General features: G+C 35.9%; 9 protein-coding genes across 20 annotated transcripts in view; 3 read left to right on the forward strand and 6 right to left on the reverse strand.

The window, feature by feature from the left end:
• LOC307173740 (uncharacterized protein C4orf54-like) overlaps positions 1–4,610 on the reverse strand; it is an 8,995-nt gene extending 4,385 nt beyond the window's left edge. The window contains exon 1 of the mRNA XM_079897107.1: positions 277–4,610. Within this exon, the coding sequence (XP_079753233.1) occupies positions 283–4,467 (4,185 nt within the window). The 5' untranslated portion in view covers positions 4,468–4,610 and the 3' untranslated portion in view covers positions 277–282. The remainder of the gene's footprint in view (positions 1–276) is intronic.
• A 3,577-nt stretch (positions 4,611–8,187) lies between these two features.
• On the reverse strand, positions 8,188–19,695 carry xpa (xeroderma pigmentosum, complementation group A). 2 transcript variants are annotated; one of them, XM_079897133.1, is made up of 7 exons: positions 19,628–19,695; positions 13,018–13,202; positions 12,786–12,896; positions 12,533–12,638; positions 12,163–12,328; positions 9,797–9,914; positions 8,188–9,545 (listed from the first exon to the last, which is right to left on the reverse strand). In XM_079897133.1, the coding sequence occupies exons 2-7, from the start codon at positions 13,193–13,195 to the stop codon at positions 9,391–9,393; spliced, it is 834 nt and encodes a 277-aa protein (XP_079753259.1). In that variant the 5' UTR covers positions 13,196–13,202; positions 19,628–19,695; the 3' UTR covers positions 8,188–9,390. The 2 variants fall into 2 exon arrangements, with proteins under 2 accessions (XP_079753259.1, XP_079753258.1); XM_079897132.1 differs by lacking the exon at positions 19,628–19,695 and adding an exon at positions 14,097–14,260.
• pla2g12a (phospholipase A2, group XIIA) lies at positions 19,678–22,355 on the forward strand (the record flags this gene model as incomplete). The annotated part of the gene is made up of 4 exons (XM_079897152.1): positions 19,678–19,900; positions 20,768–20,844; positions 20,981–21,146; positions 21,803–22,355. The coding sequence occupies 4 exons, from the start codon at positions 19,678–19,680 to the stop codon at positions 21,919–21,921; spliced, it is 585 nt and encodes a 194-aa protein (XP_079753278.1). The 3' UTR covers positions 21,922–22,355.
• Positions 22,356–23,535: 1,180 nt separating this feature from the next.
• Positions 23,536–29,609, reverse strand: saraf (store-operated calcium entry-associated regulatory factor). Its single transcript, XM_079897117.1, has 6 exons — positions 29,330–29,609; positions 26,822–27,000; positions 25,276–25,762; positions 24,741–24,909; positions 23,946–24,043; positions 23,536–23,772 (listed from the first exon to the last, which is right to left on the reverse strand). Exons 1-6 carry the CDS (start codon positions 29,400–29,402, stop codon positions 23,747–23,749), a joined length of 1,032 nt encoding a protein of 343 aa, XP_079753243.1. The 5' UTR covers positions 29,403–29,609; the 3' UTR covers positions 23,536–23,746.
• Positions 29,610–30,707: 1,098 nt separating this feature from the next.
• On the reverse strand, positions 30,708–50,956 carry LOC307173779 (solute carrier family 24 member 2). Of its 3 annotated transcripts, XM_079897168.1 has the most exons (12): positions 49,509–49,724; positions 48,819–49,052; positions 45,831–46,890; positions 42,105–42,158; positions 37,446–37,481; positions 37,219–37,327; positions 37,046–37,120; positions 36,526–36,602; positions 35,463–35,600; positions 35,077–35,166; positions 32,638–32,804; positions 30,710–32,535 (listed from the first exon to the last, which is right to left on the reverse strand). In XM_079897168.1, exons 3-12 carry the CDS (start codon positions 46,737–46,739, stop codon positions 32,286–32,288), a joined length of 1,905 nt encoding a protein of 634 aa, XP_079753294.1. In that variant the 5' UTR covers positions 46,740–46,890; positions 48,819–49,052; positions 49,509–49,724; the 3' UTR covers positions 30,710–32,285. The 3 variants fall into 3 exon arrangements, with proteins under 3 accessions (XP_079753295.1, XP_079753296.1, XP_079753294.1); XM_079897169.1 differs by lacking the exons at positions 42,105–42,158; positions 49,509–49,724 and adding an exon at positions 50,903–50,956 and having other exon boundaries at positions 30,708–32,535; XM_079897170.1 differs by lacking the exon at positions 42,105–42,158 and having other exon boundaries at positions 30,708–32,535; positions 49,509–49,660.
• Positions 50,957–52,781: 1,825 nt separating this feature from the next.
• Positions 52,782–63,952, reverse strand: tspan5b (tetraspanin 5b). The gene is made up of 9 exons (XM_079859340.1): positions 63,571–63,952; positions 62,156–62,206; positions 61,890–62,036; positions 59,907–60,077; positions 57,909–58,034; positions 57,641–57,688; positions 57,008–57,124; positions 56,175–56,236; positions 52,782–55,294 (listed from the first exon to the last, which is right to left on the reverse strand). Exons 1-9 carry the CDS (start codon positions 63,649–63,651, stop codon positions 55,282–55,284), a joined length of 816 nt encoding a protein of 271 aa, XP_079715466.1. The 5' UTR covers positions 63,652–63,952; the 3' UTR covers positions 52,782–55,281.
• A 5,870-nt stretch (positions 63,953–69,822) lies between these two features.
• On the forward strand, positions 69,823–107,880 carry grk4 (G protein-coupled receptor kinase 4). 3 transcript variants are annotated; one of them, XM_079846958.1, is made up of 16 exons: positions 69,823–70,178; positions 81,160–81,255; positions 85,088–85,200; positions 85,419–85,496; positions 85,666–85,766; positions 89,112–89,204; positions 89,544–89,607; positions 90,779–90,860; positions 96,146–96,197; positions 100,413–100,450; positions 101,881–101,970; positions 102,055–102,263; positions 104,137–104,274; positions 104,392–104,529; positions 105,215–105,395; positions 106,821–107,880. In XM_079846958.1, exons 1-15 carry the CDS (start codon positions 70,127–70,129, stop codon positions 105,392–105,394), a joined length of 1,524 nt encoding a protein of 507 aa, XP_079703084.1. In that variant the 5' UTR covers positions 69,823–70,126; the 3' UTR covers position 105,395; positions 106,821–107,880. The 3 variants fall into 3 exon arrangements, with proteins under 3 accessions (XP_079703084.1, XP_079703082.1, XP_079703083.1); XM_079846956.1 differs by having other exon boundaries at positions 69,832–70,178; positions 90,779–90,919; positions 96,007–96,197; XM_079846957.1 differs by having other exon boundaries at positions 69,832–70,178; positions 90,779–90,919; positions 96,007–96,197; positions 105,215–105,346.
• Positions 107,881–111,238: 3,358 nt separating this feature from the next.
• snx8b (sorting nexin 8b) lies at positions 111,239–120,450 on the reverse strand. Of its 2 annotated transcripts, none has more exons than XM_079846982.1 (11): positions 120,333–120,450; positions 118,189–118,337; positions 117,279–117,399; positions 117,050–117,186; positions 116,841–116,921; positions 115,775–115,935; positions 114,973–115,102; positions 114,738–114,806; positions 114,400–114,531; positions 112,252–112,401; positions 111,239–112,152 (listed from the first exon to the last, which is right to left on the reverse strand). In XM_079846982.1, exons 2-11 carry the CDS (start codon positions 118,324–118,326, stop codon positions 112,015–112,017), a joined length of 1,257 nt encoding a protein of 418 aa, XP_079703108.1. In that variant the 5' UTR covers positions 118,327–118,337; positions 120,333–120,450; the 3' UTR covers positions 111,239–112,014. The 2 variants fall into 2 exon arrangements, with proteins under 2 accessions (XP_079703108.1, XP_079703107.1); XM_079846981.1 differs by lacking the exon at positions 120,333–120,450 and adding an exon at positions 119,574–119,590.
• Positions 120,451–121,547: 1,097 nt separating this feature from the next.
• On the forward strand, positions 121,548–136,691 carry iqce (IQ motif containing E). 6 transcript variants are annotated; one of them, XR_013818787.1, is made up of 22 exons: positions 121,548–122,045; positions 122,263–122,307; positions 125,090–125,135; positions 125,293–125,445; positions 126,449–126,574; positions 126,674–126,744; positions 127,165–127,278; positions 127,934–127,984; positions 128,076–128,146; positions 128,590–128,662; positions 128,764–128,804; positions 128,911–129,080; positions 129,338–129,393; positions 130,094–130,314; positions 130,564–130,671; positions 131,370–131,463; positions 131,568–131,690; positions 131,779–131,880; positions 133,873–133,976; positions 134,739–134,820; positions 135,048–135,134; positions 135,676–136,687. XR_013818787.1 is itself a non-coding variant. In XM_079847003.1 (22 exons), exons 1-22 carry the CDS (start codon positions 121,995–121,997, stop codon positions 135,825–135,827), a joined length of 2,181 nt encoding a protein of 726 aa, XP_079703129.1. In that variant the 5' UTR covers positions 121,548–121,994; the 3' UTR covers positions 135,828–136,691. The 6 variants fall into 6 exon arrangements, 5 of the variants coding, with proteins under 5 accessions (XP_079703129.1, XP_079703131.1, XP_079703133.1 ...); XM_079847003.1 differs by having other exon boundaries at positions 134,699–134,820; positions 135,676–136,691; XM_079847005.1 differs by having other exon boundaries at positions 134,699–134,820; positions 135,679–136,564.
• Positions 136,692–139,896: the final 3,205 nt, after the last annotated feature.

The raw sequence follows: 139,896 nt of genomic DNA on the forward strand, positions 1-139,896 counted from the left end.
TTTAAGAGTGTCCAAATACTTTTTGTCAACTTTTTAACAGCAAATTAATTATTTTATCATTTAAAACTAATTTTTGTAAAAAGCTTTGCTACTCTTTGTCTTAATTTTCAACATCAAATTGATTACTTTATAATTTTAGACTTTTTGGTAAGCTTCCGAGAAGGAAGCTTATTTATTTGATATTGACATTCATACATTTTTTTTACTGTGCACACACACACACACACACACACACACACACACACACACACACACAGCCATGCAGTGGTTACTTACCTTCTGTTATCGATGCTCCACCACAAAGCTCATGGTTGTGCCGTCAAAGGAGGGAGGAGCAACAATACGGGCACCTTGCTGTGATGTAAAACTGATGACAGGTTTGGTGGTTCTGCTGGGTACTGCGGTGCCTGGGGGTACCAGATACATGCTGCCCGTCTCGACCGCATCCTCGGCCTCTGAGCAGGTGGACGAGCGGGACTGAGGGGCCGGGTGCGGGTGGGGCGGCAGCGGGGTCGAGGGGTAGACCAAGTATGTGGGGGGATAGGCTGCCGCAGGACCGAGGGCGACCGGCGAGACTGACACAGGCACTGGCGTAAGTGATAAAGGAATGTCCAAGTACTGTCCACTCTCAGGATGGTAAAACCGCTGGGCGGCTGGCTGCATGGGCACAGGCGTGTCCACTAAGTAGTACTGGCCTGTGGTGGGGTCCAGCAGCAGCTTGCGCTGGATGTGAGGAGGTGTGAGGTCTGCGGGGGGTGTGAGGCAGAGTAGCTGGGGTTGAGACGGCAGGGGCACGGCGTGGTGATAAATCATGGCCGTCGGACTTTCAGGGGACCAGGACTCCATTACAATAGGTGAGCGTTGCAGGGGCTGATGGGAAGGTTTTGGGTGAGACTGGGTGGAGCCAAACGCGTGTGAGGGTTTTGAATCTGAAGCGTGAGCTTTAACAGGGATTGTTAGGTAATTGTCAGAGTCTGGCTGCTGGTGCTCTTTCTGGTGCTTTTCCTCACTTTTTGATTTAGAAGGACAGATTTTCACAGACAAAGGTGCTTTGTGAGATTTAAATGTATAGTTTCTACTAGAAAACATTTGTTGAGCGCTATCATTCACTGTGTTTATACGGTTAGGTGCTTTGGGGTTACTGCCTAGACTAAATACGCACTTGTCACTGAAAGACTCTGTCCTTTGGGCTACTGATTTAGCCGTGTGTTCCTGACCGTGAGAACTTGTTGGCATGCATACTTTATCCTCATCAACGCAGCCTCGAGTGCTGGTGGTCAACTTTTCAGCGTGCAGCTGCGAGCTAGTGTCCGCTTTCCCAAATTCGTTCTCAAAGTCCGTTTTGGTCGTGACTCCTTGCTCCTCTCGTGTGATGAGAGACAGCACGTGGCTGTCTGTGATTGGTCGCGGCGCTTGCGTTTTGCGCTTCCATTCGTTCCTATCGAAAACATATAGTTGCTCCATAGTTTTCACAGCTGCCTTTAACTTTTCAAGCGCTATTTGATTTGAAACCTTCGACTCTGGTTTCTTCTCGCAGCTGTCTGTTGCTTTTTCTGATTTTTGTTTTGCCGCTTTAGCGTCGATTTTTAAGCTAAACTCTGGCTGTTCAGTGAGAGGCTGCTTAGCGCATGGCACTCTGGGTAATGCACTTTTAGCCGCCCACTCAGAGGAGAGATTTAGGGATAATCTTGATGTTTCAGCCACACTCTCGCCCATGTTAACAGGCTCGGAGGGTTTTGTGGCATTGTTTGTGTTCACAGACTGGCATTTTATTACCATTGGTGTAGGAAATGTTTTTTTGTCAGGTCCCCTATTAACAGGTTTGCTCTCCTCTCGTAATGCTGTGGATGCCGTCCCTGAAGAAGCGCAAGCATTTTCTATTGCTACAAACCGATATGAGCTTTTTACCAATTTGCGCACATCCCTAACCTGATGAATAGGAGTCTGGAACTTACATTTACTATCTCTAATATCCCTTACCATAAAATGCGGTACTCTGTCCGATACGGTCAACAAATGGCTTTTAGATTCGCTTGTCGCCTTTTTAGTGCTGGCATCGTGATGGATATTAGGGGTTAACAAACTGGTGATATTAAACTGATCGCTTTTGTTTTCTTTGACACTTCGAAGGTGTATTTTGATTTCGGGCACTTTTTGACACTGTGAGGTTTGGTCTGTGTCCACTGAGCAAGGGACCTGGCCAGAGCTCAGTTTTCCACACCCTCCCCCATCTGACTCTGCAAGATCTCCAGTCAGTTTCAGATTATGTAATGAAAGCCCAGCAGCTTCCTTTTCCTTAGGCATAAGCTGTGAGCTAGGGACATACAAGTGAGACATCTTAATCATCTTACTCTCGCCCTCAACACTTTCCCTGCTTTCCATCACAGGTCTAATTGAGGTGTCTAGCAGCGTCTCCTCCTCCTCCAGTGCACACTGAGATTCTCCATCTCCTTGTGCTTCCTGCTCTCCATCTTTCCAGGATTTGAAAGCACTTTTTTGGCTGGGGGTCAAAGGAGTCTTTAGTGGTTCGCTAGGGTCTAGTTTAGAGTTCATTTCTGGGTCACAGGGGGACTCAGTGATTTCAGCAGCATGGGAACTCGGGTTCTCTTGCAGCTGGTCTGTTGCATCCCCGAGTTCCTCTTGAGAGTGTCCTGATGCAGTTTCTGAAGTCTGTCTTTGTAAGCTCTTTACAGTCTCTTTACAATCTTTAGACACTGATGGCACAGGATACGTATCGCTTATTTCACCTCTTTCCATTTTACGCTCTTGCTCAAACTGCATTTTCTTGGAAATTACATTTTTCAAAATACTAGAGGCAAAGACGGCTTTCTTGTGGGCATCTTCCAAGGTTTCACCGAGTGGACTTTCTGCTTCACACTCCTCCTTGGCTTGCGTGGTGCCCGTAACATCAGCTGTGGAACGTGACATTATGGCATTCATCGCGCGTTTCGCGCGCCTCTCGCGCGCAGGTATTCCTGATCCGACGTTACAGCCGAAGTTCAAGGTTTCAGTCAGTGTGATGGTTTCACCAGGTTTGCTTCGTATCTCTATTTTATTAGACGCCTGCTGAGAGTTCAAGTTATTTTTCAGCGACACTATTTTAGTTTGAGGACTATGCGTATTGGTTTGAACCACGTCTTTTTTTGTTGTACTCTCGGCGCTTTTATTTGCCTCAAAAATAGGCGTAGAGTTCTTGTGCGCCTCACGTGTCAAATTGCCATAATTTAAGTCGACGAAAGCGGACCATTTGTTAATACTCAGTCCGTGTTCTGACATTGAGGACTCACTTGAGCTGCTCAAGTTTATGGCATCAAAGTAAGGACAAGCCAAACTCCGGAAGGAACGCGCGGTGAGATTACGCACCTCTTTATCAGCGTCATCCAGTTCGCTGACGGAACTGGACGCGCCACTGGAATATTCGTTGATGTCTTTCCCCCTCTGTTTGCTCGCGAGGTGCTGGCGACCCGGGGGCGGGATAAAGTAGCGGTCAAACAGGGTCTCGCTTTTGGAGTCAGAGCTTCTGAATGAATAATGACTCCGCTCACCTGCACGTCTGCTGTGAAAGCGGACATTCCTCTGACCCAAAACACTGGCAGGCTCGTTGATCGCGCGCGAAGACGTTTTGATTGACAGGTGAATATGTCCCGACGAATTTCCAGGCTGTCCGCCGCCGCCGCCTTCATCCGAGCTGGCACATTTATCGGACTCGCAAAGTTCACTTTCGGTGCTGACCAGAGCACCTGTGGCGGAAAGCTTCGCCGCGCGTGAAGTCGGCGCAACTTTATTGCTCTTGGACTTGCTTTGGATCCTACCGAGGGTCGTCTCGTCACTTTCAAATGATGCGTAGTCAACAAATGAATATACCAGATTATCATCCTCGAAATCCAAGCAGGATCCGCGACCAAACTCGTAATCCACATCGTGATCTAACTCCGTTAGCTGGATCTCGTGCGTCGTTATATAGTGTGCCTCTACATCTGATGCGCTCGTGCTGTCCTTTGATTCACAGCGACTGTTCAAGTACATGTCGGTGTATTGCAACTCCTCCGTTTCAAACGACGCCGATTTTGAATCTTCGGTCTTTACATCCGACCCCGAGTCCACATAATCATTTATTAGCGGAACGCGCTCTTCATAAAGTCTCTCAGAATGGCACTTTCCCTCGTGACATTCTTTCGATAAACTTTTGTCTGCATTTTCATTCTCCTCTCGCTCCCCAGGACTCTTAATCCCGGAGATGGACGCATCGCCTTTACATTTAAATATTGCCAGCTGGTTCCCTTCACCTGTGAAAGTGACTTTTACAGTCTTTGTGCTGTCTGACTTCATGTCCGGTGGATTGCCCAGGTCTACATAATTTGTTTCGCTGTGGTCGCCACTGTTGCGGTGTCCTTTCGTGTCTGCCAGCGGCTTTTTCAACGGTCCGGTGTCCTCTCTGCTCGCGACGGCCGTTTGAAGTGTCTCCATCTGCTCTTAACGGCGTCCCGCACGGAGATCAGTGGTGTTGCTTCTGACACCGGACCGTAGTAAGGTTTGTTTGTGTGTGTGTGTGCGTGTGTGTAAGTGAGTGACTGAACTGGACCTGTGCGCGAGGGGAAAGTGAGCGAGGGAGACACTGCGACGACGATAGAGGGAGGGGAGAGAGAGAGAGAGAGAGAGAGAGAGAGAGAGATGCATAGTCTCACTGCACAGGTATGATCCCCTAACCGCTAATCACGTGTCTAGTAATGATAATAATGACGTAATTCTAAACGATGACTACATAGCTGACATTAAATTGTGACAGTGTCATGTTAAGGGATAACTTGAGCTTTTTGAGGAATACGTGAGCAGTTTACGTTTTAATAAAAAATATGGGGGGGGGGGGGGGGGCTATATGAAAAAAAATATCTCATATTTGCTCACAAAAGATATATAACAACATCTATCATAAACCAGTCTTAAGAAGGATTTCGATTTTTTTTATTTGATTTAATGTAGCCTATTATTTCTATATTTGAATGATTTAATTTAATAAATCACTAATTAAAAATAATACAACAAATAATATTTGTATTATCTTTTAAATAATGATTTAATTTAATAAATTACTAATTAAAAATAATTAAATACAACAAATAATATTTTTATTTAAACAAACGAAAAAAAAAAAAGAAAAGAAAAATGTTCTTCAGTGGACTGAACAAACTATACATTATTACAATCTTCAGGACCGCAGCGAAATGTATCAAATGTTACTCCATTCGTTGGAAAAACCTTAATAATTGTCTTTGATAGGTAGGACCTTTCAAATTTTTCAAAGAAATTGTGTTCCCATGCATGTTTAATTTTAAGTTTTGTAAGATTTATATCTAAATGCAGGAACTATGAATATTAGTTCAACCACTGGCACAACTTACCCTGAAGCATCTGACACGTTCACCATTTTGGGTAAATTTTTCATGTAATAGATGAGCTAAGATAGCTAACCTTTAGCCATAGAAAAAAATACTTAGTTTGATACATTGGAAATTTACTAGCAAGTTTGAAAGAAAAAAAAAATTATATATATATATATATTCTGATAAATTTAGTTTAAAATAATTTTTGTCTAGAAAGTTTATTTTGACAGGCAAAAACAGTTGCATCAAAACAATGTTGATCAGTTTCAGATTTCATGTTCATCTCTCAATCATAGCTGTATATATGGGTCCATTCAAATGACAAAAAAATGTGGGCAGTTTCCTAGATCAAGGGGACGACACATCTTACCCTATTCTCCACTACTCTACACAGGTATTATTAGACATCATGTCATAGCCCTCAAAGCTTAGAGCAAAACACTGCTCAGAAGAGCCACAGGTCTATTGTGGGCGACCGCCTCCTAGAAGCGCATAACCGCATACATAACGCGAGTATAGAAACATTTGTTGTCAACTGAATGTTATCAATGTCCGCCTCTGGCCCACGACAGCTGCATGCCCGTATTAGAGCCAGTGCCTGCTGCCAACCGTACAGAAGGCAAGTTGGATCTGGGAAAAAGACACGAGAACCACTACCCAACAAAGAAAGAGAGAAAAGAACAACTGCAGAGGTGTGAGGGATATGACAGTCTGAAATCATGGCATCCAATAAGAAAGGAGACAATAAATCTAAGATGGTGACATCCAGTCTAATAACAGCATATTTGCATAAATCCAAATTTTAAAAATGCAACGTGAGGGGAGAATAGAGTCCGTTCAATTCTGAAACTTTGGTAACACTTTAAAATAACTTAAGAAAGACCAGGGCTAGATGTCACATGGGGAAGGTCTCAATAACTGTATGTCAGTAAATAGATAAATAAGTCCAATAATTTTGTATGATAGTTACAAAAAAAAAAAAAAAAAAAAAAAAAATTAGGATATAATTTATTTTATTTGTTCTGCATATTTATGTAGACTACTAGGTAACACTTTACAGAACGGTTTAACAATTTGTTAACATTAATGAATGTTATAAACTACAAAGAAAAAAATGCATTTTAAATGTTGAAAATGTATTAGTACTCATAGATATTAACATTCATGAAGATTAATTGTTCATATTTCATGTTAACTATTGCATTAACTAGTTCTAACATATAGAACCTTAATTTAAAGTGTTACCAACTACTCATCTGAATGCACATGAACTATTACAGATTTTACAGTGTTTATCAACTTAATGAATGCTGTTATAAAGTGTTATGGTTAAGCATTAAGTCTAACTTTTATTTCCATTAAATACCAAAGAAAATATCAACTTTCACAATAATTGTGGGTGAAAAGAGGTCACCAGCAGAACAAGGATTCTTGATTTTTTGCAAATTAAAATAATTTGTTGTAGCAGTAGTTGCCGCAGAAAAGATCTAAACATTTAATGAGTAGAGAATTCGACTTGGGGGGTGCCAGGCTGCACATACCCCTCCCCGGCCATGGTTAATCTATCCTCCAGAGCCGTGGAGAAGCTGGGTACGGGGCTATATAGGACACCTGCTAACAGTATGTAAAGTATTTGCATATGGAGTAGTTGGGGCCTGCACTCATCTCATGTATTACCATCATTAGTCCGAACGGGTAAATGATGGATCCACTATGACAGCTGCATATATAACCGACTACATGAAATGCTTCAGAGTGGTCGTTTTCACACCAGAACACAAACTGCTTACAAACTTGTCAGTGTCTGAATTTTTTAACGACCTCTACAAAGCTGTTAAATTTAGGCAGCTATTTAAAATGTGGACGCCACACATGCAAGCACTTTGAGATCAGTTACTCACAGAGGGCCATATAAAACAGCAGGTGGCAAATCATGAGTGCCATTAATCAAAGCACAGGCATTAGCGTGGTATGTCCTTCTCATTCTCACTCTGCTGTGCTTTGCTGGTCTTTCGGCCTTACTTTGACCCTAAAGGTCAGCAGGGGTTTGGGGACATCAGCAGCAGCAGCACAGAGACGCTAAGCAATCTTTACAATTTATATCTAGCAAAAGCAGCACAAAATAGATGTACCTGTAAAAGCAGTTTATTTTCTAGCTAATATTATGCTTTACAATATATATTATTATTATTATTCGCCTGTAACTACCAACAAATAGACTTTTAGACCTATTATCACAGTACTTATGTGATTGCAGGTGGACAATTTAGTAGACAGCTCATCTCATGTCCCTGTGTGCGTTAGTTGAGTCAGTGTGAATGATGATAAAAGTGTGGAGGGTTTTGAATTTCAGACATGCTATGCTGAGACTTCACAATTAGGTCACAAGAACGCACTAGGCATGAGAACAGAAATAAAAATGCCCCACTAAAAGGGCTTGAGGAATGAATTCATTACCCTTTTGTGACTTTAACACTGTCGAATAATTTTGCATCCATAGTTCACACATGAGTTTTGACATAGCCTGACAAAATGAATATGCAGGCCATTCAATCAATGGGAGGAAAACGTATGGTCTGAAGCAGTGAACATGTGCCTTATAAATTATGGTAACAGCTAGCTATGAGACAGAGCTAATGGAAAACCAACCAACAAGCTTTGCACATGCACCACCATTTAAAAGTTTGGGGTAAATTGATTAAAATTGACTGTTAAGACTTTTAAATTGTTACAAAATAAAATACATTTCAAATAAATGATGCTTTCTATTCATCAAAGAATACTGAAAAAAATCCACAAAAATATTAAGCAGCACAACTTTTTTCATTGACATCAATAATAAATGTATACATTTGTATTATATTATTAGAAGGTTATCATAAAATAAACTGGAGGTGTCCTTCGTTTGGTCATATTTTACAGTGGCCAAAATGGGATAGAGACGAAAAAGCTAACAAGATATAGGGCGGACAAAAATTATGACAGCAATGCAAGGCATGTGTAACCCTGCCTTAGTGGACATCATGACAAAAGGAACGATCACACATTCACTCTTACTCGCATACACAAGCTTTCCATGAGAAAAGTGGGCATGCGGTCGCTGGTCCGATCATATGCGTCCCTGAAGAATAATAATATGCATGTTTGTGGTCATTGAGACATCGGATAATAAAAGCTGATTATGGACAATGTAAACACAGAATGGAAAAACATTTTCTAATTTGTGAAAAATTTATTACAAACATTTCATAGACTAAATTCATTATTTATAATACAGCAAAAAAGTATCACGAAAGGTGAGGACGAAGAGTGTGTTTGTGCTCCTTGTCGGATACTTTCAATAGTCACAGAGACTGAAACACAACACCGTGAGAGAATCTCTCAGTCTGTATGGAATCATCAAAATCCCTCGCCGAACAAACAGGCAGTGGACTTTACGAGGTAGGAGACTGAGAAACGAGATCCTGTTGCAAGCTCAACTTTGGACCAGTTTGGTGTTTTTGCCTCGTCATTTATGATAATCTCACATGTGAAAGAGCAGGTTTTTGGTAGTCAAGTCATAAATATTAAATACACAATTGAAAGGGTGTAATATTTAATATATTTCCTTAGTATTTTTTTCTTCTCCATTTCACAGATATAAAACATGTTCAACAGTATACTCTTCCCTAAACGACAAAAACTACGTCATCTATCATTTTGATTGCAGTTTTCTCAAAATGGTAGCTCTACAGTGCCCTCTTGTGATCAAATCTAGTGCAGCAAACTCTAATCTAACACTACTGCTCATGCTTCTACATTCTACATAGCGCCACTATGTTGGTTAGGACAGGAGTGTTGGATAAGTTCAAGTGAAAACTCCATTCATGAAAACTGATGCGAACCTGTATTGGTACCTGGACTGTGAGCCAAAGGAATGTGTCGAGGACCAGAAACGTGATCGGGATTACTCTTCACTGACCTGCATCCGGACCCTGCTTCTTCCCTGTGCAGTGGTTTGAAGACGCATTTACATTTTCTCAAAAGTGAGTTCGTGTCCACAGGTTTGACACACTTTCCTGTAGAGATCTTCCTCTTCGTCCAGAATCTCCTCAGGGCCGTAGTCATGCTGATGGATACTGGTATCTTTCTTAAACATACTGCTCCTTACCGCCCGCCTCAGCTCTGGAAGCCAGACGAAGATTGACAGAAATGTATAATTCCACACTGTGACCAAATGTAGTCATGTGACCAAATGAAGTCTCGGTTTATTCATTCATTCATTTGAAGGTGCACAGAATGATTTTGTTTCACGAGAATTTTAAAATATAGATTATTTTTGATTACTATTCATTTCTCTAAATGTACAACCTTTTCAAGTGGAAAAAGATTCTGACCGTCCAAAAGTAATGCACTAGGATGGTCAGCTTTCATACCTTTAACCTTTTTATTAAAGCGTTTCTGCTTCTGAACCTCCCTGTTCTCCTCTCTACTCTCCTTGGCCTCCTCCAGAGCTTCCTCACTGCCCCATACCTCCAGAGAGCGGTTTTCCACCTTAACATTCAATAAATAATAAAACATGGTATACAAAAATCGACAAACCAAACAAACAAAATAATTCACAAAACAATTGCACGATATTGTAAAACTTGATTTGATGCATTAGGTATCAACACAATGAAAAATATGTTTTACAGCATTTATTATTCTGGGTTTATAGTTAATTTATAAATATAGTAATGGTAATTATTGTTATATGTTTGCACATAATGCATAAATAATAATGAATAATAATAGGAAAAAAAAGAACAAGGACACATTAAATTGATTAAAAGTGACAGCAAATACATAATTTTACAAAAGATTTCTATATCAAATAAATGCTGTCCTTTTGAACTTTCTATTCATCAAAGAGTCCAGAAAAATGTATCACGGTTTCCACAAAAATATTAAGCAGCACAACTGTTTTCATTGAAAATAATAAGAAATGTTACTAGAGCACCAAATCAGCCTATTAGAATGATTTCTGAAGGATCATGTGACACTGAAGACTGGAGTAATGTTGCTGAAAATTCAGCTTTGCCATCACAGGAATAAATTAATTTTATATATTTTATTTTTTATATATTAAAATAGAACACAGTTCATTAAAATTGTACAAATATTTCACAATACTATTATACGGAAGAGGATTAGGGCCAAGCAATAATAAAAAAATAAAACCATCTCGAGATTAAAGTCATTATAATGCGAGATTAAACTCGTTAAATTTCGAGAAAAAAAGTCAAAATAAAATCTTGAGAATAAACTCATTAAATATCGAGAATAAAGTCGTTGTGTTTCGAGAAAAAACTCGTTAAATTTCGAGAAAAAAACTCGAAATACAATCTTGAGAATAAACTCATTAAATTTCGAGAATAAAGTCGTGTTTCGAGAAAAAAAGTCGAAATGAAATGAAGAGAATAACGCATTCGATCAGTGTTCATACTGATATCAACCTCATCGAGGTTTGGTGGTTTCCCAGGATACCATAAGACGCATTATTAATCGTTGTTGGTTGTGTACAACAACAGAATGTAACGACTGTAACCATCTATACAGCCATTAATGGCATGCCGTATGGTTTTAATTTATCATAGCTGTCCGCCAGTGCATTTGGGTCAGCGCAAGTGTAGCCTATACTCTCCTTCGTCGAAATTCCACACCTTGAGGATCAACAAGTTTAATAATGTGTCTTATGGTCTCCTGGGAATCCTGGGAAACCACGAAACCTCGATGAATTTCATGTTGGACAAAAGCGAGTACATCGCGCAAATTGGACTGATTTTTTCTTCTAAAAAGATAGCCGACCTAGACCCAAGAAAGAATGTTCTATTCTTTGTTACTGAAAGAAACAAAGTGATCCAACTCTGCCATGTCCTCTATCAGTAGGCTATGCAATGAACACTGATCGAATGCGTTATTCTCTACATTTCATTTCGACTTTTTTTCTCGAAACACGACTTTATTTCTCGAAATTTAATGAGTTTATTCTCATGATTATTTCGACTTTTTTTCTCGAAATTTAACAAGTTTTTTTCTAGAAACACAACGACTTTATTCTCGAAATTTAATGAGTTTATTCTCATGATTATTTCGACTTTTTTTCTCGAAATTTAACGAGTTTTTTTCTAGAAACACAACGACTTTATTCCCGAAATTTAATGAGTTTATTCTCAATATTGTATTTCGACTTTTTTCTCGAAATTTAACGTTTTTTCTCGAAACACAACGACTTTATTCTCAATATTTAATGAGTTTATTCTCAAGATTGTATTTTGACTTTTTTTCTCGAAATTTAACGAGTTTTTTCTAGAAACACAACGACTTTATTCCCGAAATTTAATGAGTTTATTCTCAATATTGTATTTTGACTTTTTTTCTCGAAATTTAACGAGTTTTTTCTCGAAACACAACGACTTTATTCTCAATATTTAATGAGTTTATTCTCAAGATTGTATTTCGACTTTTTTTCTCGAAATTTAACGAGTTTAATCTCGCATTATAATGACTTTAATCTCGAGATGGTTTTATTTTTTTTATTATTGCCTGGCCCTAATCCTCTTCCGCACTATTCACTATATTACTATACGTTTGACCAAATAAATACGGTCTTGGCAATCATAGGAGCTTCTTTCAAAAACAAACAAAAACTAATTTCACTTATCCTTTTGGCATAGGGGAAGTGATTTGAGTTTAATAACTGGGTTGAGTGAGATCAGGTTATATTTCCAGCTCTGGCTTGAGGATGTGTTGAACCTACCTGTGTCTTTAAGTAGAGTTTCATGTCTCCCCAGTGTGGATTGTGAGGATTTTTCCTCAGGATAAATCGCAGCAGTGGCTCCCTCTTATCCAGATCACAATCCTTCAGAAGGAAAGTCTGTTTCGCTTCAGTGCGAGATATTAGCTTGTGCTTCACTTCATTGTCTCTATGCAAACATATGCAATTATAAAATGAATTGCGCATACACATTACAGTACTTGTTTTGAGCACTTGTTGAACTGCAGGTGCACAGGAAACACAATAAAGTAACGGAACTGAAATACTGAGACAAAAACAACACCAACTCTCTGTAACAAGTTTAACAGTATGTTTTAACCCACTGTGACCACGTACAGAATGGATGACATACCTGCATTTATCACACACAGACAAATCAAAACTGTTGCTGAGATAAGAGTCCATAAATGGCTTTTGACACTCCTCGCACATCAGATAATCAGGCTCCATCACTGGGGCTGAAACACACACATAAAAAAAATGTAATTTGTCACTCAGTATTATAAAGGATGTCTATTGGGCAGGTAACATGGTTATTAAGCATGCATTTTTTGTTAAAGCACTAATTAAAATAGATATTTAAAACAAATGCCATTTTTGGTCACCTGGTTGCTGGACCACTCTCTTTTCCTGCTGCTCATCCTCTGCTGTCTCCTCTTCAATAAAGAACCCTGCACCAGAGTCTATAGTTTTTGCCACTTTAGCGCAAGTAGCACCTGAGGGAAGACAGATTATTATAAACAATGGTACATGATCAAATTAGGTACACAATCTTAAATAAGTGAAATTCATGCAATTTCAAGTACTGTATGTGTTGTACAGTTTCCAAACACATGCCTTCTATAGCTGAAGACGGTCTACTGGCGAGCCTGGCTTGTCTGAGCATCAACGCCCGTTGTCTGTTCCGCTCTATTTTGGCCAACATGTGCGGCGTTAAGGACACGCTGGACTCGTGTGAAGAGTTTACAGAATCTGCTGGTGCTTCTTGAGAATGACTGGCCTCTGGTACATCCATGATCAGTCTATATACAATACCAGTTTGGAAACAAAAATTACTCATTCATTCATTTATTTCACAATATCAGAATCAGAATCAGAATGGGGGTTTATTCGCCATGAATGTTTGTACAGACAAGGAATTTACTTTGGCAGGAAGGTGCATAACTTACAACATAATAGGATACAGGATATAAGAGCACCAAAAATACACATAGAAAATACCTTTTAAGGCAATGGTACAAATATGCAAAAGTGCAAATATTGAGCTAAGAGTTTATAATTTAAAGTCAGTGCAACTATGGCAATGTTTAAGAGGTTATAGTTTATAATCAGTGTAAATATGGCATGGTTAAAAGTTTATAGTTTCAAGTTTAAGTCAGTGTCAATGAGAGCTCCAGGCCTTATTATAAAAAAAATAAAATAAAAGAATAAGTAAGCAATTAAAACATATTCATATAGAAATTACAGTTTGGAAATAAAGCAGCGACCAAGATGAAAAACCTTTCACAATAAAACACTGTAATATCAAGATTGAAATCAAGATCTTTTAAGATTTTAACACAAGCAATAAGATCAATACAAATAAATAAATAAGTACATACGTGTGTTATTAGAGAAATCACAAATCAAATTAAATATATTATAAAATTACAGTGACAATATTACTACTATATGTATAAAGCATAAACTATAGTTGAGTAGATTATCATAATTCATCAGATCAATACAAATAAATAAATGAAAAAATACATACAATATTAGAGAACTCACAAATCAAATTGAATATTTTGTAAATTTAAAGTGGTAATAATAATATATGTAAGTTATGCAACATAAACTAAAGTTGGTTACTACTATACAGAAAGCAAAGAGCTCGGAACTTTTAACGACAATTAATCTATAAAGCGACGTCTTACCGGAAACCGTTTCTGTTTTTTATAGTCTAATGAGGAATTAAATAGAATATTAAAAATGACAGTCCAGCAGCGTTTCTGTTCTGTTTACGAGCGTGCCGTCCAGTCCTTCTCTTCTTCGGATATTTTGAGCCACAAGTCCAACATCGCCATCTATCGGTCCTTTCGCAGCAGCTGAGACGAACTTCATTTGAAGCGTTTGCAGCATCCGTCGACAACTTATGTTATGTCATAGGCTACACTTTGATATGTAAAGATGTAACAACATTAATATTATTGCACGTAGCAACAAGTTAAGCCGGGGACACAGAATACGTGTTATGGTTTAATTTCGTGAAGCATTTTGACACTGATAACGATGGATCTTTAAAGGGGACATATCATGCTAAATCCACTTTTTTAGCCCTTCAATGCATTTTGTTGTATATTTGGAGTGTTTATAAGTACAGAAAAGTTGAAATTATTCTCTTCAGGTGCTTCGTTGATATCTTTATATTCTGTTTTGGCCTTATTTTTCAACCTGTTCAGATTTTTCTGTTATCTATGACGTTTTGTGAACTATTACGTCACAGTATTTGCAGCGGAACTGCCAAATAAGGACATTGACTTCCAGCCCAACACTTCGAGCAATCCGCCATTTTTATTTCTCGCTGCAATTTTGTAGTCCAAGCTAAAAGATGCAGAAGTTACGAGAGGGTAAGTTAAAATGTTCGGTTGTTGGATGTAGTAACCCACACGCTTCCTTACACCGTCTAATGTAGATGAACTGCCGCGCTTGTGACAGGGCCATAGACTGTGGCAGGGGCGGAGTGGGACCAAAAAATCTACCGGGAAATTTCGTAGACCGCCGGCCCTCGGTGGTAAAAAACAACAACAAAAAAAAAAAAAAAAAAAACACAACGTTTGCTAAAAAATATAGTGTTGAATGAGAGAATATTAAATAGATTTTTTTTGTTCCTCTATAGTTTTTTCACAACTTTCTAAAAGAGTAAAAAAATTGCGAGAGATGGATAACGGCAGTCAGAAGAACTCAGAAGAGAGAAATATGTCAATTTGTCATCACTCCCACAGACGCAGCATTAGAAACCCTCACAGCAGCATTAACTCGTTTTTTGTAATTTTATTAAATGTAATATAATATAAAATAGTGTTATAAATGTAAATACATTTTTTTTTTTTTTTTTTTGCAAATATTAAAAAACTTTCCAGGATTTATGCGGATGATGACCGTTAAAACGTGTCATCATCACCCTGTTGAAAAGGGTCCATGGCATTTTCACGGTGACACGACACCTTGCTCGTTGAACAAGCGCAACATTCAGCATTCAATCAAATATTATAAAAGATGTAGGCTATTATTAGCCTACTAATAAGGTTATTTCAACATAATATTTCGTTATTTCGACATTTATGTGCGTGCAACAAGCAAGATGTGCATTTGTAAATCCGGTAACGCGTGCATTGATTTTTAGTAATAAATTAGTGTTTTCTGACAGTGTCGGGTGTCGGCTGCAAAGATGAAGTTGACGATCGCCATATTCGTAGTGAACGCGCCTATAGAGAGAAATGCATGATTACGTTATCAGAGAGTAGCCTTTTTCTTTTCGTTTTGAATTATTTCGTTTAAATATATTTCAAGCTTTGTGTATTTGATGTGTTTCTCATGTCTGTGTGAGGCATTCACTGAGTTTCGTTAATTTAGTTCGGATGAGATGCGCTCAGTTAACGTGCAATGCAATTGACCGCGCGGGCGCCTCAATGATTAGGCTATATTGTCTGTTTGTTATATTTGCTTATTATTAAATCCAGGAAATTGGTTGATAAAAAAATGATTAAAATTAAGATACAATTTATACAAAACGAAATTCACTTTAATGAAAGGTTTTCTACAAAACAAAACTTAATGAAATGGTCAAAATCATGTCTGTCTGACCCACCCACTCCAAGTCTCTCGATATAGCGCATCATTTATTCCTACATTTTTTTTTACATCATCATATCTTACTTGTGCTGTTCACTTTTCATAAATAAACATAAATGGAAAATAAATGCCATTATAATATTTTAACAAATATGAAACCAAACGCGCTTATTTAATGGCTACAACAGTAGGCCTACAGACTCTCTATTTGTGCAAATTGCTGCACATTCATTTAATTCTGAATTTTGCACAAGTTGAAAGGCGTTTGTTCAAATCAAGTTCACGGATAATTGTGCGTGCATTTATTAATCATTATGATACTAAAATCATAAAAATGCTATGTACTAAAAATCAGATGAGCCCAGAATATGAACGCAACGTTTAATTACACGTTTCCTCCCATAGAAAACCATTAGGCCTATAAGAAAGCTTAATGTAGCTTAATGCAGATTAGAATGCCCCCTTATTATGTCGAAATAACGACTTATTATGTCGAAATAACGAGATATTATGTTGAAATAACGTCTTAATATCTCGAAATAACAAGATAAGTTTTCTTTTCTTTTTGCTTCAAAATGCGGTTCAGGGCTTCCATAGAGCCTACAGCCTGAATATAATTGCTTCCAGAAATTATTTTTGGGGGTGCTTTGGTCTTTCTTGGGGGTGCTGAAGCACCTGCTAGCCCCACCCTCCCGCCCATGCTCAGCTCCACCCTCCCGCCCATGCTCAGCTCCACCTTTCAGTTTTCTTTTTTGCCTTTCCATCATTTAACTCACTCTCACGGACGTTAGACTTCCAAGACGTGACGAGGAAAAAGAGGTGTTCGGCGGCTTTTTACATCAAAGGCCGACCCGATTTTGGGAGGGGCCGCTCACTGATCCCCCTATGTTTTTGAAAATCCTATAGACCTTATGTAGCTCCGCCCCTTTTCAGCGCTGCGCTCATTGTCTTTTGACTTCCGGTCTGTATTTTCACAGCGTTTTGCGTGTTTATTAATGAACGGCTCGTTTTAAAATCTTCCCGGTCGATTTACATTTGTTTAGTCATCTGCTTTAAACATTACAGTCCTCATGATAACTTTCGTTAACTTTACATTAAGTAAATCCACTTAAAAAGCTAATTACTCCTGGACAGAAATGCCATATAAATATACAGAGCGACCGCAAAACGGAAGTTAAAAGACAATTTTCCAAAGATGGCGGCGCCCTTGTTTCTCTGGCGCATAAGGTCTATAGACATGGTTGGACCTGCCGAACGGTTTGAGCACTTTTATATACTGTGTTGAGCAGAGAGGCTGCACAGTTTGACCAGCGAGAAGCGGCCACACATCAGGCCGCCAGACGGTGTTGCTAAAATAACTCGCAATGTATAACTATTATCAGACCGGCCCTCGCGGCCTCAAAACACTACCGGCCCACCGGGAAAAGTCCCGACTCTCCCGATTGCCACTCCGCCCCTGGACTGTGGACAGGGCGTATGTTTAACTGAAAGAAGGAGCAGAGAGAGAGACCCGGTCGCGCGCACGCACTCTCTCTCTCTCTTCGGAGCCAGGCGAAAGTGTAAACAAGACACCGTCTCCAAACTAGACGCTGTCTTGCTCTCTCTCCCTCGCACATATTAATCAAAATAAATCGACACGGTGGTAAAAGGTCGGAAGACCAAAGTTTCATGTGTAAATACAGTAACACACCATTGCGATACATCCATATGAAGATGTTGTTCTGCAGGTTCGTCGTCTTCATTTTCATCTCGCTCCGGGTCTGACTCTGGCTCGAACATGTAAGGCTGGCTGGACAAGTCTTCCGTTGTTGACATTTTTTTAATAACGAGTGAATAAAAAGTTTCAGTGCCGCTATAATCGTATCTCTGCTATCAAACTACAAAAATGGCCGAACGGGGTGGAGTTGAACCAAGTGTCACCTCTGCAAACTGGAGAGGGGGCGGGGTATGAAGTGTCTCAATTGTATTTAAAGAGACCGCAGCAAAACGAGTTGCTCTCAGACGCACATCAGAAAAGGGGTAGAAAGGGGGCCTGTGGAGCTATAATAATGAGGAATTCAGACCCAAGCATTGCAGTTCCGCTTTATATAGACTACAAATGTATGATTTATATGTTAAAAGGAACGATTTAAAAGCATGATATGTCTCCTTTAAGAAAAGATTGAAAAAAATATTTCTTTTAAAGGTTAATTGTCTAGGAACTCCTGAACAATGACATGGGCAACTAGACATTCCCTGTCGATTATTTGTGCTTGGAGCTTTTGCGTCAAATCATTACTGATAGCCTATGCCTGCGTGTTTTATTTTTCTATATCTATTTTTTCTATTCTTCCCAATATTTCTATTTTTCATTTTATTTTTTGATACAAGAGAACTGTAAGGGATAATGTATAGCGAGGCGGTTGTTATAGCGAATAACAACCCCGACAGGCTGAACGGGACCCCGACGCGAAGCGGAGCTAAGTAAAGAAAGGTATTCAAGTCTCCCTTTCCAAACTCTTCTTATTTTCAAGAACAAGGCTAGTCAGTGAGTGGGTCCATGTCCTTAAGAATATTTATTTTCCAAAAAAAAAAAAAAAAAACCCTTGAACCATGAGAAACATTAATAAAATGTGTTTATTTATTAAAAAGCATTTATGTGCCTTTTATCTGAACCTTGACTTCCCTAAATAAGGCACATATATTTTATATGTGGAGTTCCATACATTCAGAAGATATTTAAATTATTTTAGTATTTGATTTATAATTTTAAGCACTTTTTTGATGATTATTATTATATTTATTTTATTAAATAATAATAGCTTTAGATATATATATTTTTTTTTTTACAAAATCTATTTCTATTTTTTTATTTCCATTAAATATATTTAAATCTTTATTGTTTTTCTTTATTTGATTTATGAATTTAACGTTTTATTATTATATTTAGGCATATTTTATTAAATTATATCCTTTTATATATATTTAGGCCTAGTATACTAATTGCTTTAAGATAGCCTATTTACATAAAGTTGTTTTATTGTTCTTTATTTAATTTATGAATTTAAATGTTTTATTATTTTTATATTCTTTTTTATTTGAGTAAATAACAGATTGATTGATAGATAGATGGATGGGTGGATGGGTGCATGTATAGATAGATAGATAGATAGATAGATAGATAGATAGATAGATAGATAGATAGATAGATAGATAGATAGATAGATAGATAGATAGATAGATAGATAGGTGGATGTGTAGATGGATGGGTGGATGTGTAGATGGATGGGTGCATGTATAGATAGATAGATAGATAGATAGATAGATAGATAGATAGATAGATAGATAGATAGATAGATAGATAGATAGATAGATAGATAGATAGATAGATAGATGGATAGATAGATGTCCAGTAGATGGCGGAACTGCGCCAGTTAGTTTGCCAACCGCCATTCAAAGTAAAGGTAGGTAGTAGAAGAAGAAATCTGCTCATACATCAGCAGGAAGTAAATACTGTCGCCGACTCGTACTTTATTGATAACTATTTCTATTAGCAAAAACAACCTTATTATCGCAGATCTATTTAAACATTATAGTGCTCTTTTTGGAAACGTAAATAAAACAAATACTTTACAGATAGATTGTAGAGGTAACGTTAGCCTGTAAAGTGGCATTTGTTGGACTATGCCCTGTCGTGTCATCTCCTGCGTTACACTGATGCTCTCTGTTGGAGTATTGATGGATGTGGTTAAAACTGATGAATTTAGTGAAGAAATTAAACCTCCAGACTGGAGAAAGACCTTAAAATCCATCCGGCAAGGGATTCACAGCGTGGACGCATACCTTAACATGGCTTTGGACCTGATCGGAGGTTCAGACGGACGGTGTCACTTCAAGTGCAGCGACGGTTCGTTGGTCATATTTATAAGAGAGATTAGACATCAATAACTGATCTATTAAACATTAAAAACGTCATATATATATATATATATATATATATATATATATATATATATATATATATATATATATATATATGACGTTTTTAATGTTTAATATAAACATGTATATTAATGTTTGTAATATATTACAACATTAATATATGTAATATATATTTATTAAAAAGTTGTACTATATATGACGTTTTTAATATATATATATATGTGTGTGTGTGTGTGTGTGTGTGTGTGTATAATTAAATAAGTATATATAATTCAACGTTGAAGGTGTTTGACATAATAGACGTACATCGTCATTAGTTTGGTTTAATTCTTGGGTGTAACCCATTACTGTGTCACTAATTACTATAATCTAATTACTTTTCCCTTGAAATATTAAGTAAGGGAAAGTTAATTTTCTGTAATTTATTTACAGCTACTTCTGGTGTTTTGCATTAGTACTGTACAGAATATAGAAACAATTCTATATAAAACAATAGTGGATAAGATTTAACATCAAAAATTTAACATCTAATGAATATGATAAAATGTATTTTATTGTAACCTTCTCCCTTTAAATACTTTGGTCAGTTCAAGAATAATTTATGCAATTTTATATTATTTATTTAAAAGAATTAAAAGAGCAATTTCATGTCTACCCTTGTATTGTTCGACTGGGCGAGGTTGATATAGGATTTAGAAAAGTAATAAGTTATGCAATACTTTTTGGTAAGAGATGATAAGTAGTACAGTAATCTAATTACACGGTTGAAGATGAAATTAGTAGCTATTAATGAATTACTTTTTCAGAGTAACTTAAGCAACACTGTTTATAGGATACTCACCAGTTCCTCGCCCCAACTACAAATCCGCTCCACCCAATGGATGTGGCTCCCCACTGTTTGGATTTCAGGTGAGGAGGGACACATGCACTCACTTCTGTTGTTGTGTAGGAGCTAGCTATTATTGAAATTGCTGCTTTGTGGCTTTCATGAATTGTCTGAGATTTAAATGCTTACTCTTTTAATATTCTCATTGGTGGACTGCAGTTTGATGTTGGGATGCCATCTTTGACCAGATGCTGTAATGAGCATGATCAATGCTATGATACCTGCGGGAGAAAGAAACATGACTGTGACGAGCAGTTCCAGGTCTGTCTGGAGAACATCTGTAAGAATTTACAAACGACACTGGGCTTGTCCCAAAGTGTTCAAGGTAATTGACAGTCTTGCTAATATTGTGTATCGTCTTGTTTCCACCACAGAGTAAAAAAAGTATTTGCAAGTTTATATCACAATTCTGAGAAGAAAAGTCTGAGATTGTGAGATACAAACTTGCAATTATGATTTTTCTTCGCTCTGTTGCTAGTTTATCAATGCTTTTTCCAGAATTGCGAGTTTTTATCTTGCAATTCATACTTTATAACTCACAATTGTGAGTATATCTCACAATTCGGAGGAAAAAAAGCCAATTGCGGGTTATAAAACTTGTAAAAAGTCAGACTTAGAGATTTTGTTTTATTGGTTACACTTTACAGTAAGGTCTCATTTGTTGACATTAGTTAATGTATTAACTAACTAACAATGAGCAATACATTTGTTACACTATTTATTAATTGTTTTTTAATGTTAGCTAAAATTGTTCATGTTAGTTCACAAGAGCATTAACTAATGTTAACAAATACACCATTTGATTTTAATAATGTATTAGTAAATGTTGAAAAATGGAAAAGTATTGTTAATTCTTATATATCTATTATTTTACTTATTGTTTGCCATTTGCAGGATTATGTATAGCTGGCCTATTATATCCTACTGTATTTCTTGGACATTATGCTGAGGTAAAACCTTTATACCCATATGTTTTCACAGCCTGTGAGTCAGCAGTGACTGTGCTGTTTGATACTGTCATGCACTTGGGATGTAAGCCTTACCTGGACAGCCAAAGATCATCCTGTATTTGTCACTTTGAGGAGAAGGCTGATCTGTGAACACTTCATATGAGATCTGCTGATCGATTGTTATTGTCTCAGGGTGCAGCAGTAAAATATCTTATGTTGGGCTTTTTTTTAAGTATTTGTTCATTGCAATGTCGATGTCAGTTGTTTATTTTGTAATTACAAAATAAGTGAGATTTATTTAATGTGATTCTAAATATATAATATATATTTTTATATTTGTAAATGTATAAAATGTGATTCTAAACACTACAAATATAATATATAAATATAAATACAGATGTACCTTTTTTGTGTGTGTGTGTGTGTGTGTGTGTATATATATATATTCATATACATATATAGTGAATACAAATAAAGTGACATGAAAAGAAATCAATTTATGGTTATATTCTTCTGTAACCTAAAATGAGTATTTACTTAAACTAGTATGAAATGATTCAAAGGTGGGTTTTTTTTGGTAGTACCGGCGTATCATACCACCTTTGGACACCAGTGGTGAGATACAGTACGGTAAATATAAAATGTGATATTTTGATATGAGATAAAATAGTTACGATTTTAAACCTGAAAAGAATCTTTATATTACATCAAGTGAAAAACCTTGATGCGCTCATAATCTGAATCATGACTATAGCAGTAGACACATACCCCTGATTTCACAGACAAGGTTTAAGCTAGTCCCAGACTAAAATGCCTGTTTGAGCTGCTTCAACTGAAAGCAGCTTGCACTGACTTATCTTAAAATACGTCAGTGCCATTGTTTTGTATCAAGATGCACATCAGTAATGTTTTTTTTTTTTTCCTAAGGCACAGGCACATTTATCAAAGCTACTTAGATGTCCTAATTTAACTAAGGCCTAATCCTGGCTTAATCTAAGCCCTGTATGTGAAACCAGGCCATTATGTAGAGTTGTATTTAGTATGAACATGCTCATTTAATTGAGACAACCTTCAAAAGGTCTACACACCTGTTTACCTACAAACATCACCCTGACATGATTATTAAATAACTTACTAGGAATGTCACAGTACAGTCAGTCAAAGCTTTTCCAAATCAGAATTTTAATTTAAAGACAATGAGTAACAAGAGTAAGCAAATTGACATCTTTATGCCTTAACGTATCAGTTTGCATGTTTTCACGATAGCCAATGGTTTAAGCACTTTTTCACAGTAGGTCCAGTAACAGCTAATTTCACACACTCACACACACAAAAAATAATATTGAACATGATTTCGATTATATCTTTTTATGAAGATATAAAGTCAACATAAACAAAATGCCATTTTACTTTATTATTTTACCATAAAACAGAATTTTCAATGAGAATCTATCCAGGGACTTATTTAAGATAGTCAAAAGTGGGATTTCTATGCCAGAATAAATTCTGATGACATTTATTTCAAGGCATTTAATAAAAGACATGTAATAATAAAGTAAAAATTTCTTTGGAATAATATTGAATCACTGCAGAATAAGACCAAGCACTTGCATTAAGTAAATAGGGTTCATTTTGACTTTAAATATTTACAGAAATATAATTATATGGAAAATAAAGGCCTTTAAATTTTAAAACATTCAAATAACATTTTTCTTTTGAGAAAAAAAATTGCAATAAATGCTTGATATACAGTAGAATCACTTGTTTGTTTGTTTTTTATCCATAGTTAAACCCAGTATGAAAAAAGAACAGCAACAAACCAATCTAGATCAATAACGTGCTACATCTGGTCACACAACATCTGGGTTATGAATGAACAGTAGTATGAAGAAAAAGTTGTAAATATTTGTAATGTGCCTGTTGCTCATGTCCAATCTGAGAACTGAGGCTGTGAGAGTAGACGCTCATATCTCATCTATCTTCTTTTAGTTCCTCCAAAACCTGCATCAGAAAACACCATAATTATATATCACCGAAACACATTTCTAATTGATGTCTAATGGGTTACTCAATTCAATATGCAGCCTCGGGAAAATGGCTTTTATAAAACCACAAGAGCACAATTAATATCTGTAATATTAGGGTTTATAGCTTTATTATTTGCTGGAGTTTACCTGAGGCGGTTCGTGTTCCTGAGCTTGTTTTTGGTGCAGGAGAAGGAGAAGAATTGTTGGAATAAGATGGTCTAGCAAACCCCATTGGTGGCTGGCGTCTACGATCAAGATAAAAGTCCATTAGTGCAGTTAGATTTATATTTGTTGTTAGCAAATATAAATCTTACCAAAAATACAAACAAGATCCAAACTATCATGATTAACAACAACAGTTGCAAACAGTACCAATGCCATTAAATAAAAGATGAATACTGTTAAGGTGTGGTCACATTTACTATAGTTGGGAATTTTCTTGGGCGAATAGAGTGGTGCAGGGAAGACGTATTTTTGTAGGCCAAAACAAAGAAACGAGTTAGCAAAACTTCCGGTTCCATCGTCCCGAAGTCAATGTGATTTTAGTTAAAAGCCTGAAATAAGGTCTGGTGAACACAAGCTCAAGAGATTTACATGTTTTATTCTACGATATAAAATGATACTGTATATAGCCTAAGGTTATTGAATTTAGGCTTTGTGTTCATTTGTGAAAATTATCTTGATGGACAAAACATTTAAACAAACTTTTGTTAATCACAGAGCTTACATTATGTGATATATCTTATTGGGTTTTCGTCGAGGGAACCAGAGTGATGCTAACTTCCGGGTTGGCCAACAAAAATAAGAATCCATGGCATCAGGAATTTCACAATGACTTCTAATTGGTTGGCCGGCCAATTGAAAAGCTGCTCGGTTTGAAAGTGACTTCTGTGTAACTGTATAAACTGTTGCAAATTATGTGTGAAAAATTAGCTTTCTTACCTCTGATTCCCAAACAAATATCCAAGAACTCCACCTGTGCCCATTCCAGTCCAGAATCCACCTCCACCTCCACCAGGTCTGTTTCCACCAGTGAAACCGGTCCAGGAACTCTGAGGTCTGGTGTACGCATCGGAAAAGCCATACCCCGGCCTTGAGCTGGAGTGGTCTTCTAAGAGAACCCACAAAACGGAAAACTTATACACTAGCCACAAATAAATATGCATATTTGGTTATTATGCACACTAGGATATTATGGTCCCTACTCTACAGTTTCAGTTTGGAATCCTAAATATTTTAAAGTATTTGAAGTCGCTTATGCTCACCAATACTGCATTTATTGGATCAAAAAACAGTAATATTGAGAAATATTACTACAATTTTAAATAACCGTTTTCTAAAAATCAATATTTTAAAATGTAATTAGTTCCTGTGACGGTAAAGCTACATTTTCAGCATCATTACTCCAGTCTTCAGTGTCACCTGATCCTTTATTACAATTTCCCACCAAACTCTTGCTCTTTGAATACATTATTACCTGAGTAATAATCTGGTTTAAATCCAGGAGGTGGCGGTCCCATGCCATGGCTGTTATCCGAGGCCCCGCCGAATCCCCGAGTCCCATCTCCATTGTAACCTTGGTGGCCGTGAGAAGGACTGCACAGAAACATCTTGTATACAGCATATGCCACCAGCAAAAGGAAGCCTATTGCTATCAGCCCACCCACTCCATCGCCAGACGGGCTGTTCTGGGAGGAATACTGGCTGCCAGCCTGCTCATAGGGGTCTCTTCTATGCTGTTGTTTTTGATTGGAAAAGCCTTGGAAGAAGTTAGAGGCAAAGCCTGAGAAGCCAGACGAGCCATGAGTGTTCTGCTGCTTCCCTTCTGCCGTGAGCGCTAGCGTGTACTCCAGACCGCATGAGCCTCTCAGGACATAGGCATCATTAGGACTGCTATAGCCCTCACAGGAGACCTCCACACGCCCAAACCTGTACAAGTTGTCCATATCAGCCTTACATTCCCACTAGAGAGAGAGAGAGAGAGAGAGAGAGAGAGAGAGAGAAAAACATACTATGAATAGGTCCGAGACAGTTACCGACCGTACTCAGGGTTCTCAAGTCTTGGCCGTGAGACACACGTAATTCAACCAGTTCACACGCCACACCGTGTATTTCTCACGCTGAAAAGGCAATGCCAATCAAGTTGTCCTGCAAGCTTTATATATAATGTTGTATACGAGGCGCGGGCACACACAGTGAAGTTTCCTGCCGCCAGCACGTATCTCTGTCAGATTGCGTTCGTTACTAGGCAACATAGATGCGCGAACACACGGAAGTTGACGGAACATTCTCGGCCACCGTACGTTCGTTACTAGGTAACCAACAACATCGCGCGAACACTCGTGAATGATGGAGAAGGTAAGTTGGAAGAAAGCTCGTCTAACATTTTTAGGCTAGAACATTTAATATATAGCCCATCGTATACATTATTATTGATGCAGTCAAAAACTCTACATCTACTTTGCAACCAGGCCAGAAGCTTTGGCTCAGTTTGGCTAGCTTACGTTATCTGAAACTAAAGGAAATGTTAGTGGGTATGGGAAGGAATGAAGATGTATTTCTTCATTTTATTTTAAATTATATATTATACTGTATTAATAGTATTTCTAGTTACATTAAGGCTACATGTATTAAAGCAGAGCGCTCTGGGTAATATTTTATATCCTGTCAAAACATACATTAATCATTGCCATTGCATTTGTATTTTTCAAAGATATTTTATCATTCTGGGCACCAAAGGGTAAGCCCCCTAAAAAGGTTGCCAGATTATATTAATAATTTTTGTATATTTGTAATTTTGAAATATAACATTAAAGAGTATATTTTATGTGATGAATTGCTCTGTCATTTATCATTTCAATTTGTGCTGGTTAATTATGAACAATGGGTAAAATTGGGGGGCGGGGACAGGTGGGGGCGGGGCTCCATTAGGGCTCCTCCCCTAACCGCATGTGATCTCACTCCAAGCTTTTGATAAAACTTGAGAACCCTGCGTACTTAAGAGGGACATTTTTGAGCCTGACCTGTGTGTCTATGCCATCTGATCCTCTGTTGTAACACTGCACCACCTCTGGAACAAACGACCCGCAGCCAGCGGTCCCTCCAGCACACTGCAGCTGTAGGACGGGGCTGGAGCGGCGTGCAGTGGTGTAGCGTCCTCTGTAGAGCGTCAGCACCTGAACATCACGCAGTAACACCGCGTCTGTTGAAGGAACAAACACTGTATTATTACTTCTTCTTATCTGTCTGTCTGCATCTGCACCGAACTGCCCACTTAAAGATACAAAGCTAATGAAATATTACACTTGTATTTTCCTTCTGGTTTGTATTATTTTTGCATTTATATATTTATATTTTTGTTAGTGTCAAATTGATTAGGCTAATCATAATTAATTGCATCTTACATATAAGTTTTTGTTTATATATGTGCGTAAATATATTATTATACAGTATTTATGTATAAATTATATATATATATATATATATATATGTGTGTGTGTGTATGTAAATTTACATACACACACACATATATATATATATGTAAATTTACATACATATATATATATATATGTAAATTTACACACATATATATATATATATATACAGTGCTATGCATAAGTGAATACACCCATGCTAAAGTTGACTAAAAAGAGGAATAAAAAATCATATTTTGGAAATTGAACTTAATGCCTTAATTTAAAAAATTAGGAAAAATCCAACCTTTAAGGACACCAATTTTCTTTGTGAATGAATAATGTATCGTAAATAAATAAATGTTCTTCCTTAAAATACAGGGTGCATAAGTGAGTACACCCCTATGTTAAATTCCCATAGAGGCAGGCAGATTTTTATTTTTAAGTATTTTTTTTTTTATTTTTTTTAGGATACTATGCATCCTGATAAAGTTCCCTTGGCCTTTGGAATTAAAATAGCCCCACATCATCACATAGCCTTCACCATACCTAGAGATTGGCATGGTTTTATTTCAGTTAGCCTAAAAGCTAAGGCCAAGGGAACTTTATCAGGATGCATAGTATCCTAAATTTTTTTTTTTTTTTAAATACTTAAAAATAAAAATCTGCCTGCCTCTATGGGAATTTAACATAGGGGTGTACTCACTTATGCACCCTGTATTTTAAGGAAGAACATTTATTTATTTACGATACATTATTCATTCACAAAGAAAATTGGTGTCCTTAAAGGTTGGATTTTTCCTAATTTTTTTAATTAAGGCATTACGTTCAATTTCCAAAATATGATTTTTTATTCCTCTTTTTAGTCAACTTTAGCATGGGTGTATTCACTTATGCATTGCACTGTATATATGTGTGTATGTGTGTATGTAAATATATATATATATATATATATATATATATATATATATATATATATATATATATATGTGTGTGTGTGTGTGTGTGTGTGTATATGTAAATTTACACAAATTTTGTTTATTATATATATATATATATATATATATATATATATATATATATATATATATAAACAAAAATATAGTTTGACAGCACTAATAATTACATATTTATATGATTATTCTAGTCTGGCCACACCCCCCAAATTTTGTAGCACATAAAAGCACCAACTGTCCTCTTTAAGATATATTGCAAAAATGTATATATTTAATTTATATTTTCTCTTCTTATCATTGTTATTATTAAATATTAAAAAATATCACATATTTATCATATTGGCCACACCTCATCAATTTTGTGTCATATAAAAGCACCTCTTTAAGATACAGCCTATTATAAAAATGTACATATTTAATTGATGTTTTTCTTCTTACGTAATATTAATAAAATATCTTCACATATTTATATTATCATATTGGCCACACAACCAACAATTGTGTCACATAAACTGTCCTCTTTATGATATATTACAAAAATGGACATTCATTTATATTTTCCTGTTTTCTCTTCCTCTTATTATTAGTATCAAATATTAATAAAATATAATATATTTACACATGTGCCACACCCCAAAAAACATCCTCCTTATTATAAATAAATATAGTACAAAAATGCACATATTTTATTGATATTTTCCACTTTCTTCTTCTGCTTTTTCTTTATATTATAATTATTATCATTTTCGTCATTATTATGTAATACTAATAATAGGTATTAGCAAAAAAGTCCCAACTGTCCTATTTAAGATACAAATACAAAATGTCTTCCTTTTTCTTTTTGTTTTTCTTATTATGTAGTATTACTAAAATATCATCACATGAACTTAAATGATCATTTTGGACACATCCAAAAAATATTTGGTATAAAAAAAAAAGACAAAAATGTGAACTTCAGGTCGAAATGAACAAAAATAATTGTGTCTCAGCTGGGTAACGTTAAGTTAACAGCATCCACTAAAGCTGAAACTTCAATGCAAATATAAAGTAAGTCCAATACAAACTTATTTTACTCAGACTGACCATTCTATCTTCTCTGAGATCTCTGATTTGATTAGGATTGTTTATTTAACTGTATAGTGGTTCATATAAAAGAAATTACCATCATTCCAGCAGCGGATGTGAGGCACAATCAACAGCAAAAGTTGAAGTAATAAAACTCCTGAGCTCCTCATTTCTCCGGTTGAGCTGGAAAAAACACTTCTTTATCCTCGAGTAATATGGTCTGAAATGCCCCACTGTAGACAAGTACGTGTCTTTTACCAATAAGTAAAATTAAAGTCTGATGTAAACAAATGTAAGAGCTCAGTGCATCATCATTCTTATCACACTTCCGCTTCCGTGTTTCTGGTGCTAGGAGCTTCTCACTATCGCCATCCACTGAAAGATGTCTTGAATCACATGCCATTGACCGCTAATAACAAAGCGGAAAAGTTTTAGACTGACAAAATGTTTGAGGCTAAAAATGTTGGTCTCTTTTCTAATAGTAACTGTAGCATCCTCTCTAAAATTATTAATTATTTACATTAGCTATTAACTGTTTTAAATCGCGCCTGTTAGCATTTGACCCAGCTGTAGTAGTCTTACTTTATGGGTATTTTTTATTTTTTTTGTGATGAAATGACCATTAGAAATTACTATATTCAGAGGTGGACAGTAACAAAGTACATTTACTTGAGTACTGTACTTAAGTACACTTTTTGAGTAGCCTATCTGTACTTGAGTATTATTTTTCTGGAAACATTTTAATTTAACTTCACTACATTTGAAAGACAAATATTATACTTTTAACTCCAGTACAATTCTGTCAAGGTCCTTGAGTAGAAAGTAGTAATGTCAGTCAGGGGATGATTTTGGATAGAAATGAAAGTCGGGTTGACATTTTCAACCACAATACAACGTCTGTCCAGCGTTGGAGATTAATGTCAATCTGACGTTGGATTCTGACATCAATATGATTTTCATTTTCAACGTTGGGTTTGGTCTTCTAAATGCAAATTTTGGCATTGTTTTGGAGCACACTATCTTATAACAGTAAGGCTAACATATTCATACTAAAAGCCGAACAACTTTTAATAGGGCACTATTTGAGGGAACAGCCATTTGGGTGTCCGAAACCATCGTGGACGTTATTGAGTGCACTTTTCAATCTCACATTCAATCCCACTACTGGAATAAATATGATATTGATATGAGGGTAGGTAGGCAGGAATATATTCAGAGGCATAAGGTACTGTAAGTATTAACAATGCAACAATAAAACAATGCATTGACATTTACTTTTTACTTTTGATACTTAAGTACTTTTAAAAACAAGTACTTCTGTACATTTAAAAATCAGTCTTTACAACTTTTACTTGTAACGGTGTAATATTTGGCCAGTAGTATCTGTACTTTCACTCAAGTAAGGAAGTTGTGTACTTTGTCCACCTCTGACTATATTATGTAATTTTATATCATATTAAATGATCTAAAATATTCTGTGGTACTGAAGGGGGTTTGATATTTATTGTTTTATCTCACAAACAAAGCTAAACCATCAGACAATAACATCAGCCAAAATTGTAGGTAAGTGTTTCACTGTCTCTGCCGTACTGAAGTAAAATTACAATGTAATGTATGTTTTAATGGCTTTGCAATACAAGCATCATAACATTTGTAGCTAAATACATCACCATGGTACTATAAGCAGGGTTGAAGCTTCACATTGCCCTTACAAGCAAAACATGTGAGATAACATTATTTTAACAATGATTTATGGCAAGGACCATATCAACATCTCAAAAATCTGAAGCAAAAACTATGCATTACTTCCTCCAATGCACCACAAAACAGCATTTAAGCTCAAATTGAAAATCGTAAATAATTCCCAAATAAATAGAAATCCTCCAAGTAATACCGCTTACATGTAGGTTTAGAAATAATTTTATTTTGTCCACCACTCATGTAAATATACAGAAATTATGAATGGATAGATAAATTTGTATTTAACTAAGAATGGCAGTCAACTGCAAAGCTGTTGGGTGCTCCATTTCTTTAGTACTTTCACTTCCAAATTTCGTCCCATCATCCGAAATATTTTCAGACAGGAATGAGAGATACAGGCAGAGATTCTTAAAGAGTTCTGCAAAGTGCGCCGTACAGATCTACTTACATTGACACCGGCTGGCAGCTCTGATAACAGTGGATCAATAAAAGTTCATGAACCCTGCTCAATGTTCTAGACAGAGGATGATGATGAAGACTTGTAACTGTAACTGACTGTGAGAAGAAAGTGATAACTGGTTCTCCTCTACAAGCAGAGAATGTCTTGCACTATTCATCCATTCATTGGATTTCGCCAAACAAATCACCTCAAATTAAACATAAGTCCCAGAGAATAAGCATACAAAATATCGCATTTACAGGTAGCATCATTAACGTGGTTGATTATATTCAATAGTACGAGCGTTTCAAATCTGTGTCGGATACTGTTTATTTGCAGTTTTAGACTTCTGAAGACTACAAGTCTATTCAATAAATTATATGATATATTATACTCAGAATGAAAATAATCAGATAACGATCAGAAAGGACCAGCATTCGGACAAAGCAAATATAGAGCTTTGTTTCCTCCTTCTTTCTTAAGTTATTGTGCAACACAAAGCTTATATCATGAGCTTTAAAGCACAGTACCAGGATCTTGATTTATTTACGATTGCATCTTTGCACCAAAGGTCCTTTCCTGAGTCTGTAGACTGATGTCTGCCTCCCCATTGGATGTGGTGTCTCCTCGCTCTTAACGTCCAGCCTCATCCTGCGGCATATTAAAAATGGCTAAAATCTACAGTACATCAAGTCTCTATGTACTGCTTCTGAGAGTGCATGCAGAATATTGCACTACTTTCCCATAACAAACTACTGCTTGGAAAGCCCTGCTACTCAGACGTCAGTGGATATATAGATGCAGTGCCACAGCGCAGCTTCTGCGTTATAACTCGTATGCCCTGGAGTGCCTTCGGAGCAATAAAGGAGGGTCTGTTCCTGGAAAACGAACAGCGGCGGGCGTGATAAAGGAATCAGATGGAGACTGGGCAGACGATGACTTTGTCCTCCAGCATTACACTGACCACCAGAAACACAAAGTACAGCAGGAACATTAAGAAACCCAGCAGCTTGCTCATCCTCCACTTGCACACGGCGATGGAGATAATGACGAAGAGGAGCATGAGGAAGAGCAGAACGATGGCGCAGAACAGACCGTTGCTGCTCACGGCCACTGGAGCCATGTCGTTCAGGAATGCAAAGAGTAACCAAGGAAATGGCAGGCTGGGGACAGTGAACAGACACAGGGCCACGTATTAGAAGCTTGTTTTAGGTAGTCGATGCAATTCAATGAGGATTATTGAGTTGATGATGAAGATTTCTCACCCCACAGTGATGTCAAATATGTTGGAGCCGACTGAGCTGGAGACGGCCATGTCGCCGAGACCTTTCCGGGCGACAATAACACTGGTGATGAGATCGGGAATGGAGGTACCAGCCGCTAGAATAGTTAAACCCATGATCTCCTCCGTTATTCCAATAGTCTCGCCAACCTGCGGGAAAAATTTGCATTGGGTGTTTAATGTGCACAAATATTAATCACAGTTGATAACACTATGATAAAATGATGCTAACCTGATATTAGCAACAACTGTCGTCAAAGAAATTAAGACTTTGTAAGCTTTTACTACATTCCTAAATTCATTTATTATGATTTTACTCTAGTAGCACGACAGGAGAATGCGGTAATTTGGCTATTTTGGTGGGAATTATGGTTACCATGGTAAATCTCTGTAAGGGCAAATAGAGTGGTGCAGGTATGACGTCACTTTGTAGGCCAGCCGACATTTCGCATCACACTGGTTCCCTCGAGAAAACCCCAATAGGATTTCCCCAAAGGCTTTTGGATTATCGCTAAAAACAAGCTCTGTGATCAACAAAAGTTTATGATACTTGCACGTTTTGTCCATCAAGATAATTATCACAGATGAACACCACTTCTGAAGCCTAAATGCAGTCGCCAGATGTAAAAAGCTAAAGGTAGGCTATAAACAAACTACACAATGGTCCCATGAATTTAACGTCCCCATCACTAAACTTCCGAAAACTCTTTCAGTTTTTATCTAAAAACATTTTCCCAGAACGTTTGAGTTAGAATAGTTTATAAGAGCACAATTATAAGCATAATGAGGCTGTAAAAGCGGACTGAGTTTGCCTTTTCTACTTGATGACGTTTAATCTCCTCGTCAGCCTCTGTAGTCCCATTTAGCCACTTGTTAGCAACCGCCATATGTAACAGCTTCAAAAAATCTTGAGTGGGGTAATACTGATGTATTTTATGTCGTAGAATAAAACGTGACAGTGTCTTGACCTTATTTCAGCAATTTAAGCAAAATCCCATTCAAAAAACCCATTGACTTCAGGACGATGGAACCGGAAGTGCTAAAATGCTAACTCGTTTCCGCTTTTTGGACTACAAAGTGATGTCATACCTTCACCACGCTATAGAGCGCAACAGTGCCCATCCCCTTTTTCAGCGTCGCTGGTTCCGGAAATTTTTTTTTCATTCATTTTTCTCATAGGGATTTTAAAATAGTCTTCGTTAAAGAGTTATAAGCCATGAACCAAGCCAATCAGCTGCGAGGTGAATCGCAAAACTACAAACTTTGATTTGAAGTACAAAGGTTTTTAAATCAGACAAAAAGACAAAAGGTACAAGACTGTGTACTTAATGGTTTAAATGAGGGAAAGAACTACAATCCCATGAAGCATTGCAAACAGCATAATCGAATTAAAAACTTAAAAACTTTAATAAACTACTCAATTACAACTGTCGATTATGCTATATGTATTAAAAAATATACTTATATTAATTTATTGCAAAATATGCATATATATATAAACATTTCAGCCTTTTGAAAGCGTAGGGAGATCGACTCGATTACATCATTTGTAGTGCATTATGGGAGTGGGCGGAGCTAAAGAGCTACTTTGGATGCATCTCGACTCTCTGATTGGTGTAATTTTCTGTACAGCATCATGGGTGATGTAGTTTTTCCACCCAGAATTCCAGCGTTAAACACGATTTAAAAAATAAGCTGAAATAATGTGGGCTGAACAGGTTTATAAGTTATCGAGTCAAAATGCTGTCATCATTTAATCACCCTCAAGTTGTTTCAAACCTGTATGAATCTCTTTCTTCTGCTGAACACAAAAAGAAGATATTCTGAAGAATGTCGGTAACCAAACAGTTGATGGGCCCCATTGACTTCCATAGTATGGAGAAAAAAAAAATACTATTGAAATCAATGAGGCCCATCAACTGTTTGGTTACCGACATTCTTCAGAATATCTTCGTTTGTGTTCAGCAGAAGAAAGAAATGAATACAGGTTTGGAACAACTTGAGGGTGATTAAATGATGACAGAATTTTCATTTTTGGGTGAACCAATGTTATAGTTGATTCTCTGGAAATCTGTCTGAATAGGTTTAGAAGTGTTTCTACAGAGGGAGCGGATGCAGAGCTAGAGAACAGTTGCCTCTGAGGAAAATGACAAGAATAGCTAATTGGCTTTAGGATTTGGCAGGTTTCATTGTGCTGCTCTGAGTTACAGGTTTAAAACAGAGTGATAAGGATAGATCAACCTTCACCTATGACTACCTCACATTGAAGATAACGCTCCTCTTTCACTCAACAGTTCTATTCTTTTTTGGACGTACAATATCCCTACAGTGTGCCTAATTTCAGAGTATTGCTAACAGTAATTTAAATACATAGGTAAAAGAAAGGGCATTAGAACAGGTGTGTGTGAAGACATTGAGGTACCTGATGAGCCCACCACACCATCAGGTAGGAAAAAATAGCAATCCAACAAATAGATCCCAAAAATGTTAATGGGAAGAACCTCTTTGATGTCTATGGAAGAATAGAGGACAGAAGGAAAATTAAGGAAGGGGTGTCATACTATTCAAATATATATACTGTGTACATATAAATATATATATATAAACACCAAGCAATCTGTTTGTTTCACAGCCTAAAATAGCAAGTGTTAGAGAGGGAATAAGTCTTTTAGTACCACTATTTCACAGAACTTGCATGTTGCACCTTTAAATACAACGGCAGGATCTGCTTTGCTGTGTGCTGTTATAAACAGCATTACATATGTCAGTTTCTCAAATGTAAAAATAGAAAATGCTACTCGATCATACATCTCTGCGGACATCTGGCAGTGACAGCCACAATGGAAAGACGATGGGGAAGATTAAGACGTATGTTGCTCGCTTTCTCGGTGTGTCTGGCCATGCCAAGCTCAGAGGCTGGTCTTCATCTTCCTCCTCCTCCTCAGCCTTTGAGATAAGAACCACAAAAACACAGTGATGTCAGTCAGTTGCCGGTGAAATTTTAGTATAGAGGGTATGCATTGACGTCACTTTCCCGGCGGAACGCGCCCCCCTCATTGGCAAAAGAGCTGCTGCGTGACTGGATTTAATAGGGGAAACTGCGAAAACGCGAGTAAAACAAACGATTATCAGTTTAAACTAAAAGCTGGACTTTGATATAGTGTTCCTTACAACTTACCAAAGGTCCAGTGATCCATGGATATTGACATCCAGCCAGGAATCGTGTTTCCTGACATTTATATGTGCCTGATTTCGATGCCGGGGAAATACATGAAGCAAATTTACCTGTGAACGCTTTATATAAATACAATATTGGTAGGCCTAAATTTGGGCGATCACTATCAATGTTATATATATTCATATCGTCCAGCCCTAAAACTTATATAGTTTTTTGTCAGTGTTTATTTAAAAACATCCAATTATGCAGATGGTAAATATTTAATTGATGAGCTGTCAATACAATATATAACAATACAATATTTGCAAAATGATAACTGCAAATGCACGTTTTGCTGCTTGCCAGTTGTTTCTGTGAATTGCAGCAATCCATTTGCTTCTCTGTTCTGAAGTTTCAGTGCACTTTACAGGCAGTCTGTAAAAATATACCTCAGATTTCTTGTCAAATCTAGTTTTTACAGGTAATCGCAAAGCTCCCATTTTGGATGTGTTTTGTGTGTTTTTTGTGGCATTCACGCTGAAAACAAATGCTGCCGCTCAGAACTGCAGTCACTCCGGTCGACGCCGGTGACGTCACGCGCATACCCTCTATTAGGATCTTAGGAATTCAGATATATTAACAATTGAAGGGAGTATGCTGGACATGTCCGAGATGATCTGGTCGTGTTTAGATTATTGTGTATGATGACATTACCTCTGCTCCAACACTGCCATTCATGGGCGGAGTGACTTCTACCTCCACGTTACTGCTGTTGGGAAGGTTCTTATCGGCTAGAGAATAAAACAACAGGAATCTCAGTTTAGTCATTTGAAATCTTATTTTAATATTACAATATGTAATAATGTGATTTAAGCACTAACCCCAGCACTATCAGCAGATTTTAAAGATATTTACTAATCATTGTATCTGGTTGTAGGCTGTGGCAAAATAGGAAGGACATTTTTTTGAAAAAATCCAAATGTTGCTGCTGATGTTATTATGCACAATTCATTGCAAACTGCAAGTTTCCAAAGAAAAAAATGCTTGTCTTTATAGTATTCTTTTAGAAGTTCTGCATCAGAAATGACTTTTCGGCTGACGTCACCAAATCACCAATCATTGGAATGGCCACTTTTCCTTGGATAAATGGCCAACCCTGCTGTGATCATCCAGATTTTACACAAAATTGTCACAAGTGTTCCACGTTGAATTTGAACAAAACATTTAAACTCACCAACACCATTTGCCTCATCTTCTCCCTTTTTTCTTGCGATCTTGTGTAGAATTGATGCCTTCTCCTTGAACTTCCCTGAAGTTTATTATTTAATTAATAAGACTACAACTCTGCAACGTGAGTCAATATGTGTGTATATTTGTAAATTTGAAGTGTTTGTTTTAGCACATTACCGTCACTGAGAGGATCGAGTGTGTGAATCATTAGCTGGAAGATGCTGTTTCTCATGAGAGTGTTGTGGAGGGAGGCGGAGCTTCCTCCTCTCTGGAGGCGGGGTTTAGCCTATAGGGGCAAAAAAAAGAAGAAGAAATATTGTCAGATATCTAATTGTATTGTCTATCATTACCTAAATTATGCTGAAAAGCGTATGTAGATGTTGAGGACAAGTGCTGATACTTACAGAAAGTTTATTCTCTTCATCTACTGCAGTGATAACCTTGAGAGAAAAAAAGAGAGAAACAGAACTCATTGAATTCTAGAAGAGGGGGAGGTGGGGGGGGGGGGGGGTCAAATTAGTTTAGACACCTAAAATACATATTCTTAGATAACTGAACAAAAACAAAGAGAAGGGGACTTTTAAGGCCACCTTTAAAATAGATCAGATCAATCTGTCAACATGTAGGTAACCAAGAATACGATAAGCTGTTACACAGAAAAGCTAAAAACAGCTAAGACCTGCTGTAGTTCTGGTCTTCTGCTTCTACATGACCCTAAATAGCACTTCTTAAGTATTGTATAGGAAGACCTAACATAGAATTTTGACCCACCATCAAAATACCATCAATAACAGTTTCAAAGACACCACTAAAACCAAAATATAAAAATCACTCCTTACAAAATTCGGCCTCAAAATCTCATTCAGATGTAGCCTCGCGCATTACATCCTTTCAAACAAAAAAGTACTGCATTTAATACCATTTCCAATAAATATGCAGTAAGTCAACCATATAATACTACACTAAAACTTATGAGGAAAGGTGAATTTTTTTAATATTATATTATATTATATAAATGTATTTTATTAATACTTATTTATATTTATATATTTGCATTTTATTTAAGTTTTTACATAAAAATGTATATATATATATATATATATATATATATATATATATATATATATATATATACATACGTTTATTTATACGTTTTAGAGTTTTAGAGCCAAAAAAGTCAGAATGTTTTTTGTTTTTTTTGGAACTATTTCATAAGAGAGAATAAAATATTGTTAAAACATTTTAAATACATTTACACTTTACTTTCCAAAATGAGTTTCAGATGTGAAAGCTCTGCTCCTAAAGGGTTCAAATAAGCTGTATTGAAATAAGCGGTTGCCCAGTGGGGTGGCAGCACCAGCAGTGTCCTCAAGAGAAAATGAGTTGGCTCAGCAGAGACACACGAGCAGCCTTAATTAAGCCTAATCAGCCCAGTAGAACATAGAGGGTAAGCACGTTTCGCTTGTGATTAGCGGGCCCTGCCACTTGCTCTCTGTTCATGTTCCTCCCTCCCCAGCTTTGGTCTTTCTGCAGGTGGAAGATAAGCTCTGAGCGATGCCTGTGGAAATAGAGCTGAGCTCTGTGTGCCCAGTGAGCTTTAAAGCAGAGGTCAGCCAACAGGAGACCAGCTTGCTATAGCTGTCTGACATTAACGGACGTCCTGCTGCTAGGCCAACACTGAGTTAAGGCCGTTCGCACCAAGAATGAAAATTACATTAGCGTTATGTTTATTCTTTCCAATTGCCATGAACATAACTGCAGCTCAAACTTTAAAGTCAGATGGATTCTGATTGGCCTTCAATACGCTTCAGAAAAAAACGCTCTAAATGTGATTCCAACAATATAATTTCCTTGAGTCAATCATTATTGTTATAGTTGTGGTGTGGCCTTCGCTATTCTTGTATAACGTTATAGTTTTAGTTATCATTCTTGAAGTTGATATTTTACCACCTATTACACTGGCATTCTTCAGATTATTAAAATACTCTTTACACTAAGAAAAAATGTATCTTTTGAACTGTTCACTGAAAGGTTCTTTGGGGAATCCAAAATGGTTCTTCGAAAACCCTGTTTTGGAATCTTTATTTTTAAAAGTTTAGCGCAGATGCAAATGCACATTCACGTTGCAAAACTCATTACACAGCAATCATATGAACATCTTTTTTTAACATAAAATTAAGCACCAAATGGTCCAAAAAAAAAAGAGCATAACCAGACCCTCAAATCTGAACCCTGCATCAAGATCAGTTAAAATTACTGGTGTTTAAAGCAAACCATTTTAAACATGGTAAAAGAATTGAGGTAGAAAATGGTTTGAATTAGTGTATATTTTACTGCATTTCCTTTACAAAGTAGCACATTGCAGAGACTGTCCCCATTCATCACAAAGCCAGTTGCATGAATATGCGATTCAAAATCATCTTTGCCCTGACTTTTTGAGCCAATCCCCTGAATCATAAATCATTCTGAAGTTGCAGGAAAATTACAGTACTGGTGGGCTGATGGCACCACCACAACATGCACATTTTTAAGCATTTTGCTAGCGACTAGCTGAGATGTGAAAGGCAGAGGACAGGAAAAAATATAAGTCCATTTCATGTCTTTAAGAGTCATCCACAAAGGAAAAGAATCAACCTTGTTGAAGAGCTACCATATAAAACGATTTCTAGATGTTTCACCAGTCATGCACACAGTGCGCATGCAATAGCTTAAATTCTAACAGGATGACCTGTCGACATCATGTGAAAATGTTAGAAAATAAACAACTGACCTTGTGAAACCTTAAATTCTAAACTTTATGCATGACTAAAAATGGATTGTGGAGGTAAAAAAAAAACCATTTAACACATGTTATATAACTTTGTCATTGTGTTTGGCATGCCATGTACCCTTACACAAGACACAGATGCTGCTGATATTGAAGTCAATGGGATCAAGGGCAGTCTTACCAAGAGCAGCTAATGACATTTGCAGAGTAACAGTTTTAGCAATTAGTTGGACCAATTAGCAAGCTGGATCCATGCAATGCCACCATTACAGTATAATACTGCAAGCAAGCACTATATATATATATATATATATATATACATATACATATATATATATATATATATATATATATACATATATATATATATACATATATATATATATATATATACATATACATATATATATATACACATATACATATATATACATATATACATACATACATATATATATATATATATATAGAGAGAGAGAGAGAGAGAGAGAGAGAGAGAGAGAGAGAGAGAGAGAGAGAGAGAGAGAGAGAGAGAGTCACTGTGGAATTACTGTTTTTTTAAGCAATGATGCAAAAGTCAATTTTCAGCTTGTATATTCATTCTTTTCATTCACTTCATCACCCTCAATTACAGAGTTTTAAACCTTGATAAATGACGGTAAGAAATGCAAACACTTTATCTTATCACTCCCAAATTATTTTAAAAAACTAAACCAAATTCAAACTTCCCCAAACTTTAAGTAACTCCATCAGTCTGCATCAATCAGTATAACAATGGATAAATAGACTGTCCGTTACATCACAAAAGCAACTGAGCAAAGTTCCCATTAGTCTCCTGGCCTGATGCCTTTACTAATGAAGATAATTCAGCATGATGTAACGGACACTGAAGATGCTGAATCATCTTTGTTTCAAATGTATCCAGCAAAAGATCCAATTGAGCTCGATAATCTTGTGGAGTTCATTTCTGATTATTCACATGGGTCATCTGGGAACTTGAATTGCCTCTATAGTGTCTCTCAACAAGGGTCCTGTAGTTAACCAGAGAAGGCAGGTGAGCACACTAAAGAGGCTTACGGTGACAGAGGTAACCAATTTTAGAGACAGATGCATTTAAGGATTCACAAATAACCTTACACAACAAATGACACCAGGTTCTCACACTCTCTTTACTTTTCATATTAAGTTAAATATCCTTAAGCACTTAGAATTATGCTTAAATTAACATATTACATAACTAGAAAGTCAAAAGCACTACTTGTTTTTTATAAGTCAGAGGGCACTTAGAATAGTATACAGAACCACAAAATGAATTACGCAATGCAATGTTCTCTCAAGAAGTGTTTGTCTTATTTTGAACTCAGATACACAGCTGCTTTATCACCTAAAATGCATAACCATCTACTAATTATTTAAAAGGTTTCAAATTATCCATAGTGCGCAGCACGGTGTAATTATTAATAATTAAAAATTGTCTCCCAGGTAATTGTCTGTTGTAGGACAGATAGTGAAAAGGGTTGTTGTAATGTTCCCTATTCCCTCAAAAGGCGTCTTCAGAAGGCAGGTCACTTCCCTAAGCACTAAGAGTCTTTTTACTTTGGTTGGCGTCACCCCTTCTAAGCAGTTGATTTGGGATTACAAAGGATTTCAGGTAGGAGTCATAAAATTCAAACAGAGATGAAGATTTCCGCCATGTTTCAGAACTTACATTAAACGCTAACAGATACAAAGGTCTTACCGCGAAATAAATCCGATGTCGTGATTCAAAAACCTGCTGGTTTCCCTCAATACTCTATATTTGAGTCCTGTTTAAAAAAGAACAGGACACCTGTCTATACTTAGCAGTACTAAAAGGATCACGTCTTATTGGATTAACCCGAGCATCGGCTAAAGGAGCAAAGAGCACATGTCCCAACTGCCCTATACCAACCCCCTGACTATTCATTTTAATTTTAGAAGTCTTTCTAAACCAAAGCCATTTTTCATTCCAATCCAGAAGGGTGAAAATCATTTGTAAAGTGCTCTATAACACCGTCATCTTCTACTAGGCCTAACTGTCAAATCAATTCTAAATGAAAAGTGGGAAACATTTTCACAAGCTTTCTGGAATCATATTCCCAATGTACTGTGGTGACATTCCTACATTTAAGAAGCAATCTACCAGCAAAGAGCCATCTAACACTAATGAATGTGGGTTTGTATAGATAACATGCTACTAATGGTTCTTAAAAGTAATGTAAATGCCCCTGATGCATTTCTAAGAAGCCTATCAAAGCAGCGCGGTTGGCTGATTCACCTGTGTTCCATATGTGGGACAAACTGCATCTGCAAACAACAAATCCGACTCCAGCTGTTTGAACGAAACACAGCAGGTTGGACAAGATACAAACGAGAGCTTTAAACCTTAACTGACTTCATACAGGCCTAAACTATACCAATAATACATTTCACTAAACTGATATATCCAGATTCATGTTAATTTGACAATACATGGCATACAATCATATGACATCTAGTTGTGGGTTAATATACAGTGGCCACAAAACCATTTGGACACTTTTGGACATGTTTAAAAATGCTGCTGCATTAGTGAGTTCTGCAAATAAATTTTGCTTTTATAAACTGTACTTATACTGTATATGAGGCTAATTTGTCTAAATACTTTTTGGAGCCACTGTTCAAGTTCTTACCAAAGAATTGTAATAGAATCGTGATCTACTGGAAATTTAAAAATCAGCTGCATATACTGTGTACATCGAAGTTCCTTGTGCCAGTCAGATTTATGCTTATTAATAATGCGTATTTGATAGAGAAATAACTCCACCCAGTTGTTGTTTGTGGTGTTTGTCCTATAATAAACATGTAATATTCTATTATGGACACACACACAAAACCTTTGAAAAGTTCAGTAAACAGTTGATGTGAATCTAGACGTTTTGCACTGTAATTTTTATTTTTTTAAAAAGAGTTTTCTAATGACCTAATCAGTATTTGTATCGTTTTTCCCAGTACAAAAAAATCTACAAGATTGCAAACATTGCTGTTCATATATCTTGATTCTTAGTTAATTGATCTTACCGTGCTGGCAAATTTAGTTTTACTTGTTTAAACACAGTACATACAAAATTTAGTGAGGTTTATGCTTTAAACCTAAAATTCTCTGTTATAAGAGAGATGTTTGGACAAAATTCCTCTGTTATAATTGGCTTTATTGACACCTCTAAGGCTTTTAATAGAGCTAATAAGACAAAGGGGTGTGCCTAATAGCATACTAAGAATTTTGGTATCTTGGTATGTACCAAATGGTGTGTGCCTATGTCATATGTTTGCATTGTTTTTGTTTTTTATTTTCTCTTTTATATTTTTCTTTGGTTCCACTTTGTGGTGTTGAAAGTGCTCTATAAATAAAGCTGAGTTGAGATGAGTTGAACTAAAGGGATAGGGACTTTAATTTTCCAGATTTTTATCTGTCAGGGCAAGTACTAAATGTATGTACTAAAACTAAATATTTGGGGCATATCATTAATGATGAAATGTGTGATGAAGAGGATATGTATAGGCAGCGTTGTATGTTATATACCCAAGCTAATATGTTGGTGAGAAAATTGTATGTGTGTATATGCTGCTACTTTGTGGGTTAAGTTTAAAAAAAAAGTGAGCCTATGTTTATTTGTTGGCTGGATAATTCACAGAATTCTATTATTATGCTGTTGTCAAAGTGTGGTGCAATACCAGTCACCTATTAGAAAATATTCGTACTTTTAAATGTTTAGTATTGTATGTAATTTTGTGTTGTCTCTTTTTAATGGACCTTGAGTCTGGACATAACGTTTTGAATTGAAGTTTTTAAATTGAATTGATATCATGCAGCTTTGCTTCTAAATAAATAAATTTAGTTCGAGTGATGATATTAGATATTTGTTCACTGCAAAACAAGACTTGTCACAAATTCACAAAACCAACCTGAAGAACTCTCTGAGGTAATATCTACAAAGCTAACTGAGCCAAGAAAATACAAATATAGATATCCATCCCTCTTGAGATGTCTGGCTGTTAAAAGGCTTTTTTAGCAAAAGGGTTGAAAGTAAAAGATTGTACCAACTTTCTTCCTTTATATCTCCATCTTGCCTCATCTCTACTACTCTTGATCTCACTCTCTCTTTTTCTGTTGGTACCGCAGGGGTTCTGGTCTTACTCAGCTGATTGTGTACTCAGAGCAGTGTTGTCTGTTCTGTCCAGTTGACACCTGATAGAAAGCCTAATCCGGCTCAGAGAGGTGATAAAACTGTCTGTGTTCTTTTCATTGGGAACGCTAATTCTCAGCCAATATTTGCGTTCAACTTCCATTGCTACTGCAATCAGCTCCTTAGTTCTGTTGTAATTGCTCAACAACCCTAGAAATGACCAAAATCCACCATAAAAACCAGTGAGCATCGGCTGCTCGCTATATTCACAAAGCGTAAATCAGTGTTTCTCAACTGGTGGGTCACGACCAAAAGTGGGATGCTTTTGCTGATGCAAGACTTTTATTTTGAAAGACTTGCGTGAAAGCTGTTGACACTTCTGTCAGATAGATAGCCTAAGTGCCTGAGAAAAACGCGTTGTCCTGATTCAGTAGCTGCTGTCAGAGGAGATACTAGGCTCATTTGAGATGAGCAAAATCTGCGCAGAACCGGTCACCGCGAGATGCATGCCGGTTAGAAATGTGTTCGAGGGCGGTCTGCCCTGCTCTGATGTCATGCTGATGTTACGTATGTCAAAAAAACTCTCACGACGGCGAGGCGGACGTGTCGGATTCTGCAGTTGGGCTCATTTGCTCTCCACCAACTGCGCTGATCAAAAGCATGATGGGAAACGACTTGCTGACAACACAGCTTAATGCTCATTGATTGGTTTAAACAACCATGATGTATTGTTCTCTTTTAAAATGTTTTTTTTTTTTTTTTTTTTTTTTAAATAAACTTGCTTGTTTAAAAAAAAATATATATTTATTATAATAGGCCTATATATGAAGAGTTCAGATGCAAAAGCCTCTAAGTACCATCTGAAATTTTCTTCTAGAATGATCATTTTTATCAAGCTCATATATTTAAGTTAAGTAATTTCACTTAAATGACAATTAATAGGTCATTTTCATTGCCATTTACCGGTAAGTGAAATTACTGAATTTAAATATACAAGCTTGATAAAAATGATCATTGTAGAAGAAAATTCCAGATGGCACTTAGAGGCTTTTGCATCTGAACTCTTCATATATATATATATATATATATATATATATATATATATATATATATATATATATATATATATATATATATAAAAGTGGGTCGTGGCTTATAGACCATGGGAAAATGTGGGTCCCATGGCCAAACCAGTTGAGAACCACTGGCGTAGATGTTGCCATGTCTTTTTGAATCAGTCTATTTATTGGTTTCCTTAATGTGCATAAAAAGATGCAATTCGACATACTACCTTTAAAAAAATATATTTATTTGTATTGAACATATTCGCTGGCAAAAGCATGGAAATATAGTTTTACCTTCCACCTCATATTATATCCATCCTAAAAGTGTTATGAGCAAACAAAGTTTCTCAGGACAACAAAAGGTTTCCCCCTATCTCAAGGTTTTTTTTTTTTTAACCATCACCATTGTCCCTTTAAGGGCACAAGGGCATATTTCAAAGTGCAGCTATTGCACAATGGTGTATATTAGAGCAAAGTTATTGTTAAATGCTAGCTATAGCACATCAAATTCATCTTCATAATATACCAGTGTTTCTCAACCTTTTTGACTTGAAGGCGCCCACTGTAAATAATATAAACTATCTATAGTTATATTAGAAAGATATCTATATATCTATCTACTTTATATATATTTGGTGAGCCCCACTGGTTTAGAACCACAGTGATATACTGTTTCCTAACAGGAGTGGAAGGAGAGACATCTGTAATTCACATCCACTGAATACCACCTTTGACCTGGGAAGCAAATAATTCGCCTGGAGTAATGCAACTCACCTTAGGAGGAGCTTCAATGTCGTCCACTTGATTCCTGAGTAGTTTAGTCTTGATCAAAGTCTCTACAGACGCATTGTACTTCATAAAAGTGACATAGGTAGCGTAACAGCTTAACAGCGCAATGCTCTCACCATAGGTAATGTGGTTATCCAGGAAGAAGACAATCAGCATAATTAGTCCAATGATATAAAAGGTGACATCTCTAAACAGAGGCCACCAAGTGAGGTTGAGAATTTCACGTGAAAAGAGAGCGCACATCCCGATCACGAACAAGATGTTGAAGACAGCAGAACCCACAATGGTCCCGATGCCCACGTTGCTGTGTGAGACGAACACCCCGATCACAGAGGTGAAGAGCTCGGGTGCAGAGCCTCCAGCGGCCATGAAGGTGGCTCCCGCCACGTCGTCCGAGATCTCCAGTATTTCTGTGATCACGGTGAGGGCGGGAACGAAGAACTCGTCGCACACGATAGCGAGGGCGACGAACATGTAGATCATGCCGAACATATGCAGCGAGACAGCACCCTGCCTCCTCTGCTCCAGTGTGAACAGATCCACAGGGTAGTCGCCCTGGCTGTGTTCATCGGTTGAGGCCATGGCGATGGGCGTATCTGCTGAAACATTATGCTCTTCCTTGGAAGACAGGACAGTTCTGTGTGGCACTGGCTCTGCAAGTCCCTCATGGTTGGCGAAAGAGGTGAGTGGCATCCATCTCGGGAACGGGCCCAAAGTGAGGGTAAAGGCACTCCAGGACAGGAACAATGTGAGGGCAGAGAGGCTCAGGATAAAACCAAAAATCCGTGAAGGACGTAGTTTCCTCCTGACATGCTGCAATCGGTGGCGCTTGCTGTTCCGCTCCAGAGGGGTGCAGTATGACCCCAGTTTGATGCTGGGGAACGTGGGATCCATTGTTGACGGGCAGCTTGGGGGTCCGGTGGTCTGAAGTCTATGGAGTGCCGGTCATGGTTACACTCCTACTCTACTTAAACCTGACAGGAACAATGTACTCCCCGATTCCTCGTAGGGTCCAGAATCTCTAATGGTTTCCTCATAATAATCTCTGAAACACAACATATCACAAGAGTGTGTGAGAGAGAAAGATTACTCTTTTGGATAAACAATCACAAATATCATAATTACCAGTATGTGATACCAAAATATAACATTTTAGTATGACTGAATGGCATGAATATTCATTTTATTTATTCATCCTACTTCATTTAAGTAGGATTAACATAACAGATTTCCTCAGCCAATCAGGTATCTGGCTGTTAGTCACCTTGCTGTAACCTATTAACTTCCAGAGCGTATCTGTCTTTGCAGTAAATCTAGCAACATTTTTAATACTACAGGTTCACTAATCAAAGATGGAAATGACAGATGACAGATGCTGTGGTTTTGGTTTGGCACACATACAAAGCTCTCTCTCCCAGTATAATAGTGCCATTGAGCTGTAGATCTACAGTAATCGGATTGACAACTGGACTGTCAACAAAGCAACAGAGAGCTTAACTTTTCTCACCTTATTTCCTACTGTAACTTCTAATCATTGAAATTATGTCAATGCTCTGTGCAGATTTGGCGATAGACCATTTTTATCTTCCCACAGTTTCATAGTTAAAAAAGAGTCGATGTTAATTGCCATGTTGTAAGAAGCAAAGACATGCACTTGTTAGCTTTGTCCGCCATATCTGACTCAAGTTGGTGTAAATGCAAATGTCAGAATGATTCAGTCTTATTAGTCTTAAATAAAACCAATTAATTTAGATGTTAACACATATTTTAACATGCCATCCAACATGTCATGAAAAGGTCACTTTAGATCACCCTGATACTGTATATCAAATCATATTAGACACCTCACAAGTTATCGTTCTCCTTTTTGGAGGCCTATATAGGCTACCACGTGAGTCCTAAAATAGAATCCAATCAGATATGATTACCAATCTAAAACAGTCTAAACCACTGAATGATACGTTAGTTACAGTTAACATTGCCAATAATTAGTGTCTGTAAATCAAAAATGTAACAATCACAGTGTGCAACCACTTTTGTTCTGATCTGTATAGGTTACAGGAGGACATGTGCTAATGTGCCTTGAACCAATATATAACCACTATAATCCCTGTACTTACACAATGCATACAGCTAATAAAGTAACAATTCATTCACACATGAGATATTAATCCAATAAGCAAAAAGAGTGTCGCATGGCTTATTTCATTAGCAATGTCAACAATAAGATAAACCAATAAATAATTACATTTATTATATAAAAATGATACATTTCTATTATAAATAATTCAAATAAATGAATAATAATAATCATTAAAATATAAAAATGATCAAATTAAGCAATTTTTCCACCAAGTATTATAGCTCTGTAGAAAGACGATTTTACAGCTTCAGCATTGCTCATCCAAGTCAGAACAATAATTCATATTTTAACTTAACATTAGAACCATGAACAACTCGTTGGTTTTTTTATTTATGCATTTATATCTTTCAAAATGTAAAACTCCTGGCCGCTTCCTCTGTTGAGTCCATCTGTCAAGTTAAGGATTTAATCGGATCTATGGGCCACTGTTATCCTGATTTACACAGCCTTTAGTTTTACCCTAACTCACAGTATATCCCAGCACACATACTTATATATATGTTTAATCAGTAATCATATCTGCATGATAGGAATATTAAGAAACAAATCAGTAAACAGCTGAATGCACAAGCACAGTAAATGAACACCACTTGCATCGGTGACCTTGATTTAAAGACATTTATAGAAAATCTCCAAGTTGAAAAGGATAAATAATCATCCCACCATTTCACATTCATTTAATAGAATTACCTTATGTCTTTCTTTGTATTTTTGCATTGGGCTTATAGATCATATACACATGAAAAACTCTTCATTAAGAAATTATAAAAACAGAAACACAGGAAAGACATGCCAAATGCCAGAATAGCACTATTAAATAATAAATTTACCTTCACATCTGGTGGTTTACCGTGTATGGTGAACCTCTCAGAAGAATCCCACAGACTTATGGACACCGACCACTTGCTGTTTCACTGTCATGGATCAAGAATACTGCAACTGCTGCCACAGGTTAAAGGGGAGGTCTGATCTTTCCTCTCTCGCTCCCTCCCCCGTCTCACTCTCTCCTTCCTTGCCCCATCCCTTACCCATTCGTTCTGTCCTTGCCAAGTTGGTTACGGAACCTGTAATGGTGTAAAGAACACATAATGTGTCGAAGGGGCATAATGCGTCATTTTATCATGGAAGTTTTCGAAAGTACAAATATTCCATGTACTCTCAATCAACATGAGATGATAAAATGCATGACATAAAACAATTAGCAGAATCTTTGTAAAATAATTGGTAAAAAAAAATGTTCACCTTTTCAAAACCCATATTCCACTTGTAAACTCATAATATTATTGTTGTTGCACTTTGATAGAGTAGTTAGCAGTTGGAGGATGCATGGATAAAAAACCTAATATTACATAATATTTTGCCAGACTTATATATCTCATTGCTCATCAGATTTAGAGGGGATTTTTTCCAATTCTATGAACATCTTTTCTTTCTCTGTGTTCAAGTACTAGTCTAAAATAGTCATCTTTAGCTATGATCTCACTCTTGAGTGGTCATCTGTGTTGCAGGGTTAAGATTACCTTTAGCCACTCTCTTAAGCCATATGGCAAATATTATGCAATCTCCACACCGCTCCCCTCCCACTCCATCCCTCCTTTCAGATAAACTCTGTCTTTCTCAAGGGCCTGTTCCCAGAGACAGATGCATGTCAGCGAGCCCCGCACGCAAGGGCAAGATATACGCCAATACCATAGAGTCCTGAAGCAGCTGTAACCCATCCCACTCTTACTGGACCTAAAGCTGTCATACAGCCCCATAGATTGAAGCCATAGATTAATGCATCTTTGTAAGGAGAAGATTAGGCCTGTAAGGCCAGAGCTTTCGCTAGGCTTTAAATAGCATATGAGCGCAGCATGCTGGATGCAGCTGAACCTGACCCTGCCCAGCATAGAGGACATTTCAGCTTAACTATTGACTAATTCCACCTCCAATCAACCACACAATCTTCCAGGAAATGGGCCTTGCAGTTATATGGAAAATCATGTAGAGTGTGCAAACACATCTGACCTGAGGCTAACTCTGTTCTGCAGGGTGAAACATCCTCCTCCTGCGGTTCTTGACGCTCTGGAGGTTCACACTACACTGTACAAACATTGCAGTTTAATTTAGATTGCCTGTGGTTGGTTTAGGCATTAGGATGGCATGGTATAGGTCTACATAAAATGTTATAACTACATATTACACTCCATTAGTTGGTGACAACAAGTCTCCATGAAATCAGAATTGACCATTTTTATTTTTTATAGAACATTGCAGTATTTATTAAAAAAAAAAAAAAAAAAAGCAACATCCCTTTTCTATGACGTTTTTACTGGCGCAAGGGTAGGACAACCTGTCACTCACATGACATCACAGCAATAGCAAACCACAACCATCCAATAATTCAATCAATTCCTGTTAAACAAAATGAAGTCCTGCCCTTCATTTTTTCTTGTTCAAGAAGCCAATTTGCTCGGATATGCCTCACAATTGGGATGATAAGACTATTGCAACTTCCATTTCATGCCGACTTAAACTACAAATATCTTCTTGATACTTATGTCGCATCCATGATTTATCCTCCTGAATTCAGTGATGAAACAGTGACCTCTGACCCCAGCTGTGTGTCTATGAAGAGTGATGCATCCATGACCACCATAATAAAGCCACATATGATGCCTTTTTCAGTAACTAGGGTCAATATTCATACATTCACAGTGTTATATAAAGACACATAAAATAATGCAAAAAACATAAAGCCACTACAAAAAAAATTTGAGGTAAAAACATTTTAAAAATTCAATTAATGAGTGAGTAGATTAAAAATCAGTCATTGTGTCTTCTTCGTAAGTAAAAAGAAGGTCTGGCTACTTTAGCAGCAAAACCGCTAATTACTTGCTTATTTTCGAATATACGACTTGTAGGACTTTCTTACTGTGAGTGGCTCATTGTGTTGAATGACACTGATAGGTGTCCACCTTATTTTTTTCGTAAAAGCAGGTGCGGCCATTTGAGGCTTCCGGTGTCATCCGCTTCCAGTTAAAAAAAAAAAAAACTTGCACTTGTATGTTTAACCACAGATGGCGACAGAGAGCTAGTGCACCTTTACATGAATAACATCATTTTACACACAATTTTAACCGTCATATTGTAACAATTATGTTTTGACATTTTAATAAATAAGCCTACGTTTGAATAAAAATGTGTGTCCTTAATATTTTTATAAATAAGTTTATAAATGACGTAAAGGCAAATCAAAGACATACTGTACTCGAAGTTACAATTTACAGTAGCATGTTACACGTCGGACCGGACTTGATTTTGTCCATTGGGAATTGATTGGATCGTTGGATCATAGTGGTTTGCCATTGCGATGTCATATGAGTGACAGGTTGTCCCGCCCTCGCGCCAGTAAACACGTCATCAGAGAAGAGATGTTGTTGCAAGAGGGAGGGGGAAGTTATATTTGATTAAAGATTACAAGGGCACTTGAAATTAATTATTTTTATTTATTTTTTTTAAATAGATGTGCATGGATAAATCATACTGACCCCTACAATGTGATCAAGTAGTATTATCTTAATTTCAAACCATAGACTGTATAAAACAGTTTCAAACTTGTTGTTGTTGCTATTAAATTATGGCCATACATTTTATGCATAGCCTATGTGTATAGGATTTGGTAGTGAGCAATGCCATGCTGCCTGGACAAAGTTCAAAACACAGTGACCCCTATTGCTGTTCCTTTGGTCCATGGGCCAGAAAGACAGAGTGGCAGTGCCGCTGAGCAGTTACTGTGATTCTGAGGCCAGGAGATGAGTTCTAATCCTATTTTAATCGTGGTGGGATTAAGAAGACACAGCAGATCCTAATCTGCTCAGATTACCCATGCTGTTTCCCAAAGGAAGAAGGAGGGTTGTGTAAGCAAGTGCAATTAAGGTGATTTAAACATCGCGGTTTCATTCCCAGCAAGGTCTCGAGGTCTCCAGGTGGACACTAACACCCCTAAAATTTTGTTAAGTGTGTATGCATATATGTATTATGTATAGGCTACTAATGTTACAATTTACGTTTCATATTTATACTTTAATGTTTGTTGGTGGATTTCAAGGAATAAATAAACTTTTAAAAGGGCATCAGTGAAATACAGCGTTATTTCACTAATACCTTATGAGATAAAGATCCACACTTGCAATTATTCATAAACCATGAAGACTCAGGCAAAGGTTAATCTGTAGCCTAACCGTGTCACGTGAACCATGACTGGCTTACTGAATCGTTGTTTGCAATGTTCTGACAATTGTTGTAGCCTACAGCTCTCTACTATGAGTTAATATTAATTTCTATGTCATTCTCACAATTAACTCCAGACCCTCATCAGTTTATCTTTAGAGGGCAGTTATTACACCTTGGGTTGGGTAATATGTTTCATGCCTCTAGCGCCATCTGACGTCCAAACTTAAAACTGCACGAGGAATGTTTTGTCTTCAGATGTACAGGTAGCCACAAATTGACATTATTGATAGCTAAAATAGATTATGCTCATATTCTGAATTATCCAACGCAAAACATAAAAGCAAATGCTGTAACTTTAAAGTACATATTTAAATAAATTCTAAAATAAAATTTAAGTAACATTTTGTGTATTGCTGATGTTTATGATTACATTTATAAAATGATAACATTAAAATAACTAATGAATAATAAGTTTTGTTATTGTTTTTCAACACTCCAATGGTATTTTATTTTTAAAAAGTATAAAACTTTAAAACACATTAATGATCCTTATACCTTGGTGATAATTAAATATTGGAGACAATTAATAACACTTTATTAATGAATAGGGTCTAGAAAAGAGTCACAGACATAGACACAGGCTTACCACACATACAAAAACATATCAAATTTATTGTTTCCAATACCACCATATTGGAAAACAATGTAAGTTGTTATTACATTTGTTAAATAAGATAATGTAAAATTAATATTAAGAAATGACACACAAAATTAGAATTAAATAATAAAAACAAAGTTCTGCCCAAATAAGACAAGCAGATCCAGTTTAAAAAAAATTCTGTAACCCCCCATAATATGCCATTATTAGATACATATTTACTCAGAAAAACTATACTTTCTGGTGATAACAAGATGATTGTGCGATTATGCGAATTTTCATTTTACCATAAAATGTCATTTTTACAACACAGTTTTCTGAGAAAATGCACGAAAATTAATTAAAAAAAAATGTTTATGGCACCACTGGTCAATGATCGACCGAAAGTTTAAGATGGGCTAAAATTCAGACTTAAATTACAAGTGCTAGAAAAACGGGAATCTTTTAGATCTGGACATTTTCAATACTAAAGCTTCCCTGTTCTCCAAAACCATTGAAAGCCAGTTTAAATGCAGTCTTTGGACTTCACCTTTCATAAAGACAGTCCAAAACTTTAACCAACTGAAAACAAATATATTATGATGTATTATTACGCTTACACACATCATGAAAGTGTAAAGTGAAAAAGCATTATCACAACCACATGGATTCATTAAATCAGCTTGTGTTTCAAATAATCTCACAAACCCTGTTTTTACAAAAGTCACAAAACCACTATGTAACAGGCTGCAGATTCATTTCACAATCAAGTCAAAACATTCTCCTCATCTTTCTGTTCAGAAAGATTTCATGATTCAATATCATAAATACAGGTGAATCTCATAATAACAAGCCCCAATTATAATCCACCCCATTTACATTTATGCATATGGCATATGCTTCCATCCAAATCAACCAGTGGTGTAAAGTATATGAATAAATGTAATTAGTTACTGTACTTGAGTATCTTTTTTAGCTACTTTGTAGTCATACTGAGTATCAAAGACATTAGCAACTTTTACTCTCTTCTTGACTGCGTTTTTGAACAAGTATATACTTTTTACTCCAACACATTTGTAATTCACCCATATGACCCAGTTCGCTAGGTTTTGTTCTAAACCTCCCCAGAATCGGACAGTCTGAATCAAAGTGTTAAATTCCAGTGCTAATGTTTTTAAAACATTCTAGTGACACCATTACTTACACAGTGGCTATAATTTCAAAATCCAGTACAGATAAACAGAGCCATTCACAAAAATATCTTCATATAGCTGAACACACGGGGGAAAATGTAGTGTAATTCCAGTAAGCATGCAGTGCATTTTCCTTAAGTTTCAAAAGCAAGTGTTTGAATAAAATCCATTAAACAGGTAATATACACATAATCTGACAATGTGAACAAAATAGACAAATAGTTTCAATGAATTCTATACATTTGAGAGTCATGTAGACAGTAACTCAACATTTAGCACAATCTGCCTCAGCAGAATTACAGAAATCTGAAGGCCCAGGTATACTTCATTTTCCGTGACCGCTGTCCTTTAGCGCGGACAGACGTGTTTTGCGCATGCGCTCTCATCTATTTCTTAAGCGGTCAAGTCAGTCGCACATGTGCTGTTGTACGCGTCCGCGGTCCTACTGATGATGAAAATCACAGGGACAGTGCGGGACAGTCGCGGAATGCGGACGGCCATATACTTTGGGCTTGAGCAGATTTCCACAGGATGCTAGTAATTCACAACATTTTAAACATCCCCCGCAAGTTATTGATATTTTGCCTAATCTGATCATGTTTTCAGCTACCAATATAACTATTCTCTTAGCACTGACAAACACATTTCATAATATTTAAATTTCCATTCAGCATAATTATGCAGGACAAATAGTGCAGAAAATGCAGGAAAAAGGTGCGCTCATTTGTTTAGGCCAACTAATTATCTATAAATACTGAGCTTGTTTGCATTTACCTGCAAACATGGACGGATTTCAATGACTGAATCGTTGTTGCATCTGCCAAACTGATGAACTGCAGTGTAAAATAATCATCTACCAGACATTTTGCAAAATGCAATGCTCATCGTTTCAAATACGTTCATCTGAGGCATAAGATCAACATTTTAAAAACACAACACATACAGAATATAAGTGGCCTTTAGTGTTTCTTGTTACGTTGTGGATGGTCTTAAGGAAGACAAATTAGTTGTATGTAGATTCAACATGTTAATACTGTGGAGATTTTTGTTTGTGTGATATTTGAAGAACAAATCTAGCATTGGACACACCATTATGATGGAAACGTGAAGATGTCGATGTACAATGTAATAAAGGAGGTATGTGAACGGAATCCCTCACTGGTTGCTAGGAGACTGTGATGACAATGCAAACCCTGTTGCTGAGTGACAGAGAGATGGAGGCTCTGTCTGCAGAACGGCTCAAGTGCTTCAGGTAAACAAACTGGAGGATGAAAAAGAGAGAGAGAGAGAGAAAGAGACCGAAATGTTAGCAAGATGAGACACCCTCTACCTGCCTATTACCATCAAAATGACTGTTTGATTAAGAAAAGATTTCTTCCAGTGCACTACACACCAAAAAAGGTCTGAGAATGCATTAAACTAAACAGATTTTTGCTGCCAGTCTGAATTAAAGGAGAACTCCGGTCAATTTTAACATTGAGCTCATTTTTTTGTACATTTGAAGTGCTGTCAATACAGAGAACAACGACAAAAATCGGTGTTGCCTACACAGTGTTATCCTCTTTTTAAAATTTGCACCCTGTTGACTTCAATGGGGCAAGTTTTAAACCTGCTTTTAGCCTCTTAACATCCTTGATGTGTCATTACAAGTGCACAGCCATGTGAGTGATTCCTTCAGAGTGAACACGGTGAATCTGACTACAGTAGATGTGAAAGATATGAATAAAAATGATATTTATTTAGCCAGCGCTCATACCTGTATTTACATCCTGTTTTCGGTCAAAGTCCATAGTAATCGATTGTCGAGTTCACGCGCATGATCATAGGTACTAAACCAATGCGCGTGAACTCGACAATCGATTACTATGGACTTTGACCGAAAACAGGATGTAATTGTCTTTGGCTTTATCGTTATAGTTGTGGTGTGGATTCTGCTATTCTTTCATATTTAGAATATATAATGTATATTTAGTATATTTAATGCAACTATATCTTTATTATTATAGTTATCATCCTTGGTATGAACAAGCCTTTAGTCTTTTCTTTTTCAGTTTCGCAGCCTTACATTAGGGTGTGTGGTGGCTCTAATCAAAATGCAGGGCTCAAGACAGTGTACTTCTTATATCATTGATGCTTCTTACCAGCTCTCCCTGACCGCCTCAATGTCACTCAGTAGATTCTGTGCCAGACAGATCCCAAATATCTAGAAGCAGAGGATGGGTTAATGTCTCAGGCAACAAGACAACACAGAGATAACACATTACATAGCACAACAATTTATTAGGTGGCTTCCTGGACATTATTAAATCGGATCTAGGCTTAATGCCTTCTAAAAGTATTCAAACACCCTAAAGAGCACACAGCTGTCAATAAATCAATGAAATAAGCACACTTGGCAGGTTGTTTAGGTTGTAAATTTGAAGGACAGCAGCTGAAATTAAAAAGCACTCACGAGAAGCTGGAGATAAATTAAAACAATGCATGAAATATAAAAATGGTGATCAACGTTGAAGGGTTTTGATGTATCTAAAGGCCCCAATTATTTAATTGTCAGAGATTGTAAGTAATATCAAACCAGCTACATTTTTGTTCAAAAGTTTGGGTAGAATTAGTAAGAAAAAATAAATAAAAAATAGTCTCACCAAGGCTGAATTTATTTGATTAGATCAAAAAAATACAATAATATTGTGACATATTATTAATTATTTTATGATTTAAAGTAACTGGTTTCTTTTTGAATATATTTTGAATAATTGTATAAGTAAATAAAATAATAAATCACTTATAAATTAGAATGTAGGGTAAATGTAAAATGAGAGAACTGTATGTAGGTCTTCATATTCTTGCAGAGCACTGTATCATGTTCAAGGTGCCTGAATTTTCCATTGAGTTATCCATTATCCCTTCATTTCTGTTAACATTGGCACATGCACAACATGTGTGTGTATTTCACTGATTGTCATTGTTTATTCACCTGCAGAAGTGCAATTCCTATGAAGATTCCGGCAACCACGGTTAGATTCTCCTGTAGCCATTTTTCAAACTGCGGCACACATCCTTTCGTGTGTATAAACACCTTCTGTTCGTTGTCCTTTACACAAAAAAACACACATTTACAGTATATCTGGCTGTTTGCACTGGACGAAACAAAATGACCTCTGCAAATCTATTTGTTCTTTGTGTCAGAAGTAGCACGAGCACTTGGCGTATGTCAGGAATTTGTCATGTGTGTCGCATCCAGTGTAGACAGCATCAGTGATTATAATGGGTTCTAGTTGCTTTTGTCGCGTCGCGCCGCTCGAGTCTGGTTCTGACACAGTGTTAGCCAGAGATAAATTAAATACATGCAAAATATAAAACAATTCTACTTATTAAAACAGTATGTGGATCATATGGATCACTTTTATGTTATTTTTATTGGGATTTTGAGTAATTTTGAAGTTTAACAGTCCCAGTATACTTCAATTATATGGAAATGTATATTCTTTAAATCCATTTGCGTTCCACAAAAGAAAGAAAGTCAAACAGATTGTAGAGACATGAGTGTAAATAAGGGTTGACTGAATTTTAGGGTGAATATTATTTTGCAGAAGAGTAGAGTACTTACACCTTTCGCTCGAATGTCATATCCACACTGAGTGTTGATCACATCCTCCTTTGGGAAGGAAAACAGGAAGAAATCTTAGATTAAGTCCTCTGAAAAACATCAACTTAACATTCCATATTAAATCCTAGGGTCTGAGCATTATAAAATAGAGAACTGTTGTTTTGTATGTGGGTGTGTAGGTTTATGTTCCCACGCCTTCCGGAAGGAGACTATGACACATTCTAGGTGATAAGATGACTGATAGTCATGTGTCTGTGTGTTTACTTACAGCAGGGTCCTTGGTGCAGCAGGAAAAGGGAACCCCACATTTCTCTCTGCTCAGATTAGTGTCAGTACAATTAAAGTAAATATTCAGATTCCAGTCTTCAGGCCCAAAAGCTCCACAACACTCCCACTGCAGAAACATTCATGCAATGAATATAGATGTGTGAACCAACCAATAGATGAAAGCCATTACAGATTAGAACAGATTGCAGCTACTAAGATTAACATTAACTGCTTTCTAAGTATTTTCATTGTTAGCTCATGTTAACAGATGGAGCCTTATTGCAAAGTGGTAACATACACATACACAAACACATATATATTTACACTGGGTCTCATTCATGAAACATTCGTAAATATACGAGTAAATATGTGAGTGATTTGCGCGTAAAGAGACCTTCCCGAAAACTCTTCTCCTGATTCACAAATACTTCGTAAACGTCAGATGTGATAGTGAAATGTTTGTGTGTGTTAATGAATTCCAATCAGTCGTAAATGGGACGCGCGTGCACGCTCATTCTCAATTACCATAAATCCCGCCCATTAAATCCGACTGACAACTATATGGGCATCATATTATGACACCAAACGAAGGATTTCAACATGTCTTCTCAAAAGCGAATGAAAAAGAGAAATTTCTCAGATGCAGAAATTGAAGTTTTATTATCAGAAGTTCATTCAAAATGCCACATATTATTTTCAAGCATACATTATAGTGGCGTATCAGGTCCTAAAAAAAAGGAAGCTTGGCAGCATATTACAGATGCAGTTAATGGAGTTTCATCTGTTAATCTAACAGTCCCAGAAGTGAAAAGAAAATGGTTCGACATGAAGCTTGACTGCAACACTTGTGACTTGTGCAGAGCCGGACAGTAACGGAGTATATTTACTTGAGTACATAAGTATATAACGGAGTATATTTACTTGAGTCCAGTACTTAAGTACAATTTTGAGGGATCTGTACTTTACTCGAGTATCATTTTTGGGGAGTACTCATGACTTTACTCAAGTACATTTGAGAGGCAAATATTGTACTCTTTACTCCACTACATTTCTATCCATAACCGTGAGTACCCATTACTACTTCTAAAAAAAAAAAAAAAAAAGGAACAAAGAAAAATCTCGGAAACCCTCAGTTTGTTGTTTCCCTCTCAAACGTGATTGGATTGTGCAGGCGCCACTGATTGGGACAGCCTATGAGCAATCACCTTCAGCTTTCTGCCAAAGTCAACTCCATGGTCAGATTTAGATAAGAGACGAAACCATGGACGAAACAATGGATGAAGACGCAGCAGGTCCAGCCCGGGAATGTGCCAACCCGTGGCCCCACCTCGCCAGACTATTTCAATTTTCTGAACAAGTTAATGATAGTTTTCGCTTCAAGTGTTTGCTGTGTTTACCAATGTAAGCACTGTGGCAGTAGTAATGCAATATTTAGAAAATGTACTCTTGTACTCTTGATACTCAAGTACTTTTAAAAACAAGTACTTCAGTACTTTTACTTAAGTAGACATCTGACAGTAGTACTTTTACTTGTACTTGAGTAAAATTTAGCAAGGGGTATCTGTACTTTTACTCAAGTAATGAAGATGTGTACTCTGTCCGCCTCTGGACTTGTGGACTTGTGTTCCGTTTGCAGATGCTATTACTGGCTCTCATAATAAAAGTAAAAAGAAAGAAAAACCGTATGTAATTACTATATATAATATTTTTTCAAAATGCTGTGTAAATATGTACCCGATTAAGGTGAATTAAAATGCAGCCTTATTAATGAGCAAAACGTTCGGATGTTAAACGCACTATTTACGCGTGGCTGGGAGCAGGTGTAGATTTCTTTCGTACCAACTAACATTTGGAAAATACGAACATTTTAATGAATCCGAAAATTTACGCCAGAACCACTTTACACACGATTTACACAAAAATTCGTTCGGCTCGTGTTTCATGAATGAGACCCACTGTATGTATACACTTTTCATGGTTTGGTTTTGTGTGTCCTTACATAATCTTGCGTGAAATCAATGAGATTCTGTAGGTCAATGTCGTCTCTGTATGCTCGAATATTGTTGTTGATGAAGAACTTGAGCTGGTCTTTAATCCAGTCCTTAAAGACAAACGCCAAGACTCCCGCTGTCAACTCCAGGAAAAATATGATTCCCAGAAAAACGGAAAACTGCAAAAGACGACAGCAGAGTTTGGGTTACGCAACTCATGATGGATAATATCTGCCTTAAGGGTCTCCAATGAATAAAGAACGTGTTACTTTCCCACAACAGATTAAACTAATGTTCTCTGTTTTATGATTCCTAACCCTGCCAACATCCCTTGACACATTTTTTTTTTGTTTTTTTTTAGATGACGTAGTTCTTATTTTCCCTCTCAAAACATTCACATATTTTCACAACGCTCATCTCCAACTACACACACAATTTTTTATACAAGAACAGTGAGCGGTGATTTGTCACTGTGACCGCAATGAATGCTTCCAGAGTGACATCACAGTTCATCTGGTGTTTCCAGATGTTTTAAGAACCCTACAGAGGAAATGGGCCTCTTGTAATACTTTTGCAATACCATTCTTGACATTCCCACAAAGCTCTCACAGCATCCTCTCTCACATGAAAGGAGTAACACAGACCACCAGAACCTGTGGGAGAGGAAGTTCACACACTTTCAAGCCCAGTCTATCCCACCCCTCCACGTAGTTACTCGTGTCATATCCAGCCATTCAAAAACACATTTACACAACTGGACTCTCTATTCACATTTGTCTGCACAGTAGGTATATTCTATGCAAATGTGTTGATAGGGAAAAAATGAGATACATTTCTAGTTTCAACATTATTTGTTGTTCTGATATTCCTCTTTAAATTAAAAAAGTACCAGCTGTATTGCAAATTGACCCGCATTTGGTTTTTGGCCACTGAAAATGTGTACAATTGACCAATTTACTCATGGAGATGCATTAAGATCTCCATATCTCTGGGATTGAACCACATAGGGTCTTTAAAAGTGAAGATACCAAAACAAACGTTTCTTAAAACCCAAAATCTAAAAGGGTATTAAGATATACTTGAGTTACAAGCATGCTTTCCCCCCATTTTTGAACCGTCACCATTGGCATATAATGCAACAAAGATTGCCAAGGTCAACATATTTTACTAATAGTCCCACCAATCTCTGTGTAAAAATTCTGAAGTAATTTTTACCCCCCTGTAATTTGGCTCCAAATCTCTTCAAATTGTCAATTTACATTTACATTTACATTACATTTAATTTCTTTGGCTTTCATAATCACTGTTTATGTTTGTCTTTCTTCAGAAAAAATATGAACAATAAAAAAAAATTGATTTGACATGGAATGACCCTGCAGCGTGTGGATAATAAACAGAAAGATATTGTGTGTTGGTGTGGAGGACACTAATATAGTCATTGCTATAGTAATCTGACAGCCATCCTAAATTCTTGCAAATCTCTGTAACAACTTTCACAACAATACATTGCAAAATGGGGTACAGAAGCTGCATTTGGAGTAGAACATTTGCACAGCAGACAGATAAAGATTACAAAATATATGCCGAGTGTCATAACAAGGAAATTAATTTATGCCAGCCTGAAAGCCTAAAACCTAACCGTACCTAAAACTTTAACGTTTTTCTTTTGCTGCCTTGTAGGCCAACCTAGTAGTTAGCATCACTCTGGTTTACTCAACAAAAAGCCAATAGGATTTTTCCATTGGCTTCTTGATCATTGCCATAAAAAAAAGCTATGTGACCAACAAAAGTTTATGATTCTTGCATATTTTGTTCATCATGACACAATTTGAATAAATTTTTAAGCCAAAATACAAAAAAAGCTAACGCAGGCTATAAACAAACTACACCACGCCGGTCACATGACTTCAATGGCAGATGGTAGGTGCACTAAATACAATTTGCTTAGAGGTTCTGCTTGAACTCATTGGTAAAAACAAAATATGACATACAAACTTAAGAAGAAAGGAGTTTTCCCTCAGAGCACCGATGCATCCTGCGAAGCCGAGCACGAACATCACCCCTCCGACCACAAGAAACAGCCACACTGGGTCAAACCCACCCAGATCTGTGATGGAGGATATGTTGGAGAGGACCCCCTGATGGAAAGACAAACAGGAACAAAACAAAACTTTATTTCACTTTAATTAGACCGAGATCTCACTTGATTTGCTAGATTGATATATGAAGTGCTCGTGAACAGATGGGCTTCACTCACCTTCTCACTCCAGGCCCACAGAGCCACGGACAGGAATGCCACTCCCAGCAGCTAAAGAGTGTATATGTGTGTGTCAGACAGAGAGAGAGATCAGATCAGCACTATAAATAACTTTCGAAACTAAATTTGGTTTGTGGTTACATTCACATTCATTCCTATGGAAGCTCATTTCTGTCAAATAAGAAAAGAAAATCTTGCTTTTGTAAATCATAATTATTAGAAATGATGACAGACTGAATCTAATTTGACATGTCAAAATTCTGACTTAAAAAGGCATAATTATGACATAAAGAGAACTTCAATTTTTAATCTCATACATTTTTTAATCTCATAATTACGATTTACAGTAGTTATAATTATTAATCAGTATGCCATCAGTTGACATAAAAAGTTGTCACACTAAGTCATAATTATGACATAGAAAGTGAATTATGACAGTTATAACTAACTTTTAATCTCGTAATTTTGATTTATTCTATTCTATCTCATAATTACAATTTCAGTAGTCATAATTATTACCTAGTATGTCATACTTTTGACATTTTATCTCAGATTTATGACTTAACGTTAAAGTCAAAAATTATTTGCATAAGTTATTGCATAAATTTAAATTATTGCATAAATTTAAATTCTGTGAGTCATAATTAGATTTTTCTAAATCTCATAAATTCACATATAAAGTTTTATGCATGCACATAAAGGTGTACAGTTTAAGATGTAATTTACAGATACAAAATTACGACCAATGTATAAATTATGACATACAATCATGACTTATTTTTTTCTTATGTGGTGGAAATAGGCTTCCATAGATTGACCTCTGATACGGACAAAGCACAAACCACCTGTCACATGGGTTGTGTCTCAAAACCTACTGAGCTGCCTGCGTAGACAGCATGTTTGGAAAAGTTGACAGCATTTTTGTGTCGTTCATAACATAAGCATGTTAGAGCCGCATTTCTTAAGCATCATAGGTGCATTTTGAATGCTTTAACAGCATTTCTGAATTACTTTTTAGCAGCGTTGTTTGTAACGTTTGCACATTATTTAACGTTATATTACAATAAGTGGAGTCGGAACGTTTTAAAAGCATTTCTGGAGTCATAAGCGCGTTTGGAAGGTCCAAGATAAGCTCTTTTCGTAACGCATGAATGTACTTTAGTGTGTCATAGCATTTGAAAGATAAGCTAACGAACATTCAACACAGGTTTGGGGCTTCATAAGTAAACCTTAACCTAGAACGTTCGATTCTGGCTCTCATTGGCGCGTTTGACAATGCTGTCTAGGTAGACAGCTCACTAGGATTTGAGGCAAAGCCAATGTGTCAAACAGCCAGAGGTTGGTCTAAACCCCGGACGAAAAAAAAAAATGAAAAAAGAGCAGCACGCACACAATGTCAAAAATGGATAACTCACCCAAAATATAATATTAAATCCAAATATGAAGTATTTGATGCAACAGCCCACTTCGTGCACGTTAAAGTGTTTTCCTGACATACTTGCGTTTGATAAAACAGAGAAATTCCTCCCGGTTTTATTAATGACGGAGAGAAAAAAAATCGCCCACCGACTGGAAACCTGGCTCTGTCCTTCCTTTCACTCCATGTTTATGACATTTCTACAGACTGGTAGGCAATGCCACACGGGGCTTTGCCTGTTTCGCCGGAACAATTAATTTGCCTCGAAAAATCTAAATAATTATTGATGATAATAAAAATAACAGCGAATAACGGGACGAGCGCTCGTCTACAAATAAAGACTGGAGTCACTTCCGGTTAAATTAATTATGTCATAACACGATTCTTCAAAATAAAGGTTCCATAATTAGCGCTAAATTAAGCGTATGTGGTTGACAATGATGATGACTTGTAAAATAACGAATTTTTATAATGATAATGTGTATTATGATGTAAATAATTATTATGAAAAAGGAAAAAATAAATACAATATGCATATATAAAAGCTTTATGTTATTTATAGTGAAATATTGTAACATTATACATGATTTCTTTTTTATTTATGCTTTTAAATTGTGTGATTAGAAATTTCAAAGTCTAATTCTCGGTTGCAGCAGTATCACTTCTGAATAAAAAAAAATTCAACTCAAAATCACATGGCTTGTTGGTTGAAAAAAATATATGTGGGTAATTGTGTATTGAAAGAATAATCTTCAGAGGTGCATGTAGTTGTATTATCACGTTCTGAACTGTCCTTGTTACATGAGAGTATTCAATTAATCCCAATTTAACTGTCACTGCCACTGTAGAGATGCAGTTGTCATTACCACACCCATTTGACAAAGGCAAGGGTACAATTTCAAAATAAAAGTCACCAAATCTCGAGACCCAAATATGAAATAAACTGAGTAGTAGTAGAATGCGACAAACTAAAGCTACACATCAAAACTTAGTTGATGGTCCAATAGTACATGATAATCATTAATTCTGTACTACATTTTGTTTTTGGTGTACAAGGTGACTACGCAACAGAATACTTCTGTCAATTTTTGAAGAAGCAAAGTGCTGCCATAAGATGTGCTTTTTGATAACTAAAGTCACATTTTGTGGGTCACAAATACTGAATAAAAGCACTGCAATGCTCAGCATCTATTTTGATTTTGTCAATTCTCAGTGGCTTTCCTTATCAGTACTTGGATGTGGATGGAATTTATATTGAATAAGTGGATTACAGATTCACTTTGACTTAAAGAGGTGTGTTTGATAAGCTTTGCTTTCTACAATATTTCATGCCATAAAACCTTTAGTTTGCAGAGACACTAAATGCAGGTTAGCTTGGGGTTCTATTATGTATTGGCTATTATGGAAGCTTATTTAGTGACAGTGTCTCAGCCAATTAATTGGAATATCAGACAGCTGAGTGCGCTGTCTAGACAGGCTGTATCTGTGTGTCCTTGTGTATGAGTGAAGCAGGCTGTAATATCCCCAAGGGCGGTGGAAATCCAAGGCCTTGCGACCACCTCACTGTTCTGCATTAAGGACATCCATGCACAATCACCTCATGAGTCAGCAAATCACTGCAGTTATCATATAGATCTCAGCCTAAAATTCCCAGACACACTGATTATACCAAAGATCACGTCCTTCATTAAATAAACTCACTACATGCAGTCAATACTCATGATCTACATATAGTCAATTGAGTTCACAATGTTGATATTTCTCTAAACTACAGACCATAAAAAACTCATTTGTACACATGTAAAAAAATATATATTTTCATGATTTATCACAACTTTTTTTTTCATTTGTCGAATCAACTTAGATAATTAATGTGGTTCAGATAACATAATTTTTAATTTCTGTTTATTAAACCAATCTTCTTGGTTGAATTCAATTTTTTTATTTCAATGAACACAAAACTTTAAGGTACGGAAGAGGATTAGGGCCAAGCAATAATAATAAAAAATAAAACTATCTCGAGATTAAAGTCATTATACTATATAAACTCGTTAAATTTCGAGAAAAAAAAGTCAAAATACAATCTTGAGAATAAACTCATTGAATATCGAGAATAAAGTCGTGTTTTGAGAAAAAACTCGTTAAATTTCGAGAAAAAAGTCAAAATACAATCTTGAGAATAAACTCATTAAATATCGAGAATAAAGTCGTGTGTTTCGAGAAAAAAATAGTTAAATTTCGAGAAAAAAAACTCGAAATAAAATCTTGAGAATAAACTCATTAAATTTTGAGAATAAAGTCGTTGTGTTTCGAGAAAAAAACTGGTTAAATTTCGAGAAAGAAGTCGAAATAATCGTGAGAATAAACGGTAACACTTTATTTTACGGTGCCCTTGATACAGAGTAATTACTTAATTAATTACTTAGTAATAGACTTTGTAATAACATGTAACAAAATGTACTTAACATGTAACTAAGTTATGGAACAGCCTGTACTTACAGATTGTAATTACGCACATGTAATAGGCAGCTACTGTTACACATGTGTAACAAGCCGAGTCTGTTACATACGTGTTACGGACTTGGTACACTATAATTATGTAAGAAAGTACTTAGTATAACACAATGTAACAACAAGTACTTAAATATGTTAGGCTATAAGGTCTGCAGTTACACATGGTAAATGTGTATGTTCTGTAGCATTACTTGTATGTAACATAAAATAAAGTGTATCAAGATTGTACTTAAGTGCACTTCCTGTGTATCTACATATGTTATCCATCTGAATTAACCCACTAGTTCATAGCTTAAATACATGCATTAGCTTCCTAATTACATTGCAATTACAAAATATTACACAGGTATAAGCTACGTAAAATAAAGTGTATCAAGAATGTACTTAAGTGTACTTTGTGTATACATACCTTATCCATCTCTGCCTTACTTTGATTTTACTCACTAGTTCACAGCTTAAATGCATGCAGTAGTTTCCTAATTACATTGTAATTACATAATATTACACAGGGATGAGCTACGTAAAATAAAGTGTATCAAGAATGTACTTAAGTGTACTTTGTGTACACATACCTTATCCATCTCTGCCTTAGTTTGATTTAACTCACTAGTTCACAGCTTAAATGCATGCAGTAGCTTCTTAATTACATTGCAATTACATAATATTACACAGGGATGAGCAACGTAAAATAAAGTGTATTTACATACCTTATCCATCTCTGCCTTAGTTTGATTTTACTCACTAGTTCACAGCTTAAATGCATGCAATAGTTTCCTAATTACATTGTAATTACATAATATTACACAGGTATAAGCTACGTAAAATAAAGTGTATTTACATACCTTATCCATCTCTGCCTTAGTTTGATTTTACTCACTAGTTCACAGCTTAAATGCATGCAGTAGTTTCCTAATTACATTGTAATTACATAATATTACACAGGTATAAGCTACGTAAAATAAAGTGTATCAAGAATGTACTTAAGTGTACTTCATGTGTATCTATAAACCTTATCCAACTCGGCTTGTTACACATGTGTAACAGTAGCTGTCTATTACATGTGTGTAATTACAATCTGTAAGTACAGGCTGTTCCATAACTTAGTAACATGTTAAGTACATTTTGTTACATGTTATTACAATGTCTATTACTAAGTACCTAATTAAGTAATTTCTCTGTATCAAGGGCACCGTAAAATAAAGTGTTACCGAACTATTGATACGGCATTTAGCATTATTGCAGCGCACATGGTATACAAAGTCACCAATAATCAACAAGATACATGCATGAAGTCAAAATTCACTCACTCGCTCGCGTGTCGATGGCTGAAACGCATGCAGTAGGCTCGATGTTAGGATGAATGTGGCCTCAAATCTATCTCAAAATTTAATGCGCTCATTCTCGAAATTTAATGAGTTTATTCTCACAATTATTTAGACTTTTTTCTTGAAAATTAACGAGTTTTTTCTCGAAACACAACTTTATTCTCGAAATGTAATGAGTTTATTCTCAAGATTGTATTTCGACTTTTTTCTCGAAATTTAACGAGTTTTTTCTCTAAACACAACGACTTTATTCTCGATATTTAATGAGTTTATTCTCAAGATTGTATTTCGAGTTTTTTTCTCTCGAAATTTAATGAGTTTAATCTCGCATTATAATGACTTTAATCTCGAGTTTGGTTTTATTTTTTTTATTATTGCTTGGCCCTAATCCTCTTCCGTATTACGGCAACCAGTTAACTTTTTTTTAGTTAAACCAACAAAACATTTTCACAGTGTACAAACTATCAACACTTTATAAGGGCCCTGCATGAACAAGATGTACTGGAAAATGAATTCAATTTGTAAATACTATTATGATGATCTCCTACAGTATGTATCCAAAAAGAAAAAAACATGTCAATTTACAGTGCACATTTTGTGTTTTCAAATATTTTGTTACTAACTTGCTAAACTTCAAATCTTATCCTCAGCAATTAATGAAATATCTACTTTTGAAATGATAATATGAAAATGAACTGCCCTGAGTGACATTCAAATTGCAAAAATGTGATGATGAGTAAACTTGATTTTAAACAACATTGTCTTTTTGCAACATTTAGAGTAATATATAATTATATATTATTTCTAGTGTAATTTACTCTAAAAAAGTAATTAGCTACTAATTACATCTTCAACAGTAATTAGATTCTCTCTCTAAACAGTATTGAATTGCTTATTACCAATTACTTTCTAAAGCCCATTTAATAAATAATATAAAATTGCATCAATTATTTAAAGGGAGAAGGTTACACTATTGTTTTATAATTGTTCAATAGTCCGGTATTTAATGCAATTACGATCAGCAGTAACTGTATTTAAATTCCAGAAAAAATAAGAGTAATCTCTTTAGTTTTTCCAAAGGGAAAAGTCATTAATTCATTACTTGTTGTTTTACCAGTCTATTTTTGAGAGCTTGGTTAGATATGGTATTACTGCATGGTATGGTAATCTCTCTGTCCAATTAAAATCAAGATTAGGACGTTTGGTGCACACCGCCTTTAAAATTATAGGGGGTGAGGAGAGACGATCACCACAAGAGTTGTTCGATGCTTCAATTTTAAACCATGCCAGGAACATTGTTGGAGACGATACTCATATCCTGAATGCCAACTTTAAATTATTACCATCAGGAAGGAGGTATAGGGTCTTGATGTGCAGGTCTAATCGACTGAAAAATTCCTTTGTTCCTACTGCAATTAAAGTGTTAAACAGATAAAATATTATGAATTGCCATTGTGTCTTCTATGTATCTAACTTCACTTACTTTCTATTTATTTTAATGTATGTTGTATTGTACGTATTGATTGTCATTATGTTTTATGTATTTAACTTGACTTATTTCTATTCGTTTTTAATGTATGTTGTTGTATGTATGAACTTTGCATGCTGTCCAAGACAAATTTCCCAGTGATGGGACTAATAAAGTATAAAGTAAAGTAAAGTACTTAGTAATACATAACACCCAACACTGATCATTTCCATTAGAACTTTTGCTGCAATGATGATAATGCTGTTTGTTTGCAAACTTTTTAGGAGTGTCAGTTAACCATGATTCATTTTTTGATTCCACAAGTTTTAAGAACCGTATGTTCTTTAATAAAAACAGTTCACAGGACAAATTGAAATGAAATGTCAGTTTGACATGTTGTACATCGTTTGCTGAGGCCCCCTAGTGGACCTTGTCCCCTTTGTTGAAGAACCAATGATGTGAATTCATTGTTTGTTTGTTTGTTTTTCACTATACCACAGAAATATACCACAGTATACGTAACATTAAATTAAAATTAATAACATATAAAGATAGTAACTCATTATATTAGATTATTTCATGTAGGCTATACATTAGTGGAAAGTATGTTAGTTACACTTTGTTTGTAATGGATGTAATGGAAATCGTATCTTCAATATCCTAACATCAGTAAAAATGCCCAGTTTCCCAACAAATTGCTAAATAAATAAAAATCTGTAGCCTGTTCATCTGGAAGTTTCTGCACTGAGATGAACTTAAATGTAGTGGACGATAAATCTGAGTAGCTATGTGTGAGAGAAACGTGATGTTTTATATATAGCATATTCGCAATACTTTGAGTATTGTAGGCTCTAGGCTTCGCAAATATTGTAAATGCAGACAATCAGATAGAGAGCGAGACTGTTAGGTTACATTCTGGTTGTAAGATGATCCCTCCTCCTCCAGAGCTGACGGTGTAAGCGAGAGCTCGCTCGAGACAGGAAGGACTGCTGAGCACTGAATGCTAACAAGGGGGAGAGAGAGTAACGTTACATGTCCACGGCGAGCGGAAAGGTGGGGGGTTCAACAGCGAGATATGGAGAAATACAATTAACCTGCAATGTGCCAACGCCAAATTCACGCCGATCATAACCATCCTCACCACCGAACATCATCCTCATCATCACCACCACCAACAGCGCGACCGTCCTCGTCTTTTTTCTCCTAAGTGAAATGTATCGGGACTGCACGGGATCTTTTTTCTGACAATGGAGATTGAGAATATCGTGGCCAACACCGTGCTGCTGAAGGCGAGGGAAGGTAAGAGACAGGCAATGGCGCAATCAATTATCGATAAACGAATCCCGTATTAACTTTATCATGGACGGGACTGAATCCAGCGTCTTATTGGATCTGACTACATTCGCCACATCTGTATAGCCTACATTCTTGAATGAGTGCTCTCTGTTAAATAGCATCTCATTTAGTATGCTAGTACGCACTTCCTATGCTCAGTCTCCTCTGTCAGACCCCTAATGGAGGTTACTATGTAATTTTCCCTGGATTTATAACGCAGAGACCGCAGTGTACACCCATCCCCGTCTCTTCACCTGAGAGGGAGGTTGAACTGCAGCTGTAGGCCGCAAGGTTGCCCCTCTATCTGCGCACAAAGGAGTACACTGTGATATGAGTGAGGTCGGCTTGCTCCTAGCTGGACCTGGTCTTATATCTGTGATAAATTGGGTATTATTGGAAGACTCGATTCTGATTGGTCAAGCGCATAATTGAGCGGTCAAATGTGTCTTTTTTTTTTTTTTTTGTATAATAACTGGCAAACAGAGTGGCTGCTTACGAAATCGCATACTCTCTTGAGTAGGTACTTATTTTGAATAAGTAATTACTTCGCAACCGCTAAAAAAAAGTATGTTCTATGTGTGTAGTTGGAATATAATCTGGGCATACTATATTTGCCAAATTGTCATTATCATGTGACATACCATCAGCATTTACAAATTCTCAAATTTACAAAGTGTCCATCATTATTATGCATTCTCGCCAGGAATAGTAGGTCTTTTGGGTATACTTTTTTCCTACTCTTTTATGAATACTGTGAATTCGGACATATTTATTTTGTCGCATACTGTTTTTCGCCTACTACATAGGGAAGTATGCGATTTCAGATGCAGCCGATATTTCACCATTGCCAATGGCAACTGCGTACTCGCTCTTCGTGTCAATGCAAGTTTGTGAATCAAAACTTTTATTACAAACGCTTACTGTAATGACCTCGGATGACAGTATTCATTTTAAAGTTGGCATGGGAATTAATATTTTTTTAAATGCATGTTATTGTGAACAATTAATATCTGAGTGACACGGCTTCTCGAACAAGAAAAAATGTAGGACGGGACTTGATTTTGTCTGTCAGGAATTGATTGGATGGTTGTGGTTTGCTATTGATGTGATGTCATGTGAGTGACAGGTTGTCCCGCCCTCACACCAGTAAACAGGTCATCAGAGAAGAGATGTTGCTGCAAGAGGGAGGGGAAGTTATTTTGATTAAAGATTGCGAGGGAATGTGAACTAAAAAATATTATGTGCACGAATAAATCATTTATAATAAATACTACATTATTCCATAAAAAACAAGAATTGAAAACCTTGATTTCATGGTGACTTTAAAGGGGTTGAATATGATTTCACTTTTCTAACTTTAGTTAGTGTGTAATGTTGCTGTTTGAGCATAAACAACATCTGCAAAGTTACGACACTCAAAAGTTCAAAGCAAAGGGAGATATTTTCTTTAAAAGAAATCACTTTTTAAGGACTACAACAAACGGCTGGTAGAGACTACACGAGCTTCCTTCCGGGTTAGTGACATCACTAACCGTAAAATTTACATAAACCCCGCCCCCGGAACACGATTTATAGATCAAGACAGAATATGCTAATCAAAGACTAGATGATAACTACACATAAGCTACATAAATTCACCAACTAACCATTCAGAAATGTTGTCTACATGTTGTCACTTCTTCTTGAGTCTCTCCATCTTTCTGACTTCGGTTTGAACATAAACTGCGTAAAATTTTTTGAAATTTTCAGTGCATGTCTGTGTGAGGTAAAAGGACATGAACTGTTGTTGCTCCGCCCGCTGTGCTGGGAGCAGCAGCTCATTTGCATTTAAAGGGACAGTGTTTTCGCGTTTTTGCTCACCCTCAAAAAGTGACAAATTTAACATGCTATATAAAAATATCTGTGGGGTATTTTGAGCTAAAATTTCACATACACACTCTGGGGACATCAAAGACTTACTTTACATCTTGTGAAAAGGGCATTATACCACCCCTTTAAACACCTACAAGCTCATGTTCATCTGCCTCTGCTTTTGAGTGCAATACCCACATCTCAAAATCCAATCAACAACCGATGCATAGAACTAATTAACACTCAAATGCACATCACAGTTTGGAAGAAAAGAGATCTCATTACCTCCAATTCATCGCAACTTTATATGGTGTGCATAAAACTTTTGGGTTAGAAAAAAAATTCAGGTGCGCTCAAGAAACCAAAATCATCAGTTGGAAGACACAAAAATGTGGGTAGAAATTAAAATAGAAAGCACTGAGTACACGTTAGCTAACTATGCCTTTAAATATGTAACTAATAGTGATAATAGCCTATATTTTAATAGTGTTGCAGCCTTTGTCCTGCTATTGTTTTCGGTATTTTAATGGACTATTTTTCTTAGCGAAAGGTTTAAAGTTTTAATTAAACCATATTTAATTAATTAATTAATTTAATGAAACCATATTGTGGCTTCCATATTGCGACTTGCATCCGAATGTAACATTATCGAAAAAGAAAAAAATGTGGGGACTTGGTTCTATGCATTGCTTGTTGATTGGATGTTGAGTAAAAAAATTGGAACGACGCGCCGTCGACGTAATCGATTACGTCGATTACAAAAATCCGCCGATTTGAGGTGAATGTGTCGATGTGTCACACTGTTCACATTAATCCCTAATCCCCTGTAATGTTTCACATAAAACAAAACTCTTGACCAGATGCCAATGGCTAGTATGGCAGCTCCGCTTAATACGGTTGCGTTCATACAGCCTTTTGACAAGCGCGTTCTATAACCAAACTGACACCTGCACATTTTCAGGACTCACATCCACAGTCTACTTAAAAAATATATATATATTTTTAAATATCTGATACCGGTGATCTGACGGCTTGATTGGATTCGTTTATTTAATAACACTCTGTCAATTGTGATAAATCTTCCTGGTGTTATGGACATAGCCATTTTTGATACTGTCGCTGCTTGGCGTTGTGACTTCTGCTCTTTGTTCATACAGATATGAACGAAACATTTCAAGACTCACACCTTGCTGTCAATCCTAAACAGTGACTATGAGTGCAGCCATCATGGACATTTCTGATAGATGCCTTTTAATTCTTCTCATTTAGTTATTTTTTAAACTGTATTTTATGAGAAAATGTTTGAATAAAACATTGAAAGATTAATGGCAGAAGCTATGGTTATTATTTATTGGTAAGTTAACCTAAAGGATTAATCGACTGATCAGAAAATAATGAGATAATAATAATAATAATAATCGATAGATTAATCGACTAATCGTAAAAAATAGGCTAATCATCAAATATAATCGTTAGTTACAGCCCATGAAACATGGATGAATCATTCACTGTAAGATCTATAATCTGCTCAATATTTCTGTTATTTATTTTGACAAGCTATGAAATACTCACCAGGGAATTAGGGGGCCTCAGCAAACTTCTGGGGGCTGCAAGACTAAAAAACATACTTATTCACTTAAAATGCTAAAAGACTTTATGCTAAATGCTAAAATCAACATATAAACTGACATCATATGTATCGTTTTAATTTGTCCTAAGAATAGCTGTTGTTGTTATTTCTGCTGAACATACAGTTCTGAACAGAAAGTTCGGAAAGTTCTGGAATCACAATGTTAATCGCAGTTCATTATTTTAATTAACTGACACTCAGAGTTTCTGTTAATAAAAGGATGGAAAACAAACAGTCTAAGGGACTATCTTAGCCTACATGAGAATGGGTGCTTTATATGGTCTGGACAATGGTGGTCTCGGAGTTAAAAAGATTGAGAACCACAGTTTCTTTATAAGGCCTTTTTTTGTTCACAGTTGCGTCAGTAGCTTTCTCTTTTCTTTGAGTGTGTTAGTTGATTAGATGTTCTTCACTACTTGTTTTGTAGAGCAAGTAACAGGTCGTGCACAGTTTTTTTAGATAGGGCTCAGTATTTTTTTGTCCAAGATAAAGCTATTATTTAGATAACTGCATTTCTGAGGTCATCTAAGCTTATTACATTAATAAAGCTTGCACATGGAGAGGTTTCATGAATTGATTTAGGTATTTAGCATTTGCTGGGATTGTTTCAGTTTAGATGATTGGTTATAATTTATAGATTTTATACGTTTTTTTGGGGTTTATAATTCATACGAATGTTCAAAGGAAAGGGTAGGTCATATATCTGGACATTTTTACTCTTAAGATTTTCCACTGTTTTTAAACAAATCGTTGCTGTAATCTCATAATTAATATCAGATCATAAATGCTGAATTTTTATTAAAAGCACAATGCTGTTTAAAATAGTTTTAGATGGAGTACAGTAGGACATGCCAACTTTCCGAATGCATTTCATGTCAACTTCCCAAATACATTTTGAGGAATGCTGAAACAGCATACACATTGTGTTTCTTTTAAGGTGTGTGTTTGTGTCGAATAATGAGGAAAAAGTATTTGTCGGACTTAAATTTTTCTGTAGGCAAAATTGATTCAGAGTGAAAGAGTGTTTTTCTTGTTTTCAGCCAGTCATCTTGCTCTTCTTCCTGTTTATCTTTTTGTGCCTTTATGTAAATACAGAAAATATGCTTGTCTAGCTTTACATTAGCTGTTCCAAAAACTACTTACAGTCTTACATTGACAGACGTTTGACTTGTGGCATGAAGTCTTGACCAGGATGTTTATTGTTGTCTCCTTCTTTGTCTCACTTCAGCAGTTGCTCATATCTGTCCTTGTAGATTTTAGAGTAGATTAAACAGATGTGTATCATCTGTGAGGGTTTTACCGGTCAAACAGCTCAGTGGTTGTGTGTGTGTGTGTGTGTATGTTATTGCATTAGTATTGAGTGAGTGATATGTTGTCAATGTATAATCAAATGCAAGAATGCACATGTGGACTATGTGCATCTGTGCTGTGTGAATTAACATGTTAGATCTTAATTATGTTTAGGAGAGACTGTTGTTTATATTAAATATATAGATGCTTTTAATAATCACAATGCATAACAACTACATATTTTTTTGTTGCAGTTAGTGGTTAAACAGATCACAAAAGTCACGGTTAGGATCATGTTGCGTTTTGAGTCATGGATCGGATCATTTTTCACATTTTAGGGGTGGGGTGGTAACTTTGCTATCCATTTATTACTTAAAGCACACTTTTAAGTACTCTGATACCACATCAAAAACTTCTAGCCTAACTAATAAAGTTCAGACATTATTAAAGGCAAGTGAACAGTCAGTAAAAAATAAGAACAAAACAAATAGGCTACACAAATCAGAAGCATAGATAAATACAATATAACAAAGTTAAATAAAGCATTCATTTCAGGTACAGAAATGTAATTAATTGTAAAATAACACCATGTTCACTGTATAAATTTAATATAGATTCGTCTTTGTTAAAGCTGTGTTTTGTAGTTTGATTAACATTAATGACATATAGACAACAGTCAGCAGGTATTTATAGGCTGGTTTCACTTTAAGACCGAATACACAGATCCATTATAATGACGTACATCCTTCTCTTGTTCCTTTCTCTTGAGATATAATCGACTGTGTTTACGAGAATACTTGCCGAGACTGGTATTTCGACCTAATTTTGTGTGTATGTGTCCATCCAAGTGCAAGGCGAAAGAGGAATCAGTTCGGAGTTCGCACGCTATCTGAAATGCGCCTCTCTCTATAATGCACGTGCTTTGGGTGTGTGCGGCTGTGCGCACAGATAACAGCGCACGAGTAACGTTACATAATTAAATTCTCTTTTGCCTCTTCTAGCACTGGAATGGTTTAGAATCTACTGAATGTGTAATCTAGCAAGACAAAACACGTGCAAATTATAAAACTGAAAGTTCATAACGGTTAAACTTGAAATGAATCTGCGAATCACATGCGTGCCGAACCGTGGGGCCTCGTCCATACGGATCAGCAATGATCCGTTTAACCCCTAGTTATATAATAATTAACTTAGTTAATTATGTAAAAAAAAAATGGTTTTTGAAACTTCTAAAATAACAAAATTAATTGCGGTTACTTAACTTTAAGGGATAGTTCACACAAAAATGAAAATTCTGTCATCATTTACTCACCCTCAAGTTGTTCCTGTATGAATTTCTTTCTTCTGCTGAACACAAAAGAAGATATTTTGAAGAATGTCGGTAACCAAACAGTTTCTGGTCCCCATTGACTTCCATAGCATTTTCTTTTTCAATGGGGACCAGCAACTGTTTGGTTACCAACATTCTTCAAAATATCTTCTTTTGTGTTCAACAGAACAAAGAAACAGGTTTAGAACACCTTAAGGGTAAAGTCAGGGTACGTTTACACGACAACAATGTACTAAAAAAGGAAAAGTTTTTCCTTTCCTTTTTTTCGCGTTCAGACGACAACATTGTCAAAACGATCCCTGTTCACAAGAATTCGCGAAAACCACTAAAAACGCTGTATTATGCTGCCAGGCCAGTAGTTGGCGATGTCACTTTGTAAAGGAACGCTACGCGCCTATAGACTGTAAAAAATAGCTATAGAGCTGGTAAGTCCCGCCCCTTCCGCTAACCCCACTGGACCTCTAGGTTGAAAAATCGTCAATGCAAGTGAATGGGAGAAAATAATTATTTTCTGGTCCCGTTTGAATTGTGCCATGAATGTGAATTATGTTGTCTGTGAATTTTTTATATAATTTTTCGTGTAAAGAATGCTACAATTTAGCGGGTAGAAGTTTGATACGGTTAGACTTTGTGTGAGAGCACTTTGTGGACTACAACTCTTCGCTGCTTTCGACGCGTTTGAAACGTCAACACCACTCGCACACGGACACTAGCTCACGGATCCTGCTAAACATGGCTGTGTCTTTGGTGCACTTCACCGCCTTCTTTCAGGGAGAGGACAAAATCGTTGAGGTTGGTGAAAACCACGGGTAACTTTATGGGGTGACGTCACATAGGCGACATGTAGTCTTTCTCGTTATGTCTTTTCCACAACTGCTAGCCGAAGAATCATACCATATACTGTCAAACTCGTAACATGAAAAATTATATAAAAAATTCACAGACGACATATGTTCACATTCATGGCACAATTCAAACGGGACCAGAAAATAATTATTTTCTCCCATTCACTTGCATTGACGATTTTTCAACCTAGAGGTCCACTTGGGGTTTTACGGATGGGTGGGACTTACCAGCTCTATAGACCAGGGTTCACCAATCTCGGTCCTGGAGGGCCGCTGTCCTGCAGAGTTTAGCTCCAACCCCAATTAAACACATCTGAACCAGCTAATCAAGGTCTCATTAGGCATACTAGAAACTTTCAAACAGGTGTGTTGGAGCTGGTTGGAGCTAAACTCTGCAGGACAGCGGCCCTCCAGGACCGAGATTGGTGAACCCTGCTATAGACCCTTTTAGAGTTGGTAAACATGGTGACGTATTGTGTGGGCGGGGCTTAGCTAGAGGCAGAAAGATCCCTCTGGCCGCTTCACTAACGCTAGTTTGCAAGTTTTGTTAGCTTGTTTTTTTAACAATGACTGGAGAAAATCCGATTTTGTCTTAATGTGCAAGGTCACTCACTGTCCAGGACCGCGATTGTTATTTGCAAAAGTTAATTTTAACGGACGGAACCAGATGACCATCACCGTACACGCTCAGTCAATGGACGATCTGACAGGATTAACGTACCCGATAGAGAAACCGAGGGTAAAGTGAAACTGAGGGCATATATATTTAGATGCCTATAACTATGTGCTGAATGGTCATGTAAAGACTTGTGTGGTACGATCCGCAGTTCTGCATAAGCCATCGCCAAGAAGACGACAATGTAAAGAGTGACACTACGGTGCAATTTTAATGATATGAATATTTTCTAGAAATAAAAATTCCAGATACAGCATACTCATTTTTCATCAATTCTTGCACCCAACAACACAACAAGATGACATTTAATAATAAAAAATAATAATTTAAGCTCCCTATTATGTAGCCGAATCTGTGCTGGTTTGTATTGGCCGCCTCCAGTTTTCCGTTTGTTTTGCCTCCAGCTAGCGCCGTGACGTAACTGTGACGTCGGCGCAAAAGGGTCGAACACATAATACGCATATGCATGACGTCACCGTTTTCACATATTAAGTTTTTGTAGTTTACACAGAGAGATAACAGTAGTTTTGAAGCCCTATTTCAAAAACTTGCATTTTCAGGCTGCCAAAACGCCATTGTCGTGTCTATGAACGGCCAAAATGCATAAAAAGCTCTCCGTTTTTTGTTGAAAACAGTGTAAACGGGCCCTAAATGATGACAGAATTTTCATTTTTGGATGAACTATCCCTGTATCACTTTAACATGCAGTCAAGCCAGTCGCGCTTTTGACGTGCCTGAGAACGCGTATATTCAGATCATTCAAACCAGTTATTCTTTCTGGTTTCAGAGTACAATAACATCAAAGCGATTTTAAAAAATTATAATCAAATTGCTGCTGCCCGTCTAAATCAGCCCAATGGCGGTTTCCGATAGAATGGGTGAAGGTCTCTGCGCGTTACTGTCTTTCCGTGTGGCAAAGTAATTTAATTCCATTTAACCTTTTATCTGACTCCATTTTATCACAACCTCGAATTTAGGTTAGATTGCCCATTGGTTATTGTTCAATTATATAATAGTTTAGCAATACATTTGATTATTCTATTTAACTCTTTACTTTATATTTGAGTCTTGCGCCAGCCATATTTATACGCAGATCTCACGATCACAAACTCGCCATTCTGATCGATAACCAGAGGTTATGGCTAAAGCAGTTACACAGTGCCACCGCACATGCTTGCTATTGTTAAAAAGAACCCATAGCCACCTACAGTCACCCATAGAACAACTTAGTTAAAACAATTACCAGAGGTTATGGCTAGTACATTAAGATAATGCCGCTCCAAACGGTGCTATTATCTCAATAGTATTTTTATCTAGCCCCCTATTTGCGACTGCATAACAACTTAGTTAAAGTCAAGCAGTTAGTCAGGAATTCAGTCTAGAATCCCACCAGATGTGCCTCATGCTCCATCTAAACTGGGATTAAAATCAAATGTAACAATTTATTATGTCAGGTAAATGTATCATGCCAATTTCATAATCAATTCAAAGATAATAAATACAAAACATCAAATGCTCTGGAATAAAGAGAGAAGATGCGAATCTGACATTTAAAATACATGATGCGGAGTGTCTTGCATACACTCCGCATCACGGGCTAATTTGAGTTACAAATCGCCCTGAGCCTCTTGTTGCATTTCTTTATATAGACAGAAACTTCTTTTACATGGAAACATTTGCTTACAATGGGAATTTGCATTCAGAGTTTACACCTTTGAGAGAAGGATGCCATTTGCCTGGAAGACACACCCTCCTCTGTGTGCAAGTTATCTCTAAACTCTTAAGAACTTTATTACCTTTTGGTTTACTTCTTTGGGAATGAGACATTTGTACCAGTCGCACTGAGACATTTCAAATGATACCAAACATGTGTAATACTGTATGATAATTATTCACATAAACCATTTTGGTGATCTCAGCATGAGAGAGAAGGAGTGGGGGAAGAGGGAAAGAGATGTATTCTGACGAATGGTGATGCTAACTTCAAAAGAGAGAGTTCAAATGTTAATTTCCTTTGTTTTCTCAGAGAGTTCTTCCAGTTCTTCCAGTTTTTCCAGTCTTACACTGCTATTTTTTTTTCCTCTCAGAGACATATGAAGCTGTAACCTAAACATTTTATTTGTGTAGGCAAATATTTAACTTTTTTAAATGGTCTACATCTACCATCTGTACAATTCTAAAATTGGTTTAGAGCTTTTGGATTCAACCCACTTTATTGTCCTAATTTGTTTGAGATAAAATGATAGGCTATTACATTAATAAATTGTATTTATAAACAAGTGTCATGTTTGTGATTTTCATTTGTCAAGTAGCCAGCTTCTGCCCATGAAATTGTGATTTTATTAAATTAATTTAATTTATTCATGTACAGAATTAAAATGTTGTGTATTTTAAATTTCTTTGTATTTTTTTTTTTTCACAAAAAAATCCTTGGATGGAAACCCGGATAATAAGACTCTAAATAATCACCCTAAATGTTTTCTACCTCCAAGGGTAATTTCAGAGGCCAGCAGTTCTCTCTCTCTCTTTGTGTGTGTGTGTGTGTGTGTGTGTGTGTGTGTGTGTGTGTGTGTGTGTATTTTCAAGAGCATGACTTGTAAGTCTGTCTGTAATGTGGCTGGAATTTGCAGTCACTGAAATTACAGTAAATCCTGGAGGATAAACTCTTCTCATTCCTTAGTTTGAGGAAAACTGTTTTCCTGGGTACGAGGAATGCTTTCTCTACATTTCGGCCTCAAGACGGCAAGCTTTTGATTACTCTCTTGTACGCTCCTTGAGTGTTTTGCATTAAACAATTATACGAAAGCAAGGGATGATTACTTCATATTATCTTACAGGTTCAAAGTTTTCCAGCTGTCATGATCTCTCTAAGGCAATGTGCATTCGGGAATAATAGCATTGATTACCAGATGTATGGAAGAATGAAAAGTGATTGGAGACTAATAAAAGGTTTTCTGGAAAACAGTTGTTATTGTTGTTTGACTTTGTCTGTAGTCTGTTAAAATGCCTTATTTCTTATGTCATCCTCATGTTTCTTTTCTCTCTTTCTCTGAAATATTCTTGTGTTTTGAAAGGTTATTACTAGGGCTTATTCATTTAATATTATATAGGCTATATTATGAAAATTATATGATATTTAATAATTAATATATAGAGAGGAATTCTTTCACACTCATGTGGAATAAGTGTGCCAAATAAATTCAGTGTTTAAGCGTTTTAACCATGGATAGAGACTGAAAAATAATAGTAAATAGTCTAATTACAATGGTATTTGTAATTTGCATTGAGTTTATCCTATTTGTTTCTCTCTTTATCTCTCATAGGAGGAGGAGGGAAACGGAATGGGCGGAGCAAGAAATGGAAGGAGATGCTCAAACTGCCTCATATCAGTCTGTGTGAGGAACTTAGACGCACTATTGGTAAGATAGATGTATGAAAGAGTGCATTCAGAAATGAGCTTTGGCAGAATATATGTTTTACCTAAGGCTGGCAATCAATAAAACTACATAACCACATAAATATTTGATGAGAAAATCAATCAATTCAAACACATTAGCCTACATTATTGTGGCAAGTGTGTAAATCATTGAATAGGCATTACAAAACAGTGTTAAAGGTCAAAATATTGTTTGTTTTATTTCTGTATCATTGAACATAAGCCTATCACTGGCCTACTGGCACGTTTCATGTGGACTGGTACTTCAAGGTTGAATTGATCTGATGGTCGGAAAATCCCTCTAAACAGAATTTAGTTACGGGTCGGGGGGGCATGATTAATTGCATGAATAATTCACTTTTTTATTAAATTAATTGCACTAAATTTACAGCCCTAGTTTTAAGGTATTAAAAATACCAATTTGTTTGTATTTGTATACATACAAACATTCCTAGTCATGCAGGGACCAGGTGCAGTGGTGCAGATATCCTCTGATCACGTTGGTTTTTTTTGGTAGTTAAAATCAAATTATGCAAGCTAAATCCTCTCTCATTAGTGCTGTTTGATGTTATTTAAGCATTGCCCGTCTGGCTGATACCTAGAAACCTTTTTTAGCATTGCAAATAACACGTATAGGATGACCTAAAAGCAAATGTATTTCTTTTTTTCTCTTTTTTTTATGTTAGATTTATCTACATCAACTTGAGGAACTTGAGTTCTAATATATTTTTAAAATATGCATATCAGATTTATAATGTTGGCCATTATCAGCCATTAAAATTCTGTCATTATGAGCAATGTTTTATGTTTTAAGTTAAATAGTTAGTTGCAGATGCAATTGTGTTACAGTAATTAATTCACAATACATTTTTTTTACTTGTTGCACCTTAAAAGTAGTACATGAAGAGTTCAGATGCAAAAGCCTCTAATTGCCATCTGAAAATTTCTTCTAGAATGATTTTTATAAAGCTTGTATATTTAAGTTAAGTAATTTCACTTAAATGACAATTAATAGGTAATTTGCATTGCCATTTAAGTGAAATTATTGAACTTAAATATACAAGCTTAATAAAAATCATCATTCTAGAAGAAATTTTCAGATGGCACTTAGAGGCTTTTGCATCTGAACTCTTCACATATTAAAATATTTATTTATAATTATAATTATTCTTAATTATTTTGTGGTTCTCTAAACAAAGCATACTTACTAGTGTATTCCTCATTAGGTTTACATGGTTTAGAATGTTTCTGTCAGTTAAAGATTTATGCTGGTGTGTGGGCAGGTGTGTGTGTGTGTGTATGTGTTTGCGTCAGACAGCTGTAGACCTTGGCTCACTGAGGAAGTCCTGGCTGTTTCCTCTTGGCCCAGAATGCACCAGGCCTATAACGTTCCAGAGAGTCCTGCAGCAAAGGGCTCAGCTTGAGCGTTCTGCTCAGCATCACTGTGATTTAGTGTTGTGGCTGTATGCTGAGTTTTGCACTTTTTGTGTGTATATAGAGGAAATATTTCATAAAAGGGGTCATATATCATGTATTAAAACATTTTATTTTTTCCTTAATGTCTACAAAAATGTTATTTAAGGGCATTGCACCTCAATCAGTCAGAATTATGTTTTTCATGATTTTCCATCCTCCCTGGCACATTCCATGAATGCAGTACCGTTTTGTGTTTGGTGTCTTTATTTATAAATTAGAGCACAAATGTCATGTTTAATCTGAGACCTATTAGATATGTCGAGAAATGATTATCTAACATAAAATTAACATAGTATTAAAAGTATCTAATTTCAAATATATATGATAAATGTCAAATGAGGTTTCTGTTTTCTTCCTTTACTGAGTCCGTGGCCCTGTTTACACCTGGTATTTAGATGCATTTTGGTCGATGCGATCATAAGTGAACAACGCTAAATACAGGCGTAAACGAGGTCTAAAACGTTTTGAGCTTGTCCCTTTCAACCACTTCGAAAGGCAGTTGAAAACGCATTTGACCGAATTGCTTTCGTAGTGTCGATGCTCATGTGGTCGAATGCGTCTGAACAACCACAAAAGGCCGCCTATTCTCCGCCTGACCTAATGCGTAAACATAATGAGAAGCGCACTAGCCAGACGGGATTTAAACTTTGTCAGCTGAAGACCTAAGTTTAGTTTGAAGACAAAAAATGTACCAAGCATGATGTTCTCGCACCATTTCTGATTTCCGGGTCTAGGGGTATGATTCTTGCCTGGGTTCAAATCCCGGACGAGCCCCCATAAATGTTACTTCCCTTAGATGTAATTTGATGTTACATTTGATGTTGACACAAAACAGGACGTCTTACGTGGTGGGCAGTGTATGTCACGTGACTTACCTGCTCCCTCCTTCCCAGCCTCACACAACGTGACGACTGAAGAAGACAGTAGCAACAGTACACTTTACAACCACAATGCAAAGCATGTTTCAATCAAAGATTAAACACACAGTAGTATACTAGGACTCTACAACAGCAATGTACAAAACAGCAGACAAGCAAGAGCAAATGAGCAGCAACAAGGTGAGCAAAAAGCTGGAGGAGATATGGGTATTTGAAGAGGCTGGTGTAATGTGATTGGCAGTGTGAACCGTGGCGTCAACTTCCTTAGTTGACCAATGATTTCTGAAACACTCACAAAACAGACCCACACATACACATATACAACACGCATTCCTACTGTACGTAACACGCACTGGTCTTGCCATGGTCTTGTGGCTCTCAGAGCAGAAACGAAAGCTGCTGCTCTCTTTGGGTTTTTTCGTGGTCTCCAGTCGCATTCATATGTAAATTGCGTGAGCGTATTTCGTTCATTAGATTGAAAGATCTGAAGAGGCCCAAATATTTACCCTAGACCCTCCCCACAAAAAAAATCAGGACAGAAGTGGTTGAAAGTGCACAAAAGAGACAGATTAAAACACCAGGTTTAAACGGGAATCATTCTCCCTCGTCTACTTGTGATCCGATCGGCCAAAACGCATCTTAATACCAGTTGTAAACAGGACCTGTGTTTCCTTTTTGTTTCCTTGGTTTATAAAATGTTCTTTTTTGTTGTCATGGCTACTCATTGATTGATTGATTTGTTACACCCAACCCCTTGTTTAGCCCTTCAGTTACTCTGTGTTTACTGTTTATATGGTGCATTCAAGTTATGTCGGGAAAGATCGTATGCGAATTGAATGCACATGAACGCCACAACAAAGTGGTAAGCCCGAGATTTTCTTTAAGCCCTGATCTTTATGAGTTGGGGGCATGTCAGTGTGAAATATGGCAGAATACCACAATACTTATAGGTATTTAGCAGTGCCATTGTCAGGCTTTTTAATTTACATGCACTGGAGTTTTTCCTTCTTTTCCCACCTCACTTACTCATGTACTTACTCATACTCTCAATTCAGTTCATTAGGCCAACTAGAATTTCTGTCAGTATTATAGGCTAATTAATCGGCCTGGTTGATGGACATGAACCATATGAGTTACATGTCAAAACATCTCAAGGGCCCCAAAAACACCTCAGACCCCAGAGGGTTAAATCGCTTACGGTGCGTGTCCACTGGCGCAGAGCGAGCGTTTTCAGTTAATTCCTATGGAAGCTCCTATAAGGTTTTTCTGATGGACAAAATCAAGTAATTTTTTTCTTGTTCAAGAAGTTGTTTCCCTCAGATATACATCACAATAGGGAAGAAAAGACTATCGCAACTTTCCATTTCATGCTGACTTTAAAGATGATAGATGAGGAAAATAATGTGACGATGATAGGTTTAACTGTCTTTCTCTGTCTCTCTGCTTATTTAATGCTCTCAGAGAGGGATTACACTAGCCTTTGTGAGAAGCAACCAATCGGTCGTCTGTTGTTTCGGCAGTTCTGTGACACTCAGCCCAAATTACGACGGTGCATAGAGTTCCAGGATTCTGTGGTATGAAATCTCTTCACAAACATACACCTTTAATCTCTCTATCTTTGTCTTTTTCTCTCAGACTGCCTTTGACATACACATACAATCTATCGCTATGTCAAAGATCGAATTGTTCTCTCACCTTCTCTTTAATGAAACACATATTTTGTGCACCCTTACTGATTGTCATGTAGTTTTCAGCAAATTCATTTCAGCATTATTTGTGTGTGTTTGTTTAGGCAATATATCAGTTGGCTGCGGATGAGAAGAGGAGAGACGTCGGTTTAAATATTTTAGACACATATTTTAATAATGGGGTAAATATTTATTCAAATTTTGCTCGCACGCACCTGTTCTCACACTCATTGAAAGAATTGCTGAATTGATGATTGAACTTTAAACTTCTCTTTTTTTTTTTTAATGACGCACTATCAACCCCTCTTCCTGTTTACTCTCCCTCTTTTTCATTCTGTCTTCCTCATGTAGTCAGCAGCTCATCTACCAGAGATTGCTCAGGATGTTGTTGGGGATTGCAGGCAGAAACTAGAACAGACTCCATGTAAAGAGCTGTTCCAGGAGTGTACCAGGTAAATAACACATTTATTTAATATTAAGTAAAAGAAGTTCACTTGGCAGTCATCTACTGCAGGTAACAGATAATTTGCTGTCAAGTAACACCTATACAAAAACTATGAAGGGAAAACTCCAAGACATTTTCTGAAGTTTGATTCAATAATACTCTACCATTCAAAAGTTTGGAGTCGGTAAGAACGTTTTTGAAAGAAGTCTCTTATGCTTACAAAGGCTGGATTTATTTGATCAAAAACTTAAAATTCACTTTAACATGGTGTTTAAACATAAATGTGTGTCACCCGTGTGTGTGTACACAACCACCCTATAATGGAAAAAATCCACCCACTCCTTTATTATATTCCCCATAAATCATAAACAGTTTCTAAAAATGAGTCGGTCGCATTTTGTATACATTGTGACCAGTGTTAATTTTGACAGCCATTTTGATTTAGTCTTAGTCTTCAAACGAAAATGCGTATTAGTCTTAGTTACATTTTTGTCATTTTTGTCTTTCATAGTTTTAGTCGGCTTGTGACAGAAAACAGACCGACTGAATGACACTTTCATTTCATCATCCGCGCTTATTCCACAGTGTATAGAGAGTGTGTGCGAATAGTTGCCAGATTGCAAAGATTTCTTAAAATGCCAGGTAAAAAAACGTGTTCTTTTAACAGAAAAGCTTTGATTGGGGGATTTAAATTCTTGATATCTGGCATATCTAAAAGCATGATCTAAGCATGAAAGCTCGTAATGCTTTATGTCCTCCTTTATTTGACAAAAACAAAGAGTCATTTTGGTCAAGTTTTTATTTTTTACCACATTTTAGTCTCGTCTTTTTTCGTCAACAATATTGCATGTTGATATAGTCACAGTTATCGTTTAATGACTTTGATGTCGACTCGTCATCGTCTCATCTTAGCCATGGAAAAAAAAGGTCGTCAACGAACATTTTTCGTCATAGATTTCATCAACGAAATTAACACCGATTGTGACGTCACAATGTAACGGACTCCGCCCACGACTGGTGACAGAATCTGACCTGTTAGTTTAGATCCTCCCCTGAGTGAGCTGTACACAGTCCGCCATGTTCTCTTTTAATATCAGTCTCTCGTTGTGAGACCTATGTTTATCTCCTCGCTAGAGCAACTAGTGGAAACACAAGAATGTCACAGCTACGAGATAATCTAAAAATATTATCTTGGCTGCATCAATGAACACAGAATTTGTTTTTCCATTCCACTGCGCTACTTTTCCATTGTGTTTCTATGTAAACGCGCTAGTCGGCCGTGCACTCGTGTCTCACATCTTTACAGCATCTCACACAGGAAACAGCATTCTAAAAACGCAGCACTCAAGTTAAAAAAAACGTCTCGACACCTTGAGTTTTCCACTGCCTGCGACTCGCGTTTTTAGACGCATTGTATTTGAATGGCGCAAGGTCCGTTTAGCGTGTTTACATATAAAAAAAAATTGAATCTGGAAATAAAGCATAATAACTGAGAAAAATTAGAAATAGTCCTCAGTGTTATTATCAGTGTCTGTAATTTATATCAAAACAGCAAAGCTGAATTTTCAGCAGCCAGTTTTCAGTGTCGCTTGATCCTTTTTAAAATGCTGATTTTGTGCTCGAGAAACTTTTCTCATTATTATCAGTGTTGAAACAGTTGTGCTACCTATTATTTTTCTGGAAACCGTGATACATTTTTTCAGAATGTTTTTGATAAAGAGTAAGTTCAACAGCATTTATATGAAATAGCAATTTTTTGTAACATTATAACAAAAAATGTTACATGTTACTTAATGTATTTTGATCAATTTTTTAATGCATCCTTTTTGAATAAATATGCTAATTTACTTTCTGACCCCAAATAGGGTAGTGTTGGTGGTGTATATACCAAATCAGCTAGCTCAATTCAGGCTTGATAAATAGTATTTTTTTATACTATTTTAGTAATAATTGAGCATTAAGATATTTCCAGCTATGCTCAGAATACTAACACACAGCATACCACCTACTGCACTGTTCACACTACCGATCAAATGTTAAGACATTCTTTGACTTTGTTCTGCTCATGATCTTAAAAACTTGTTACTAAATAACTTGGTCTTTTTGTCACACAAAGCTGTTCTGACTTCAGAATATACAGCACACAATGGTGCTTTCATGGATTTTTTTTTTTTTTTTTTAAGCACAAAAGCACCAGTCCACATTCATTTTATTTATATTCCAAATTATTCTTTAAAAAGACCACCTTTTGTATTTTACGAAAGAAGGAATGTCTTGAGGCTAAGCAATTGCCTGACTTTTCATTTTTGGTTGAACTATTCCTTTAAGTTTATGCAATAGGCTGGTCCATGTGTTAACACATGCTAGTTATTTAGTTTATGTAAATATTGAAGTGGAATCAATAGTTTATCCACCTCACTTTTAGTTGTGGTTTTCACCGGTGTTAGTGTGAAGACCTACGGTATTAGAATGAACCGTTCGCTGTAGCCGCGCTGTTTGTCTGAGTAACGTAAACACGTGACTTTAAATCTAAACAGAGTTTTGTGTGTTTGTGTTTAGCCTCAGTCAGTCTTTTAGTTCTGTTTAGTTTAAGCTTCCTTTCTGTTTGAGAGGGGGTGAGGTGGAGTACTTTAACCCTTCCTGTTAAATCTCTATGGGCACTGAGTTTGTTAAAGTATGTGTTGCTGTATTTAAGCGTGATAGCGTGTATGTTACATTAGAGGGTGAGATGGCATGAGATGCATGAAAAATATCCGGCTCATTTCCCATCACACTTGTACACGTCATCATCGAGATGCTACTAACTAAGGTCCCATTAGTTAACATCACTTAATGCATTAACTAACAATGAGCAACACTTTTTTTGACAGTATTTGTTCATCTTTTTTTGTTGACGTAAGTTAATTAAAATATAATTAAGTATTATATTAAGTGTTATGTCATGTTAACTAATGTAGTTAATGTTAACAAATGGAACCTTATTGTAAAGTTTAAAGTTTTGTAAAGTACCTCAGTTTTCAAAACACGGCCTCTCAGGACCAAGTTGTTTTGTTTGGACTGTTTATTTCAATTAACAAGTTCTAGAAGTTCTTGCATGACGTTACATTTTTTTAGCAAAATAAATATTAGATATATTTTCAGCTCTAATATTTATTCATTTATTTGAGTAGCTTTACTGTCATTTAACTACTTGAAATAATGAATAGCTTGTAGGAACACAAGCAAGTATTATAGCAGTACTATGGTACAATGATGGTTACAGAGGGTAGATACTGTATAGTTACCATATTAATGTACACCATGGCATTTGTACTTATCTACATTTTCTCAAACATCCCTTCTCTTTTTTCAGGATAGTTCGTGAATATTTAAGTGGAGTTCCATTCTCAGCATATCAGGAGACAATGTACTTTTCCCGTTTTCTTCAGTGGAAGTGGTTGGAGAGGTGAGTAACACCTCCATCAGCCTTTGTGATTGGTGGAGCTGTTCAGACTTCCTGTCCAGTCAGGACTAATAATTAACACACACAACTAAACAATCTTGCTCTAACAAAGGGCCATTTGAAATCATTAATTCATATTTTTTCATGGATTTTCATATTTTTACAGTAAAATATACAAGTTTCCAAGTTTTAACATGACCTTCATACAACAAAACGAAATGTTTGCTTTAATAAAAATCAGTTGTTTGCCTATAGTTGAAGAAATGTTCTTTTGTTGCATCATGTTCGGTTTCTGAAATTATTTTGTGCAGTGAAATGACTTGATCTGTATTTCATTTGCAGGCAACCAGTAACCAAAAACACATTTAGACACTACAGGGTATTGGGCAAGGGCGGATTTGGTGAGGTGAGTAATTTCATTCAGTCACTGTTAGATCAGTTTTTAAAGAATTTAACATGACTTAATAAGTCTATTTTTTATTATTATTATTATTATAATTATGTGTGCAGCATTTAGGACCTTTTAATTGAGAGACTCCATGGAAGAATCTTCCAGTTACAGTTTAAAAATTTACTTTGTTACACAGCATGACTATTTAAAGGTGCACTCACAATTTTTTGCTAATTGAAAAAGTTTTACATGTGTAGAAATGAATAGCACTTTAGAGAAATAATGTTGACAGGGCTGAACACTATGGATTTTTCCTAGTGGACAGTGGTTAAAATTGGCCCCACCACAACAAAAAGTAATAAATAAATACATTAAAATAGTTATTGTTCTTGTTGCATTTGACTCATGCAACCTATAAATAAGGTTATGACACCAGATTTTAGTGAAATTTCACAATTCTAGATTTCAATTTTATTACTACAGCTAAAACTACCAACTAATATAAATTTCAAATATTATTAAAGGCAAGTAAACATTCAGTAATAAATTAAGAACAAATTATAAGCAATAGCACAAATAAATACAATAGAACAAACATACAAATGAAATAGCCTAAAGGTTAAGGTTTTTCAGGAAGGTCTAACAGTCGTTTTCAAGTACAGAAATTGAATAAAGTAATCAAATGTAAACCAACACAGCAACGTCCTCACAGTATAATTTAATACTTAATTAAAGTTATATTTTCTTATTAAAGTTATTAAAGTTATATTCAGTCAAGAGCAATGTGTGATTTTTTTCTTTGCCTTTTGTTATTTGATTAACATAAAAAAACAGAAAGCAGCAGGAATATTAGGCTGCTGTCACTTTAAGACCTAATACCCAGATCCAATATAGTGTTACACATGCGTTTTTTTTCTCAACTGTTTACGATCACTCAAGACATATTTACGAGGATACTCACCAAGACGGCTTTTTGACAAAATTTTGTGTATAATTTGTCCAATCAAGTGCAAGAAGACGAGAAAGAGAACTTAATTCTGTTTCGGTTTTTGGCCCAGAATTTTTATTTCGGTGCATCACTAAAAATAATAAGAATGTGTGCAGATTTAAATGAACTGCAAAAGGTGATTAAAAATTATAAATGTCTTTTTCTGTGCCATTTCGCTCTCTTCATCCTTTCAACCAGGTTTGTGCCTGCCAGGTTCGTGCCACTGGTAAGATGTACGCCTGTAAAAAGCTGGAGAAGAAACGGGTGAAGAAAAGAAAAGGTGAAGCAATGGCATTAAATGAAAAACGCATTTTAGAAAAAGTTAACAGTAGTTTTGTAGTAAGTACTACTTTCTTTTTATTCCTCATTTTTTACTTTTCTCTTAACCTGACGTCTCAGTTGCATGCTGGTCTTGTCTGTATTGTTTGTGCAATAAACGTTTGACTCACTCTCTCTGTGATTCAGTTTCCGTGAGCTTCTCAACAGAGTTTTAGGGAAAATCTGCTTTATTTTCCAGCTTAATGGCAAATCTCAAATTTCATTTGTATTTATCATGGGTAGTTGAGCTAAATCTTGCCCAGTGTAGAAGTTCACAACCAATTGCTCTGAATTGAATCATTGACCTCCTGACTAGCTAAATCACAGAGAGATGGTTTAAAACAGCTATTTGGCTGTGGTCCCAAATATCAGCCATAAAAATTATTTTAATATTTGCTGTGTAAAAAGAAGAATTTAAGCTATTTTCATGGTAAACAGATATTCAAACTAAGCATATCTCACAAAGCAGTTCAATTTCTTCATTAAAAATTTCTTAAATAAAGATGTCTACGTTTTGAACCAAACCAGTCCGCTCCAAGATTATTTTAATATTATGACTTTTGATTCAAAATAAAATAGCATTTAAAATTGTGAAAAAGGAAGACAGTACAAGACCATGTACTTAAGTAGGATTGAATTAACTATTTTTGTTTTTGTATAATTTGGTATTTTTTTTATTTTCTCCCATTATTTATATACTATTATAATATTTAATTAATTTTGAAAACATTATTTAACAAAGACTTTATTTTTATTTGTTCAGTTTTCATTATAAAGTCACCATGAAATCAAACTGGACAATTCTTATTTTTTATGTAATATTGCAGTTTATTATAAATTATTAATTTACACACATCATTAAAAAAAGGAAAAATCAAGTGTCCTCGTAATCCAATTGGATGGACAAAATCACTCAGATATACATCAAAATAGGGAAAGAAAAGACTATCGCAACATCTGTTTCATGCTGACTTTAATGCATTTTAGTTTAAGTTTTAGTAATTTTATGTACTTCACTCATTTTTAATTGTTTTTTTTTTATATTTCTATGTAGCTTTAATTTATTTTTATTTTAGTTTTAACTATTTTCATACTGAAACTTATTTCAGTTAGTAGGTTTTTCAATATTTCTATTTTACTTTAATTTAGCTTTATTTTAATTACTGAAAATTATTTTAAATAGTTTTAGTTAACAGTAACAACACTGCCATGGAAAACACAGGGAGATGTTAGGAAAAATATTCTGGGGTTGTTTTTTTTTTTTTTTTTTTTAATGACTTGATTTGTAAAAATGACCAAAAATGCACTAAAAATAGTGGTCCATACAACATGTGTTCCCATGCACATTCAAATATGATATTTTCAAAATATTTTACACCAGGTTTAATGCCAGTGACATCAAATGTCATTAAACTTGATTGTATGTAAACAAAGATTTTCGATTAACAGTGATTCATGTTTTGGTCTATTCTTTACACAAAGATATTGTATGGCTTCAGAGGACTACCTTGTGCACAGGTCTTACAGACCACTTTTATGATACTTATTTTGGTCATTATTGAAACTTTAGCCCCAGTCTCCTAGCCTGCGTTTCCCCATGCTGCCTTGCGCACAGCGCGATTTTATTCACGCTGCTAGGCAGCCTGGACACCATGGACCAGATTTTCCCCTCAAAAAGGGAACCAATCACAGAACGGGGAGGGAGCAGCAAGACGATGGCGACGTCTATGCGACACACCGAAGCAGTTTGTTTATATCTATGGATCCAACATGGCATCAGGCGCGAAGTTACCTTTCGACGCAGCCTTAGATAGTGTTCTAAGTAGTTTAGAACGCAAGTTTATTTCGTCTTCTTCCTCGTCGAATTTCTGTCGCTCTACATACGTCATCTGGTATAATTGAAATGATTGGCTATGAACTATGTACAGGCGCATTTGATAGACATTTGTAGCGCCCAATAAACGGCTCTGGGCATTCGTAAACCACGCCTCAAATACGAGAAAATGAACATGTGGTTCCCAGACCACGTCTCAATGAGAAAGAGGTCTGACGTTAGCCAGGCTAGCAGTCTCCATTCACTTTCACTGGAAAGCGGCCATAACATTCTGCAAAAACTCTTCTTTTTTGTTCCACAGATGAAAATGATTTGAGTTTAGAATGACATAAAGTCAAGTAAATTTGCCCGTTTTAGCTGAACCATTCCGTTAAATAACTTGAAGCCTTTTTACATTTTCTTTTTGAATTTGGTCACGCAGTAAACATTCTAGGACCTCAAAAAATGAACCATTCTAGCACCTCAAAAACGATATTGAAAAGAGAACAGCCAGCCGAACATGTGTACAGACAAAGCACAGTGCCTGCAGTGTAATGTCGGCCTCTGATTCATTCCACTACAGCTGTAGAGCACCTGAGCCTCTGTCCACCCACCCACACACTAACACACAAGCTTGCACACACACACACACACACACACACACACACACACACGGCCACATACACATACAGGTGAGTTGTGCTTAGTATTGCAGCTAGTGCAAGTGTCTTTTAGGTATGTAAAGTACATCTAAATTTAAAAGAAAGATTGTATATGTGTGTGGATGTGTGTGCAAGAGTGTGCATGCGTGTGTGTGTGAGTCTTTGTGCGCATTCATGCTACAGGCAGGCACGATTGCTCCTCATGAACTACTTCACAAATGAGAACATCTCTGTTGCCTAGCAATGCTGACCAAACAGCAGCTTTAGAGAGCAGAGTCAAGTGCTCTAAACCCTAAACCCACACATACACTCTCACTCTCTCTCTCTCTCTCTCTCTCTCTCTCTCTCTCTCTCTCTCTCCATCTCTCTCTCTCTCTCTCTCTCTCTCTCTCTCTCTCTCTCCATCTCTCTCTCTCTCTCTCTCTCTCTCTCTCTCTCTCTCTCTCTCTCTCTCTCTCTCTCTCTCCAGCCCCAGAGTTAATTCAGTATGTATAAACAGACTCATGTTTAAAAGTTGGGGACGACAAGTAAACTCCAAAAGTATAAAGTGACATAATGCCGTGACTAACATGAGCTGTGTGTGATGGGAAACAGCTTTTATTCTATTCACTGTTTCTCTGACTGCGTCACCCTGCTATTAATCGGTACACTTTAAGCAGAAAGACTACTGATTACTATTTATGAATAATATATAGATCAGTATTCATGTAGTTATTTTATATATTGTATAGATTTTTTTTGGTATATATTTGATCAAAAATACAGTAAAAACAGTCAATATTTTTATTTTATAATATTATGAAAATTATATATAAATGGGTAAAACTTTACAATAAGGATTAATTTGTTAACATTAGTTAACAACATTAATTAACATGCTAAACAATTTTGTATTATGTTGTAACATAATAAATGTCTTAATTTTCATTTCTGGTCAATTTAATGCATAATTTATATTTGTATCATATATATATATTTACAGTGCTCGAAGTGGGCTTTTCACTTTTTCTTGTGCATCGGCACTTCTCACAGGTTGCCGGTGCTTTAATATTTATATAGTGTGTGGCAGTACCATTGTGCAATTACAGTATTTACATGGTAGTCCAAAGTAGTTGGTAATACCAATGTACAACGGATCCTATGGTATTACCATCTGTAAAAAAAAATTGTGTAATAGACAAAGAGATGTATTTTTTATGTTATTGGAGTTTTTGAGGAGTCATTTATTTATTTCAGATTTAAAATCAGCACTATTTACATGATAAATGAGCAGATTGCTTTACATTGTAGTTTGTAACCATTCAGATATGCTCCCATTGGGGTTATGTTTCATGTAATGATGTAAAGGGTCATTTGATTGTCCTTGTGGTCTCGTTGAGCAGCACGTTTTCACAGCTTGTTGCTCTTAATTCGCAGCCCATTCCCGCATCTGACTACTTTTGAAACCTAACCACCCACAACGTTGGGTGTAACCCCTGAGATATGAGAACCCCTCCTTAAAACAGCGGTTTTCAACTTCTGCAGTGGTTTTCCTCACACGTCACTCAACAGATCACAGAGGACGTGCTGATGTAAAATGATAATTCACTGCAATAGATGTAGCCCTACTAGACAGGCTTGCTAAATCAAACATCACCGTTATTACTGCAACTTGGGATTTTTCGAAACCCTTAATCCTACATTTTAAACTTAGTTACTAGTCCTGTACCGTGCTATAGAAAATGAATGCTACCTCAAATTGTATGGCTTGTTGAGTAGAGGTGTGCGGTCACTTTTCTATGCAATTAGTTTTGCCTGGAAGACGATAAAACAGGTGTACATTTTTTCCATAGAATACCGTTCAATTTTTTTAAATATAATTACGATTTTTAAAGGTTTCTGAAAAAAGTATTGTATGTTCACCAAGGCTGCATTTATTTGTTCAGTGAAAACAGTAATATTGTGAAATATTATTACAATTTTTAAATACTGTAACTGCTTTCTATACTAATATATTTTCAAATGTAATTTATTCCTGTGATGCAAAGCTGAATTTTCAGAAATCATTACTCTAGTCTTCAGTGTCACAGAAATCACTCTAATATGCTGATTATATCACAATATTACTGTTTTTAATGCATTTTGTTTAAAAAAAAAAAATGAAGCATTGGTGAGCATAAGACTTCTGTAAAAACAATCTGAAATCACAAATAAAATCACATACTAATGTCCTAATGACTTCACAAAACACCCTTGCAACTGCATAGCAACTTTATATGGGCATACGTCTCTTTTTCTTCAGAAAATATAAAAATCTAGTTTTCCTTTGATTCTCTGACCATTGAAATGTCTCTATTAATCTCGATACTAGTATAAAAAATCCTAAAGATAAAAACCTATTTAACCTAAAACCTAAATATACATTAGTATATTTCCTGAGTGTCAATTTATAGTTTATACTGGCATAAACTTGTGGAGTTTTGAAATGTGCAGTATTACAGGTGCCAGTCACCCAGATGATTTATGTGAAAGTGCTTGAAAAACATTCTCATGAAGTACATTTGTCTGTTTCACATGCACCTCAAAGTTTCATGTATCCTTTCTTTATGAATAGATAACAATGCACCTATTTTTCTCTCTTTTATTTCCCCTAGGTTTGTTTGGCATATGCATATGAGACTAAGGACGCTCTATGTTTAGTGTTGACTATAATGAATGGCGGTGACTTGAAGTTTCATATCTATAACATGGGAAACTCTGGTTTTGATGAACAGCGTGCCATCTTTTATGCAGCAGAGATCTGCTGTGGCTTAGAGGACCTGCATCGAGAGAGGATCGTCTACAGGTGTGTTTAGTTTTCTCAACGCTCACATTCTAACATATTTACATCCGTTTTGCAAAATTCTGCAGATTTTCCACAATTTTTCCAGCATATACATGATAAAGTCCACAGATTCTGTCTAGTGATAACTTTTTTGGACTTTTTTCCTTGTGTTTTGCATGATAGATATAGCAAATTTTGAATGGTCAGGCATAGCAATGTTAGGCTATGAGATTTGAATATATTTAAATTGTGGATATCTAAAACAAAATTCATGTAAGGCTTTACTTTCCGTCAATTTTCGCAGGAATCATTTTCTATGCAAAATATTTAAACAAATTTCTTTTTTTTGTACGCCTTTTATTAAAAGCAGGCAGATTGAGGATACAGTTCGTATGGAATTACCTGGTCAGTGCTAGAAATAGAGCAGGATTATTATCGGGTCTGTGGTGGAGTAGTGAGTTTGACCTAAACTCAAGGTTCTGTGGGATGCGGTCTGGATTGATTCCATTCCTAGAGCTTCCGAACAAATGGGTTTTTGGGGTGCGGAGGCAAGTGAACCCGAGGTTACCCCGTGAGTCAGTCCTAGAGCTCCTCTTGTCCGATTTTAGGGAAAAATCAGGTCTATTAGAGACGTCCAATAGATTTTTTGGGTGCATCGAAAGAACACCACAGACACAGTACAATCCACATGGGAAAATCTCACAGTAAAACAAGCAGCTGTGCAAAATGTGATACACCGGCGTTTTGCCAGATGAGAAGTTTATTTATGTATAATCTTATTAATCTTTTAATTCTTTTTATTATTGTATCCACTGTATGTCCGACTGATTGCACTGTATTCCTCCTTTTGATTCTAAACTGAACTGTTAGGTCTAAACTTAAAGTGATCTGTTAGGTTTATATTTAGTGAGCATAATATAATGCAATGTATTGAGGTCCTGGGCCATTGAGTGATTTATATACCAGTAATAATACTTTAAAATCAATTCTAAATGCAACTGGATGCCAGTGCAATGACCTGAGGACTGGTGTGACATGTTCATATTTTCTGGTTCTGCTCATAATCCTGGCGGCAGCGTTCTGTATGAGCTGCAACTGACTTATGGTCTTTTTGGGAAGGCCAGTGAGGAGTCCATTACAATAATCCACGCTGCTGGTGATGAAAGCATGAACAAGTTTTTCTAAGTCTTGTCTGGAAACAAAGCATCTAATTCTTGCAATATTTTTGAGATGATAGTATCTGACTCCAGAATAGATTCCTGACTTGATTTTTCGTTGTTTGACCCCTAGCGTCAAGGTATGCGTTCACCTTGAGAACTTCATCTTTGTTTCCAAACGCAATGACTTCAGTTTTGTCTTTGTTTAACTGAAGAAAGTTTTGCCACATCCAACTGTTGACTTCATCAATGCATTGGCACAGGGAGTCAGTGGGGCTGTAGTCGTTAGGCGATAGGGCTAAGTATATTGGTGTGTCATCTGCATAGCTTTGGTAAGCAATTTGGTTCTTTTTCATTATTTGGCTCAGTGGGTGCATGTACAGGTTGAACAAGAGTGGCGCAAGAATTGAGCCTTGAGGGACTCTGCATGTCAAGGATGTCCACTCAGACTTATGGTCACCTATACTCACATAATAACCTCTCCCTCCTAAGTATGACCTGAACCATTTTAGGACTATCCCAGAAAGCCCCACCCAGTTTTCCAGCCTGTCAAGAAGTATGCTGTGATCTACCGTGTCAAATGCATGCACTGAGGTTGAGTAATACCAGAATTGATGTTTTGCCTTTATCACTATTTAACCGAATATCGTTTATTATCATTATGAGCGCTTTCTCTGTGCTGTGATGTGGTCGGAAACCAGATTGAAAATTTTCAAAGAATCCATTTGAGATTAGGAAGTTGTTCAGCTGATTGAAGACAAATTTTTCAATGATCTTGCCTATGAAAGGAAGATTTGAGATTGGTCTGTAATTGCTCAATATGTTGCTATCCAGATTGCTCTTTTTCAGGAGGGGCTTGACAACTGCAGTTTTAAGGTACTTTGGAAAAGTTCCAGAGAGAAGTGAGGAGTTTACCACTTCTAGGAGATCTGCTTCTAAGCAGTTTAACACACTTTTGAAAAAGCAGGTGGGGAGTGTGTCAAGAGCACAGGTTGATGTTTTAAGGTGCTGTACTGTTTCTTCTAAAATTTTAGCATTCATTTCTTTGAAATCAGACATAGTAACTTTCTGAGGATGTGGTCTGATCTCTCTGACCTCAGTGCCACACGAGGATATGCTGATCGCCTTACTGATATTATTAATTTTCTCAGAGAAGAAGTAAGCAATTGCTGTCTGAGAGCATTTCACTGGGAATCTGGCTTGGGGGGTTTGTTAGACTCTCTACAGTAGCAAAAAGAGTGCATGTGTTATTTATGTTTCTGTTTATAATATTTGAGAAGAAAGTCTGTATAGCTTTGCCTAGTTCCACATTGAAAGCATGAAGGCTGTCTTTATAGATGTTATAATGGACTACAAGTTTTGTCTTCCGCCACATGCGCTCTGCTTTTCTGCATTGTCTTTTCATATTTTGCACTGCTGTTGAGTTTCTCCAAGGTGCTTTTTGTCTGCCACTCTTCTTCCTGACTTTCACAGGAGCAATATCATCAATTACACTCTGTACTTTTGAGTTAAAGGACTCAAGGAGAGAATCAACAGAGTCCGCAGATATGCCTGGTGTTAAAGATATGGCCTTCATAAATAGCACACTAGTGTTCTCATTTAAGCATCTCTTCTTGACAGACACAGATCTAGCTTCAATAGTAGGAGAGATCAATATATCAAAGAAAATACAGAAATGATCAGACAGTGCTACATCCTTAATAACAATCGATGAAATGTTTAGACCCTTAGAAGTAAATCTAGAGTGTGCCCACGATTATGTGTGGGTCCGTGTACATGTTGAGTCAGATCAAAAGTATTTAAAAAAGTTATGATTTCTTTTGCCATATTGGTTTCTGCATTATCTATGTGAATGTTAAAACCTCCAGCAATGGCAAAACAGTTAAACTCTGAGGAAATTGTTCATAACAGTTCTGTTAAGTCCTCAGCAAAGGCTGGAGAGTATTTTGGAGGCCTGTAAATAATGATAAGTAAAGTGCGTGGAGCACCTTTTAACACAATGCCCAGATATTCGAAAGACGGGTAATTCCCAAATGATACTTGCTTACATTGATAGACATCTTTAAATAGAGCAGCTACACCCCCACCTCTCCTACCCGCTCTGCAGACACTCATAAAAGTAAAGTTAGGAGGGGCTGTTTCATTGAGGACTGTTGTACTGCAGCTGTCTTCTAGCCAAGTTTCATTTAGAAACATAAAATCTATGTTGTTGTGAAGTCATTTACTAGAAGTGATTTTGTTTTTAAGTGATCGGATGTTTAAAAGTGCTAACTTGACAGAATTAATTTTTTCCTCCACAGCAATCTTAGTTTGATATGTACAGTAACAGGCAGCAGATTAGATAGGTTTGCCGTACTGCTTGAGAAGACCTTAGACTTTCTATCATGTAATATAACAGAAAAAGAGAAAGATGCAGGAACACTGGGTTCCCGCTTGTTCTGTAAACATTTGAGAAAGTTACTGTTATCATAGTGGGGACCCAACACATATCACTGAGAGCTGGTGTCAGTTGATTTTGCTTCACCTAGAGCAGATGGAGGAGGGTGTGGGCCCTGGTGTTGTGGCAGAGGCCGAAGAGCTATCACAGGAGGAGGGGGAGGGCGAGCTGGGCCCGCAGGGTTTGGTGGTCGCCCCTTTTTGGTTGATATCTGGGGGCTTGCAGCAAAAGAGTGGGATAGTTTAGTTCCAGCATATACCAATTCCTCCAATTTCTCGGAGAAGCTCAGAAGCTGGAGAGAGAAATAGCATGTCTGGTGGAGAGGGACTGTTGCCCTGGTGTTACCGGAGGCTGTGATATGTTTTCCTGGTTTTCCTGGCTAAAGACTGGAGTAATGATGCTGAAAATTCAGCTTTGCCATCACAGGAATAAATTACATTTTAAAAAATATATTACAATTGAAAACCTTTTTTTATTGTAATACTAATATAATATATATTACTATATCTTCTATTAAATAAATGCAGTCTTGGTGAGCATAAGAGACTTGTTTCAATAAAATCTTACTGACCCCAAACCTTTGTTTTGTATAGTTATTAGAATTCTGCTCTCTAAAATGATTTATTTTCTCTATTTTTGCAGAGACTTGAAACCTGAGAATATTCTCCTAGATGACCGTGGTAAGCCATTTTTATTTTTACCACTGCATATTAAAGGGGTCTTATTATACTTTTCCACTTTTTCAACTTTAGTTAGTATGTAATGTTGCTGTTTGAGCATTAAAAAGATATGCAAGGTTACAAAGCTCAAAGATATTTTATTTAACAGAATCTACTTTCCAAGAAGTACAACGAATGGCCACAACACTATTTTTCCAGATCTTATGAAGTCACATTTAAATAATATACGCCCATGGAAAACGCAAAAAAGGGATGAGGCCTGCATTAGAGAAGACTGTGCTGTTGCTATGTCAAAGAGACACTGTTTTTTCCACCACATTTTCAAAATTTATTTGTTTGACCTTCCTGAGGCTGACGAACTTAGGGTGGTTAAAATTTATTTTAAACACTGTTCCTGAACTTTAAAACCCAAACGTTTATCTGTGTGTGGCACATTTGATTGAGAACAGTTTGAACAGTCTGTAATCTCTTGCTTTTGTAAGACGTTCACCGATCCTTAGGAAAATTAACCATGGTTTTGTGATCGATTACTGTTTGTTTTACCTTAGTTTTCCGACAAATATCACAATTCAATAGTGGATAACATCGTATCTATAATGTATAAGAAAATTACAAAAAACATACCACTCTGAAACCTCCTGTAAAATCTGTGCTTGCAAAGTCTGGACATGAAATCCGTTCTGCACAGTTCTCTTGTTCGTTAACATTGTCAGGGTCTGAATCTGGCTCGAATTGGTTTGAAATTGACGCCATTATTAATATTTACACTAGAGAAGAATTCGCCGTTATAGAGGGGAGGGACATTATGTCTCAAGTGTTCGAGCCAGACTGGAGATAGAGGTGCTGTAATAATGTAAAATATGTGAAAAATAATGTGTTGTTTTGAACGATCAAGCATGAAATCATATTCTTGTACACCTCAAAAACTAAATCAAGACTTGGTAAAAGGCCATAATAGGACCCCTTTAAGGTCTGTTTTTGTTATGTTTTTTATACTGTTTATATTATTTATGCATATCTTCCCTTTAGGGTAGTCTCTTTAAACATTTGCCACCCAGAACGCCCTAGCAACCACATAGCAATTTCTTGTCATTCTCCCAGAACACTCTTGCATTGTGGTGACGCATTTTGCACAAACAAACACTACTCGCATTTTCTTCAGAAAATTTAAAAATCTAGTTTTTCTTGTTAAGCTTCTTCAATTAGAGTATTTACCCCTAAGGAGAACATTGTTTTTACCTGTAGCCATTTTGAAGCATGTCATGTTTGGGCATGATAGGAATGAAAAAACTGCACAAAAAGCCCTTTCACAAACTCCATTTGGAGTGGACTTTGTGCTTTGCAGACCTTTGAGCAACATTACACACTAAAGAAAGTTGAAAATGTAAAAAAGTATAATAGGTCATCTTTAACGAGATGCTGTTCTTCAGGGCACATCCGTATTTCTGATCTGGGACTGGCCGTCCAAATTCCAGAGGGTGAGACGATACGAGGGCGTGTTGGCACGGTGGGATACATGGGTAAGAGCCAAACGCATTCCGGATCTCTTCAGTGGTACTTGTCATAGAGTGTTTGACCTCATTCTTCTCCGTATGTGTTTTTAGCACCAGAGGTCATTCAGAATGAGAGCTACACCTTCTGTCCCGACTGGTGGGGTTTGGGATGCCTAATATACGAAATGATTCAGGGTCAGTCTCCTTTCCGTCGCCGCAAAGAGCGAGTGAAGAGAGAGGAGGTGGACCGTCGTGTATGTGAGGACCAGGAAGAATACACTGAAAAGTTCGCTGAAGAAGCTAAAGACATTTGCCGACAGGTGAACACTTAATGCTCTTTAGGTTTTTTTGGTGCTGTTGCTGCGTTACAGTCATATTAGAATGATCATAGTCATGAGATGGGAACAAATGAACAAAGCCACAGTCAACTAAACCATTGTCAACATAAATTGGTATTGGGGTCAATGACATGATCATATTTTGTACGAATGTATTAGTTTATAGAAATATACATAAAAATGCAATGCACAAATGCATCTCTTCTGATTAAAATGTTTTTAATTTATTTCTGTGTTAAAATTTATTTATATATTTTTCGTATTTATATTTTTTTGTATTATTTTCATATTACTTATTATTTAATTTTACTTTATTAATTTATTTTTATTATTATTTATTTATCAGTAATAAGTAGTTATGTTAAAATATATTATTAGTATTTTTTTTACTTTTTTGAAAATAATGATTAAGACGTGTACGTTCACATGTATTCATGGTGCAAGGGAAATGTTATTTTGCTTGACTACACCACATCAGTGTAATTTTAGTATTATTTATATACTATTATAGTATTTATTATGAATTGGTTTTTATTTTTATATTTCAGTTTTTATTTTAGTTTAGGTTCTTTTGTCATTTTTAATTTTTAATATATCTATTTAGCTTTCATTTATTTTTATTTCAGGTTTAATCATTTTAGTTCTTCAACTTATTTTATTTCAGTTAGTTGCCAAGTTTGATTTTTTTTCATCTAATATTTATATTTTTATTCTATTTAAAAAAAAATAATAATTAACGAGTAATAGTTAACTAAACGAGTTTAGTTAATGAAAACAACACTGCACCACATTACATTTTAGAGTCATTAAATTGAAACTTTTATCAAAAACGCTATACATTTTTTTTCGAAAGCAACATGAGTACTAGAGCTGCACAATTAAAAGATCGTGATCTCGATTCAAACTCCCACGCGATCTCACTCCTAAATGACAACGGTTATCCTGTGTCTATTAAACCTTTGACAAAATCATATCAGAACATTCAGATTTGCGTCGGCGCTGCCGCTGATCCAGAGAGAGCAGATGTCATGTATGAAACCGCTTCACAAACAGTCTTTTCAGCCACATAGTATCGCTATTTCTGTGCTACAAATACTCATATTATCTCAAAAGAACAGGGATGAAAGTTTATAGTTCACTTCGGATGTAAACACTGATGTCTACGGTAGCGGTCAAAATAGAGCAAATCACATTTTTAAAGTAAGATGGCGCTTCAAATAACAATTGTATCGATAACATCATTATTTCAGTAGGTGGCGACAAGTAACCGTTAAAAATATATTTGTCATTGAATCATTTATTCAAGAGATTTGTTAAAAAACGCTGATTCATCCAGTAACTAATGAAACAAGTGAAGTATTTATGAGTGAGTCATTAAATCATTCATTCAAACCAATTATTTTAAATAATTCATTCAGATTCATTAAACATTTAAAATAGACTACAGCAATTATAATTTTGCCAGAACCTCTAGTACATTACATGCTATTTTGTTTTAGTTGTCTGTTCAGAATCGTAGGAGAATCGTGATCTTTGAGTAGGCTACTAAGTAGCCTATAGGTGTATAAAAACTTGTGTCCTTTTCTTTATCATGGACATGTTTATTGGTCAGAAATAATTTTGAATGTTGGCTATAATATGTAAGATTTTCTACATGGAAAAGAGTTCATGCGTAGTAGTGGAGGAGTGAGTGTTGTTTAGTCCTCTCTCACGGTGTCATGGAAGACTGTGACCTCAAGGTCAGTTTTACTTCCACTGGGATTTCTCTTCTTCTGTGTCAGCCTTACTTCTTTCCCTCCCTGAATCAGTTCCTGTTTCTGACAGCACTTTCCCTCTCTTTTCCTGGGCTCCACAGTTGTTATGTAAAGATCCAAAGGAGCGGTTGGGGTGTCGAGGTAATGGAGCGGCCGAAGTCAAACTGCATCCCATTTTCCGCAACATCAATTTCAAGCGATTGGAAGCCAACATGCTAGACCCTCCGTTCTGTCCTGATGTGAGTTATTGATTGGCTGTTTTCATGTTTTTATCTGCTTGACTCATGAGTACCTATTAGTCTAAACATATATGATTTCCAGGTGAATGTTTGTCATATCTGCTAATTTTTTTTTAGCCACGTGCGGTGTACTGCAAGGATGTTCTGGACATAGAGCAGTTTTCTACTGTCAAAGGTGTAAATCTGGACCCTACAGATGATGACTTCTACCACAAGTTTGTAACAGGAAGTGTCTCCATCCCATGGCAAAATGAGGTACAGCACTCTGGTCAATTTTTGAATGCTCACCAAAGCTGCATTTATTTGATCAAAAATACAAACAAAAAACACGTAACTTGGTGAAATTAAATGATCTATTTTAATATATTTAATGTAATTTATTCCTGTGATGGCAAAACTGAATTTTCAGCATCATTACTCCAGTCTTCAGTGTCACATGATCCTTCAGAAATCATTTTCTAAAATGCTGATTTGGTGCTCAAGAAACATTTCTTATTGTTATCAATGTTGAAAACAGTTGTGCTACTTCATATTTTTGTGGAATCCATGATACATTTTTTTTAATCTTTGATTCTTTGATGAATAGAAAGTTCAAAAGAACAGCATTTATATAAAATACAAATCTTATAAGATTCTAAATGTCTTTGCCGTCATTTAAAATATAATTTATAACTTTTAAAACAATTTTATGCACTCTTGCAGTATGTAGTTAATTGTGTAATTTTTTTTAGATATTTAGGCGAAACATCTGATATAAAGTTAATATTAAGTCAATAAAAAAGTAACTTCTGAGCAATAAAATTTCCTCCTAGAAATTCACGATAGACCATTGAATCATTGAAAATCCTAGATGGAAACGCAGCCAGGATGTGAAATAGAGGACTGGCGTGGAACGTTTTAAGTGTGTACAGTAGTACGCGTGTGTGTGTCCATGTTTCAGATGATTGAGATGGAATGCTTTAAGGAGATTAATGTGTTCGAGATGGATGGAGCACTGTGTTCTGATCTGGATGTAAACAGGCCAAATCCACCGCCCAAGCGAGGATTCTTCTACCGGTTATTCCGACGAGAGGCAAGTTCTAGCGTGCCGCCCGCTGTGGTCAGAGGGGGTGGGGCTTGAGGTATTTTCTGGCTCTTTCCAAACAGACTTTCTCACCTTCATCTTTAGTTTTTTTGCTAAAACATTTTTGTTTGACATTTATGATCTTGAATAGTAAAACCATCTCTGCAGGGCCAAACTTCTTCATTTCTGTCTCTATGTTCATACTACAGGGCTGAATGTATTTATTTTGGTTTACATGTTGTACTGTGTGTGTATATGTGTGTGTGTGTGTATATATATATATATATATATATATATATATATATATATATATATATATATATATATACACACACACACACACACATACACACAGTACAACATGTAATATTATATATGTATAATATATACATATAATACATGTATATATATTGATTTCGTGTTGACTTTAAGCCCTGCGATATGAAATTCCAGACTATCTGTGTGTGTTTACTCTGACTAACTCTAACCAGAGTAATGCAAACCTCAAAGTAAATGACTAGACATTTGAATTTATGTGGTTTACCACTTATAGCAAAGTTTTGTTGGTTAAATAACAGCTGAATCCAGTTCAAACTTTTAACTGTGTAGTGTTTGCTCTGAGTTGAAAGAAATATCATTGGTTACAAATAATTTGCTATCCAATAATAAAATATATCAGAAAACCAATATAATTCATTTGTGGTCTTAACAAAAAGTTAAAATACAAAGTAAGAGATGTTATGACATGATTACACATTCAATGCAAATTACAAACTAATGAAGCAATCTAGTGATTACAACTGCAGTTTTTCATTAGATGGCAAGACATTTCTAAAGTGATTCAAAATTGGTCTGAAATTAAAATTCATAATGGAGAGAAATTACATAATAAGGTTGATATAAGATTAATTTGGGTAATATGTTGCTAAATTTATACAAAAAATCTTCAAAAGTGGCCAAGAAGTATGCAAGTAATCACATGCAAAAAGTAATTTATCAGTACATGTAGGTTGTTTTGGTAAATTATTTCAATAAAAACTATATTTGGTCCCCCAAACATGAATTTTTGGTTCATCATCATGTTTAGCCTGATTCTGTCAGTCACTTTGCAGATTAACACATTTCATACATCATATGTTGTGGGTTTGTGGTCAGATTTACCGTTGTGCAGCAGATTTTTGCAGGTGAAATTCAGTCATTTCGATAGAAATCCACAGTTGCTTATGGGTGAAAGATTTCCCCACGCAGATTTTGCAATTAGTTCAAGTTGGTAATGAGCATTTGCTGCGTTTACCAAGAGAAAAGCTGCTTGATGTGAAAGTGACTTCAGTGTGAGCGGTGCTTCATGCATCCGTATACTGTTGGAAATAGACAATTAATCTTTTTTGACTGTGACCATCAGAAACACTAATGTTTGCCATGTTAGTGTGTATAAGCTTCACTGCATTTGATATATTGTCACTGTGTTCTTCATCATTTACAGGTTTGTTTTAGGAGTGCTAGCAATGAGGGGGAGGAGCCATCTTGACTTAAAACCACTCCCACTTCCCATCAGCTGCCAATCAGAATGATAAACGTATGAATGTTCAACTGTATTTATGAACTGTATTAAACTGTATCATAATTAAAGAAAAGGGTATGAGTTTAAAGAATTTTGTACATTTGTACTTGAATTATGTGTAGATGTATATTTTCACTAAAGGTTGTATTGTACAAAAAGCCATAGAAATACCACTTGAATGCATATATAATGTTTTTATTGTTATTATTTTTCATCTGTACTGAATATGAAATGTGTATTTCTTTTTAAGCACAATTTAAACACTCACTTTTATTTTTTAATGCTAACATCCTGTTAGCACAGCCTTTGTTTGTATGTTAGATGGCTGAACAGATTTGGTGCACTTGTTTTGCACAGTGGGGTAAGATAAACCAAGTTAAAAGAGCAGTACAAATTATCTATTCATCGTATCATTTCTAGTGGTCAATGGAATGGGTTTTTTTTTGATTGCCAATCTAGAAAGCAAGGTGGCTGATGGTCGAATGCAGATGTAGATGGTATAGCCTACGTATGGGGTCCAAAAGTCCGAGAACACCAAGTAAAATGCTTACATATTTCTAATTCAATTCAACTTTTTAATTTCAAATTATCATCTTAAAAGGGGCTATATGTAGAATTCAGAAACCTTTGTTATTAGCGACACCGGTGGCCGTTAAGTGAACTGCAGCCAGCAACTTATTGCTCGCACTCGCGCACACGTGACGTAGGCTACACCAGACTGAACGAGATTGAAGTCCCCGATTTTAGTTCTTAGTTCTTTGCTTAGAAATAAAAAGAAGTTGGAAATGCCTTTGCAGTGATATTCTTTTAACGAACATCCTGACGCCGTCCATGCTGCTGAGAGCAACGTTTAGATGAATATGTAAATAGCCGATGTGCTGCGCGCTTTCCTCTCAATAAAAAACTAATAAACACAACAAAAATGACAGCGGTGAAAAAACAGCAGTTGAGAAAGCATCTGTTCATGGCGATGTGGATATGTTTGCACAAGCTCTGCAATTCACCAGCATCACGTCAACAGATTTTTAAATAGCATTCACTTCATGTCTCATTCTGAAGAGAGGCTGTCGGGAGCGCGCGGAAACTTCCCATCCTTTCGATTTTCCCGGCAAAAACGCCCGAGTCCTTCACACAAAAAGTCTACAGGCTTTCTTAGACAACTTACAAAGTCGGGGAAGGTCTCGTTTTTAAGCTGTTCCTACATTGTCAATAAAAAAAAGCAATTAATACATGAAAGTTTTTACATTATAGCCCATTTAACATTTGAGTAAAAGTTGAATTGAAAAAAATAACCTGAAAATCAAAATGTTTTGAGTAAAACCTGATGATTTTAGAATGATGAGTCTCTTGTGCTTTAACAAGATATTTCATATCAGTTTTATGTAATAACTTTTCTTTGTTTTAAATGTTTTTTTTGTTTTTTTTTTGCTAAGCAATGTTTCTTTTGTCTCCTCGGACTTTTGAATCCATTGTATATTTATTTTTTTTAAACACGAAATGGGCACAGATCTTTGACAAATGGATATTTATTGACACAAGGAATTAACATTTATGTTCATGATAAACAGTGTGCCAAATAGCTAGTGCCAAGAGCCTCAAAATGACCAAATATTGGACGATTAATTAGCCTGATCATTATAAACATCAGTCAATCACTAGTCATGATAATTCCCCCATGCCATTCATTGAATTCATGCAGATGTTATGAACGGCATTAAACAAGTAATCATTTTGTATCTCTGTGCATCAGGTGATTAATCCCTGTTTTGGCCATGTGCATAAACAAGACATAAACCCACATTTTTTTTCTTGTTTCTAAACTGCTCTGTGTATGTTAAATACTGTGACCTCCACATAGCTTTCAGACGACAGGGATACAGTTGGGCATGCTAACCAATTTTCAACTGAAATGGGTTTTTCAGTGGCAGATAACTTGTGCCGATATATGGAAAGCAGGGTGGCTGATGTAATGTGGATATATACATAAATGACTTAATGACGGCATATTACACTATATTTAATCAAAATCCACATACGATTGAAAATAGGAAATGTTTATTATTATGTTGTTAGAATTTGGACCTGAAACAAGGGAATGATAGCAAGTGGCTGGTACTGATAATCTCAAAATTAGCCAAATATTGACAGATTAATCAATTTTGTTTGACTGTTTGCGAATCTCCATTCAGTTCAGCTTTCTGCCTCCGTTCTCATTGTTACCTTTAGTGCCATCAGGTATCTTTACAGTGGTTTTAACCAGGCCAGTGTAAAATACCTAAATAAGCTTCATCTTTAAATTTGCTCAAATGACGGCTCTTAAATGAGCTGTTGATTTTGCCTTAGGTGTCATAGGTTCAATTAATATTCCAAAAGGAGTATTGATTGATCGGTTACTGATAATCATTTAATGTAACTAATGAGTGTGCACTATCAGAACTGTGCAATTTGTTTATCATACACGTGCACATGTCTTTGTTGCTCATTGTTTATTATTTAGTTGAACTTTTTGTATGCATATGGCATATATCACAATTCAGAGATGGGAATTAGTCACGAATACATTATACTTAAATATGTAGAGAAAAAGCCTTTATTCTTACTATTTCCCCCAAAATGTCTTTATATACGACATTGTATTTTGTGTCATTTTTTTTATCTTGAAAATACTTTCTCCTTCCCCATCTTAACATAGACAAAATAAACCATCCGTACGTTGATTCCGTCTCTGGCACTGCTCTGATTGTTGGAGAATCTCAACCACGTCTCAATAGCGTAAAGTCTTGGGCAGGGCTACAACATAATTCAGCACTGACAGTAAAGCTCAAACAGGAACCATTGTTTTACCCTGCACCATTGCCCATATTTGTTTCTCTCTTTATGAGGATCTTTATGGTCCCTTTTGCAAAGCTGTGAACTTAAACTCTTAAACTTCTGTTATTCCCATATGTGTGCATGTTCTACTGTATTCACAAGAGGAAGAGCACTCACTTTAGTTGACAATAAAATTATGAGTTGACATATGGCCATTAAAATGTACTTTTCATTCTCTTGTAAAAACATTATTAAACTGCAAGTTTGATTTAACTTGTGAAGATTACACTGCCTTTTCCCCCATGTGATAATATCTTTGATTACAATATTCTATATATATAATAATATTGAAAAATAATTCAGTAAGAAATAAACGAAATATTTTATGGCTGAACCAAACACCAAAACAGGCCAATTTCTGTGTATTTGATGTGTTTGGCACCCTGTTAAGTTTAGAGACTATAATGTGTGTCTAAAGAGTTTAATTTTTAGACAGGAGGTTCAAAATGTATAGACTGAATCTAATGTACACACAAACATAACTGTAGAGACTGTTCAGATTAACACCACTGGTAAAAATGATGAACATGACATGATTTCAACCTGTTTCTTCTCATTATTTTAAAAAAATTCTCACTGTTTTGTTTCTCTCTTTTCGGTGGAGAATAGTCCAGTGCAATTGACTGGACTAATATTTGAAATCATTTTTCAAAAATCATCAATTTATTCACTGATACCTTTTAGCATAAATGCTTTAGTTGACAAAGCATCTACTAGCTGCAAGCTTAAATTTCATGCTAACTGCCTGGTGTGAAAATGTCAGATCAAAACAATGACAACAGACCTCCTGTGCTGTACCATACCTGACATCTGGAATTATTAAATGATACTCTGCCATTTGTAAAAAACTTATCGGTCTTGTCCTTTGTATGTGTGATGGTCAGTGTTGGGGAAAGTTACTTTTAAAAGTAATGCGTTACAATATTGCGTTACTCCCTAATAAAGTAACTAATTGCATTACTTTTTCTCCACTGGACTGGGCTTGCTTGTTTGAAATGAATATGCCTCAGGCTGAAGGATATGCAATTGAACGCCTGTACAGTAGAGATCAACAAATGGGAAAGCAAAGTAAATTGCGTTACATAATTAAAAATGTAACTTGTTTTGTTGTAAATTTAAAAGTAATGTGTTACTTGCTACCTTAAAAAGTAATCTGAATACATAACTGAAGTTATTTGTAATGCATTACCCCCCAACACTGCTGATGGCTGTGGATTGTTTTTCGAGGACAGGTGCTTTCTCGACATTTACATCAGCTGGTCTTGCTTAAAAAATATTTTTCCAGAATAACGTTAGTCTTTCTTTGAATTTCTGCAAAGGGCCGTTTCTGATTAACCTTTTCATCCATACTCAAAATGTGGCCTTATCTTAAGGACAACACATGTAATCTCTGAATATTATGTAAGTTCCTGCCTAAATGAAATATTATTTTTGGATTACCTGAAAAAAATATGAGATGAGCAGGTATTGGAAGATGTGGGATTATTTATTTGAATGTGTAACCCCGTATTGCATCAAACATATGTGGTTCAAGTATTAAAAGAAAAAGGGAAATTGGGAATTCAATGAAAAAGTCAAAAGTAAAGACATCATGTTAGTCTCAAAAGGTGTTTAAAAAAAAAAGAATATTTTCTATATTCTCTGATTATATAGTGGCCTCAAAAAGTATTTGGATACTTAAGGCGCAATTAAAAATGTTTGACATTCCTTCAGATAACAAAATTTCAAACCAAAAGTAAAACCAATTCAACTTAAAAACTTAAGTTCAGTTGCTGCCTTACATTTTTCAAGTATAAACAAATTGGATGTCATTTCAACTTAAATTATATTTCCATAAAAAATAATTGAATCTCATAACTCTAAAAAAGTTGAAATGGCTTAAATTATTTTTATGAGCTTAAATAATATATAAACATATGTTGCCATGACCTAATGATAAATGATAAAAAACATTTTTTACAGTTAACATTATTATAAATGGTTAAAGTTACTTTTGATAGCACATTTGGTTAGCAGACAGTTTGATATTTTGTCTCTAATGACAATTTATGTGACCTTAAGTGTTCAAATATGTTCAAGGGCCACTGTTTTTTCTGTATTTACATATTTGGAAAAGTACTGAAGATAAGTGTTAAAGTATGTACAGTCAAGAGAAAGAAAACACGTTGCATGAAGCAGTATACTGAGTTCTTGGGTTTTCGAGAAAAGGCTGGGAGTTTCCCTCATATTTACTGTCCTGGACTGGTTATGCAGGGCCAATGACAGCGCAGGTCTTCTGTCCTCTGGAGGTGTGTGTTTGAGAAGAGGAGCGAGGCGAGGGTTCATTAGCGCTCTCTAACAGATCCTTCAGTTTCGGATGAAGTTCACCCCACACATCACCCATCTGAGGAATGAAAATGCACAGTTCACACAGTGTAAATAGTGTTGAACTGCTAAAATAATCAGTTGAAGTAATAGAGTTGTTGTGTCACTGGAAATGTACCTCTTTGTGCCCTTGTATTTGTGAGTGGACAAATGTCCCCAGTATTGAAGTTACAAGGGGCAGATGGGTGAAGACCATCTGGGTTTCTTGATGCAGACACAAAAGGGAGAAGTAGCTCCTCATCTCCATGGTGATAATCGTGTTTTCCTGCTGTAGGAAGACAGAATTATAGTGTTTAGTTCACCTGTCAGTGCTGTGGATTTTTTCTGCAGGTTACATTGTTATGCCACTAAGCAACAAAGTGAATCATTCACTCGTTTCGTTCAAACAATGATTCATTATGTGTGCTCGACGCTCAGTTGATCCTGCTTTGACTTTGTTTGATCTTTTTCCATTGGCAGAGCAAAAGTAGACAAAGCAATTGGAAGAATTGAGTGTAAAATTTAAGTTACTCAATATTAATGTCATGTTTGTATAAAACTATTGTATAAAAGCAATATCACAATATCAGCTAAATTATAAGAAATAATTAGAAAATAAAAAAAATTTGACTTGTTTGTGCTGAGCGGCCTCTCGATTTTCCATGTTATAGTCGCCTGACTAGAGGCGGGTCTGTGTGAGCAATTTCAGAAAATTTTTGAGACAGAAAAAAAATTTACAGATAAAAAGGAGAAGGATTAGGGAGAATCATCCTGCCATTTTGTAAAGGGGGGGTGAAATGCTATTTCATGCATACTGAGTTTTTTACACTGTTAAAGAGTTGGATTCCCATGCTAAACATGGACAAAGTTTCAAAAATTTAATTGTACGTTTGAAGGAGTATTTCTGTGCCAAAAATTGTCCTTCCGGTTTGTCACAAGTTTCGGAAAGTTTTTTTCGAGTATGGGTATGTGTGACGTCAGATGTAACGGAATTTCCTTATATGGGTCCTAAGGGCACTTCTCCGGTAAGATAGCGGGCGCGCGCGCACTCGTAGACCAGAGCAAGAGAGCGAAAGCAGTACCTCATCAAAGCGCCCTGCCCGGCTTTTGGGAAGCCAATGTCACCAAAGAAGTGGGTTTTTGGTTGCCAGGGCAAGACAACCCTGCACAGATTCCCAAAGAACCCGGCGTTAAGGCACCAGTGGATGGAGTTTGTTTTTCCTGAGCATAAACGGAGTTGTGTAGACAGTTTGTTCCCTGCATTTCGACGATGATTGTTTTATAAACAAAGCCCAGATCGACGGATTTGCAGATCGTCTAATGCTTAAGGATCGAGCAGTCACAATGATAAAGGTTCGGTGAGTAAAACTGCTTCTATTGTCTCTGTGTGTTGTTACTAGCTCGGCGCGTTAGCACAGCTTTAGCTTCGCCCACAGGGCCCGCCTCCAGCCGCTCGTTTTTTTCCGGAAAGACTCGGTACAGCCTATCTTTCTTTTATAAATATAATAAAACTAAAGACTTTTTGGAGATATGAAGGATGCAATACTACTCTATAGGTACTCAAGATTAACAGGAGATTGAGTGAAAATGAGCATTTCACCCCCCCTTTAAGTAATCATGTTATCAATAACAAAGTTTTATGAGTATTTTAAAAAGTAATAATCTAATTACAAGTATTACATTTTTGGAATCTGTTTATGTAATCTATATTACATATATTAACATTACCCAGGAGGACTATATTGCGATGTAAATCCAAGTTAAACGGCTTCTCGAATAAGAAAAAAAAAAGTAGAACGGGACTTGATTTTGTCCATCACTCAAGGAGTTGTACTTATTTAAAAACACATATTTATACCTTGCTTTTTACATTCCACTCCGCCTTTTTTTGTTGTTGCAAAAAAGCAAAATTCACCCTTAATGAATCTTTTGGACTGATTCATAAGCCGTTGTGAGTGATTCATTCTAAAGAACCAACAAGGACCAAGAACAATTTGCTCACAAGTCAGACATCATTATGGATTGTGAGCAAGTTTTACTGTACCCTTATGTGCACATTAATATTTAAAATGGATATTTAACATAGAAATTTCTATTCCATTCTCCATGCCAGATTTTATTTTCTCCTAACATTCCCAGGCTGTAAATGTGTGAACCCTGCTGAATTACTGTAATGTTTTTGTTGTGAACAATGTAATTTTACTATGGCAATAGGAGACCTGTATACCTCAGTTTGGTTAAGTAGTTTGTACTGTATATGTTGGTGGTGCAATACTGTATGTGTTACCTGTGTGAGTCGAGACTCTGGCTGCTCATTGTTGCTCTGGTATTTTAAGTGTGTAGCCACTGGCCCGCTGCGCTTTTCAAACGCTCTCTGATGCTCTAATAACACACCGCTGTCATGCCGATCACACAAGTCCTATACACACACACACATACACATGCAAATATATTAACATCGGAATGTCGTTACAGTCGAATTGTTAAAGTATAAAATGACCATCCTTTCACAGATATTGATTTAATCATACAAACTCCATCTTATCAGCTGCATATGCCCCTTTAACATCCATACTATTTTGTGGCACATATTGATATGAAAAGTTTTCTACAGACAGAACTCACTTTATATGACCGCAGCTGTTCGAGGAGAAGGTTCAGTTTCTCCACCACTTCATCCTCTTCTCTGCTGCCCTGGAGTATTAAAAGGGGTTGGACATATTCAGTTTAATTTCTGTTCAACCAAAGCAAACTGAAGAAACTGTAGCGAGAATCATAATATCGTGGGTGTATATTATAACACTTTTGTTCAGTGCAGTTTGTGATTAGACTAATGCTCAATAATGATCTATTTTAATACCTGGTGTGCAGCTTTGTCTGCGAGAAGACCAAATTCTCCTGACAGCTCTACGAGTGACTTCCTCTGTGTTTTCCACGCTTTGCTCATTGTAGCGTTCACTGGCAGGTCTGGTGTGTCCGAGCCCAGTTCACTGTTGAAGAATCAAGTGATAACCTCTGACTTGTCCACACAGACTTTCATATTTTCAGTATTACTTATCAGGGTTATTATCGTTAAATAAAACTAAAAACATTAATGACGTTTCCGTTACTTGAAATTAAATAACCATTAATTGAAATAAAAGAAACTATAAACATTTTTAACTTTTTTTAACTAGTTGCCAAGGCAAAATTACTTATTTTCATTTGATTTAACATGAAGTACTAAAATAGCTAAACTAAAATAAAAATGTATAAAAACTACATCAAATTACTTTATAAACTGATATAAAAATCACTTATAAATTACTAAAACTAAAAATAATTCAAAATATTATTGTATTATATTAATGATACTAAAATAACACATCAAAATCATTTACTATTTATCATTCTATAAGTGTTAGAAACCACACCATGCACTTGGTTTAAAGGTTAAACACTTTTAAATATAAAATAATTAATAATTTAATGTTAACACTGATATCAAATTGTACAATTGTACATTGTACAATTTAGCTACATACATTTTTAGAAATTTTATGATATTATATTTTATATTCTATCACTACATTCATTATCTTGATTATAAACATTATTTTTTAAAATATTTCTATTAAAATTAGAAAGATGGATGGATGGCGGATAATGATGAATTGGTTTACCTCAGGTCTTTTCCAAACATGAGCAGATCCGTTGAGTTTTCTCTTGAGCGCTGAGCCATCCGCTCAGCTACATCTCTGAGTTTATTGAAACTGCTGTGGATGCTTGCAATGATCTCTCGATTAGCAGCAGCCTGGCTCTGCATGTCTTCAGGTAGGTTCACCTTAAAAATGACAATATTCATTGTGTGTGTTAATTTCCCTTTCAAGAAGTACTGTGGTACGTTCAGTGTTCCTTGATACCAATGTCCCAGAGACAGCAACATACAGTAATAGTGTCGGCCCAGATCCGGCCCACATCTGGTACATGTTGAATCCACATGTGCCAGATGTGGCCCAGATCGTCAATACCAGACAAATGAACTGAGGAAACTCTTTACACGACACCGTTTTCAACTAAAAACGTTAAACTTTTTATGCGTTTTGTCAGTTATACGATAACAGAGTTTTGGGTGACTAAAAACGCAAACTTTTGAAAATGGGTTTCAAAGTGCAAGTTTTTGAAAACGGTCTCCATGTAAACAACAAAAACGCAAATCTCTGAAAACACATACGTAGCCTTGCCTATTACATGTTCAGTCTATAGTGTTTAGTCAACAGAACAGTTGTGTAGGATTAATTAACAACAAGGGCACACAGGTAAACCAGAACAGAGAAAACAGAACATAGCCTACATGTTACTGCATTAAATGTAATTGCATTAAATACTGTATAGACTAGAACAATTCTGTATTAAACAATTTAACATCAAAATGTAACCTCTAATGTTAAAATGTATGTTTCCCCCTTTAAATACTTTGGTAAGTTCAAGAATAATTTATGCAATTTTATATTATTTATTTGAAAGAATTAAAACTGGTTGATGTTGATATGGGATTTAGAAAGTAGTAATAAATAATGCAATACTTTTTAGAGAGAGTCTTCTAAATACACTGTTGAAGATGCTAGTTAGTAGCAAGCAAGCAATTAATTACTTTTTAGAGTAACTTACCCAACACTGTATACCAATACCATGATATTTACATGGAATATCAATCTTTATTTCATGTCTTTGTTATGTTTTACCCACCTTGCCATGCAACGCTATTTGGGAGGTCAGAAACTCGTCCCCTGTCTTTTTATATGCATCACGCATCTTGTTTAGAACATCCTGTAACATAAAGAAGGACGAAACCTGATAAACAATTTTTTTGTAAACTTTTGGAACAAATGTTTGATCAAACTATTCCTCCTAAGATGAATTAGTTTGACTGCCATCTGGTGGTTTGCAGGACTTACTGCGCTGCTTACTGACAGAAAGATGTTGACCAACTCATCTCCTGCTAGGACTGGATGTCTGATCACCAAAGTCATGAACCTTTGTAGACCACGGCGGCGACTATCGTTAAACTCTCGGTCTGATACTGAGTTCAAAACTGAGAATTAATAGGAGAGATAGAAAAAAATAGAGAGTTTTAGTGGCATTATAGGAGCACACTCATTTGAGGACAGTTAGTTGAAATCTCACCTCCTTTAAGGATACGCTTTGGGGGCAGAGACGGGACCATCCTGTAAATGAACTTTTGCAGCAGCAGACCGTGGAACACCTCAAAATCACTGTATCTGCGTTGAACCGGGATCTGGAAACACTAAAAGAGATGGAATCGTTTAATATTGTTTAGGGATAGGCCATATGTGAGTGTTATGCTGCATGATAAATTGTTAAAACCTAAACTCTTATTCCTAAAGAGTCAGAGGTCACTCTTCGGCCGGAACATAGTTTATAAAGTTATAAATTAGGATTTTTCTAACAAAAACACAACGCTTCGCTTCAGAAGGCCTTTATTAACCCACTGGAGCCGTGTGGATTACTTTTATGATGGACGGATGTGCATTTTTGGGCTTTAAAATCGAAGTTACCATTCACTCCCATTATCAAGCTTGGAAGAGGCTGGATATTTTTTAATATAGGTGAACTAACCCTTTAAAGTTTCACATAAAGTTTGTATCAATTACATTGTAACACCAGTAGGTGGCGACAAGTGACTGTTAAAACATGTATTTGTCATTGAATCATTCAATCGAGAGATTTGTAAAAAAAAAAAAATGCTGATTCATCCAGTAATGAAACAAGTGAAGTCTGTATGAGTGAGTCATTGAATCATTCAATCAAACCGATTTTTGATATTTTAAATAAATAATTGATTAATTCAAATTAATTAAATATTTTTAGATAGACTGCAGCAATTAACATTTTGTCAGAACCTCTATTAAATTGCATGTTATTTTGTTCAGAATCGCGGGAGAATTGTGATCTCTATTTAAAAAAAAAAAAAAAAAAAAACGTGGCTGAATTTATCTAATGTGTGTGTGTGTGTGTGTGTGTGTGTGTGTGTGTGTGTGTGTGTGTCTAGGCCTATATAGAAAATTGAGTTTACCTTGCTAACAATACGGTACTCCACATGTTTGAGGAAGGACAGTCCTTTCCTTCGGGGCTCTATCTCCACCAGGACACTGTCCCCCAGCTCTTTTAGCGACAGCCCATCCACCAGGGCGCTTTGTTGACCCAGATGCATTTTCTTTGCACCTGACAACAAATGCACAAAAGGTCCAATTAACAGTCTGCAAATTATTTAGTGACTTCCAGGAGGGTCAAATTGTTGAAAAGCTCTGTAGAAAATCTGAATGGCATCATTTCTTGAGGTTAATATTGTTCACCCCAGATTGCCTTTTTTTGCATGCTTTTTTAGCCCAACGTTAACTTATGCAAAACACTAATGCTTTTTGTTTTTATGTTTGTTTTATTTAAATTGTTTTATTATACCATTCAAAATCTACCTTTCAAAATTTGGGGTCAGTACAAGTTTTTTTCTGTTATTTAAATTAATACTTTTATTCAGCAAGGATGAATTAAATTGATCAAAAGTGACAGTGAAGACATTTATAATATTACAAAAGATTGCTATTTCATTCACACTTTACAATAAGGTTTCATTTGTTAACATCAAAATGTGACCACTATTTCAAATAAATGCTGTTCTTTTGAACTTTATTTATCAAAAATTGTATGAAATAAAATATATCTTGTTTTCCAAGAAAATATTAAGCAGCAATAATAACAAAGTTGCACCAAATTGTCATATTAGAATGATTTCTGAAGGATCATGTGACACTGAAAACTGAAGTGATGCTGAAAATTCAGCTTTGCCATCACAGGAATAATTGACATTAAAATAGATTAAAACATAAATCAGTTAGCATATTTTAAATGGTAACAATATGTCACCATGTTGATGTTTGTTATTTTGTCAGTTATTTTTACTCTGTAGATAAGGATGATTTCGCATTTGAAATAATTGTGTTTGATTAATTGAAAATTCAATATCCATTTTGTATTATATAATACTCATGCAAATTATTAAACACAGGGAATATTGTGATGGATTTAGATTCATCCCCACCCAATATGGTTTAAGTGAAGCGTTTTAATCTTCTGTAGAACAAAGTGACCTATTTCACATCAGATAACACAAGCTATGCTTCAAACGAGTATCCATGACTATTTTTCGTGTAAATAACTGTGGGGTGGTTTATATTTATGGTGCGTAAGGTTTGCTGAGGCTCATGTAAATGCATGAGTTGTGGTTTTGCCATTCAGCATATTTTAACAAGATTTCCCCTATTTTAATTATGAATATTTCTGTGTTTCAACATAGGTATCTTAAATATAAATACAATCTCCTAATGCTGTCTGTCCGTCTCCCATGTCTCAATGTGTACTTAGGTCTATATATAAGCTCTTTGTGAAAATAGGATTTGTTACTTTAACACCGGGGCAATAGGTGATTTCAGGTGATCCTGGAGAGCAATGCACTGGCCTTCGAAATAAAGACGAGAACTTGCTATTATAATTTCCACATAGCTACATGACTTATATGACAAAACACATTAACATTGTTTTAAACACTGTCATATAATACAAAAAGACAGGCTATGTCACTTCTCTTGAACGTTCACAGCAATGAAATCAATATATGCCTTGAACTATAAATATAGCTCTTTGCACTTAAAAAGTGTATCCAATGAAACAGTAATTTTAAGAAGTAATATAATTTAAAATACATTTCTAATACTTTATCTTTAGTAGTTTTTGTAGACATGAATGCACAATTTTCTTCATCAAATGCACAAGCTCACATGAAAATATTATGTTTAGTTTTTTTGAGTGAAATTGTTTTAAATGAATAGGTCACTTAAAATGAAAATTCTGTTATCATTTACTCACCCTCAAGTTGTTTCAAACCTTTATGAGTTTCTTTCTCCTGCTGAACACAAAAGAAGATATTTTGAAGAATGTCGGTAACCAGACAGCTGATGAACCCCACTGACTTCCATAGTAGGAAAAAAAATACTATGGAATTCAATGGGGCCCATCAACTGTCTGGTTACAGACATTCTTCAAAATATCTTCTTTTGTGTTCAGCAGGAGAAAGAAACTCAAAGGTTTGAAACAACTTGAGGGTAAGTAAATTATCATTTTAAAGTGAACTATTCCTATAAGATTGTTTCTTCATATCCTTACCAGATTGCTGATGTGTATGAAGTTGGCTTCGCTTTGCAATCCCCAAGAGACCTTCGTTCGCACCTCGACTGCCCTCTTCACGCTTAATGCCTGACTGTGACTGTATATAGCCTAGACCAACAACACCAACAGATCAGATAACAGTCTTTTCTCTCTCCCTCCCTCACTCTCTCTCTCTCTCTCTCTCTCCCTCCCTCTCTCTCGCTTTGCTCTTTCCCTCCCCTTCTCTTTGCATCCCTCAACACATACATATGACCATTAATCATCTTAAGAGGATAGGAGCTCTTTAAAAAAAACATCACAGCCTCTTGGCAGGCAATCTGGAATTAAAGCTTGTGTAACTGGGTTATAATAATGAGAGTGGCAGGCAAAAGATTTAGGTTTTTTGTAAAGCTTTGCAACAGAGCTGCTTGATAACTAGAGACAAGCAGAGAGGTTATCTCATGTTACCCACACATTCATATACCTCTGTTTCCATTTCATTGAAATAATAACCTCTTATTTTAATAAATAGTCATAGTTTTAGATTAATTATTAACAGGTGGCTTTTTACACACACACATGTAATCCCCAAACCAAATCCATCTATGAGATGTCTATGTCTGGTAATGTGATGTGGTGGTACTAAATTACCAATGCAAGGTCATAACTGTTTTACCCCACAGTTAAATATCAAATGATAGAAGCAGAGCAGAATTATGTCCCCTGTAGCGCTGCTCTGTTCACTGTTTCCGGTTTCTGTAACATTATTTTAATGACTGTCATCTTCAAGCATCTCACTTTCTATTTGATAAACTAGTATTATGTTATATATAAATACAGTTTTCAAGTAGCTACATTTTGACATTAGTGACACATAAAGCCCAGCATGTTTCTACTTCTAATATTACATATTTTAAGAAAAACACATACAATCCTAACCCTACATACACTGTATATACATACATAATAGGCTATACATACATAGGCGGTATACAAATACATACATGCATACACACACACACACACACACACACACACACACACACACACATAGGCTACATACTTAGATACATACATACATAAAGAGTGATTGGGTGAATAACAAAAAAGAAGGAATTATGGAAAGAACAAAATGGTGCTTTAAAAAATCACATATTTTAAGGAAAACTACACATAATTTTAATGAAGCTGTAATTCAAACAGGCGACCGCTCACAGTGTGCGCAGGTATTGCGCAGTGTTGACGCACATGAACACGTTTGGTTTGCTGTTTATTGTCATGTTAAACATTTTCAGTTGCTAGACGACAGTAATGCACATTACATCCGTACAGCGAAGAGAGACGCGAAACGACGCTGTGCAACATTATTGCGTTACATCTGTAGCTTTCACTCACAATATCGACGTAGGATCTGTTGCTTTTCCTAACGGCGACATCAGGAAACAGCTGCATCTTGGGAACTTCTTAACAGCCCCTAAACACTTCAATGCTCGTTTATGATGGTTTATATTAGGATTTAACGTTACATATCTTTGAAATTAGAAAAATACAATTTCCTGCTGCATCATAAAACTCGGACATTACAAGTCGTACCTCCATAGATCTATGAGGAAGGATTATGGTCCTGTTGTTTGTAAAAGGTGATGATAAAATAAACACAGGCCATCATCACAGGCTATAATGTCTGTGGTAGCTGGAGAACTTGTCACAGAAGAGGAGGTGGAGGATCTGGTAAGTACAGTTAGATCTCCTGGACTGTAACACTAGCAAAAAGTATCATGCAATACCATGTGTTTTGGAGATGCACTATGGTAAAAATACATTGCTACCACGCTATAAAAAGCGTGTCATGGTAGTGTATCAATAGTAGGCTATGCATATGAATGTTTCATATAAATATATCAATATGTATTTTTATGAATGTTTCATGCATGTGTTTGTTTTCAAGGCAGAGGACAGTCTCTGTAGCAGCTATGTGTCTGACACTGAAAAGGTGAGATAGACAGTCTTTAAAGACGAAGTTGCCATAGACTTTTCTTCCCTATTGTGATGTATGTCTGAGTGACACGGTATGGGATCAAATTCCCGCCAAATATATAGCGGTCGCGTATAAAAAAATAATAAGCGTGAATCAAAAATTTAAAAACACATGTAAAAATATATTGCACAAACTGAAAAAAAGAATGCAAAATGATCAGAATAGCAAACAACGTGGTCACGGATCAAAATATAATAAGCGTGAATAAAGAAATAACAAGCATGAATAAAAACTTTAAACACATTAAAAGTTATTTTGCACAAAACTTAAACTTATGGTCATGCTTTGTTAAAAAGTATGGTTTTATTACTGTGTACTTTGTGCTTTCTTGCATTTTCTGCTCATATTTTACTCTTTTGTACGCTTGTGATGTTTTTCTCTTCGCTCTTCTTTCTATGTTCTGCGCTTGCTCTTCCAAATGTTGCAGTTCGAGTTTCATGTAAATTAGGGCGGGCTTAAGCGTCACCATTGGTCCACTAGTTCTAGATTGACAGATACTCCTCTAGCCAATCAATCGAAGAGGGGAGTTGACGTCACACCAATGCGACTCGTGGCTACTGATGCTTACTTGTTATACAGGGGAAGACGACCATCAACAGGACACCTTTAAACTGCATGTGTGCCTGCAACTCAAACTGTTGCCGGTATACGTATACCTGGCAATATGGTATAGTTAAATTCGTCATCCTAACAACGACCTGTTACAGTTATGCCTGTCTGATCCATCATTCACCTCTAATGCACTGGACCTGGCACCGCGAGCGTCGATCTTCTCCGAGCAGCCACCACCTACTGGCCGTTTTACTTTCATATTTAATCAATAACAAGGATGTGTAATGTCGGTCCTGGGTGCAGAGTTTAGCTCCTTCAACCCTAATCAAACACACCTGAACCAGCTAATCATCGTCTTTAGGATATTTAAGACAGGTGAGGTTTTAAATCGGAGTTGACGCTAAACTCTGCAGGACAGCGGCACTCTAGAAACAACGTTACCTATCGCTGATGGAGATGTTGCTGTATTCAAATTTTAAGCTATATTTAAAACATTAATTCTAAAGTAATATGCAATTATGTAGCTATGTAAGTAAACACAGTAAGTTTGTAATAAATCACTGTATTAAATTCAACTGGTTTCTCTATATCTTCTCTGTAACACAATCATTTTCAATAATCTTGTCAAATTTGGCGAGGTTAATAAAAAAAAGGTAGGCAATGCGTAGCGGCGACAGGTCAAAGTCCTAAAGTCTTCAGACAATGGCCGTTTTTAACTTAGTTTTTGCGACGAATTGTAGTGTTTCATAATTGCAGGATGTTTCGCTTACAGCAGCCTTAACATATTGACATCATGAGCCAAGTAATACCTATTGTTTAACACCAATTACCAGTGTGCACATTAACATTCTCATGTATCTAAAAAAAAAATGAATTTAATTATTTATGTCCAGAGTTCAGATAGCTTTACTGCTTGAAAGTCTTTGTAAAGTTAAATTGAACTGCCGTCTTCCCTTGTAAGTGTAGCACTCCTGTAAAAATAAAAATGAAATAAAAATGTAAAAATGAAATAAAAGAGAGTGCAGCAGTGCTTCTTTGTTGTTATATTTACTCAGAATGAAGTGCTTCACGGGCGCGCACCACCCACTGAAGTGTGCGGTGACCTATTTTTTTACAGTCTATGGCGGTGACGCAATCACGCTGGTATGCCAAGCGAAAATAATTAATTTAATAAATGCACATATCAAAGCACAAATAAGAAATTGAACAGTATATAAAAGTATTAGAAAAATAACATTTTAGTATATTATAATGGAATTGAAGAAATTGTACAAACATAAACAGCTTGTACCACGAGTCGCATTAGTGTGACGTCAACTCCCCTCTTCCATTGATTGGCTAGAGGAGTATCTGTCAATCTAGAACTAGTGGACCAATGGTGACGCTTAAGCCCGCCCTAATTTACATGAAACTCGAACTGCAACATTTGGAAGAGCAAGCGCAGAACATAGAAAGAAGAGCGAAGAGAAAAACATCACAAGCGTACAAAAGAGTAAAATATGAGCAGAAAATGCAAGAAAGCACAAAGTACACAGTAATAAAACCATACTTTTTAACAAAGCATGACCATAAGTTTAAGTTTTGTGCAAAATAACTTTTAATGTGTTTAAAGTTTTTATTCATGCTTGTTATTTCTTTATTCACGCTTATTATATTTTGATCCGTGACCACGTTGTTTGCTATTCTGATCATTTTGCATTCTTTTTTTCAGTTTGTGCAATATATTTTTACATGTGTTTTTAAATTTTTGATTCACGCTTATTATTTTTTTATACGCGACCGCTATATATTTGGCGGGAATTTGATCCCATAATACGGCTTCTCGAACAAGAAAGAATTTAGGACGGGACTTGATTTTGTCCATCGGGAATTGATTGGATCATTGTGGTTTGCTATTGGTCGATCTCATGAGTGACAATTTGCCCCGCCCTCGCGCCAGTAAACATGTCATCAGAGAAGAGATGTTGCTGAAAGAGGGAGGGGAAGTTATTTTGATTAAAGATTAATAAATCATTTATAATAAATACAGCAATATTACATTAAAAAACAAGAATTGGCAATTTTGATTACATGGTGACTTTAAGATTTTAGGCTAATCGGTTTCCTTAGTTCAAATGTTGCTCTTTCATTCTGGGATCTTTGCGCCAATATGGTATCACATTTATGTGTCTGGATTTCTTTTCAGAAGTCAAGAAAAAAGAAAGTTTCAGGCAGACCACCTCCTTCTCCTAGTAAGTTTAAGACTGCCACACAAATGCCACCACCTTTTCTGTGCATTATATCAACACAGTATTGTAAAAATGTGAACTTTGCTTGTTTCATTGTGTTTACTTAATGCAGCTACACTATATGCCTTTAAAATAATACATATTTTTTATTTAAATAAAGAGTCACCATACCTGAACAGTGCAAACTTGCATTTGAAGAAAACTCCTGTAACATCATGGAGGACGGTGAAAGGGACACTGCTCCAAAACTGTAAAACCCCTCCGGCTGGTACACCTAGGGACGTCTGGCTGCACTTACAGAATGATGGACAGGGTCTGTTACTATTTTTAAATAACTCTGCATTTAATGTTTAGTAACACTTTATTTTACAATGTCATTGTTACATATATTACATGTAGTTACTGTAGTAATAACTATAAATTATGCATAATTACATGCAACTAACCCTCAACCAAACCATACCCTAATCCTCCTTACCCTATAGTAAGTACATGTAGTTACTTAATATTTCTCAGCACTTAAATGTATAATTACAGTGTAACAAAGACACCTTAAAATAAAGTGTAACCTTATGTTTCTTCTACCAATTTTTTTTTATTTTTCAGACAAGTTTACAATCTAAGTTCAGATCTGCACCTCAACATAAAAATGCAATTTTGCTTCTCAGATAAATGTAACTTGTTTTAAATGTTCAAACATTTTCTGGAAAACTAGACAAAACAGATCATCATCACAGAAATCACATTCAAAGCAAAACTGTGTGCTCTATCATAGCTATGCATTTGAAAGACATGCAAATATATTTAACTCTATAAACCATATTGGTTGCATTTATTTCTAAGGCCTCTAAATTAACATGAATAAAATTTTGCTAAAATTACTAATGCTTTCTGCCCTGTGATTGATAGCGTATACTTTTTAGTATAATTCTAAAAAATGTCCACCTTCAGGTTGTGGTACACGTGTCTTTTAGCTCTAAAATAGTTGCTGATTTGTATAAAGTCATTTTAAATAATTTTTTATATTGTTAGTAATATTTCAAGATCAACATTTACTAGACTGAAGCAAGCAACTTAGGCTTACTTGATTGTCCATACATCATGTGTTTTTTTAGGAAAATCATGTTAAAATGCTTTTAAAGGAACATTTATTTGTACATCTTCATTGTATTGTAATATGTGCTTTATGAGTACTAGTAAACAGCCAATATCCTAGTAATATGCATGCTAATAAAAAAATAATTAATATTGAGAATTGGACCCTAAACTAAAGTGTTACCGTCAGGCTTTACAGGGTTACTTTTTGTTTATTTCAGGGAAGTCTCCAAAAGGAGCAGATTACAGTGTCACACAAACCAGCATGTCCATGACCAGCACACCTGAATACTTGAAGGAGGCCTTAGAAATGAAAAAACCTAAATATTCCCGGTCTCCATCTAACGGTGAGATAAAACGAAATATATCAAACTTAAATTGTTCATATAACAGGTTTTATTTTTCTAATTTTGTCACCATGTTATTTTTTTACAATTCTTTATCAGGTTATGTTCCAGGGACCCCAGTCTACAAAGAAAAGGAAGAAATGTATGATGAAATAATTGATCTAAAAAAGGTGATGCTCACCTCTCGCACACTCACTCGCTGACGTAATACTGCAAGTGTTTTTCAGGATGTGTATTTAGAAATTTGATTACATCAGATTAAAAAAAAATTTCAACGAATTTGGATTTATGTAAACTCTCAATACTATCAGTCCTATATGTATACCAGGGATTAGTGGTTAGGATTAGTGTGTCCCAAATCATAGTTTGTTAAAAATAGCATGCCAAATGTTCCTGGATGGTGTATTATTTCCACTGGATTTCAGGAAATATCAATGCGAGATTCAAGGAAATGTTTTTTTGAGATTTATTTCAGTACTGCGTAATTTTGTCTAAGATTTCCTATCACCAGCCTAGAATGTTGCTATCTATGAACTAGAAGTATGCATACTGAAATTGCATGTACACATATTTTCTCTCCCTTTTCTCAGACCATCCAATCCCTAAAGGCTGAATCTGACAAGATGAAAGCCAAGCTGCGTCGTCTTGAAGAAGACAACACAAAGAAAGACAGACAAATCGAACAACTGCTGGATCCAACGAAGGTGATGAGCAATTGTCAGTAAATCCAGCAGCAGAGATGAGCTTGAATAGTTTATATGAGTGTTAACATCTCTTTTATTGTGTAAATTGGTAGCTTAGTGTGTGGCCTGTTTTACACCACATGCGTAACTGCAACTGCCATTATTCTTTCAAACTGAGAAGAATATGATTTAAATATTATTGAATATTTGATTGTCATGAAAGCTTAAAAAAAAAACATTATTTACAGGGCAGATAACTGTCAGACATACAGTACACTACCATGCACATGTTTGGGATCAGATTTTTTGAATACTACATTTTTTTATTTAATTTTCAGAAATGAATACTTTATTAATCAAAAATGCATTTAATTGATCAAAAGTGACAGTAAAGACTTTTACATTGTTCCAAAAAAAAAAAAAAAAAAATTCAGTTTAAAGTAAATGCTGTTCATCAAAGAATCCTGAAAAAAGTTATTTTCACCATAATAATAAGAATTGTTACTTGAGCAGCAAATTTCATATTAGAATGATTTCTGAAGGATCATTTGACAATGAAGACTGAAGTAATGATGCTGAAATGTCAGAAATCACAGGAATAAATTACATTTTAATATATGTATAATATATAATGTATAATCATTTTTAAATAATTATTTTTGCGTTGATCTTATAGGACCCAGATTATGCAAGAGGTTTAGTGGACAGAAAGACCGATCCTAGATCGGTGAGTATACCATTATAAAAAAAATCTTGTTTCTTAATTTGATGAATGATATAAAATAAAAACTGTATTTCTCTCTTTTTAAACACACCAGATCATTAATGGACTGAAACAGAGGATTCTACGATTGGAGCAGCAGTGCAAAGAAAAAGAGAATGCCTTGAGGTCTGATGCCAAATCATTTATATTATAGTACAGTCATGCAATTAATAAGGTTATGGTGAATCAAAACAGTATGAATGAACTTAACAGAACTTCAACATGAGAGTTGTAGGCTAAGTGGAGTCAAATTTTTTTATTATTTTTGTAGTTTACATGGAGACGATAACAGTATCATTTTCAAAAGTTTGTGTTTTCACGCCCCTAAAATGCAGTTGTTGTGTAAATGCGGCAAAAACGCATGAAAAGTTTTCAGCTTTTTGTTAGACAGTAATAATAATAATATGATAAGACTATAGGCATAAAGATGTTCTGAAACTATTGAATTTTCCATTGAAATTTTCACTCAGTATTTAAAATATTATGTTGACATAAACTAGAGACTCCAATGTATTGGACCCCAATGTATGTTGTACCTAAACTGATGAATTGTGTATTTGCCATTACAGTCAGCTTCAGGGTGACCTCAAAACTACCAACATGCAGGAAATGAAGATCACTGTAGAAACCTACTTTGAGGAGGTAGCTTATATTATTTGATATAAACTAAATGTCTTTCACTATATATTACCTTCTGTTTTTTGTTTTTTTTTACTAATACATTCTTTATTTTTCATGCTTAGGTACAAAGATTGCGAACACTGTTGGAGTCAGCTGAGAGAAGGTACAAACATTGTTAATTTTACTCATAGTTTGATGGTTCCTCTTGATTCCATGTGATTTGTATCAATCTTTCTCTCACTCTTTTTTTACTCTTTATTACTCTTCAGTAATAAGATGGAGAGCAAAGACATCAGGCGCCAGAACAAGACCCTTAGTGCGACAGTTCTGAAACTCACAAAGACTGTTCAACAACTGGAGGACGAGAACCAAGGACTCAAAAAAGAATTGACACAGGAAGAGATGAGCATGATGGACAGCCCTGTGTGCCGCGCCAAGGGTACTTACATTTACAAAGGCGCATCTTAACTTAGATTCACAGTAGAACTGGAAACCAAACATTGTTTTCTATGAACAAAAATACTGGCTTAAGCCAGCCTAAGATGCTTAGCTGGTCTTAGCTGGTCTGTTGACTTGGCCAATTTGGTGTTTAACTGGTTGTGCTGAAATGTGCAGAAAAATATTTAGTATTTAAAATGATTCCCACACCCAGGGCTGAATTCAGTCAAATGATGCATCATATTTTAATATTTACAGGTTATATGGATTGGAGTAAACAGAGACTTGTGCGACGAATCCTGGAACTTGAAAAGGTATATATACAAAGTTCTGTCATGAAACTCTAGATTTGAACTAAGGTCCTTAGCTCAAACTGCTTGCGATCATATCATTCTCTATTGAGCACAGCCGATTGTTTTCTGCTGTATCAGTAGCCAATGAGCTGGTGTGCTAAACCTTCAAATACTTGGTTAGCTTTTGCCTTTAGCAGTGCAGTGTGCTTTCAGATACCCTCCACCTTCCCCAGCTCCGCCTATATAGATCTGCAATGGGTAATTCACGTGCGCTGTATTGTACAGCAGCAGCATGTCTTACTTGCTCACAGCAGCGTGTCGTATATGTATTGGCAGTAGCAAGTCCTGTACTAATAACCAACAGCAGCAATAACAGCAGCAGCAGTGTAGCAGATCTATCTAATATATCGCCATATATACAGTATATATGTATAGATACTGTATATGTATTTATGTGTGTGTATATATTTGGTCTTGGCGGAATAGATCTGCTACGCTGCTGCTGCTGCTGCTGTTATTGCTGCTGTTGGTTATTGTAGCATTACTTGTAGAAAGTAAGGATCATGTCCATCATCAAATACATAAAGTATGTATTTTATGTTTTTTGTTTATTTTTCTGTATAGCACTTTGGTCCACTTTGGTTGTTTTAAAGTGCTTTATAAATAAAGTTTGATTTGATTTGATTTGATCATGTGAATGTTGTTTGTCTCATTTTTTCAGAGAGTCGAGCAGATGAAGAATCTTCATATTACTAAAGCATCAGACTCACAGAAGAGCTCAGAGGAGAAAGCCACTGAGCCAGAATCGGCCAATCAGAGTGATTCTGTCAACACAGAGATGGAGCCGTCTGAGATTACCGAGAATGATGTGCATTTGAGGGGAGCATTTAAGAAACTGGCAGAAGAGAAAAAGAAACTACAGGAAAAACTATCCCAGAGAGAGTGAGTGTACTCACAGCATACACACTAGCATTAAAAACATTTGGGGTCGGGAAGATTTTTTGATTGTTTTTAAAAAGGAAATCTTTTGTGCTCACCAAGGTTGCATTTATCTAATAAAAAAAATGTATTGTAAAATATCAATGTTAAAAGCAGTGGAAACATGTCCCATTTATTATATTTATATTTCTGAAATGTTTAACGTATTTGAGAGTAATTCTGATTATGTGCGTATTTGTCTTGTCTTATCAGTGAAGAGATAAAGCAGTTGTCTGCTGAGAAGGATGACGGTCTGAAAGAGGTAGAAAACGCGCTGAAGGAGCGAATTAGAGAGCATGAGAGACTCATGCAAACACACAGGTTTGTAATATACACATAATGAAGGAATCAAGAATTAAAACTATATTTTGGTGGTGTTTTGGAAGACTCTGAATTCTCACAAGATTGAATGAAATAATTATTTATTTCATTTATGTACATACAGTGTATCCCAGTGTCCAGTTGAGGTGTTTAGAGTTGACATTTCTATTTTTATTTTATTTTTTTATTTTTTTATTTAAAAGTTGGGTTTAAAATTGCTTGTGTCTATATAATTGCTTGTGTTTATAAAATTGTTTATGTTATTTTCTGCTCTTGATAATGTTTAAAGCTGAGAGTCTCATACAAAATTTCGTTATGTGTGAGCATAAATGACAATAAAGACTCTTGAACTTGAATCATATGTGATTTTACTGTTATGTGAGACAAACTTATTAAAGTCTGATTTATATTTCCAGTGCTCTAAACAGTTATTTTTTATATTGAAAGCATTTGTGCTCCTTTAGAGATGTTTAGAGAAATGATTTACTGTGGTTATTGTTGCATTTCTGTGACATTTTTCTGAGTGAAACACCTTGGTTACGTGTGCAGAAAGAAAAGTCATTTTAAAGGTATAGGAAGTTATTACATTTCTATGATTTTTTTATTTTATTTCTGTAGAATAACATGCATTGAATCATGAGCAAGACATTTATTAAGAAAGTATGTAATGTTTAGATTTCATGTTGTTTTATTTACAGGCAGGAGATGGGTGCACTGACTGTAGAAATCAACTGTTTAAAAGAGAAATTAGAGGAGGAGAGAAAACTCAGATTAGCACAAGATCCAAATCAGGTAATACTTTCAAAATACTTATACGAACAGTTCACTCAAGACAGTGAAGATGGCAACTCATAGAAATGAAACTGTCACAGTCTATATATTTTCTCATCTCACAGGTTCGGGACGGTTCTTTACCATTAACACTCACAGAGCCATTGTCGTCATCAGCGGTTGCGTCAATAGAGAAGAACAAAGCAGCTAAGATCATCCAGGCACACTGGCTCTCACACCGAACACGGGTTGGTACAACACATCGACATGAACTGTACTCCCACAGTGAATGCAGATTATTCATCTCTTCCTTTATTCTTCTGCTCCTTTGCTTAGGATCTAGTTCTCTTGCAATCCTGTCTCAGAGGGCATCTAATCAGGCAGAGGCAGATAGATGGACCTAGGCAAGCAGACCCAACAACCGTCCTTGTTGCCATGGTAATTCTTTTGATGGGATTTTTTATTATACACAGTTTGTTTACAGATATATATAGTTCAGTCATGAAACTCTAGAGGGTATAGACTGATAGGTCCTTTAAATGCAATCTGCTAGTCAAATCACCTTCATTTATTTAGCGCTTTTAACAATATGAATTGTTTCAAAGCAGCTTTACAGTGATAATAGGAAGTTACAGTAAAGGGCCCTACACACCGGGACGAATATCGGTGCGCGTTATTCGCCAGCGTTTTTTTCAATGCGTTTTTTGTGTTCACACCCAAGCGATTTTCGCTGACGATGAGCCGAGTGAACATGCAAATTCATTCCCTGACATTAGATGGCGCTTAATGTAAAACAGAAACCACTCCATAACAGTTCTCTTTTATCAAGATTTTTGTAGTCGCTGCCGCGTTTGTCATATAGTGCTTTATGTTCCGACACCAACGAGACCAGCAGCTCTACAATCATCTTGCCTTGCATCTTCCTCGTCTTATTTCTTCCCGGCAGTGTAGACGCTACTTGGTGTATATCTTCTTCGCCGTTACGTATGTGTGCACGGCAAGACCGTTTTGTGTTTGAGCGCCCCCAAGTTGTGTTTTACTGTAACTTCAGAAGCTCCAGACACATGAACAAAAGCGCCAATCTCATTGGTCGGATAGTTTTTGACGCGGCGCGTCAAACAAAAAAAACAAAAAAATGACTGATGATGAAAAAAAAGATTTGTAAAAATGACGCTTTTACGCATGCCGTTTTTCGCGCCGGTGTGCACACTCACATTGGCGCCCTTTGTTTAGTCACAAGGCGTTAAACGTCGGCGAATATCGCGCGTGAAATTCGTCCCTGTGTGAACAGGCCTTAACAGAGATTGTTTTGGCTTTACAGCAGCTCTAGGATAAAGTTATTGTCCAGCTACATTTTTAATTGATTGATAAACTTCCGTTGCGACGATCATTAGTTATTAACTTAGGGGCCGCTAACACGACACCGTTCTAACAGAAAACCCTCGACGTGCTCCGGCCGTCCATCCGTACGAAACAGTGCCTGGTGGCTCGAGAACGCACTCTCGGAAATAGGTTCCAAGGTACAAACTGCAAGGTGCTAGCAATCACATCATTAGCAGGTGGCACACACTAGCCGCTTTTCCACTGTCGGGCCAGTGCGAGCCAGGGCTAACAGCGTGTTGGGTGGGGCCAATAGCCTCGGACATCAAGCCTTTAGGCCAAAATCAAGCTGTGTTGCCAGTAGCCCCACAACCTACCTTTAAAAATCCTCCCTAAAAAAACGTCACCCAACCCTACCATTTCACCAGCTGACTGAAAACTAGCTGGATTGCAAAATGAGCATGACATAATTGAACATTTGTTCATTACTTTAAGACTTAAAGGGATAGTTCACTTTGAAATTAAATTTTGGTATGTTTTAGCTTACCTCAAGGGCATCCAAGATGTAGGTGTCTTTTTTTCCGCAGTAGTTTCAATTTTTATATTTTTAGGTCAAACCGTTCTTGTCTGTCAGTCATTTAATGCAGGTCTGTGGTCACTGTCTCCAGTCTGCGCACACGTCACACACCAGGATGCGCGAGCGCCCTCAGATCACTTGGACGTGGCTGTGTACAAGAGTTAAAAAACGATATAAATACTGTTCGTTTTCTCACACAAACCGCTCGTTTCGTGTCTTAGGCCATCAATGTGTACTTACGATGGGGAATTGTTTCATTTGGACGATGGGGAATTGTTTTAATTTGGACTCTGTGCATGCTCTTTGAGACAGTGACCACAGACCTGCATTAAATGACTGACAGACAAGAACGGTTTGACCTAAAAATATCCAAATTGAAACTGCGGAAAAAAAGACACCTACATCTTGGATGCCCTTGAGGAAAGCTAAAACATACCAAAATTTAATTTCAAAGTGAACTATCCCTTTATGATTCCAGTTTCGATATATGACCACTGATATACAATTTTAAACTCCTTGACCATATATTACAGAGCCGATCCGGTATTAACACTCAGGCTGTACAGGAAGAGGAAGTGACTCTGCTGCAGGCTGTCTTTAGGGCTCATCTCAAACGCAGCACTCTGAGGATGGACAGGTGATTTAGATACATAGTGTAAATTACTACTCCACTACACTGAAATACTACATACAGTCAAACCAAAAATTATTCAGACACCAGATATAATTTTGTATATTTTTTTACTAGTGGGTGCAGGACACTATAGTTCATTTATAGTTAGGATAGCAAAATAAAGTAAACTTTGACATAATATGCCCAAATATTCTTCATACAGTGGACTTCCAGTAAAATTTATACAAATTTGTGACCCTTTGCCCTGTGTTTTTTTCTTTAATTGCAAATGCGACCTAAGATTGAACAAAATGAAGCATTGCTTGGTAATTGGTTGACCTAAATTGGTATTATCTAACTGTGTACTTAAATTTAACAGCTGACAGCTATTCAACCTAACTCATTTGTGAGACAGTCTAACAGAAGGATGGCCAAAACTAGTGAAATATCAACTGAGTTCTTGTCATACTTCATTACCATTTTCTAAACTATAGCGAATAAACTGTGATAATGTGAAAAATGTTGAAGGTGTCTGAATAAATTCTGGCTTGACTGTATACTACACAGTTTTTGCAAATTTCCATATTTATGCGTATTTGCAAATGTATATTATATAAATTCCTTGCACAGATGATGTGCTGGGTAGAGAATGCAAGAATGCAGTCACAACAGTTGGTTTGAGTGAATATGACTGCATGCATGGCCAGGTGGTCTCCTGACAGACATACGTTGACTTGACTTTGCAGGGCGTCTACAGTGACACAGTCTGAATCTTTCATTCATCAGAAAAAGCGGCATCTCTCCACCCCTCCACTGCTGCCCACAGCATCCCCACAGGCCATGTTAACCAACAAGACGCAAACCTCAGGTGATTATTCATCTTTAATAATGTGCTTTGTTCTCACTGAAGAGATTGATATGACCTCATGTTAGTATTCGTCTTTGTTCAATCTAAGATCAATAAGACGTTTAATGAACCATAAATAAGTTTTGTAATCAAAGATATAAACCTGGCCTTCTTTAAATCTCTTATAATGACCTCTCTTTAAAACCACTGTAACTTGTATTGGATGTTTTGTTATTATATTCTTCTAGGTGTAACTCAGAATAATAGCGAGGAGACTGAAGCGAAACTAAATCCTGCTTATAATGATAAGCTACGTGACAAGAGATCAATACCAGGTCTGAATATATAACTCATTCCTATTACACTGCCGTTCAAAAGTTTGGGTCAGTAAGATTTGTTTTTAAAGAAATTAAATTAAATTGTTCAAAAGTGACACCAAAGGCATTTAATAATGTTACAAAAGATTTCGGTTTCAAATAAATGCTGTTCTATTCATCAAAAGATTCCTGAAAAAATGTTTTATGATTTCTTTTAAAAAGAATAATAAAAGACACTAAATAAGATCATATGAAATATTTATTCAGCATATTCGAATGATTTCTGAAGGATCATGTGACACTGAAGACTGGATTAATGATGCTGAAAATTCAGCTTTGACATACAAAAGTGTTATTTTAAATTTTAATAATATTTCACAATATTACTCTTTTGCTGTAAATAAATGCAGCCTTGACTTACTGACCTCAAACTTTTGAATGGTAGTGTATGTCGGAAAACATCAGTATATCTTTGAATAATCTGTGATAAACTGCAATTATGCTTACATTCATCTATGTAATGTAATAATATATATGATTTTGTTTTGTTGGTATTAAGAAGCGCTGAAGATCCACCAACAGCAACCAGCCACTGCGATTCCAAAGACCACTGATTCAGACGACTCTGATGACATAATCGTGTCTCCTTCAAGGCCACTGAGAAAAAGAGAAAAATGCTTAAGTCCGTTCAATGCTAATGACTTGATTTAGCTCTTTGTTGTTGTTTTTTTACAGTTTGGACCTCAGAGGGTTTCATTAATAATCTCTTAACTTGGAACACACATTATTACATGAACAATTTAAAAGGGAATTAAAACAAGCAAACTGTCATTTATCTGGGCAATAATAACTGTACATAGAAGAACACAGATCATGGATGATAGATCATTATGGCTTTGTGATTTTACACTTTATTATTTTGCTACGGTCACATTCTTTTGACTTCTAGAAACTGAACCTTCAAATAAGGTAGACATTTCAGAAGTCGTGTCTTCAACTCCAAAAGTGCCTTGTGTTGGAAGATCGTCTTTAAACGAGGATCAGGGATTTAATATGCTTCATATACTTTTCATTTCAGATAAATACACACATGACACTAAGCAACATATCTTCTAAAGTATATTTAAGCCATTGTGTGCATTTAAGGTACACCTCTGATTTATACAAAAGTACTGTGAATCTCCACAAACACATTGCTGTATAAGAGAACTTCAAGTTCAGATTGGGGAAAAATGTCAGTAAATGCTGTTAATGCGGTTAAATGCTGTCAGTGTGTTTCATGCTATTATAGACGAATCTGTATTGAACCAATAATGGCACTGAAAAAAATGTGAAGCTGTTTTCTCATTTCGATGTCTTTTTAAGACTGACTTTGCTCTAAGAGCTCATTATTTTTTGTGCCATTGTGTTTAAATTTGTGTTAGATTTTTCTTTATTAAAGATTTGTTTTCCTGAACGTTTGTCCTTTGTGTAAAGAGAAATACAATTTCCTCATTATTTAGTCTAACTTCCTATCTAGCAATGGCTACCTGATTGTTACATTTCAGAAATGAACATAAATACAGTACAATTATGTGATCTATTATGTTTTTTTTTAATACATTGGAGGCACAAACCCCAGTATATCATATATCAGTGGTTTTCAACATTTGTCCCCAACAAGATTTGAATGTCTGATATTCCTAGTTTCTTTGAATTCAATTTCAGGACTCCTGAAGCTTTAAGAGCTGAATGTTCCTCAAGCATCCCAATCTTTTGAAACAATGATTCTTTCCCAGTTGTGGTGTACTGGATAAGGTTTAAGGATAATGATTTTTAAAACTAATTTTTTGTTCAAAATGACAGATAATTGATTGCCATTGCTATCAGTGGTTGTAGGTTGGATACGTTTTTATTGAAGTGTATGTAAAGCTTTAACATACTATACTCAACTCTCATTTATTTTTTGACCAGTGAGCATCTATTAGAAATGCATATTAGTGTTAAGCGTGCTATTATTGTACAATAAATAGGCCTATACTACAATTGTACTGTAAAAATAATCTTACTTAGAATGAGCCATTTCTACAGCTGTAACTGTAAAATTACAGTAGATATAATATGTGTTTACTATAAATATGTGACTGAAATTACACATTTTACAATAAATCCTTATTAAACATTTTACAGTAAATTAGAGCATTTCCTGTGAAATTCAATTAAAAAATAATTACAGGTGAGATTTTTCAGTGCTTTGATATAGTAGATTTGTATAAACCTTCTTTTGCTGTAAATTCAGTTGTCACATACTGCATTAGTCTTTCACTTTGTTAAAGGTATAGCGGAGGATTTTCCCGAATTTTAGAAAAGAACCGCCCTCTCCACTTTTTGAAAAAATGCACATGCGCAACACTCTACCTGCTCCCGAGAGGGAACGCCTATTAAACGTGTGCACAAGCTAATCATAGCTTACATTAACTTTTACTAGCAGTGATTTTAAATGGATTTCTCCAAATAGCATGCCAAACTTTACCTGTCAAGTAAACTTCGCGACTGAGGCATCAGTGGGAAGCCCAACCTGTGTTTTGAGTGCACGCCATCGTGTGAATCCTGTGCTCGAGCACGTATGACGGCCTTACGTAAACATATCACCAGAATGATTGACACTTAGGAGGACCAATAGTCTTGATGATCCACCCGGAAAAAGAAAATCCTCCGCTATACCTTTAATTGGGTTGCGAGTAATCGATTTGACAGCACTAAATATAACCTAAAAGTAGCTAATTTTTTACGGTGTAGTTGTTACAACGAGCTAGAACGGTTAATATGGATCAGCTAAATCTCGAACCTCCGTGAATCACCTGGACAGAGGAGAGTCTGCTGGCAAAGAGAGAACGCGACAGAGCTCGTAATAAAACATCGACATTGGCTTGGCTTTTCGGAGATAGCTAGAACTGAGGGATTTGAAATGTAAAAGCGATGGCGGCTGTTTTAATTCTCAACAGGAAAGGTATTTTATTGAACAGATAAATTCCCATTGTAAAACATCAGGCTATCTATCTATTGTGAAGGGTCATATTCCGCACAGTTATGCAGAGCCGATCGCACAACCAAACAATGTTCTTCTGCAAAATACGTGCAGTTTTGCCTTTTAACCGTTAGAGGGCCGCTAAAAGTTACATGTACAGGAGTGCACATGAATACAAAATACTTCAATATTAGCCTACATAAAAACATAAATGGTCAATTTTGATTTCATGGTGACTTTAAACAGTTTGTAATAGTACAATTTCTTATGATTTTTTCAGGTAAACTGCATTTAGAGGTGAAGTTGTCTAAGGGGTTGCAACAAAAAATAAAACTCATATAAATAAAACATAAAATATTTTTGTTAGACCTCCTGGACATTTTGTTGACCATTTGTTGAAAAGACACAAAATAAAGATAATTTTGTACATGACTTTGGCTTTGCCCAATAAAATATGTTAAAAAGACCAATCATAAATTAATTCAGTATGCAAATAATTGCTAGAAGCTGCACCCAATTGGATCTTGCATCAACTGATTATGCAAATTTAGAATGCATCATTGTAGTCGGGGAAATTTTCAGACTATAACATAGCCTAACGTATTTGTATAACGTTTATAGGCCTACTTATAAAGTTTATAATACTTATAAGTTAACGTTCATAATACTTATACAAGTTTCAGACGTTAAGCTAACGTATTTAGGCGTTTATAATACATATGTAGCATAATTAGCATTCGCATAACCTTTGAATTAAGAAAAAATAATTGTTAAAAATCAGTAAAATGGCCGAAAATTGTGGATGAGAACAATAAAAAGCAGACTTAATACAGTATTGCCAAGTGATATCCTTCTGAAACCCAGAACATTTTGTTTAGAGCATATGACAAATGAAAAAAAATAAATAAATAAATAAACCTTTTTGAAAAATTATTTTTTATTCATGTTATGCTATGTCCTCTGTAGTGGACACCAGGACTCAGTTGTTTAAAAAATAAAATGACATGAAATTATATGTATCTAGGCAAAAATGCAATTTTTCTTTTCAATCATCAATACATTTTGGGGTTTCAGGATTTTTTGTAACCAAAATGTGTATAAAGATGATTCTCAACTATGTTATGAAAGATATAACGGAATGAATTGATTCACCATTTTACTTTATGCAATATGTGGGTAAAATGGCCATAAATTAATATTACCATTCAATGTTATGTATATACACTGTATCTAATTTGCATATTAATGTGTTCTTGGATCAACATTTAATGAAAAAAGAAGTGTAATAATTGGAGTAATAATTAGCAACATTTTAATAATAATATCTAATATTTCATAGGAATATTGATGTATAATTTATTTCCATATTCACATGTTGTGTCTCCCAAAATGCCTGATAAACATGATTTAAGTCCTGATGTACAGTGGACATGTATGAAATCAACGTAGCACACGCACGTCTGCAAGATGTCTGTTAAAGATCACTTCATCTGGAAAGCATCTGCTGTTTACTATCTGATAGACATCTTTAAGATGTCTGTTTAACATACATTCTAAATCATTACATCTTAAAAACATCTTCTAAACGTCTATTTGACACCTGACATGCAACGTCCTAGACGTATTGCAGATGAGCAAACACTACGTCTTTAAAATACGTCTTTCAGACGTAAACACGCACATCAAATAGACGTAACAAAGTCCTTTTTTGATTTTAAATCCCATAACGTAAATGTTAATTACAATATATTATCATATTTCCATAAGAGTGCT

This window comes from Squalius cephalus, assembly GCF_949319135.1.
Source record: "Squalius cephalus genome assembly, chromosome: 2".
In the NCBI taxonomy this organism is placed as follows: domain Eukaryota; kingdom Metazoa; phylum Chordata; class Actinopteri; order Cypriniformes; family Leuciscidae; genus Squalius; species Squalius cephalus.

Excerpts from the sequence above, each read along its gene's own strand:
- saraf (XM_079897117.1), bottom strand. The coding sequence starts at position 29,402 with ATGAGGAGCTCAGGAGTTTTATTACTTCAACTTTTGCTGTTGATTGTG. Across the intron at positions 25,763-26,821 it reads CAGATGGCATAGACACACAG|TGGGAATGTAAGGCTGATAT; the intron begins GTCAGGCTCAAA and ends CTCTCTCTCTAG. Across the intron at positions 24,044-24,740 it reads TATTTGTTTGGGAATCAGAG|ACGCCAGCCACCAATGGGGT; the intron begins GTAAGAAAGCTA and ends TCTTGATCGTAG.
- grk4 (XM_079846956.1), top strand. The coding sequence starts at position 70,127 with ATGGAGATTGAGAATATCGTGGCCAACACCGTGCTGCTGAAGGCGAGG. Across the intron at positions 101,971-102,054 it reads TGGCACGGTGGGATACATGG|CACCAGAGGTCATTCAGAAT; the intron begins GTAAGAGCCAAA and ends ATGTGTTTTTAG. Across the intron at positions 104,275-104,391 it reads ACCCTCCGTTCTGTCCTGAT|CCACGTGCGGTGTACTGCAA; the intron begins GTGAGTTATTGA and ends ATTTTTTTTTAG.
- iqce (XM_079847003.1), top strand. The coding sequence starts at position 121,995 with ATGTCTGTGGTAGCTGGAGAACTTGTCACAGAAGAGGAGGTGGAGGAT. Across the intron at positions 128,663-128,763 it reads TAGAAACCTACTTTGAGGAG|GTACAAAGATTGCGAACACT; the intron begins GTAGCTTATATT and ends TTTCATGCTTAG. Across the intron at positions 131,881-133,872 it reads CAACCGTCCTTGTTGCCATG|AGCCGATCCGGTATTAACAC; the intron begins GTAATTCTTTTG and ends CATATATTACAG.
- xpa (XM_079897133.1), bottom strand. The coding sequence starts at position 13,195 with ATGGATGTACCAGAGGCCAGTCATTCTCAAGAAGCACCAGCAGATTCT. Across the intron at positions 12,897-13,017 it reads ACCGTCTTCAGCTATAGAAG|GTGCTACTTGCGCTAAAGTG; the intron begins GCATGTGTTTGG and ends GTCTTCCCTCAG. Across the intron at positions 9,546-9,796 it reads CTTTAATAAAAAGGTTAAAG|AGCTGAGGCGGGCGGTAAGG; the intron begins GTATGAAAGCTG and ends TCTGGCTTCCAG.
- tspan5b (XM_079859340.1), bottom strand. The coding sequence starts at position 63,651 with ATGTCAGGAAAACACTTTAACGTGCACGAAGTGGGCTGTTGCATCAAA. Across the intron at positions 62,037-62,155 it reads TGTGGGCCTGGAGTGAGAAG|GGGGTCCTCTCCAACATATC; the intron begins GTGAGTGAAGCC and ends TCTTTCCATCAG. Across the intron at positions 57,125-57,640 it reads ATGACATTCGAGCGAAAGGT|GACAACGAACAGAAGGTGTT; the intron begins GTAAGTACTCTA and ends TTTTGTGTAAAG.
- snx8b (XM_079846982.1), bottom strand. The coding sequence starts at position 118,326 with ATGCATCTGGGTCAACAAAGCGCCCTGGTGGATGGGCTGTCGCTAAAA. Across the intron at positions 115,936-116,840 it reads AAATAGCGTTGCATGGCAAG|GTGAACCTACCTGAAGACAT; the intron begins GTGGGTAAAACA and ends GTCATTTTTAAG. Across the intron at positions 114,807-114,972 it reads CAGACAAAGCTGCACACCAG|GGCAGCAGAGAAGAGGATGA; the intron begins GTATTAAAATAG and ends TTAATACTCCAG.
- LOC307173779 (XM_079897168.1), bottom strand. The coding sequence starts at position 46,739 with ATGGATCCCACGTTCCCCAGCATCAAACTGGGGTCATACTGCACCCCT. Across the intron at positions 37,482-42,104 it reads GTCCCACATATGGAACACAG|GTTATCACTGCAGTAGATGA; the intron begins GTGAATCAGCCA and ends TTTTCTCTCAAG. Across the intron at positions 32,805-35,076 it reads TGGTGTGGTGGGCTCATCAG|GTTGGCGAGACTATTGGAAT; the intron begins GTACCTCAATGT and ends TTTTTCCCGCAG.